This window comes from Spermophilus citellus (assembly GCF_964194105.1).
Source record: "Spermophilus citellus genome assembly, chromosome: 17".
Lineage (NCBI taxonomy): Eukaryota > Metazoa > Chordata > Mammalia > Rodentia > Sciuridae > Spermophilus > Spermophilus citellus.
In genome coordinates this window covers 1,495,361-1,639,539 of record NC_138199.1, presented here as the reverse complement: position 1 = coordinate 1,639,539, position 144,179 = coordinate 1,495,361, and the positions used below count along the sequence as shown (strand labels likewise).

The 144,179-nt window shown below is 43.4% G+C and overlaps 2 protein-coding genes and 1 long non-coding RNA gene across 21 annotated transcripts; 2 read left to right on the top strand and 1 right to left on the bottom strand.

The window, feature by feature from the left end:
* The first annotated feature begins 45,476 nt into the window (after positions 1 to 45,476).
* Positions 45,477 to 105,857, top strand: DHRS7B (dehydrogenase/reductase 7B). Of its 19 annotated transcripts, none has more exons than XM_081272594.1 (8): positions 45,505 to 45,530; positions 50,983 to 51,064; positions 91,848 to 92,026; positions 96,802 to 96,911; positions 99,441 to 99,657; positions 100,146 to 100,238; positions 103,346 to 103,498; positions 105,361 to 105,855. In XM_081272594.1, the coding sequence occupies exons 2-8, from the start codon at positions 51,054 to 51,056 to the stop codon at positions 105,564 to 105,566; spliced, it is 969 nt and encodes a 322-aa protein (XP_081128720.1). In that variant the 5' UTR covers positions 45,505 to 45,530; positions 50,983 to 51,053; the 3' UTR covers positions 105,567 to 105,855. The 19 variants fall into 19 exon arrangements, with proteins under 19 accessions (XP_081128714.1, XP_081128722.1, XP_081128710.1 ...); XM_081272593.1 differs by having other exon boundaries at positions 45,516 to 45,530; positions 50,931 to 51,064; XM_081272590.1 differs by lacking the exon at positions 45,505 to 45,530 and adding an exon at positions 91,172 to 91,245 and having other exon boundaries at positions 50,946 to 51,064; positions 105,361 to 105,856.
* A 3,258-nt stretch (positions 105,858 to 109,115) lies between these two features.
* On the bottom strand, positions 109,116 to 124,232 carry TMEM11 (transmembrane protein 11). Its single transcript, XM_081270955.1, has 2 exons — positions 124,009 to 124,232; positions 109,116 to 110,012 (listed from the first exon to the last, which is right to left on the bottom strand). Exons 1-2 carry the CDS (start codon positions 124,068 to 124,070, stop codon positions 109,496 to 109,498), a joined length of 579 nt encoding a protein of 192 aa, XP_081127081.1. The 5' UTR covers positions 124,071 to 124,232; the 3' UTR covers positions 109,116 to 109,495.
* Positions 124,233 to 124,407: 175 nt separating this feature from the next.
* On the top strand, positions 124,408 to 128,219 carry LOC308635986. The gene is made up of 2 exons (XR_014019318.1): positions 124,408 to 124,551; positions 125,887 to 128,219. It is a non-coding gene; the product is annotated as an uncharacterized lncRNA (long non-coding RNA).
* The last annotated feature ends 15,960 nt before the right edge of the window (positions 128,220 to 144,179 follow it).

Below are 144,179 nucleotides of genomic sequence, written 5' to 3'. Positions count from 1 at the left end.
CGTACTTAACGCTGTTAGGTGGGTAAGGCTCTCTGGTATTTCCTCCTTCGTTTCTTTTAAGATTTATCTCTAAATCCATTGCCTGATTTACTGTTTGAAGGAACAGGGCCACGGAACCTGCGAGATTCTGGAGTGTGATTTGGGGTGCATATTTATAAATTAGGCATATTAAGAAATTAATAACTGATAATAAAAATAGAACAGATATAACAGGATACTGGAATAAAAGTTATTTCAAATTTACGAGTTACTTCTGGAATTTTCCACATAATCCTTTCAGATTATGGTTGACTATGGGTAACCAACCACAGAGAGAAAAACTGAGAAACGGGAGCTGCTATAATTTGGGGTCTGTGGCTCCTGCAGCTGTGCCTTTCCTATAACTGAAGTCATGGCTCCAGTTTCCCCCCACCCCAGCCGCCGTCATCCAGCCTTGGTTCATCCCCCAGTTCTATGTATATTAGAACATAGTTGGGGCTGCATGTGAGAGAGGCGTAAAACAATAAAAGCTGCTTCAAGGCAGTTTATTTCAGAAACCATCTAGGGTTGGTCCAGCAGCTCTGAGGGCCAGGAACCCATAAGCCTTTCATCTTTCTGCTTCAGAGATATACACACGAGTAACGTGGTGCTCGAATCTCATTGGCCAGAACATAGAAATCTGGCTACATCTGGCCCCAAGATGTACTCTGTATTCCTGGAGGCCTTATGCCCAGCTCAAGATTGACGGGTCTATTGCTGCAGCAGTAGGGGGTGATGGCTATTGGAGGAAAGTGGTAAGCTCTGCCCTATCTCCATTTTCATCCCTGAGCCCAGGTAGCTCGGGGCACTTCAGGACCAAGGTTGTGATTTTTGCCTTGAGCTCTCATCAAAAGGACCAGCACCCCATTCTCTATGCTAGCTCCCATCTGGAGCCTGGCCTCCCCACCCCCCAGATACAACTGTGGTAGCTTCCTCTGGCTGCCAGAACAAAGTACTACAGAATGGGGGGCTTAAAACAACAGGGCTAGGGGGCTGGGGCTGTGGTAGAGCTCTTGCCTAGTAGGCATGAGGCCCTGGGTTCAATCCCAAGTATCAGGGAAAAAGAAAAAGAAGCAGGCCTTCAGTTGATCTCCTTGGGGGATATGATTAAAGTCTGCCCTCTGGCTCCCCAGTATTTCCTATGTACTGTGTATATTCACCTCATCCCAACAACCCCGAAGTCTTAATCCATTCCATCAACAACTCAGATGACAAGATCTCATTTAAATACCATGGACTCCCAGATCCCAAAATCCCATCTTCCAAATCAGGAAAGGACGAAACTCTAAGGTCTGATCTAACATGGATTCAAAATTCTTCTCCATCTGTGCTCTTCATGATTCTAAAGCACAATGATGGGACAGACAGAGGTTTCACATTTTCTTTCCCAAAGCAAAACATGGGAAGAAATAAAGGGGTCACGGGTCCCAAGCAAGTCCAAAACTCAGTAGGGCAAATTCCATTATATATGAGTCCTGAAAATAATTCTCCATGGCTTGATCCTTGGTCCTCTGGGTGCACAGGAGTTCCATCACCCACAGGGTGACTCCCCTGCCCACCTTGTTAATCTGTAAACTGTCCTTGGAGCATTCTTTTCCTCTCTTGAAGGATAAGGTACATTTGCAACTGAGTATCTCCATCAGCCAAGTTCCTTCTCCAGACACCTGACAGCCTTCTTTGTTTCAAACTGTCGCTATCTCCCCAGTCAAAGCAGACATTATTCTTGGTGGCGCAACATCCCTCAAACCATCTCAGTCTTTTGTGTAGGACAAGGACATCCACACCATTACACATGTTGGTCCCCAACAGATCCTTCTTAGGTAAATCTTTCCCTATTCTCGTCTTCTTTTGCAGTACTGGGGAGACAACCCGGGACATTCTATGACATTCTCCAATTGGTGCATTCTCCAATCCCTTTTATTTTATTTTATTTTATTTTTATCTGGAGACAGGGTCAATTAAGTTGCCCAGGCTGGCCTTGAACTTGTGATCCCCTGCCTCAGCCTCCTGAGATTCTGGGAGAACAGGCCTGTGCCACCCATGCCCGGCATACCTTCATCATTTACAATCAGGCTACAGTATCAACAGTCTGTTCATGGTGGTCTGAGTATTATCTAGGACAACAGAAGGGTTCTCTTCAGCTCTCCCACACTTCCTTCTAAGCCCTCACCAAAATCCCCTTCAATGTACATATTATTAGCAATCATTTCTTCAGTGCAATATAGGCTTTTTCTATCATGCACGTCAAAATTCAACAACGGCAATATATTCTGTCATAGTTGTGGAATTCCGTTGCCAAAATCAAGGTTTCAGCAGGACCGGTTCCTACTGAGGCTCTGAGGGAGAGTCTGTTGCTTATTTCTGTCTTACCTTTTGGTTTGCCAGGCTTCTTGGCGTCCCTTGGCTTATAGACAATCTTGTTCCAATCTCCACCTCCATATTTACTGGGCATTCTCCCTTAGGTGCTTCTGTGTCTCTTTTCTTATGAAGACACTGGTTAAGGGCCATCGAATCCACTATGACCTCATCCTAATTTAGTCTCATCTGCAAGAATCCTATTTGCAAATAAGGTCACATTTATGGGGAGGGGGGGGGACTGTGGGCATCCACATATCTTTTTAGAGCTGGCGCTGTGATGCACACCTGTAATCCCAGCAGTTCGAAAGGCCGAGGCAGGAGGATTGCAAGTTCAAAGTCAGCCTCAGCAACTTAGTGAGGCCATAATCAACCTAGCAAGACCCCGACTCTTAAATAAAGTATAAAAAAATGGCTGGGATGTGGCTCAGTGGTTAAGCACCCTTGGGTTTAATACCTGGTACCCCCCAAAAAACAAAACAAAACTTTTTTGGTGACACAATTCTATTCACAACAGAATATAAAATCCTGACAAAGGAAATCTTCATTGTATCTTATTGCTTGTTTTACCGAAGTGGTTTATAGTCAAGGCATCAGTGACTGGAGACATGTGGCACTGAAAACAAAGCAAAGTTATTTCCTACAAATGCAATTTTTAAAAACAGGGTCTTGGGCTGAGACTGTAACTTATTGGTAGAACACTTACCTTGCATGTGTGAGGCACTGGGTTTGATCCTCAGCACCACATAAAAATAAAGAAAGATATTGTGTGTGTGTGTGTGTGTGTGTGTGTATGTGTATATATATATATATATATATATATATATATTTTTTTTTTTTTAAAGATCTTGAAAAACAAAAACAAAAAAATAAATTTTAAAAAAAAGGTCTCATTATATTGTTCAGGCTGGCCTTGAACTCTTGGGCTCAAGTGATCCTTCTGCCACAAACGCAATTTTATCTTTCTTCTGAATCAAGGAATCAATTTCCAAAAGTCACCTTAGAGGGCTTTGTGTTGGAGGGCTGATGGAGCAGAAATGATGGAAGAATTCCTATCGTCTTTGTCTGATGGAGTACAGCTAAGATGTCTTTTTTTTTTTTTTAAGAGAGAGAATTTTTATTTTTTTAGTTTTCGATGGACACAACATCTTTGTCTGTATGTGGTGCTGAGGATCGAACCCCGGCGGCACGCATGCCAGGAGAGCGCGCTACCGCTTGAGCCACATCCCCAGCCCAGCTAAGATGTCTTTACTGCATTTAGTTCAAACATGTATAGAGGATATTTATATTTGTAACAGGGATTCACTTGATGCTTTGACTGTATCCCTTGTGACTTTGAAACTTACACGTGTTTTTTTCTTTTTCCCATTTTTTTTTCTCTAAAATTCTCCTCCCTGATCTTCTTTGCCGGAAACTTCTTTCTGATCTCCTCCCTGATCTTCTTTTCCCTGTTAATTCAGAGTTAATAAAGCTTCCTGTTAATTTAGAGATAATATTGGATTGTGAGAGCTGTTACCTAATCTTTTCCCCATCTTCTCCTTCCTGATCTCTCCTCTCTAATCTCATTTTCTCAGAATCACCTCTATAAATGCCGCCTGTTCCTGCAGATGGGCAGAATCAAAGCCTTTGGGACAGGAGCCTCCTGTGTTTCTCCTTTGTTAGCAAAGCAATAAAGCTTCTTTTTCCTTTTTCTCAAGATCTTGTCTTTGTTATTGGATTGGGACAAGGGCTGAGCTTTTTGGTTACATACAGATTGGAACTAAGGCTCTGGAGTCAGAAGGCCTGAGTTCACATACAAGATTCACTGTAACCAAGCAAGTCACTTAGCCATGATACCCCTCACTTTCATGAGTATCTATTGGGATTATGATAGTGAATATCTGTATCAATCCTGGCAATGACCGGGACTAATTTAAGCTAAGATCTATGAAAGCTTGTGAAAGAATATACAGTATGGACAGTCAGTAACAGATTCCTTGAGAGGTGTCAGCCAAGGTCCCTCCACTGGTGGAGATGTGGGTGCCAATGCCACAACCCTTGGACACCACTGAATAATCAGCTCTGCCGTCAAAGCCAGGAATGATCCCTCTCACCCTCCCAACCTTTTCACCTTTAAAACATTCCCTTCAGCCTGGGTAAGGTGGCTCATGTCCATAATCCCAGCAATTTAGGAGGCCGAGGCTGGAAGGTTCCAAGTTCAAAGTCAGCTTCAGCAATTTAGAAAGGCCCCAAGCAATTTAGCAAGACGCTGTCTTAAAAAAAAAAAAAAAAAAAAGCACTGGCAATGTGGCTCAGTATTCAATCTCCAGTCCCAATAAATAAATAAAATATTCCCTTCAGAATCTAAATGTCCAATGGAGTCTCTTTGGCTGACCTTGGTCACATGCTGAACCTTAGAAAAACAGGACCACTTTCACCATCCCTGGTGGATAGCAATGCTGCCTAATCGAGCCCCACACCATGAAGGGCTCTCCCAAATAAGAAGAAGGTTTGGATGTTGGGCATGCAAAAGAAAAAAAGATAAAAATAACAAAGTCCTTACAGTACCCCTTAAAGAGGGATATGATGATTAAATTAGATACTTAAGGCACATTTAGCTCTGGACTTTGTAAGGTACAACAAATGAGGGCTTTCATCATCATCATCCTCTAGAACTGGACTGGGTCCGAGGAGACACAAAGACGAATGGCATGTTCCCAAGGACTGTCAGTCCACTAAGAAAGAACCATGCTGGGCAATGACTCCAACAGAAGCCAGAACCTGCCATAATGGAGGCAAGCGTAGAAGGAGGGGGGTCAAGAGTAGGGGAGAGGAATTGCCTTTTTTTGTGGAGTGCAGGATGCCCCACAAAAATGAGATCTGCTTCCCTCCTCCCTCCTTGACCTCTATGAAGGGCATGCACACAGGGAGACCACACAACGAGACACAAGGCCCCGTATAAATTGCAGAACGTGGAGATGCTTAAAATGCTGAGAGGCTGATTTCTCCATGAGTATTTGATAGGGAATCAATCAGACTGCTTTAAGCTATTTGCAGTCTTCAGGATGGAGGTTTTGTTTTGAAGTGTCTTGTTTTCCTCCCTATGGTACTGGGCTATTGAACTCAGAGACACTCTACCACTGAGCTGCACCCCCAACCCTTTTTATTTTCAATTTGGAGACAATTTGAGACTCCTGCCCCCAGTCTTTTCTAACCCCTTTTACCTCCCCCTTCCCTTCATCTTACTCCTCTTCTTCCTCTTAAGGATTACGGGCATGTGCTCCACAGCTGGGTCCAGACAATGGAACCAGCCATCTATGGACAGAGACCTCTGGGGTGATAAGCCCCAAATGAACTTTTCCCTCCTCTGAGTGGTGCTCCTTGGGTGTTTTGGTCACAGTGATGAAAAAACTATCTAAAACAATCTCTTTATTTATTTGTTCTAATTGTCTTCTAAAATGTTGCTTCAAGACGCATGTACGATGGAGTCCATCCATGGTTAAATGGTTTTTAGCATTTTTAAAAATGGTTTGTTCCCAGTAAACAAGGCTTACTGAAATCTAAATAATGTCTTCGGGTAGTAATATTTTTTATTTTTTAAAAATATATATTTATTTTTTTTGTTGCAGTTGGACACAATATCTTTATTTTATTTTTATGTGGTGCTAAGGATTGAACCCAGGTCCTCAAACGTGCTAGGCAAGCACTCTACCACTGAGCCACAGCCTCAGTCCCAAGGTAATTTTAAAAAAAGGAATTTAACAATGAAAAAAAAAAAATATATATATATATATATATAAAACTGAGGATTGAACCCAGGGCTACTTTACCACTGACCTACATTCCTGGTCTTTTTAAATTTTATTTTTTATTATTAATACTTTTTTTGTGGTGCTGGAGATCAAACCCAGAGCCTCATACATGCTAAGCAAGCAGTCTTCCACTGAGCGACCCTCTAACCCCTTTTTATTTTTTATTATGAGATAGGGTCTTGCTAAATTGATGAGGCTGGCCTCAAACTTGTGATCCTCCTGCCTCAGCCTCCTGAGTCACTGGAATCACAGGCCTACTCACCATGCCCAACTCCTATGAGGCTCTTTTTATATCATATACAATATAAATATGGGCTGGGAGTGTAGCTCAGTAGTACAGTCCTTGCCTAGCATTCGTGAGTCCCTGGGTTCCATCCTCAGCACTGCAAAAGTAATAATAATTAATTAATTAAAATATCATCCCCAGGCTCCTGTCATCACCAACCAGGTGGGCATTCGCAGTGTCAGCTAATGAAAGAAAATTAACAGAAGAGGTAGCAAGTTGGCCTGAAAGTAGCAGCTCGACAAATAGCTGGGGAGAGCCAGTCCATGGCTAGAACCCGGTGTGATCAAGGCTGCCAAGCCTCCTTCAGGGAGGGAGCTGAGCTCAGTCCTTCCTTAGACATGAGCAACTAGGCCATCATTGGTCATCAGATTGACCTTGAAGCTCATCTCAACTCAAGCAACTGTTGCTACTGAATGATTGGGAAATGTACACTGAGCCCCCAAGCCTGAATGGAGTCGGGGAAGGGAGCCATGAGATACTGTGGAGATCAGCAACATCCCGGCCAGAGAGAACAGCCGGGACAAGCGGTGCCCGCCTGCCCGCGTGTTTGAGATGTTCCCTGGCAGAGACCAGGCGGGCAGAGCCGCAGCGGTGAGCTGGGAGGGGCTGAGCAGGTCGAGCTCAGTCTCTCTCTGCCACCAGACTTCTGGGTGAATCACTCTGCCTTACTTATGACCTTAGTTCTTTTGTCTACAAATCTCCAGCCTGCGGAGTAGAGTGAAAATTCCCTGTCCTTTTAGGAAATGTTGAGCAGCAGGAAATGTGTGTGCCATAAAGAGTTAATTTGTTGGAACGGAGTTGTTTGAATCCTGAACATTCCAAAGAAAGGTCTGACCCTGGACAAGCTCCTAGGAGTTAGCCTCTGGTCCTAGGACCATCCTGCTTATCAGAGTGTCTCTGTGGTCCCTGGACCTTGGTCATGCCTACAGTTGATGCTAAGGATGCAACTTATGGTGAATGCTTATTTTTACTCTCTAGGTCAGTTTTACATCTGGGTAGGTAGGCAGAAGCAGGGAATATGTAGCTAAGAAAAGTCACGTGGACACAACATGCCTAAATGACTGACCTCTAACAAAAATGCTGGACCTCAAGATTCAGTTACATTTTCTTGGTTGACAGTACTTTGTGTGAGGTCGCACATCCTTGCTCGAATTCGGGACCCCCAAAAGACCACCAGAGACCAAGATCAATGTAAGCAGCAAAAAGGTGTTTATTGCGAGCTAGCTCGGTCCTCCGCACGCACAGAGCAACTGGTGATGCTGAGAGGCCCTGAGCCCAGGGTTTGCAGCAGTTTTATACACTCTTTGGGGAAGGCAGGGACTTCACATACATCATAGCATCTTTTAGCAAATCATCACACACCGTGGAAAAATCATAAAACAACTCTAAAACATGATTAGCACATTCACTGGAGGGAACAAGTTGGGTAGGGGTGATTGGTTAGTACAAGAGGGGGATTCCTTTGAACTGATTGGTTTAGGCCACGAGGGGTGTACGTGCTGAACACCATGGTTTCCCAACATGTTATCAACCACCATTAACTAGTGGGGGGTCATCTGGCATCCCAGGTATTTCCCTGTCTCATGCTGATTGGTGGTTGTTAGAGGGTTGCTATGGGTCCCCACCTAGCCTGACTGAGTCAGGGACACCTGGTGCTGCAGATCTCTCGTTATTTGTAGAGAAACAACTCAGCAGGGTGGGTATGTGCTCTGTGGGTCTTTAAGGACAAGGGTCACGCCCCCTTCCTTGGACAGGCTTTGCTCTGAGGTAGGGGCTGGTTTTTCAGGAGAAATAAGTGCTATTCTTGGGATTCCCCTGGGAGAGGACATCTGGAAGATTGGCCTTGGCTTCTCTTGATCTCTGCCTTATTGTGCTATTTTTCCACTGCTGATTTTAATCTGTATTATTTTAATCTATATTATTCTGTAACGGTGGGCATGACCGTGTTACAAATTCTAGGAGTCCTAGGAAGACATTGAACATGAGATTGCACAGAGAGCAGGGGACCTTTGATTCAAAACTGAATTTATCTCATCTACTTTTCTGTTATCTGCTTACTCTATCTAGCAGGAAGAGCTTGTCTGGCCTCAAGTCACCTGATCCACATTGGCCAGGGTAGGCCACTTTGATAGATCCCTGAAGGCTGCACTGAGTTGGAAGGATTCTCAAAATTGCTGACACCAGAAGGGATCTGGAGTGATAGGGCAAATGACTCATGGTTACATCAGATGGGGACATCATAGAGCAGATTAGCAGGAGAATCCGAGAGGCCTAAGGAGACAGTGACCAACAAGTGTTGCAGAATTCAGGTTTGTGTCTGACTAGCAATTAGCCTCAGGCATTCACAACAGTCAGCTGCAGCATGAAGCAAAATGTCAAAGATCCAGCGATTTTTGTTGTGGATCGAATGGTGTCTCCTAGGAAGGTGTACTGAAGTCCCAATCCTTGGCAGCTGCCAGTGTGAACTTATTTGGAAATGGGGTCTTTGCTGATATAATGAGCTTAAGAAGAAGTCATACTTGATTAGGATGGGCCCCAATCTAATGACGAGTTCCTTCTAAGGAGAGAAACTTGGTGATACAAAGAACTGCTGGTGCGGTGGTGCAAATCTCATGCCAGCAACTCAAGAGGCTGAGGCAGGAGGATTGAAAATTCCTGGCCAGCCTGGGCAACCTAGCAAGGCCCTCAGAGCTCTGAAAGAACAAACAAGGGTTGTCTTCGCAGCAAATGCCCGTTTATTGAGGAACAGCTCTGCATATTTATAGAGCCAGGGGTGGTTTGACAGTTGGCATGGGATGCTTTTTGATTGGAGGTTAAGGATCAGGTGAGCCAGCAGGGCTAGTCTGATTGGTGGGTAGGATCATGTGAGCCAGCAGGGCTCTGATTGGTGGGTAAGAATCATGTGAGCCAGCAGGGCTAGTCTGATTGGTGGGTAGGATCAGGTGAGCCAGCAGGGCTAGTCTGATTGGTGGGTAAGGATCATGTGAGCCAGCAGGGCTCACCATTGGACAGCTCTTCTTGGGGGATAGAGAAGTTAGTCTTTGGAGCCAGGGCGACTCCCAAGAAGCTCAACAACACACTATCTCAAAAAAAAAAAAAAAAAAAAAAAAAGATCTGGGAATGTAGCTCTGTGGTAGAACCTGGGGTTTTTGATAAATTGAGCCATAAAGACAAAAGAAATTGTATCATTTGCTGGTAAATGGAGAATATTATGCTGAGGGAAATAAGCCAGGTCTAATGTTTTCTCTTATATGTGGAAACTAGAGAAAAAATGAGGACTTTTCTCATGAAATAGAAGGGAGGACAGTGGAATAGAGGAAGAGGAATGAGGGGGAGGGTGGAGAGTTAGGAAGGGGTAGGATCAACAGAATGAAATTAATCAAACTATGTCATGTGCACCTGTGAACATATCACAACGAACCTCCCTTTGATATATAGTTAAAATGTATCACTTTGATATATAACTAAGATGCACAACTTTGATATATAACTAAAATGCACCAGTTAAAAAATAAATCAATAAAAAAAGAAAAAAAGAAGAAGTGTTGACAGTAGCCAGAATGAAGAAGGGACAAGGAAGAATTCTTCTCTAGAATATTCTGAGAATATGGCCCTTTTGAAACCTGAGTATTGGGAAAACTGGATATCCACATGCAGAAGAATGAAATTAGACCCCTGGTTCATACCATGTACCAAAATCAATGACAACAAAAAGTGGATTAAAGGTTGTGTTATCTGTTTCTGTTGCCAATGATGCAATACCACAGGTTGGGTGAGTTTTAAAGAGAGGAAGTTTATTTTGGCTCACGGTTCTGCAGGTGTGGGTTGAGTGATAGTGTCTGTTGATGGTCTTCTTGCTGGCAGAGTCTCAAAGTGTCACGGCATCACCGCACAACAAGGAGATAGAGAGAAGTTTGTATGTGTGTGTTTTGGTTTCCCTCCTTCTTCTTTTCATTTATTTATTTATTTTGTTTTGGTACTTGGGATTAAAAGCAGAGGTACTTAACCACTGAGCTACATCTCCCGCCCTTTTATTTATTTTTTTTTTAATTTTGAGATTGGGTCTCACTAAGTTGCTTAGGGCCTCACTTAGTTGCCCACGCTGGTCTCAAACTTGTGATCCTCCTGCCTCAGCCTCCTGAGTCACTGGAATTACAGGTGTGCACCACCATGCCCATCTGGGCAATTGTTTTTTGTTTGTTTGTTTGTTTGTTTGTTTTATATGATGCAAAGAGCACAGGAAACAAGAACAAGAATAAATAAATTGGTGTTATGGTTTGGATCTGGAATGTCCCTCAAAGGCTCGTGTGTTAAAGGCTTGATTCCCTAATGCAGCAATGTTCAGAGGTGGGATTTGGGGAAATGATTATATCATGAGGGCTTTGACCTCGTAAGTTCATGATTCATAGAGCGACTAATAGTTGAGTGGATGGTTGAGAGGTAGTGGAAACTGCGGGAGGTGCAACCTAGTTGGAGGGAGTTGGACCTTGGAGGCATATCTTTCAGGACTATATCTTGTTCTCTCTCTCTCTCTCTCTCTCTCTCTCTCTCTCTCCAGTTGCCATGAGTTGAGCAGCCTTGCCCCATCCAATCCTTCCACCTTGATGTAGTGGCTCACTGCAGACCCATAACAATAAAGCCAGCAGATCCTGAGCTGAAAATCTGAGCCAAAATACAACTGTCCTCCCTAAAGTTATTTGTCAGGTATTTTGGTCACAGCAATGAAACTGTAACACAATTGGATTATGTCGAACTAAAAAAGTTTCTACCCAACAAAGGAGATGATCAACACATGAAGAGACTACTTACAAAATAAGTAGCCATACATCTGATAAGGGGTTCATATTCAAAGTGTATGAGCACCTCAAGCAACTCATGAGCCAGAAAACCATGGGATTTACAATTGGACAAAGGACCTGAAGAGGGATTTCTCAAAAGAAGGCACGTGAATGACCAGCACAATTTGTTATCATTCCATGCTATAAATGAAAAAATGCTCAACATCATTAATCATCAGGGAAATGCAGATCAAAGTCTCAATGAGATATTAGAGTTAGTATTATCAAAAAGACAAAGAAGGGGCTGGGGATGTGGCTCAGGCGGTAGCGCGCTCGCCTGGCATGCGTGCGACCCGGGTTCGATCCTCAGCACCACATACCAACAAAGATGTTGTGTCCGCCGAGAACTAAAAAATAAATATTAAAAATTCTCTCTCTCTCTCTCTCTCTCTCTCTCTCTCTCTCTCTGTCTCTCTCTCTCCCCTCTCTCTTTAAAAAAAAAAAAAGACAAAGAAAACATGTATTGGTGAGAATGAGCTGGAAAAGAGAACATTTATACACCGCTGATGAGAATGTAAATTAGCACAGACATTATGAAAAACAGTATGGAGGGCCCTCAAAGAGCTAAAAATAGAACTGCCACGTGATCCAGCAATCCCATTGCTGAGTATATGAAAACACAAAAAATGAAATCAGTATGTCAGGGAGACATCTCTCCTCCCATGTACATTGCAGCAGTATTTACAATAGCCAAGATGTGAAATCAACCTAAGTGTCCATCAACTGATAAATGGATAAAGAAAATATGGTGTATATACACTAAGAAGAAGGAAATCATGTCATTTGCAACAGCATGGATAAATCTGAAGGACGGTGTGTTAAAATAAGACAGACATTTAAATGACAAAAGTAGAAAGTTCCCTATGTACATATGTGACTACACCATTGGTGTGATTCTACATCATGTACAACCAGAAGAACAAGAAATTATACTCCATTTATGTATGATGCTTCAAAGTGCATTCTACTGTCATGTGTAACGGCAAATGGGAAAAAAAGAAAACAACAAAAGATCTTGTGAAGAAGTCAACTATTAAAAAAAAAAATACAAGAAGGGGCTAGGGCTGTAGCTCAGTGGTAGAGTGCTTGCCTAACATGTGTGAGGCACTGGGTTAGATCCTCAGCACCACATAAAAATAAATAAATAAAATAAAGGCATAAAAAGAATACAAGGAAATTCCATGAGATAATGAGAAATTTATCTCACTTTAACAGTGACTCCTATGGTAAACTTAGACACAGATCTAATTTAAGACAAATGTGTTGATTTTCTCTGGCTATATTGCTAACCTTATTAACTAGAATTTTCCTATAGAACACATAGTATGCCAAATTTATACCATGCTCTAAACATTGTTGCAATTTAGAAATAAAAATATTAGAATGAGAGCTCTGGAGATGTTAAAATTTGGATATGTATTGTACCCAAAAGCTTATGTATGAGACTGTCCAAGAATGTCCACAAGTGAAACAAATAGATGAAGAGTTGTAACCCAATTTTTTTTTTATGAAGGCAGTTCTTTTTTCTAATATTTGTTTTTTATTTGTACACTCATGCATTTATTTTGTTTATTTACTTTTATGTGGTGCTGAGGATTGAACCCAGGGCCTCACACGTGCTAGGCGAGCGCTCTACCGCTGAGCCACAACCCCAGCACCCTCAATTATTTTTTATCTTACATATACTCATAGTTAAACGTTGAAGAATGCTGTGTAACACTTATCTAAAGTCTTTGATTTAAGGGAAAAAAAAAAAAAAAAGGCCGGGCACGTTGGCACATGACCGTAATCCCAGTGGCTGCAGAGGTAGAGGCAGGAAGATGGCAAGTTCAAAGCCAGCCTCAGCAAAAGTGATGCCCTTTCAGGTCCAGCACCGAGCAGTAAGAGGCCCTGGAAGGAATGGTGGGGAGAAGGGCATAAGGACTGGTTACCACGGGATGGACTGGGACCCCTGCAGAGTTGATGGAGCGGAGGTCTTGAACTAAGTGGGAGGAACCATTGGGCTTTTATACTGCCAAGACAGGGGTGTTATAAGGAGGTCTAAGGAATCCCTTGCACAAGAGGTCTTGAATGATAGGCTGTAAGCCCAGGAGTTTGGTCAGGAGAGCCGGTATTGTGCTTGGGCCAGAAAACGGAGGGCATCTTTGAGACGGATGTGAATGGACTTGTGGTGTGAGGCGATAGAAGGACTTCAAACACCCCAGACAGTAGGGTCCGTCTTGGACAAGGGTCATGGGGAGGCACTGGCAGACGGAATAGGGGACGGTCCTAAGGTCAAGGTGAGGATCAGGGGAGCGGCTGACGAGAAGGAAAGCATGGTCCCCAACTTTGTGAGGATGTCCCTTCCCATAAGAGGACCAGGGCACTGTGGAATGACCAAAAAGGAGTGGATAAAAATTAGAGAGCCAAAAGCACAAACAAGGTGAAGTGTCCGTAGGGTTGGTAAGGTTTGCCCTCTACCCTGACAACAGAGGTCACAGAATGAGTAGTGGGCCCTCATATCTCCTGCAGGACTGAATATGTAGCCTGGTGTCTAGGAGGAAGGAGACAGGCCTACGTGAAATACACAGAGTTACCCTGGGTTCCTGCGAAGTGATGGCAGTGGTCAGGTGGTGGGGACCTGGGCCTCGTCAGTCCTCTGCAGCCGGTCCTAAGAGTTGGAAAGGGGAACTAGAAGGGTCAGATGGCCAGGGGCTGCTATGAGCTCAGGGACATTCAACAGCCTAGTGTCCCTCCTGATGACATTTAGGACAAGGGCCCGGAGGCTTGGCCCATCTGACCACATTTAAAATAGGGTCTGGGCAGTCCTGAGGGACCCTTTCGTGAGCCATTGGAACCAGGGACAGATGCTAAGGCTGGACAGACAGCATGAGAGGGCATCTGATATTTCTGCTTCCGGGCCTTCTCATCTTTCTTGTGATACGCCTTAAAGGCCCGCTTCTAGAACCTCAGCTTCAGGAGTTAGGGGCCCCCTCTTGAGGCACCTTAGTTTGGCCTTAATATTGGGGAAATCTGGGAGAAAATGTAGATCATTAGTAGGGGTCTCCCATCTGAAGTCTCAGGGTTCAGATTAGTATATTGTAATAAAGCCTTGGTCAGGCGGTCTAAAAATGTTGAAGGGTTTTCATTCTTATCTTGGAAGATTTCCTGGAGTCTTTCAAAATTGATAGGCTTATGGGTTGCCTTTCTAAGCCCTGCCATGAGGCAAGTAAGGAATTGGTTTCTACTAGCTACTCCTCCAGGCGAATTATAATCCCAATTGGTGTCCCGATTAGGGACCACTTCAGTGCCAATCAGATGGGCAAGGGAGGTCTGATGTACCTCATTAGCATAATTTCTAGCTTGCTCCCAAACTCACCTGCACTCCTTGGGCAGGAGGGTGTTAATCAAGATCCTACGGACATAGTGGAAGGTCATATGATTGGGTCAGATATTGAAACTCTTTGATATATGTGGTGGGACTTGAAGCATAGGACCCAAGCTGCTTTTCTATCTGTGAAAGATCTGACAAAGAGAAAGGCACAGGAGCCCGGATTGCACCATCTGCCCCAGCCACTTCGAGTAGAGGATACAGAGACGTGGGTTGGGCAGCTGCAGCCCTTGAGCATGTGGTAGAAGGAGAAAAGGGCAGAGGGGCCCGGGGAGACCATTGCTGCAGAGGCTTCATTAGAAAGAGAATTGTGGTATGGCAGGGGCTCATCCTCTGGGTCGAAGGAGGAGTCCTGAGTAAGATCTTCTGTCCCTTTGGAAGCAGGCGAAGGGAGGTGAGAGCTAAGAGGACTTGTGGTGGAGAGCTAGAGTTGCAGAAAGAGAATGTAGAAAGGAGAAGGCATGAGTGTATGATCTCTCTTTCCATTTTCCCAAATGCTCACAATGGTTGGAAAGATCCCCGATAATATTGAGATCTCCAGTGCCGTTAAGCGGCCATTTAGAGTCATGATCCAAAGGATATCGAGGCCAGAGCTGATTGCACAAGTGGTTAAGTTTTGGGGGGTTTAGGTCTGGGGTGAGGGAGACCCTAGGTTAGCCAGGAGGCAGCCTAGGGGACTATGGGAGGGAATGGATGAGGAGCTTCCCATGCTGAGACGTGGAGGTGAGTTTAGAGGTAGGGTGCCCCCCAGTCTCTAGTATCACCTGGTTCAGAGGATGGTTATGGGACAGGAGCCCATAGAGGCACTTGGGTGCCCCGCCAGGGACTACATCGTAGGGGCAGAAGCCCATAGAGATTAACCCAAGGCCAAGAGGTCTCACCAGGAACAGTGCCCAATCATTCTTGGTATTTTTTTCTCCAAACCCAGGACCCAAACAGAAGACCAACTATAGACCTGGTGGATAGTAGATCAGCTATAGCTGTGAAAGCTGTGGCTGCCCCCCCCACCACCACCACATGGTAACCCTGGGAGTGCCAGATGATCAACGGTCACTTCCCGGGACCCGTAGGTGGTTTAGGTTGACCAGAGACAGGGGTCTACCTGAAATCTCCGGTGGTGGGTACAGACAGGGCCTTCGGCAGAATGGAGGGCCTGGTCCCATGATGGAATCCGGATCTGGGCCAGGGCCACTCAGTGACCCTTGAAGAGGGGAGTGGGAACACCGGGGAACCCGATCCCGGGTTTTGGCACCAAAATGAAGGGAAAGCGAGGAATGAGAGACAGAGACCAGGCAGAGATACACAGGAGCGTTTATTGTCAGAGCTGACAAATGAAGGCCATCTCTTTGTGGGACAGAGGCAAAACAGGCTTGTGTTCTGGGACATTTATGGGGGAGGATCAGGAATCAGAGCCAGAGGTCGGTGAAGGGTTGGGTTGGTGTGAGGGAGTGGTGAGCCTTTCTCAGAAACGCCCTTAGGCAAGAAAGCAAAACTTTTTCCTTATCATGGCCATCCAGATGCTAAGCAAAGACCCCAAGGGCACTTTCCATTGACTTACATCCTCAGTCATTTATTATTATTTTTTTTTTACTTTGAGACAGGATCTTTCTAAATTGCTCAGAGTCTCACTAAATTGCTGAAAATAGCCTTGAATTTGTGATTCTCCTGCCTCAGCCTTCAGAGTCACTGCAATTACGAGAGTGTAGCCACGGTGCCCGGCTAGTTTCTTAAAGAAAAAAAAGAAATGAATACTTTTATTCTTAAACATTCTTGTTATTGATTTTCATTTTTATTTGATTGTAATTTGATTAATTGTAACTGTGCTCATCTGGACAAGGTGGCGCATGCCTCTCATCCCGGAGACTCTCCAGAGGCTGAGGCAGGAGGATCACAAGTTGGAGGCCAGTCCTGGCAATTGAGTGAGACCAGGTATTGGCATCAAATCAATATCGGCATCAGATTCACCAGTTTTAGGTCGGGAGCCATTTTACCTCGAGGTTGCAAAGTTTGGATTCTGAGGCGAAGCTGCTTATAACTTCTCATGAGAACCCGGGCCTGCTATCACCCCCCCCACACACCCCAGCTTAAACAGTTTACAATCAACTCCACCCCACTCCTAAGCAGCTCATGAGATTCTTCTTGCTGCTGGCTCTAAAGCTGCTCTGTGAGTGCTGGCCGGCTGTTGTTCTCCTTGTCCGTAAGCCTCATGTTACCCCCCAGTACATCTCCTGCGAGACGTTCTGGTGTGTGGCTTGGTCTTTGGACTTCACATGGATGCTGGGAGTGTCCTTTCACTATGTCTCACAATAAACAGGGCTGGGGATGCTATGCAGTGATAGGAGGCCCCTGGGTTCAGTCCCTGATACCACACACACACACACACACACACACACAGTTAAAATGAAGGAAAACAAAACAAAACAAAAAAAACCAGAGATCAATAACTAGTAGCTTAAAAGGATTCGGGGGAGTTGTGGGGCTGGGGTAACAGAGAAAGCTCCTTTTGGAACCAACCCGTTTGCAGAGAACAAGCAACTGTGTTCTGAACAAAAGGAAATGCAATGGCTATAAGATGACCAAGAGGGAGCCCAAGCCAGTGGCTTCCATAGGCAGTTAACACCTGAGAGAGGAGCCAGCTTGGAGTAGGTGTCCGATTTTAGTCTGAGGGTAAGCCAGGATCTACATGACATCTGGTGGCTAGAACTGCAGTGGAAAACCTAGTCTTTCTGACCGGAGAGATCAATAAGTTCACATTTCAGGCAATCGATAGCTGCTGGAATGTTAGGGAGGAATTCTGGGGAAAAAAAAAAAAAGAGGAGCCAGAAAGAAGGAGCCCTGAGTTCTGTGTATGAACCACGCCCTAGCTGGGTGCCGTGGCACTTGCCTGTGATTCCAGCAACTTGGGAGGCTGGGGCAGGAGGATGGCAAGTTCAAAAGTTCAAGGCCAGCCTCAGCAACTTAACAAGATGCTGTCTTCAAAAAGGAGTGAGGGTGGGGGGAGGTGCTGGGGTTGTGGCTCAGCGGTAGAGCGCTTGCCTGGCATGTGTGAGGCCCTGGGTTTGATCCTCAGCACCACATAGAAATAAGTAAATAAAGGTATTGTGCCCAACTTCAACTAAAAAATAAATATTAAAAAAAAACCCAACCCTTTTAACCTGCTGTTCTGCAAATTTTTGTCAAACACATCTGGCCACTGAGCCTCCCCCACCACCCAGTTACACAACAGCTCATCTCCCCGGGCCCTGGTGCTCCTTTCAACCCCTCCCCCACCCCACCGACCTGTTTTTCTGTCTTTATTCTTTGGCTTTTTCCAAGAGTGTCACAGGCAAGGATGTGCGGCCTGGGTCCCCAGGGCTGGCTTCCTTCACCCTGCACTGAGCAAGCCTTGTGATTTGGGTGTCCTGCAGAGCAGCACTGTCCTTTTCCAGGGCTGCATAGGATTCCAGGAGAATGTATGACAGCCTCCATTTTGAGGACCCCACATGGGCATGGACCTGGAGGGGGGAAGAGGAGGCAGAGGACCCCAGCCCTGGGCCCCACACTGTGGCCAATGCCTACACTGTGTGTGTGTGGGGTGCTAGTCTTGGGTCACAGAGTCAGATTAGCCCTTCTCCGTCCTGTCCCCGGGAGTGGGAGGTCTCTGGAGTTCCTGAGGGGTTCTGTGAAGTTTGTGGATGCTCTGACTCTCTGCTGTGGAGCCAGAGACTCCAATCCAAGGGAGGCTGCTGAACTTGACCTTGAAATCCTAAGGCCAATTTCCACCATCGCCACCTGGGTAGGTAGCTCAGTGGTAAAGTGCTCCTGGGTTCAATCCTGGTACCAAAGACAAAACAAACAAACAAACAAGAACTATTGCCTGGGCACATGCCTGTAATCTCAGCAGTTCAGCTTGGGAGGCTGAGGCAGGAGGATCAGCTTTGGAGGCTGAGGCAGGAGGATCATAAGTTCAAAGCCAGCCTCAGCAAAAGCAAAGCACTAAGCAACTCAGTGAGACCCTATCTCTAAATAAAATATGAAAAAGGGCTGGGGATGTGGCTCACTGTCTGAGTGCCCCTGAGTTCATTCCCTGGTACCAAAAAAAAAAAAAAAAGAGAGAGAGAGAGAGAGAGAGAGAGAGAGAGAGAGAGAGAGAGAGAGAGAAATTTTGCCTTGCATGCATTGGGCACTTGTAAGGAAATAATAATAAAGAGGAGACAGAGACAAGGTGCAGAGGCAGGGTAGGTGGCAGAATGGCCCTTTGTCCAAGCAGCTACGTTTATTTAGACCAATAGGCTACATTAGGTCATTAGCACCATAACCACATTATTGTTTAGAGTTATCAGTAAGGTTGCTTACTCTGCAGTTACATCTCACAGTTACAATATGCAATGTTAGGAGCTTTGTGCAGTTCTCAAGGAAGTCCACTGTCTGAAGTTACTGTTAGGCAGGCAGATCCAGGAGCACCCGAGCTTGGTGAAACACTGTAGTTATCAAGCGAGCAAGCTCCTTTATCCCCAGGAGCTAAGTGCCTGCAGTCAAGGTCAAGCCTTGATGAGGCTCTAACACAGAGGCTTCTCAGGGCATTGCTATACCAGATAGACACTGCACGTATATCAGCTATATTACTAGACCCTAAGAGAGATTGCAGGGCATTCTAAGGGTGGGAAATAGGGTTCCTGAATTTTTAATATTTATTTTTTAGTTCTCGGCGGACACAACATCTTTGTTGGTATGTGGTGCTGAGGATCGAACCCGGGCCGCACGCATTCCAGGCGAGCGCACTACCGCTTGAGCCACATCCTCAGCCCCAGTCTCTGTTTTAACTACTCAACTCTGAAACTATGGTGTAAAAGCAGTTATAAACAATGTGCAAAATGGTATTGTGGAACCTGTGATGCAAAGAAAAGATCGCCAACTCCAATTTTTTTTTTAATATTTAATGTTTAGTTGTAGTTGGTCACTATGCATTTATTTTATTTATTTATTTTCATGTGGCACTGAGGATTGAACCTAGAGCCTCACACGTACTAGGCAAGCGCTCTACCACTGAGCCACAACCCCAGCCCCCCTGACCAACTCCATCTTTAAACCAAATAAAAGCAAGCTTATCTCGTGTACACAAGACAGCTGACCAGCAACAGCCTCACCCTAAGCTGGGCCAGAGGATAGCATCTGGTCAAGGGCAGGATGCTTTTTATAACAAAAAGTTACAAAGGCCGGTGTCTTGGGAACATACAGCTAACAGGGTTCTGGCAAGCATAATACAAGGGCAGATAGTAGGTTAATGATCTATGTGGCTTAACATTCCAAGGTAGGTAAGTATATTAAACTGTGAAAAATATATGGGGACTATCTATACATGTCTAAAGCAAAAATTCTAACATAATCTTGTGGGATTTGTGGGATGTCTATTATATGTGAACATATATGACAGAATGCATGGGAAAACTCTAGCAAGGGATGTAAGTGAAAAACATGTTTGCAAGTTTTACTCACTTTATAAGACATGGCACAAAATTAACTGTAAGTAATCCCAGCGGCTCGGGTGGTTGAGACAGGAGGATAGTGAGTTCAAGGCCAGTCTCAGCAAAAGTGAGGTGCAAGCAAGCAACTCAGTGAAACCTTATCTCTAAATAAAATACAAAATAGGGCTGGGGATGTGGCTCAGTGGTTGAGTGCCCCAGAGTTCAATCCCCGGTACTCAAAATAAAAAAAATAAGAAAAAGGGTTGGGGTTGTGGCTCAGTGGTAGAGTGCTTGCCTAGCATGTGTGAGGCACTGGGTTCGATCCTCAGCACCACATAAATAAAATGAATAAAATAAAGGTCCATCAATGTCTAAAAAATTATTTTAAAAAAAGAAAAAAAAATTAAGAATGTTCATTGTAATTCCTTAGAGCAGCTACTGAAAATATAAAGTATAGCTACAAAGAATAGACAAATGACAAAAGAATTTAAAAACATTTTCAAGTAACAGAAAAGAAAAGGAGACCCTTAAGAACAGAAAATACACGGGGGGAAAAAGAGAACAAGTAATAAAATGGTAATCCTAATTTCAAGATACAAAGTTACCGGGCTGGGATTGTGGCCCAGCGGTAGAGCACTCGCCTAGCACAGATGGGACCTGGGTTCGATCCTCAGCACCACATAAGAATAAAGGCATGGGCTGGGGATGTGGCTCAAGCGGTAGCGCGCTCGCCTGGCATGTGTGCGGCCCGGGTTCGATCCTCAGCACCACATACCAACAAAGATGTTGTGTCCGCCGAGAACTAAAAAATAAATATTAAGAAATTCTCTCTCTCTCTCTCTCTCCTCTCTCACTCTCTCTTTAAAAATAAATAAATAAATAAAGTTTAAAAAAAAAAGAATAAAGGCATTGTGTGTGTCCATCTATACCTAAAAAATAAATAAATAATTTTTTTAAAAAAAGATACAAAGTTACTATACAAAATGCTATCTTAGCTGGGCAATGGTGCCTCATGCCTATAACCCCATTGGGTTGGGAGGCTGAGGCAGGAGGATTGAGAGTTCAAAGCCAGCCTCTGGGGGCTGGGGTTTTGGCTCAGTTGTAGAGCGTTTGCCTGGCATGTGCGAGGCCCTGAGTTCAATCCTCAGCACTGCCCATAAATACATAAAATAAATGTCCATCTACAACTTAAAAAAATATTTTAAAAGAAAAAAAAATTAAAGAATTACAATAAACTTTTCTTAAATTTCCGAAGGCCCTAAGCAACCCAGTGAGACCCATAAAATATTTAAAAGGGGTGGGGATGTGGCTTGGTGGTTACGTGTTCCTGGGTTCAATCCCTGGTACAAAAAAAAAAAAAAAAATTCAACAGTATTTTATATACTAGAAGTAAACAACTGAAAATACAATTTTAAAACATTTCCATTTTCAATAGTGTGAAAACAAACATGAAATTACTAGGAACCATTTTAACCAGAGACATTCAAGACTCTGAAAGACTTAAAGATGTGCCATGTAATTAGTATACTGAGTATTTCAAGCTGATCACTTGAGGAATGGTAAATTGAAAAAGCACCAGTTGGACTGTCTTTTCCCACAGGCAGGAAGCATAAAATATTCTTTTGGGAGGGGTACCCTCAATACACCAAGATCAGAAAGTAGCCTTAATCACCAGAGACTGCTAAAAGGGCTGCAATGATCCCCAGTAAACAAACTTCAAAGTAACACTTGGCTTCACCTAACTTCTGCACCCCTCCCCCACATCTCTCTGCAGGGTTCCCAGAATTCACTGCGGTGAGAGACTCATCTGCGCTGTCATTCCTTCACATATGCATTGCCTCTTCCTTTAAAAAGTATAAAAGGATCATGCTCTACTCATTTGTTTGGATTTTATTCCTTCGTGAAGATGTAAATGTAAAAATTTAACAAAATTTACATTTTATGTCCGTGTAAATTTGATAAAACTTACGCTTCCCTCTGTCAATCAGCCCTCATATTAATTGAGTTCCTAAATTCAGTCAAGGAACTCACTTAAGAATAAGGAGGTCCTAGGGCTATAGAAGAGTAGTAAAGTGACTTGCCTAGTATACCTGAGGCCCAGGGTTCCATCCCCTTAACAACCCCCCACACCCACACAAGCTCTCTCCCCTACAATTCCTACACTGAAAACATGGCTGAAAAAAAATCAGAGAACATTACATAAATGAAGCAAAGTGCTTTCATACTTCCAAACTGAAGGAGATCTTTAGTAGGGATTGGCATAATTCTTTCTTAAAGCGTTAGTAAATATTTTAGGTTTATGCACCAGGTGGTCTCTATTGCAACTAAGATCATACACACATTTTGGTCAACGATGGACCACACCTCTGATGGTGTTTCGATACCATCACATCTGTCTCGGTTTCTGTGAGTACACTGTGATATGGACACAATGAAATCACCTCAAAACACCCTTTTTAGGATGTATCCCTGTCAGTAAAGGACACAAAACTATATTCAATTCCACTCTTAAGGAGTATGTACATATTATAGAGCTTAATAAAACTTTATTTACAAAATGGATGGCTGTAGTTTGTTAATTCTAAATCTATAGGTTCAACACAGCCTGATTATAATTCCACCAGGATTTTTTTTTTTTGTGAAATTTCACAGCCTGACTCTAAAATTTGTTTGAAAATTCAAAGTCATCTTGAAAATGAAGAACAAAGAGAACTTCCCATCTTTGAGACTTGCTAGCAGGGCACCAGGGTGCGCTCCTGTAATCCTAGAGACTCAGGAGGCTGCATTCAAGACCAGCCTCAGCAATTTAGCAAGACCTTATCTCAAAATAAAAAAAAATAAAAAGGACTGTGGATGTAGCTTAGTGATAGGGCACCTCTGGGGTCAAACACCAGGACCAAACAAACAAACAAACAAACCCAACAAAAACAAAAATGCTAAATGAACTGCAGTGGATTTGTTCACTGAAACCATCCTCAGCCATAAAAAGGAACAATCCACTACTACAACTTAAGATGAATTTCACAATGAACTTGCAGAGGGAGAGAAGACTTAAGACAAAGGAAGCATACCAGATGAGTCCATTTATATGAACTTAGAGAAGAAGCAAAATAAATCTGTGTTGGAAAAAAATCAGAACAGTGAAATTCTCGGGGAGATTGCAGATGGGGATTGACCAGAAAAGGGCATTAAGACTACTTTTAGGGATTGTGGTAATATTCCATATCTCCGTATGTTTTGAGTTATGCCTACATATGTTTTTGTCAAAAATAGCATATGTGCCAGGTGTGACTGTGCATGACTGTAATCCCAGTGGCTCAGGAGGCTGAGGCAGGAGGTTTGTGAGTTCAAAGCCAATCTCAGCAATTTAGCAAGGCCCTAAGCAACTCAGTGAGACCTTGTCTCAAACTTAAAAAAAAAAAGGGCTAGGCATGTGGCTCAGTGGTTAAGTATCCCTGTGTTCAATCCCCAGTATTTTAAAAAAAAATGCATATGCAACTTACTGTTTATGCATTTCACTGTATGCAATTTTCCCCATTTTTATTGTGGTAAAATAGAATTTGCCGTTCTAACCATTTTTAATTATACGATTCATTGGTAATTAATTACGTTTACAATATTATGCAACCATGACCACCATCCATATCCAGAATTCTTTCATCTTCCCAAACACATCTAAACCCTTTAGGCACAAACTCCCCACTCCCCCACCACCCAATCCCCAGTCTCAGTCTACTCTTTGTCTCTACCATGGCTCATGATAGATGTTAGGAGCTGAACCGACCTGGAGAGAGAGCTGTGGTTCGTGCTACAGTTCCATCTGCTCATGTGCAGTCCCAGCTCCTGGGGAGGCCGAGGCAGGAGGATCACTTGAGTCCCGTGAATTCAAGGGCAACCTGAGCAACATAGCAAGACCTCATTTCAAAAAGGAAAAAGAGAGAAAAAACAAATGGGCTAGGGATGTAGCAAGAACTCGGCAACTTAGAGAGACCTTTTTTAAGAAAATAGAAAGGACTGGGAATGTAAAGTGCTCCTGGGTTCAATCCTGGGTATCAAAATAATATTTTTTATTAATAACAATAATAATATTTTGTTGTCATCATAAAATATTCTTATCCATTGATCCGTTTAAGGATATCTGGGTTGTTCCCATTTTGGGCTATTGTGAATGATGCCACATGAACACTGTTGTGTGTTGTTATTATCAATTCTTTGGGAATATGCAAAGGAGTAAAATTACTGGGTCACATGTTGATTCTATGTTTAACTTTTTTTTTTTTTGTAGTCATAAACAGCATGCCTTCATTTTCTGTTTATTTTTATGTGGTGCTAAGGATCAAACCCAGTGCCTCCCACATGCGAGGCATGCACTCTGCCACTGAACTACAGCCCCAGCCCTATCTATGTTTACTTTTTGATAAACTGCCAAACTTTTCCACCACTTTACATTCCCACGAGCCATGCATCAGGGTTCCTATTTCTCCATAGCTTCTCCAACATGTTATTTTCCTTTAAAAAAAAAATAATAATACCCATCCTAACGGGTATGAAGTGGGCTCCCTGTGATTTTGATTTGCCTTCCCCTTATTAGTAATAAAGTTGAGAATTTTCATGCACTTATTGACCATTTGCACATCTTCTCAGGAGAAGTATGTCAGATCAGGCGAGGCGGGCAGCGACCAAAGGAGGCAGATTTAAAAGGGCTGCTGAATGAGGCTTTATTGAGATATCACTCCCGGGCAGAACTCGATCAGACCCACAGAGTGGACAGGAGAAGGTCTGAGGAGAAACCGCGTGGAAGCTCAACTGGACTGGACTTTATGGGGCTTACAGCAGGAAGGGAAGGGCTTGGGACAGGAAAAGGTGTTTTTAGGGTCCCTTGTCCCCTTGGAGTTGGTCAGGGGAGTTGGCTGAACTCCAGGATTGGCCAGGGGGTCCTGCTGATTGACAGGCGATAGTCAGGAAATCTTGCTGATTGACAGGCGTTTCTGCAGGCACCTGATTGATGTTCCTTTCCACGCGGGCTGCTTTGTTCTGAGTCGCCACTAAGTTGCCACCACTGACCTAACAAAGTATATATTCACATTGTCCATTTTTTAATTGGTTTATCTTTTTGTCATTGAATGATAAGGAGTTCTTTAGATGTTCTTGATGTTAAACCACTCTCAGATATATAACTTGCAAACATATTCTCCCACTCTGTGAATGTCTCTTCACTTTCTTTATAGTGTCATTTGAGGTACAAAAGTTCTTCATTTTAATGAAGTTCAATTTATCTATTTTTTCTTTTGTTGTCTTCGATTTTGGAGTTAAGACACAAGAAACAATTGCCACATATAAGTTCATGAAGACTTTCTCCCATGTTTTCTTCTAAGAATGTTGGCCTTTAAATTTAGGTCTTTTGTCCATTATAGATGTGGTGTTACTTCATTCTACAAGTGCATATCCCATTTTCCCAGTACACTTTAATTTTTCATGTACTCTGTTGTACTGCGGATTGAACCCAGGGTGTTCTACCACTGAGCTATATCCTTTAATTTTTTAATTTCTTTTTATTTTTAGTTGTAGATTGACATGATTCCTTTATTTTGTTTATTTAGTTTTTTTTAAGTGGTTCTGGGAATCGAACCCAGTGCCTCACATGTGCTAGGCAAGCACTCTACCACTGAGCCACAAGCCCAGCTCTATTTTTATTTATTTATTTATTTTTAAATTTTGAGACAACATCTCACTAAGTTGTCCAGGCTGGTCTCAAACTCTGCCTCCTGATGCATTGGGATTACAGGTGTGTGACACTGCACCTGACTCCCAGGATTATTTGTTGAAAAGACTCTTGTTTCCCACTGAATAATATTGGAATCCTTGTTTAAAAAAAAAAAAAAAAAGCAACTGACCCTAAATGTGAGGGTTTGTTTCTGGATTCTCAACTCTATTCCATTAGTCTATATATCTGTTCTTATGTTAAGACCATACCATTAGGTTATTGCAGCTTTGTAGTAAGTTTTGAATTTGGGAAGTGCAATTCCTCCAACTATGCTCTTTCTTTTCAAGATAATTTTGAAGGGCTGGGGTTCAGCCAGCAGCAGAGTGTTTGCCTAGCAAGTGTGAGACCTTGAGTTCTATTTGTAGTGTGTGTGTGCACACACACAAAATTATTTTAGCTATTCAGGGTCCTTTGAGATCCCACATGAATTTTCTGTAAGAAATGCCATTGGGGTTATGATAGGAATTGCATTGATTCTGTAGATTGCTTTGGGTAGTACTAATATTTTAATAATATTGAGTCATCTAATCCAAAAACACAGAATGCCTTTTCATTTACTTAAGCTTTCTTTAATTTCTTTCAGTAAACTAAAAAAAAAATTTTTTTTGAGATGGGGTACAGATGAGATGGGGTAACTTGCCTGAAGCTACCCAACTGGCACAGGGAATCAGCAACCTGTCTCCTTAAGCTCTGACTTTCTCACCCAACAAGTTGATTTGTAGGAACCTTCATCACTGGCAAAATTGGTCTTCCACATAATTTATTAGCACCCCGCTTCCCTTTCTTTTTCCTAGCCACTGCAAACAGAGGATTTAAAACATGCAATCAGTGGGAGTTAAAAGTTTTAAGTGGGACCATTAGCAAGGACCATTAAGTGGGACCATTAGACAAGACAGTGAAAATAGAGCATACTGAGGACAGGCTAGATGGCTTCAAAAGTGACTGTGAGAGCCAGGATTGAGGGGCACCTCACCCAGCCCTAAAGATCAGAGAAGTCTCCCAGTGGCGGGACACTGGAGACAAGTCATGAAAACCAAGTAGGATTATCCAGGTGGGGGAGGGAAGGCCCCATTAAATTTTCACTTATTCACAAATCACTCCAAAACTAATGACTTAACCCATTCAGTCCCAAGTTTTCAATTTTGCAAACAATAAATATTCCAATGGTACTTCAGAGTTACCTCAATGGGACAAAGTGGCTTAAAACAACATTTTACCATATTCCCTCATGGTTTTGGGAGTTGATCGATGTGGTTCTCTCTTAAGGCCTCTCATATGGTTAGTTGCAGGGCTAGTGGCTGGCACTGAATGTCTGAGAGTTGACGGCGAATGTTGGCTGTGACCTCACTGGGACTGTAGACTAAAAACACCTCAAGAAGCCTCTTCCTGTAACCTGAACTTCTTCCCAGCAGAGCATCTGGGTTCCAAGGGAAAGGGCTCCCAAGGCACCAGGAGAAAACTGTTTTACCCTGACTTGGGAATGACATGATCTCACTTCCACCAGAGTCTCGCGGCTCCCCCAGAGGATCAAGTACCTTGTAAGAGGACCCTGGGGTGGAAGACATGAATGTGGACATTCTGGAAAATACCATCTGCCACAAGGAACTCTAAGACAGAAGGGTTAAAGAGATGAGGAGAGCCTTCCACCACCCAGAGGTAATTCAAATACAACTCTGGATCCTAGAATAGGGCAGTGAAGCTCAATGGAGTACGGACTTCCCTATAATAACTCCTTCCCTTTTTTGGGGGTGGGGTGGGGGGAAGGAGTTTAGATGTCTCCCTCATTTTCCCTGCAGGAAATCACTATTCTGGCCGCTAGCTGCTCCAACTCCTTTTCCTAGATGTCATGAAATGGTAGGTCTGTGTCTGGCTTCCACCAGCATCATGGCATCTATTCTTGTAGGACGACGTGCCTGCACACAGTGGCCCGCCCAGGAATAGAATTACTGGGTCCCTGGTGGGCTACACCTTCAATTGTCTGCTATTCAATCCTTGTTAATCTTTTCCTTCAAGCCCTGGACACACACTCTGAGATGAGTATATCATAAAATAGGGCGTGAAAGAGGCTAAAATCCTCGCCCCCCGCCCCCCTCGCTGACCACCTGGACGCTGGGAGTCATCGCTATTCATTCTCTTAGGACTCCAAAAGACCTCGGGGAACAAGGGTCATTTATTTTTATTTTACATTACACTAATGTTAATCGAGAACATCCATATTTATTTCTGCTCCAATCACAAAACGGATTTTATAGGAAGAAAACAGCAGGGATTCAGCAAACAGGATCTGTTGGGGGAAGTTCGCCGGATGGGCTGCCAGGATGTGCCAATCTCTTCCACCCCCTCCCCCACTTTTCCCTCCCACGCCTCCCCCGGACCTTACACCTCTTCATGCAAAAGCCCTGGAGACAGAGCCTGATTGGCTCAGTCGCAAACTCCTGCCCATTCATTGGTGGAGGCCTCTTGATTGACAACCCTATCAATCTCCAGATCGACCGAGGGACTGGTGGCCAGATGCGTGCTGGCACCACTTAGAGTCGGGAAGGAGACCATTCCCTGGGAAAATACTTCGCGGGCCCAAACCCAAGTCACCCGTCTGTCTTCGGCACTGTGCATCCTTAAAACTTAAAATTCACAGGCAAAGTCACCGACGCTGCACCAGCTGCCTCCAAACCGGTGGTGCAGCTGTGCAAAAGGAGAAAAGCGAGGAGTAACTCGTTGCTATTAAAAAAGTGACGTCTGGGCGGGAGGGGTGGTGCACGCCTGCAATCCCAGCGACTAGGATCGCAAGTTCGAGGCTAGCCTCAGCAACTCAGCGAGACCCTGTCTCTAAATAAGTAAATAATAAGGACGGAGGATGTGTCTCAGTGGTTAAGTGCCCCTGGGTTCAATCCCCGGTCCAAAAAAAAAAAAGGAAAAGAAAGTGACATTTGATTCCAGAACAGTTAACAACCCGCATGAAGTTATTTATTTCGCGCAGGGCCAGAAACCTAAAGAGAGGAAAGAAAAAATCAATTTGAATGCATTCCAAAAACAAGCATTTTTTTCTGTCACTCAGTTAAGAAGTCTGCCATCATCTGTCTGCATTTAGTAATACACTAGATGACATTTTTTGGCCCCCTCCTCTGTATCAACAGCATCAGTAATAACTTGGGGCACTTTACAACCTCAAAAACAACTCACATAAATATTTTTGACTTGATTGTTTTTATAAATAAATAATAATATGACTTCAAAGATCAGTACCTAAACTAAAAGGGGAAATTTAATGACAGCCCTGCACTGCATAACATTTCAGTATATGACTTATGTTATATGTGGAGTCTAATAAGATATTGCCTAGGGACACAGATAGCTATCTTGGTTTGTGGGAGTATACTGGGTGGTGTTCAATTGAAGTGGCACCCTCTTTCTTCACTGAAAAGTCTTAACTGGGCCTCTCCAGAAATCTTCACCATGGCTGATTTTAGGAATGTCAGAAAAAGAGTCTCTGCAAAAGAGTCCAAAGTAGATAAACTTCCTGTTTTCGTGTGGTCCTGTTTACTTGACCACTGTCGGAGAAGATACCGGCACTCCAGGTGCTGGACACCCCCTTACTAGTTTTTCACAAACGTATCCAGTATAGTACTTTGAAGAAATGTGCAAACAAGGCCTCTGGCCTTGAGCTGGGCTTCACAGAGATGTCTACATTTTTAAGATAAGTTACAAATGGGCTCCATGGTAACAGCTGGCAGGGGGAGGAAAGACAGGGGAGAAGAAGCTCTCCCCTTCTCAGGTGTTGTCCTTGAAGAGTTAACTTGCCCAGAACAGTGAAAGAAAAAGCTGCTTTTATGTGAACTTCTGCAGACTGTGAACTTCTGAGCCCTCCCCTTACATGTTGGGTATAAAACTCTGAAACTACCTGAACTTGAGGTTCAGGGGATTAATTGATTTCAGCAAAAGCTGTGCTCTTTTATATATATATAAATTTGTAGGTGTAGGTGGACTGCATGCCTTTATTTATTTTTGTGTGGTGCTAAAGTTGAACCCAGTGCTTCAAACATGCTAAGCAAGCACTCTGCTACTGAGCTGCAGCCCCAGCCCCATGACTATATTCTTGAGCACAAATTAAGGTAAAATGAAGTTTTATGTCTTGACCTTCCTTCAACTAAAGGTTATTAATGCTTAATATATGCCCCCCCAAAGTCACATTGAATATACATGCAGTTATGGCCTCTGGAATCTGCCCATGGAAGTACAGAGTAGACCCACGGTGGTTTTGATAATTAAGACAAAACATGACTAATTTGTTCCAAAAGGCTTTCCATGATTGGAGCTATACGAATATAAGAGGTTCTGAGAAAATGGAAATTATTTTCAGTCTAGAAGACGGGACAGGGTCGGGGAGATGATACATGACAGTGTCACATGATCAGCACTTTTATATTGCATCTGTTAAATGCCTATGAAAAGCACATAGAGCGGTGGAAACAAACAGGATATTGCTCTTGTTGTCTAGGACTTCATAATCGAAATGTAGTGCACACTTTGACTTGTTCACTCTTGAGTTCCTTGTTTTATTTCCATGGTTAAAAAACATGAACCTAGGGGCTGGAGTTGTAGCCAAGTGGTAGAGCACTTGCCTCTCATATGTGAGGCACTGGGTTCGATCCTCAGCACCACACAAAAATAAATACACAAAATAAAAGTATTGTGTATACTGCAACTAAAAAAAATGAGCTGAGGTTTTAAGATACGTGGCAAGTTCTCTTACCCTTAAACTTTTGCACTCTTGCCATCTTTCATGACAAGAATTGCCCCAGGTCACCTCAGGCTAGGTCTCCAAATGAGAGCATGTGAAATACACATGAACCTGACTGGAAGACTGAAGCAGCCTGACCCACAGGTCTGTGAGCCAGAAGATGCTTATTGTAAACCTGTTACATTTGGGGCAGGGAAGGCATTTGTCAGGCAGTGTTATTGCGGCAAAACCTAGTCTCATACTGACTTTTTACTTTTTTACTTTTTTTACTTTTTTACTTTACATATAAGTCACTAAGATATGTAGTGACAGTCCATGTTAGTGTTAGCACCTAGATTTTCTTTGAATTTCATTGTATTCCAGTGTGTGGCTATTCTCCGATGTGTTTAATTAGGTTTCCATTAGTGTTAATTTGGTTTAGTGCCATCTTTTGCTCTTATAAATAAAGATGTTGGGCTGGGGATGTGGCTCAAGCGGTAGCGCACTCGCCTGGCATGCATGGGGCACTGGGTTCGATCCTCAGCACCACATACAAATAAAATAAAGATGTTGTGTCTACCGAAAAATTAAAAAATAAATATTTTTAAAAATTCTCTCTCTCTTTAAAATAAAATAAAATAAAGATGCTGGGGTATAGCTCAGTGGTAGAGTGCTTGCCTACCAGGCATAAGGCCTTAGGTTTGATCCCTATCACTAAAAAAAAAAAAGGCCTCAAATAGCCTCATATATACATCATTTTGCATACGTTGAGTATGTCTATAGAGTCACAGTATTGCTGGGATGGAGGGAATATGAAATTTGGAAGATACTTTTCAGTTGCCCTACCTAAGGGTTGTACGAAAAGCAATGACATTGATCATGGAATTAATGCTGGAAGAGATTAAGAAGACATTCTGGTATCTACATCACTTGTTCTTACTCTTCTCTGAGGGTTCCTTGCTATATCTTCTCTTCCTCCTTTATTCCCTAAGTGTTCACCAAGGGTCTGTCTGGGCCTGGTCTTCATCAGGACAGGCTGGGTTATGTTGTATGAAAAATGACACCACCACGGCACCCCACCATGTGCAGCGGTGCCCACTTCCAGGGACTCCCAGCGACTCCGGAGACTGAGGCAGGAGGATGGTGGCAAGGTTTGGGACACTGATGGTCTGAAAGCAGAAAGAGCAGAGCGTGGCAAACCACACACTGATTGCTAAGATTGCTCAGAAATGTCACGTCACCCTGGCCCACATTCTCTTGGTTATGCAGGTCTCGTGGCTACTCCCCAGTTGAACCTTTCTGCAGAGTAGGATATCATCTCTGGGTTAACAAGAGTTCAACCTGTCGGAGTCCTGTTCTCTTCTGACCCCTCAGGGTAGGATTGGGCCCACATCCTTTCCCTTCTACGGAGCCCATCAGGATTCTCCATGGCTGGCTGAATAGGGTCCCAGCCTTCCCCAGTCCCTACCGTATCTTCTTTTTGAGTTGTTAACCTTCGATTCACAAATGAAGCCAATCAAAGGACTAGCCATTCTCGGTTCCTCTGCATGTCTAGACCTTCTCTGTTGGACTACTTTATGGGAACCTCAGACTTAATATATTCCAGAGGAGCTTCTCTCATTGTCCCTTGCTCATATGGTTTGAGTGTGTCCCTGAGGGTTCTTGGGTTGGAAGCCTGGTTGCCACTGGGGTACTGTGAGAGCTGCTGGAATCTCTTAAGAACTGGGGCCTAGTAGATGATATTTAGGTTGTCAGGGTGCTGCTCTGGAAGTGATTGACTTACTCTTGAGGAAAGAATCAATTTCCCCCAAAGAGTGGATTGTTATAAAAGAGCAAGAATGGTCCCTCCCTGCTCGTTGGCTTTCTGTCTCACCATGGGATTGCTATCACGAGCACTTCTGTCATTGTGATTCCACCTATCGTGAGACCCTCACCAGAGACCAAACTGATGGGGGCCGCCTGATCTTGCACTTGCAGTCTTCAAAACTGTATCTTAAAAACCTCTTTTCTTTATATACTATCCAGCCTCAGGTATTTTGTAATAGCAACAGAAAATGGACAAATATACTCCCCTAACCTGCTTCATCTGTGAGACCTGCATAACCTTGGATCCTGTCCAACTTATCTCTACCTTGACTTCTCTTTACCTCTGGCACCCAGTCTATTGCTCAGCCATATTGAACCTGTGCCTCTCACCGTTTTTCAGTTCCATCCTCTCTCCTTTCTATGTCTGTCCTCGGTACCCTAATTTTGGAATTCATTCCCTTCAGTCATCCCAAACTGGGACATGGTACACATGCAAGAAATATACATTTTTAAAAACTCAATTTCCTGGCTCAGCGGTAGAGTGCTTGCCTCACATGTGTGAGGCACTGGGTTCGATCCTCAGCACCACATAAAAGTATTTTATAAACAAAGATATGGTGTCCAACTATAACTAAAATATATATATATTTTAAAATACCCTCGGGGACGGTGGGGTCCCCACTTCTAAGTTCATTTTACAGGTCAGGGTGAGTCGGGCCTCCTGCTCTCTTATGCACGCTGTGTTCTTCCCCTGTTGGTATCCTGCAGCCATGGGGTGACACACTACCAAGGCCTTCATCGCAGAAATGTCACGGAGCCCTGCTGTGCCGCGGCAGATGGGGCTGTGTGGGCAGCCGGGGTACAAATAGGTCTTTATAGATCCTGAAGCCTAATATTTGAGAATCATATGTGTTTTCAAAAATTCCAAGAACCTTCTGGATGGCGGAAAGCCTCTTCATGGCTAAATGGCAGATGCTGAGCCCTGACGATTCAATTCCTTCCTGGGAGAATCCTTAAACTCAGAACTTTAAAAAAAATCATCTCTGAGTCTCAAAGAACAGTATGGCCACCTCATGAAATACAAAGACTCCTCCTAGAAACCTAGTATTAGGAGACGGACAAATGTGAATGGTAGGAACACGAGGTTAGAGGATGGCTTGAGTGTGTCCCTGAGGGTTCGTGGGTTGGAAGCCTGGTTGCCACTGGGGTACTGTGAGAGCTGCCAGAATCTCTTAAGAACTGTGGCCTAGTAGAGGATCTTTAGGTTATCAGGGTTTTGCCCTGGAAGTGATTGGCTTATAATTTTATAAAATGGGCCCACGGTACTGATTCCCACATAGTTTATTTTCCAAGAAACAATTGACCCTGCAGGTCTGCCTGGCCTTCTGTCCCATTCCTCAACAAACTGCCTGTTCACTGCTGGAGAAATGCAGGCCCCAAACCATGTTGATAAGGGGAACACAAGTTACCCTGAAGGAGGAGACTTCTGTGGTGACCAGACCCTGAAACTCTGGGAGACAAGGATAGTAGAATGCAAAGTTAAGAATCCAGTTAGGGGCTGGGATTGTGGCTCAGGTAGAAGCGCTCGCCTAGCACGGGCGGGACCCGGGTTCGATTCTCAGCACCACATGAAAATAAAGGCATTGTGTTGTGTCCACCTACACCTAAAAAATAAATATTAAAAAAAAAAAAGAATCCAGTTAGAACCAGTCAGCATGGGCCAAGGTGACCTAGAGTTGCCACGACTGTGGGGACTTAAAACTCTGATGTCAATCAAAAGTCAAGAGGGTAGACCTGGGCTTTCTCTGGGATCCCAATAAAACTGGAGAGTCACACTATTCCTCTCCTGAGAGGACCCCCTTTCTCCCTTGAGAGTGTCTCCATTGTTCCCTTTTCCTATCCTTTCAATAAACTCATGCCCAAATGATTACTCTGAGCAATATGTCTATAAAATATTTTCTGACTTGATCACAAGACTTGGGGTCTGAATGCGGGGTGTCTTCACATTGTCTCAGTTCCTGGAAAAGCACAAGCTCTGGAGCTCTGGGGCCTCTTTTAGGGAGGTTAAATAGGTGCTAAAAGAAAAAAAAATACATTGAACTAAACAATTAGTCTTTCTTAATTTCCCTTGCTTGCTTGCTCCAGGGGATAGTGAGAATAGAAGAAATCCACTCCATGGCCAGAGTTTTGTGCACAATTCTAGAAGGAACTTCAACAGTGGAATAGCTGGCGAGATTAAGGAGGAAGGAAGTCCAGGTCAGACAGGTCCCTCTGGAATATCCAAGGCACAAGCCTGTGGATAAAGACACCAGGGAGAAAATGGAAGCTGGGAGGGCCAGTGTAAGATGTCTCCTCTGGCCATGCTGCAGGGCCACGCGCCACCTACTGGAAGAGTTTGGAACGCACCCTTCGATTTTTTTCCACGAATCCTGGAATTTTTTTGTGCAAACAACTCAAATGCGTTCCATTGTACTTGCAGGTTAAAACTGTTGATCTGTCCGACGGAAATCTTAAAAACATTCCGCAGAGAACGTGTTGCCTTGTGAAATAAGTCATGCCTAGAAAGACAAATACCACAGGTTCTCTTCTAAGGGGAATCAATAAAAGAATTGAGCCATTGAAGCAGAGAGTAGAATGGTAATTGCAGAGGCAGGGGCATGGAGAGAATGGGGGAGATGATGGTCAAATTATAGAAAGCCTCAGACAGGAGAAAGATTTTTTTTTTTTAGAAATCTTCTAAATTGCAGGCGAATCTTCTATACTGCAGGCATAGATGATGTAGTTAATAATAGTGTACTGTACACATATCAAATTTGTCAAGAGAGTAAATGTTCTCAACACACACGCACACACACACACACACACACAAAACCAAGTATTTGAAGTGATGGACATGTAAGTTAGCTATGTTTATAGAAGGGCTGCAGTGAGGGATGGGGAGCCAAGGTAGAGTTGCCCAGTTTTGGTCTTGCATATTTTTTTCATTTTACAAGAGCGTGGGCCAAGGGCCTGTCACTCAAGATTTACACATGTGCTTTCTGCATATCTCGTGGCTCATGCATTTTCCTGAAAGATTCAGTATATCACTTTATTTATCTTTTCAAATATTTATTTGTTAGGTATAGTTGGACACAATGCCTTTATTTTATTTATTTATTTTTATGTGGTGCCGAGGATCGAACCCACGGCCTCGCACATGCTAGGCGAGCGCTCTACTACTGAGCTACAACCCCAGCCCCAGTGTATCACTTTATTTATCCTAAATCTCTCTCTCATACCAGGGACCTCAAAAAGGTAGAAGCCCTGGGATTGAACAAATATGACCATCTTTCATCAAGCCATGATTATTAAGAGGTTACCAGTCACTAAATTGACATATTCTGATTCAAAGAAAACTGCAACCATTCTTTTTTTTTTTTTTAAGTTGTCAATGGACCTTTACTTTTTTGTTTATACGTGGTGCTGAGAATTGAACCCACTGCCTCATACATGCTGGGCAAGCGCTCTACCGCTGAGCTACTGCCTCAGCCCACCCCAACCATTCTTAGTGAGCATAAAATGGAATTGGCTTCTTAGGAATTCTCCTAAATTTTTGCAAAATCTCTGAGGTAAAGGGTGTGTGGTGTGTGTGCGTGGGTGTGTATGTGTTTTGGAGGATGCTTCTGTTTTATTTTCTCCCTGGACTTAGAAGTGAGATAACCATGTCTTGCTGCAGAGCTGCACATAGTAACTCTTTTACATCTGGATCCTTGAAGTACCTAAAATTTAGTTGTTTTACAAATTACCCAGTCTCCAGTATTCTGCTATAGCAACACAAAATAGACTAAGACAGATCTCTCTCTCTCTCTCTCTCTCTCTCTCTCTCTCTCTCTTTTCCCCCCTGGTACTAGGGATTGAACCCAGGGGTGCTCTACCATTGAGCTACACCCCCAGCCCTTTTTAAATTTTTTTAAAGAAATGTTTATTTTTTAGTTGTAGTTGGACACAATACATTTGCTTCATTCATTTATTTTCATGTGGTGCTGAGGATCAAACCCAGGGCCTTGCAAGCACTAGGCGAGCACTCTACCACTGAGCGACAACCCCAGCCCCTAATTTTTTTTTAACATTTTTTTTAGTTGTAGATGAACACAATGTCTGAATTTATTTATTTTTATGTGGTGCTGAGGATTACACCCAATGCCTCACACGTGCGAGGCAAGCGCTCTACCATTGAGCTACAGCCCCAGCCCTCTTTAAAATTTTTTTTTTTTTTTAAAGACAGGGTCTTGCTAAGTTGCTGAGAATGGCTTTGAATTTTCAAAATTCCTGCCTTATCCTCTGGGTTCCCCAGGGATTACAGGTGTGCCCCACTGTGCCCCGATAGGTGTGCAATGTGACTGAAATGTGGTACTATTTGGTGGAAATAACAGGAGTGCCAAACAGCTATTTTTCAAGGTTGAAATATCTTCACTGTGACTCATCTACTGCTGTCCTACAGGACTTTCTGAGATGATGTTCTACATCTGTAACAAACGTTTGTTATGTTGAAAACTTCAAATATGGCCAGCGCAACTGAGGAATTGAATTTTCAATTTAATTTAATTTTTTTTTTTTGTACCAGGGATTGAACCCAGAATGTTTGCCACTGAGCCATATCCCCGGCCCTTTATACTTTGTATTTTGAGATAAGGTATCACTAAGTTGCTTAGGGCCTAAATTGCTGAGGCTGGCTTAGAACTTGTATTCTTCCTGCCTCAGCCTCCCAAGCCACTGGGATTCCAGGAGTGTGCCACCATGTCCAGCTTATTTGATTTTTATTGACATATAAATTTGTCCATATTTATGGGGTGGAGTGTGATAATTTGGCTCATTTTAATGTGTAATGATAAAAACATTTCAGTTTCTTAAATATTTATCGTTTCTTTGTAGTGGGATCCTTTGAACTCCTCCTTTATAGATCTTTATAAAATATACAATAGGAGGGGGCTGGGGTTGTGGCTCAGCAGTAGAACGTTTGCCTAGAATGTGCAGGGCCCTGGTTCCATCCCTAGCACCACAAATATAAAATAAAGGTATTATGTCCAACTACAACTAAAAAATAAATATTTTTAAAAAATAATAATAAAATATACAATAGGAGTGCTTGCCTAGCATGCACAAAACTCTGAGGGATCCCCAGCACCAGGTAAATGTGAGTGTAGGTTAAGGAGATAATTCAGTAAACTGAGCCTACTGTGTTGACCTCATGTGCTTTCTGTTAAAAAAAAAAAAGACAATGTATCTGCAGCCCTTCCTGACTCTGGTCAATAGGATGTATTTTGTTCCTCAGCAAACAACCTGCTATCTACAGGAGACCCGCAGACCTGAAAGGCACCATCCTGCCCATAAGAACACAAATAACTTTACACAGACAGATTCCAGAACTCAGGCAGGTATGATAATTAGAAGCAAAACCCCTTGATCATGAAATCTGTAAGAACAAGTTTCAATTAGAACCAGTCAGTGTGGACCAAAGTGACACAGAGTTGCCAGGGATCTTTAGCATGCCTTTAGAATGTAAAATTTCTTCTCCATGAGGTAAGACTGTGAACAGTGGAGACTTGAAAGTCTGGTGCAATCCTGATGGAACTTGAGTGCAAGCTAACTAAATTTTTACAAGAGTCAAGAGGTGGACTAGAGTGGGACGCTCTCTCTGGAAACTTCCCTGGGATCTCCAATAAAACTGGAGGGCAGAAGGGGCATGCCATCCGTCTCCTGAGAGGACCCACTCTCTGGATTCTTCTTTTCCTGTCCCTTCTGATAAACTCACACCTGCTACTGTGTGCAATGGGACTGAAGTCTTTCTGATGTGATTGCAAGAACTGGTGAGAGCAAACATCTGCAGTTGCTTTGGTCCTGCAAATGGCCTTGTGTGCGTGTGTGTGCATATGATTTGTAAATGCATGCAGTGGTATGCATGCTATGTACACATAAATATACACAAATGCCTATGTGTAAATATGTATATATAAATTGTTGTGAACTGTAGTTCTTACTACAGTAGAATGCACTCCTACTACCTGACCGTATTTTAGTACCTATTACACAACCTCTTTCTGCCCTCTGTCCTTCTTCCCTTTTCAACCTCTCAGGACCAATCTTCTTCACTTTACTCTTATGAAATCCACACTTAAAAGAATTTTTTTTTTTGTATAAAATTTCATAACATTCTTTCATCCAAGAGGACTTTCTTATTTCTTATTTCTCCAAGAGGACTTTCTTATTTCTGAGAGTCACAATTTCTGTGCATGGGCATTAAAAATACTGAGGTGTCACAAGGAATCCAACACAGGCTCAGAAGTGGGTGGGCAGGGCAGACTTTACTCCTGCCGGCAGGGGGAGGGACGACGGAACCTGGCTTCCAAGGGCACCTGGGTGGGCAGTCCCTGCTCTTATCCCAACGGGGTGCTCTGCTCCCCTTTGTCCTGATTCGAAGAGCTCCGTGTTACAATCCAAGTGATTATCTAATTTTAAAACTCTCTCAGCCTAGGGAAGGGCTATAATTAAAATGGCTAAAATTGGATCCCATTAAGGCTAAATACTGTATTCTGAAAAGGGACCGCTGAACTTCCTATGTCTCACCCCCACGAATTGTTCTTCTTAAGTGTCAGTGAGTGGCTGCAAACTCCTCCCTCAGGAAGAACCTGAGCATTTTCCAGTCACCACAAATAGCAGTTTGTGTGTCTGCTTCATGTTCTCTGGTCTCAGACTGAAAATGTTCTAAACATGGCATTGCTTTTCTGCTTCTCTCCTCCTCCTCCTCTTCCCACCCCACCTTCCACCCTTCAGCATGCTGGGCACGCACTCTACCATTAAGTTACATATTCAGGGCTTTTATTTCTTTTACTACTTCTCAGTTGTTCTTCTGCTCATTTAATGAATGAACCTGGGGGGACCCCTCTGAAATTAAGAATAAAGTCCTTATGCTGAGAGTGGATGCTGAGAGGGGCTCCCCCTCCCACCCCCGCCATGGCCTGATGGAACTTTAGTGCAGGCTAACTACATTTACACATGTGAATTTCCTGTCTTTTGTCCCATTTTGCGCCCCCCTCTTCAGACCAACGAAATCTATGTATTCATATCACTTGGTTTTTGTTTCATACATTGTCACTGCTTCGGTGGGACTCCAGGGGAGAAAGAATCCATCTAGCTGCTTCTCCCCTTTGATCAAACTGCATAAAGCTCATTTTTTTCTTTTCCCATCTTTTATCTATTTCTTATGCAGGCAGTCAGTCAAATCCAGCCAACTGGGATCCAGGCAGGGTCCCTGAGCTAAGCTCCTGGTTAACAGTAGTTTATGGATAATGGTCAGGCTCACCAGGACATCTCCCAGAGGAGATGTGAAATACAGGCACTTACAAACTCTGGATTCAATTCCAAGGACTTTAGGAAGGTGGCAGTCTTTTCCTTGAAGTTCAACTACATGGGGATTCCCAGTAAAAGACTTTAGGTGGAGGCAGTGCTGGGGGTCCTTTACACCACTCCCCAGTTCCAAGTGACATCACACAAAAAAGATAGGTCAGAAACAACAACAGATTTTATTTTAAAATTCCTGGCAGGCAGGGTAGAGTAGAGGTATACTAAACAAAGGTAGGTACCACTGAAATATTTTTCTTTAGCTGCCCTCATCTGAGGAAAAATATGGTTATGCATCCCTGCATTCTTGCAACAAATCCAACACTAGGAACAAGAACAGAGGGCCTGGGGCTGTGGCTCAGTGGCAGAGCACTTGCCTAGCCTGTGTGAGACACTGGGTTCAACAATCGTCAGCACCACATAAAAATAAATAAATAAGCAAACAAACAAACAAATAAATAAAGGCATTGTGTCCATTTACAACTAAAAGTTTAAAAAAAGAAAGAAAAGCAACAGGTACAATTTATTGAGTGCTAACTCATGTGGCACTTTACAAGTGTTATTCCTTCTGGCCTCACGATCACTTTATCATCTTCATCTTAAGGGATGAAAGGCTGAAGTTTGGAGGTGGTAAGAAATTCAACATGGATATATATATATGAGAGAGAGAGAGAGAGAGAGGGAATTTTTTTTAATATTTATTTTTTAGTTCTCGGCGGACACAACATCTTTGTTGGTATGTGGTGCTGAGGATCGAACCCAGGCTGCACGCACGCCAGGTGAGCGCACTACCGCTTGAGCCACATCCCCAGCCCCTATATATATATATATTTTTTTTTAACTTTGAATGGATTATAGGTTCATAGGAAACTGCAAAATGTGGATAGCGCAAAGGTGTAATCTTCACCCAGTTTCCCCCACGATTAGAGTGCAATATCAAAACCAGGAATTTGGGCTGGGTGTGTGGCCCAGAGCACTTGCTAGTCCCTGGTTCAGCCCCAATGTTGCAAAATCAACCAACAAAACTCAGGAATTTGGCCGAGAGAGGAGGGGAGGGTGAAAGAGAGCCAGCGTGCTCAATCCCATGTTACATGGGTTGGTTCACACAACTACAAATGAGATCAGGATTCAGAATCCTTCTATCGTCACAACAGTTTTTTTTTGGTACATGTTTTATGTTCACTTGTGTACAAAAGACCTTCTTCCTGCTGCATCTTTGTGGTGACACGCATTCTCCTCTGCCCTCATCCCTCACCCCTGGCAACGACTAAATGAAATTTCAAGAATGCCGTATTGCCAAGGCGTGACGATGGCACAGGCCTATGATCCCAGCAACTCAGGAAGTTGAGGCAGGCCTGGGTGACTTAAGCAACAGGTACACTTTCTCAAACATATTAAATAAAAAGGACTGCTCAGTGGTAGAGTAACCTTGGAGTTCAATGCCCAGTAGAAAAACAAAACAAAACAAAAAAATACTACCCCCTCCAAAAAACACTCCACCGTACAAATGGAATTATAGAGGGGTTTGAGGATTTAGCTCAGTGGTAGAGCGCTGAATTCTGTCCTCAACCCTTGGGGGAAAAAACAACCTGAATTATAGGTAGGCAACCTTTTGAGATTGATTTTTTTTCCTCACTCAGTATAATGCCCTTGACATCCATCCAAATGATTGTATGTATAAATAGTTATTTCCTTCTTGATGCTGAGTAGCATTCCATGAGTGTTGTTACAGAGCTGGGGACTTCCGAGAAACCCAGGCAGTGTGAAGAGCCCCCTTCAAACCCCAGTTCCTGCGATCAAGTCAGAAAGGTTTCAGACATGTCTCTCAGAGTAACAGGCATGGGTTTATTGAAGGGATGGGAAAGGGGAAGGGGACACTCTCAAGGAAGAAAGTGGGTCCTCTCAGGAGCAGAATAGTGTGACTCTCCTGCACTCCAGTTTTATTGGGATCCCAGAGAAGTTTCCAGAAAGTCCCACCCAGGTCCAGGTCCACCTCTTGACTTTTGACTGACAGTGGGGTGACATCAGACTTTCAAGTCCCCACTGTCATGGCAACCGTGGGGCACCTTGGCCCATGCTGACTCGTTCTAATTGGATTCTTCTTTTTTTGTACCAGGGATTGAACATCAGCCCTATTTTGTATTTTATTTAGAGACAAGGTCTCACTCAGTTGCTTAGGGCCTCACTTTTGTTGAGGCTGGCTTTGAACTTGTGATCCTCCTACCTCAGCATCCAGAGCCAACATTCCCAGTTCCAATTGAATTTTTTTTTAACTTTTTTTTTTTTTTTTAGTTGTAGATGGACACAATACCTTTTTTTTTGTTTGTTTGTTTTTTAGAGTGGTGCCAGAGATGGAACCCAAAGCCCCATGCATGCTAGGAGAGCACTCTACCACTAAGCCACAACCCTGGCCCCTCTAACTGGATTCTTAACCATACATTTTTTATAGATTTTATCATTCAAAGAACTATCCTTATCTCCCAGAGTTTCAGGATCTGGTCACAAAAGTCTCCTCCTTCAGGGTAACTTGGATTCCTCTTATCAACATCATATTGGGCCTGCAAATTTCTCCTGAGTTAACAGGTAATTTGCTGAGGAATGTGACTTAGTAGACCAGGCTGGGCTGTAGGTAAATTGTTTCTCGGAAAAGAGAACATGTAGGGTTCAGCACAGTGGGCCCATTTTATAGAATTATTCTCTTAAATCTCATGTTCCCACCATCCTCATCTGTCTGTCCCCTAACATTATACAATTTGTTTAATCCTACAGTATGTTTTGGTAGGTTCTAGTTTTTGTCTAATACACATAAAGTTTCTATGAATAATTGTTTCCAGATTTTGGTCTGTTCATAAGTTTTCATTTCTTTGGGATAAATACAATTTCTGGGTTGGATTGTATGCTTAGTTTTCCTTCCTCCCTCCCTCCCTCCCCCCTTAATTTATATTTGCAGTGCTGAGGATGGAACTCAGGGCTTTGCACACGCTTGGCACTCTTTTCTTACGGGTAACATAGATCCTAGGAGCTAGGCTGTAATGCTCACTGTTGGTAAATATTTGGAATCATAGGGGTAGGAAAAGAGGTTTTGAAGGACAATGAAAGAAGCTTCATTGTTTCAAAAGTTCCATGTCTGTTCAGGGATGACGAAAGCTTTTAAGAGGGGTAGGAGTGTGTTAGGACAGGACACTGGAGTTTTACAGGTTCTACATCCTTGGCCCTGAAAAGTGTCTCACAGGTTTGACTGTAAGGAGTCCCAGGAACCTCCTTAGATCAAAAGGAGCGAGGACTTCTGAGGCCAGCATCTGCATTTTCCTTTTAGATAAACACGATTCTTTTTAACTGAGAGAAGAAAAGGTATGAAGAAGGCTTTCTTTAGAATTCAGTATACCAAAAGGGAGAATGTTAGCAATGGAGGAATCGAATGAAGACACAGTTGGGAGGGAGTCACAGCCTCTCCAGTCTCCACTCTCAGCATGAGGAAGCCATTCCCCATTTCAGAGGTGGGTAGCTGGCAAATTCAGTTTATTCCACTACCGCTGAGCTACACCTCCAGCCCTATTTTTTCTGTTTTAAATTTTGCTAATTTCTAGATTTATTATTTCCCTCCTTCTGCTTCCTTTCCATTTATTTTGCTCTGCCTTTATTTATTTATCTATTTAAGCTCATTTGATTCGAGACATTTCTCTTTTCTATATTCTTTTTTTTTTTTTTTTTTTTTTTAGGAGTGGGTACTGGGATTGAACTCAGGGGCACTGGACCACTGAGCCACATCCCCAGCCCATTTTTGTATTTTATTTAGAGACAGGGTCTCACTGAGTTGCTTAGCACCTTGCCATTGCCGAGGATGGGTTTGAACTTGAGATCCTCCTGTTTTAGCTGCCCAAGCTGCTGGAATTACAGGTGTGTGCCACCGTGCCCGGCACAATTTTTTTTGTTGTTGTTGTTAGAAGTACTGCATAATTTCTCCCTTGGCTTCTTACAAGATGTTTGTCTTTTATCAGTTTTATTATGAAGTGTCTTGGCATGACTTTCTCTGAGTTTACCTTTTTGGGTTAGGAGAGCAGTTTTTCTTGAGGCTTTATCTGTGCCTGTTGACATTTCCAGTTTGTCTGCTCCTCCAGGACCCCGTCTGTGATATATGAAGAAACTACTATCATGTTGTTTGTATTTTAGATCCTGAGGTTCCTAGCTGGTCTACCTTTTCCCCACCTTTCAGTCTTCTTATGCTTGTTTTATGTATGATATCCAAGGTTCATAGTTGTATTTAGTGAGAGAAATAGGGAAATGTATGTCTACTCCCTCTTCTTGTTTTCACAGAAGGTTGAGATACTGTGCTACTGTGCTACTGGTTCTATTCTATAATACCCTGCCTAGGAAGTTAAAGTTCTTAACTTGACATTTTACAGATCCAATCCAAATTGGCTACAAAATCATCAGAATTTATTGTTTTGCTTCTACAACAAACTCCAAGCAGAAGTAAAGTGTGGGTTGGTTAAGAAGACCCTAGGTCTGGGAAATTAACTCTTAGAGGCTGGCCCAGTTTTGCAGGAAGAATCATGCTGGGTTTGTTACTTGGATATATGAACTAGGTGAACTGAAAAACAGGCATCTAGAGTTTCCAGAACAGCATATAAACGTCTGTGAATATCAGACGTTCAGTATGTCAGAGAAAAACATACTGAACATATTTTTGAAAATGTGGATAATGTGTAGTTAAAAATAAAATTTACCCGTTTCCAATTTTTGTGGATATCTGTATTTCCATGATATATTGGCTAATGCGAATAAAAGCAAGAAACAGAGGAGTTATAGTATGCTTCTGTTTGTATAACATAGGGTGGATACTAAACACATACATAATTGCTTAATCTTGAAGACAAGAGCTCTGCAGTCACATATTTGCCGATGGGAGGGGAACTGGGTGATGGGAAAACAGAGAGGGAGATTTTCAACTTACATACTTTGGCCATCTTTCAAATTTTGAACAATGAAAATTCCCCTCAGTTTTTCTCTCCAACAGACTCTTTGCAGCCTTCCTCTTCTGCCAATCAGGTCTTTAATTTTTTTTTTTTTGCGAGAATTATAGATTCTAAATAAGTCATTTTCAGGTAAATGCATTACAAGTATCTGTTCTATTGCTTGCCTTTTTAATGGTGTCTTGCAACATCTCAAATTTAAGTACCAGCAATTTGTCATGGATAAATAGGTTTAGAATTGGTGGTTTTAGGTTCTGATGAGGAGGGTTTTCGTTTTTCATAGTTGCAATATTCTGCTAATTATTGTCTAGAATTGATTCTTTTGCAAGGGATAGGAGTCAAGGTTCATTTTTCTCCCAGTGGACATTCAATTAACTTAGCACTATTTATTGAATTTTCCTAGTTGGTGGTGCTATGACTGCCTGTGTGGGTCTGTCTCTGGCTTCTCTCTTCTTTTTCATTGTCCTTTTTTCCATTTCAATCTTTTAGTCAATATCACTGTGTTCTCATCACTACAACTTTACAATAATCTCCATAACTGTAGCATAAATTCCCCAACTTTTTTCTTTCCCCAAAAGCCCTCGGAACCCAAATGATAGGCTTATAATTTTCCCCTCCGGAAGATAAAGGGAAGGTGCTCACGCAGGAGACTCGGATTTTCTACCCTCTTTGGCAGCGGCTCACGTCCGTAGGCGCATGCGCACCCTAAACACTAGGATTGGTCAACTCTTGCGTTTACGTCACTTCCGAGGCGGGAGCGTGAAATAGACAGTGGGCTCTCCGGCAACCTGGTAGGGTAGGGGGAGGAAGAAGCCTTTGTGATAAAAGTGTTAGGGGTTTGTCCTGGGCTGAGGTGCTCTGTATGTCCGGACTCGAGCGAACACTTTCCCGTGTGAGGGGTGGGAAGCGGCGTGGTGGCCGAGCGACGGTTGCGGGCCCTGAGGGGCGCGCCGGTCCCACATGGATTCCGTAACCCCGCGGAGCCAACTTTGAAGGAAAGCTCAGTTGGGACCCTGAAATCCTGTGTCCGGCGTGGTCTCGTGGGCTGGGGGGCCCCCTGCCCTGTAGCCGAGGTCTGGCGTTGGTTTTCGTTAGCCGGGAGCGGAAGTAGTGAGGAGAAGGTCCCGCCCACCCCTCCGCGAAGGCGGTGTGTGTAAAAGGCAACCGGAGTCGGCTGGGCTAGGGTCTGTCGCCAGATTCCACGCCGGCCGGTCGGAGCTCCTGCAGCAGCGTGTGCAGGTGGTGTGACGTGGGGCAGAGGCACCGGGGGTTGGTGGTACTTTAGCCTAGGGACGGAGAGTTAGAACTAGCAAAGGAGAAGGTAGGGGAGAACATTGACTCTTGAACATTTATGGGAATGACTGTCTTATACATCTTATTTCTCCAGTTGGTGCTGATTGTGCAACCGTGGGCAGAGGTCTTGGACTCTTAGCGCCTGTTTTTTTTTTTTTTTTCAGCTGTAACTTGGGGGGAATAATACCCCCACTGTTAAGACTATGGTGAAGTGTAAATATGATTGCTCTTGTAAGGTCCTTAGCTTAGTGGCTGGCACACAGTAGGTACACAACAATGGTACCCGTAGAATTCATTCTCTTTTCAGTTCCCAAGCCTTTGGTATAGTTATTTGAGCTTGAGAAGATATCCTTTTCCCCTTGTCACCCCCCTCCCACTTTCTCTCTCTTTCTCTCTTTTGAGTCAGGGTCTCCTTCGTTGCCGAGGCTGACCTCCAACTCCTGAGCTCAGGCTTAAGCGATTTTTCTGCCTCAGTTTCCCCAGTAGCTGGGTGCAGGCGTGCAGCACTGTTTGGTTACTCTTGAAGTAACTTAGGTTTCAGTTATGCATGTGCTTAGTGAACATATACTTGCTTCTCTTAGTGGAATTGCCAGGAAATGTTTTTATGTCTTCCAACCTGTACATATGTTGGGGGGGGCGAGTATCAGTTTCTAGATAAGTGGCAGGTGGAAAGGGGGATCCTTAGCTTAGTAATGGAGTTTGATTTAGCGAGAAATATCTACTTTTTCACAGGGCAGGTGTTGAACCCTGCCGAAAAGAAAAGAGCACCGACTCCAATTTTAAATCAAATTAAAGCAAACTTGTATTTGTGTACCCTGGAGCTGGCCAGGACTGTCTCTCCTGAAAACCCTGGGCTAGAGATCAGTCCCCCAGCTTTGTGGTTTTATAGCACAAAAAGTTGCAAAGGGGGGTGTCTTGAGAACTTAGAGATTTTGACAAGCATCATACAAAGGCAGGTAGCAGGTTAATGATCTACATGGCATGATAGTTCAAGGTAGGAAGTAAATTCAGATCCCAACGTCAGAATTTATGAGGCGCCACTAAGGTTTTAGAGAGGGTTGTTATCTGGTCAGGGAAAGCCAGGCATGGGTGAGTTCAAGGCACAGGCAGGAATTCCAAACAAGTTTAGAAATCGCAGTAATTTATAGTAAAACAGAAATTAACTTTTCATGACTTTGTGACAATATGGCTCCCAATCTTTTTTTTTTTTTTTAAAGAGAGAGTGAGAGAGGAGAGAAAGAGAGAGAGAATTTTTAATATTTATTTTTTAGTTCTTGGCAGACACAACATCTTTGTTGTTATGTGGTGCTGAGGATCGAATCCGGGCGCCCGCATGCCAGGCGAGCGCGCTACCGCTTGAGCCACATCCCCAGCCCCAAACCCTGGACTCCCAATCTTAAAATGGAATTAGGCTGGATTCATCACAGGGAGGGGGACTAACCTTTTTGAGCATACACTGGACCAGCTATGAAGATAATTTTCTTCCTCCTCAACACATAAGTGGGTGGTATTACTATTGTGTTTACAGGAGAGTTATGGAAACTAAATTGTAATTTAGTGAGGGAGGCAGGTTTTTAGACAAACACCTCTTTGCAAAAATATGTGCTTATTCAGGTACAAAAGTTGCCTTTGAATAGGTCTTTGTTAAAGAGATTACATTAAAAAATTAAGGTCTGGGGGCTGGGGATGTGGCTCAAGCGGTAGCGCGCTCGCCTGGCATGCGTGCGGCCCGGGTTCGATCCTCAGCACCACATACCAACAAAGATGTTGTGTCCGCCGAGAACTAAAAAATAAATATTAAAAATTCTCTCTCTCTCTCTCTCTCTCTCTCTCTCTCCTCTCTCACTCTCTCTAAAAAAAAAAAAAAAAAAAAATTAAGGTCTGGCCAAGTGTGGTATAGTTCCAACTCCTTGGGAGGCTGAGTCATACAAGGCTCAAGTTCAGTACCAGCCTGGGCAACTTGGTGAGACCCTGTCTCAAAATAGAAAATGAAAAGGGCTGAGATTGTACCTCAGTTGTAAAATATTCCTAGGTTTGGTACCAAAAAAGGAAAATAATAAGGTTTAGCTGTGTGTAGAGAAGGTGCCTAGTATGCTGGAGGCCCAGGGTTCCATCCCTAGCATGCACTACCCCTAAATGCCAGGCACACTGGTGGAGTCTGTAGTCCCACCTTCTCAGGAGTTTCAGGCAGGATTGTCTGAGCCCAGGAGGTCTGACTGGGCAACATTAATGTATGAAAGAAAGAGAGAAAGAAAGAACAACGTGGTGAGGCTTCTGAATGAACAGTGGGCTGAAGGCCATGTAGCGCTGTGGGGGCTTGCATTATAAAAATGGATATATGCTGGCTCGGGCTATAGCTCAGTGGTAGAGCACTTGCCTAGCATGTGTAAGGCACTGGGTTTGATTCTCAGCACCACATATAAATAAATGAATATAAAGGTCCATCGACACCTAAAAGAAAAAAATGGATATATGCTGGGTATGTTGCACACACCTGTAATCCCATCTACTAGGAGGCTGAGGTGGGAGGATTGCAATTTTGAGGCCAGCCTGGGCAATTTATCGAGTCCTTGTTTCAAAATAAAAAAAAAATAAAAGAGACCTGGGGATATGGTTCAGTGGTAGAACGCTTGCCTAGCAAGTGTGAGGTCCTGGGTTTGATCCCCAGTACCATTAAAAAAAAATTATACATCAAGTATGTTTTGCTGAAATAATATTTCTTAAGAAACAATGAACTACCTAATTTGTTTATTTTTCTTCTCCCTTTGCAACATTTGGCGCTTCTTTGGGATCTTACATTTTACTTCATTACTCTAAATGGAGTAAGATGAAGTTTCTTTTATTCTAAAAAATATGGACTCTGAAAAAAATTATGTCATTGAAAAGATTCTTTAGTTTTTTTTTTTTCTCAGTTGTAGGCTGACTAGGGATCTTTAGGAACACTTAAACAATAGTTACTGTGTGTTAGTTTATGGCTTCCATTGTTTATTTAGAAGGAAGTACTGGTTTAGTTCCATTTTTATGGATGAAGAGTTTGAAGAACAGATGGGTTAAAAGTAGGAAAAGCTGAGGGGACAAAAACAAAGTTAGAGGTAGGTTTTGGAGAACATAGTGTGTACTAGGAAGTGGGATTAGGGGGAGGGGAGGTTGATGCTGGGATGCTGAAAACACCAAAGGGAGGGACATTTTCTTATTGAGATGTAGAACTTCCTACTAAGCAGTTATCTTAAAGGCAAAGTCAGTTGCCTTGTCTGAATGTCCCCTGAGGACGATGTAGCTGGACTGAGGTCCTGTAGATTGTGAAACCCAGGTTTTGAACCCTGCTGCCTGAAGTAATAATTTTTGACATTGCACATGAAAATGTGAAAGCCGGGGGCTGGGGATGTGGCTCAAGCTGTAGCGTGCTCGCCTGGCATGCGTGTGGCCCGGGTTCAATCCTCAGCACCACATACAAAGAAAGATGTTGTGTCTGCTGAAAACTAAAAAATAAATATTAAAAAATTCTCTCTCTCTCCTCTCTCACTATCTCTTAAAAAAAAAAGTCTAACTCTAGGGCTGAGGATGTAGCTCAGTTGGTAGAGTGCTTGCCTTGCATGCACAAGTCCCTGGGTTTGATACCAAGCACCAAAAAAAAAAAAAAAAAGAAAAGAAAAAAGAAAATGTGAAAGCCAGAGAAATTAGTACACAGCCACTTAATATCCAGAAAGATTCTTGGCTTTATAAGTAGATCTGTTTCAGATGTGGTGGCCACGCATGTCCCCCCACCCCCACAGTGATCGAACTCAAGACTTTGCCCATGCTAGACAATCACTCCACTGCTGTGTTACACCTCCAGGCCCTTGGGATTTTTTTTTTTTAAGATAATACAGTATACAGTCATGTGTAACTTAACAATAGGATATATCTGGAAAAATGCATTGTGAAGTGATTTCACTATTATACAAACATCAGAGAGTGTTCTTATGTAAGCGAGGACAACTTTGACATCACTAAGTGATATATAATCTTATGGGACTATCATCATATATATGGCACATCATTGATGGAAATAGGATCAATGACTATTTAAAATGTAGATTTGAAGTTGTATGTCAAAGTCATAGTCATAAGGAATTTGGGGAAAGGAAGTTTTTGGCTTAACAGATTCTCACTGAAGGAGTATAACTTTGGTTCTGGTCAATCAGTTCATGGCAACAACTTGGACAGAGTGATTTTAGGATAGGCAAATGGCTTGTCCATTCAGGGTGAAGTTTAGGACTTCAGTTTAGTGATAACAGATGGCCTAGACACTATTAGAAGTCATCCTGTTGTCAGAAAAGAAGACAGCCTGAAGAGCCAGTACATGGAAGACTGTTAAGATGATCTCAGAGAAATTAAGCTGAAACCCTAATCAAAGTGATCATACCTTGCTCCATCTCTGAATTTTATGGTTGAATGAAACAATTTCCTCTACTGTTTTTAATATATATTATTATATATACACACTATATATAAATATACAATTTATATATGTATAATTTGTTTTATTCAAATTTGCAACCATGGGTTTGCATAAAGGGAGTTACATTTGTGTCCTAGTAAAGAGTGTGGAATGTGCCTTTTCTAACATTTATGCCCCTTTTTAACTATTTAATAGTAATACAGATTGAGTGTCCATTATCAGAAATGCTGGGACCGGAAGTGTTTTGGGTTTTGATTTTCAAAAAATTTTTGGATGTTTGCAAATACATAATGAGATGTCTTGGGGATGAGATCCAAGTCTAAAACAAAATTCATTTATGTTTTTTTGGGGGAGGTACTGATTATTGAACTTAGGACACTTTACCATTGAAATGTGCTCACAGCTTATTTTATTTATTTATTTATTTTTTGAGACAGGGTCTCATTTAATTGCTTAGGTCTTGCTAAGATGTTGAGATTGGCCTTGAACTTGTGATCCTCCTGCCTCAGCCTCTGCAGTTGCTGGGATTACAGATGTGTGTTGCTGCACCCGGCTTCATTTATATTTCACGTGTACCTTCATGGCTGGAAGGTAAGTATTTTTTTTTTTTTTTTAATTTTAGCATTTGTTTATTGCTCAATCCAGTAATGACAATAATCCCAATTTTAGTTGGCATGGAAAAAGAAAATAAAGATTTTGAAAGATTTTGGATAATTAAAGCAATTGTCACACCCATGGAAACTGTTCCAAGAAACCAATATTAGCTTTCAAATTCCTCCATAGGACACAGAGGTCTTACACCAATGGAACTGGAGTTTAATAAATCTCTATAGATTACCTAGTTCAGCCCTCCTTTTTTTTTTGGTACTGGGGTTTGAACTCAGGGGGCATTTGACCACTGAGCCACATCCCCAGCCCTATTTTTTAAAAAAATATTTATTTTTCAGTTTTAGGTGCACACAATATCTTTATTTTTTTTAATTTTTATGTTGTGCTGAGAATTGAACCCAGTGCCTCACACATGCTAGGCGACCGTGCTATCACTTGAGCCACATCCCCAGCCCCCCTGTTTTTTTTAATATTTATTTTTTAGCTGTAGTTAGGCACAATACCTTTATTTTATTTATATTTTTATGTGGTACTGAGGGTCGAACCCAGGGCCTCACACATGCTAGGCAACCCAGCTCTTTTTTTTTTGTATTTTATTTAGAGACAGGGTTTCACTGAGTTGCTTAGCACCTCACTTTTTGCCAAGGCTGGCTTTGAACTCACTATCTTCCTGTCTCTGCCTCGTGAGCTGCTGTGATTACAGGTGTGTGCTACTGCACTTGGCAATCCTCCGGTTTTATAGACGAGCAAAAATATAGTTTTATAGATCAGAGAACTCAAGTAACTTAACCAAGATCACAGTGGTAATAAACAGCAGGGCTGAAACTCAAACCCAAAATTTCAGATCCTCAAATTAATGCTGTCCCCATTATCACACACTTGGTTCCATCATGTTATGTATGTTCTTTAAACAAATAATCATAGAATGTTTATTTGCTATATGGGAGTAAATTTGTCCTTTGAAGATAAGTTGATCTTAGAGGCTTATGGATCACAGAGACCTAGGAGCTTCATCTTCTAGTGCTAATGGCCTGAATGTGTGTAAAAATACCTCATGATCACCCAATTAAGTCCTTGGAACAATCATCCTTGAACTTAAATAATTTGGGAACAAATAATGAATCTCCTACAAAAATCTCCCTATTCAAATACAGTGTAATGGGAACTTAGCAGGTTAGCACATAACGGTTCTGGCTCTGTATTGAAATAGTGCTTCCCTCTACTTACTGGTCTGTCTTGGGCTTTAGTTCCTCCACCAAATAAAGATAATGACACTTATTCAAAGTGTGTAAAAGTTTAATATTTTCCTTAGCAGATCAATGAACTAAATAATTGTTATTGTGATGTTTAGGCTCCCAAAGAGTCGGTGGTTGTGTTGTGTAGGAGAAACTAGTATAACAGAGTGGGTTATACTAAGTAGGCAGGCAGTCCTTGTTTGACAGGTAGTTTAAACTTTAAAATTTAGAAACTTAAAAAATTTTAAAAATTCTCTGGCATTTAACCAGAATATATTTAAACTGACTTAATAACAACCAGTACAAAACAAATGACCTTAACATTTAAAGGAAAGCATTTACTCGTCACAAATTGCTGTCTTCCGACTTCCTTTCAAACTGAATAAAACAGAATAGGATTCAGGTATACTGCTCAGTAAAAGGAGCCTGAACCACCAGTTCTGGAGCAAGCCTGGCATGCACATGACTGCTGCAGTAGGTCAGTATTCTATTTTTATTGTGACCTATCACATGAGGTCAGAGGTGGAATTTTCTCCTTGTGTTGGTACCAAAAAGGTTTGGATTTTGGAGCATTTCAGATTTTTGCATTAGGGATTTGCAACCTGTAATAGGTAATATTTATTAAACATTTGCTATGACCAGGCACCATGCTAAATACTTTATGTATTATTCAATCCTATAATAACTTTGTAAAATAGGAACTACTATATTTATAGATGAAGAAAGTGGGCTGAGAGCTTATAAGAATCTTTTACACAGGTACAGAGATAGCAAGAGCAGAGCCAATTCCATGTCACTGTAAAACCTGGTGATTATCAACGTATTGCATTCATCCCCTTTTTTCTTTTTGATTTTTGGTGAACCAGGGCCTCATGCATGCTAGGCAGCTGTTCTACCATTGAAATACACTCCTAACCTCCGTTCCTTATTTAACAGATACTTTTTACCTGCTGTGTGCCAGCAATGTGCTAGGTGTTTGGAATATAGTGATGACCAAAACAGATACAGCCCTTGTTTTTTTTTTTTTTTTTTTTTAATTTTTTAAAAATATTTTTTAGTTGTTGATGGACCTTTATTTTATTTATTTGTATGTGGTGCTGAGATTTGAACTCAGTGCCTTACACATGCTAGGCTGGTGCTCTTCCACTGAGCTACAACTCCAGCCCCCACAGCCCTTGTTTTTAAGATTTTTAATAAATCTAACAAGAGATAGTAAACGTGTCATTAAAACTAAATTCATTACTGTTGTACCTTCTGTGGAGGACAGTAGAGGGTGCCATGAGAATACATAGCTAACATCGGGGAGGGAGTTGGGAGAGACAGGTGTGAGGACTGTTTCTAATAGATGTCTAAATAATATTTAGTTGAGATTACAAGGGTTGAGTTAGAGTTAAATTGGGCAAAGAGCTGTGACAGTGGGGGAAGGTCATGTGGGAAGCCTTGAAAGTCAGAGGATCTTATATGTTGTGGTTATTGGAAGACCTGTGTGGCCAAAGGGTGGAGAATGTTGCAAGATCAGATGCCAAGTGAGATAGAGATCTTTATCATAAGAGCAATACCCGCCTCCCCCTTCCCAGTCTTGGCTTATTTGCTTTTCAGAACATGTACTCGGTTCCACAACCATATTTTTTTTAGCTCTGTCTTGGAGCCCAGTCTTCTACTTCAAGAATGTGTTTAGACTTTAGTCTCCTCCCCACAGAAGGGGATCGTGATGGAAAGAGGGATAAATACCCAAATTCGAGACTTAATCAGCATGTGAAAATCTGCAGTGCAAAGCTAAATAGATGTAATGTGCTGATATTTCATCATATTTGTCTCTAATTTGTAAATTGATTTTACATTTTTTTAAAGCTCCATTATGGTCCAAGCTCTGTGTTAGCTACCTAGGATACAAACATGTATAAGACTTTTCCCTTCTACTGTGTATAGTTTAGTTAATGATTCACTTGCTTCCACTTAAGATACCATAGTTGTTTTAACACCATGATTCCTCAATATATATTTATTTGTCTGGTGCCAGGATACAGTGGTGAGCAAATAGGCATGGTCTCTGCTGTCATGGAGCTTACACTCATAGTTGGAGATGGAGGACAGAGAGGGAAGCAGAGAGTTAAGGAGATGAGCTTGCAGAGGTAGGCAGGGGTCAGACCATGCAAGTCTTGAAAGCCATGCCAGGAACATGGGGGAAGCCATTGACTAGTTTAGCCAGGGGAGTAGTACTATCATGTCTGTGTTTATGAAAAATAACTCTGGCTCTTTAGTTGGATGCAGAAGTCAGATTTGAGGACTGTGTAGGTGTGATGAGTGAGACTTGCTGATAGGTTGACATTGGGTAAGAAGGGAAAGCTGTTTGGGCTGATTCTTTTCTAGCTTGTGCATCTGCTGTAGGAAACCCTAGTAGAAAATCAGTTTAGTTTTGAATAAGATGCCTTTGAAGTAATCTATGTGGGAGTATCACAAAGGCAAACAATTGGAATGGGCTCTTTTTTTCTGCCCCTATTTATTTTCTTGGTACATTATAGTGGTATATAATGGTGGGATTCATTGTTGCATATTTGTATATGACACAATATAACAAAATAATTTGGCCAATATCATTTCCCAGTGTTTCCCTTTTCTCTCCCTTCTTCCCTCCCCCGGTCTCTTTCTGCTACTCAACTCATTTCTGTGAGAACCCCCCCCTCCCCCAAGCACGATCTTTCCTTTTTCCTCTTTAGCTTCCATATGTAAGAGAAAACATATGACCCTTGACTTTGAGTTTGTCTTATTTTTTTTTAAATTTTATTATTTTTTTTATTGGTTGTTCACAACATTACAAAGCTCTTGACATATCATATTTCATACATTAGATTGAAGTGGGTTATGAACTCCCAATTTTACCCCAAATGCAGATTGCAGAATCTGTAATCTGTCGGTTACACATCCACAATTTTACATAATGCCCTATTAGTAATTGTTGTATTCTGCTACCTTTCCTATCCCCTACTTTTTTTTTAAATTTTAATATTTATTTTTTAGTTTTTGGCAGACACAACATCTTTGTTTGTATGTGGTGCTGAGGATCGAACCTGGGCTGCATACATGCCAGGCGAGCAAGCTACCGCTTGAGCCACATCCCCAGCCGGAGTTTGTCTTATTTTGCTTAACATAATATTCTCAAGTTCCATCCATTTTCCTGCACATAACATAATTTCATTCTTCTTTTTAGCTGACCATAACTCCATTGTGTATGTATACTACATTTTTCAAAAATATCCGTTTATTTATTGATGGACACCTAGGTGGGTTCCATAGTTTGGCTATTGTGAATTGTGCTGCTATCAACATGGGTATGCATGTATTGCTATAGCATGCCGACTTTAAATATTTAGGGTAAGTACCAAGGAGTGGTAGAGTGGGTCACATAGTGGTTCTATGCCTTGTCTTTGAAGGAACTTCCATACTGATTTCCAGAGTGGTTGTACTAATTTACAATCCTAGCCACAGTGTAAAAGTGTTCCTTTTTCTTCACATCCTCTCCATCATTTTGTTACTATTTGTATTTTTGATGACTGCCATTCTGACTGGTATGAGTTGAACTTTCAGTGTAGTTTTGATTTGCATTTCCCTAATTGCTAATGATGTTGAATACTTTTTCATATATTTGTTGGCCATTTGTATTTCTTCTTTTTTTAAAAAAATATTTCTTTAGATATTGATGGACCTTTATTTTTTTTTAGTTTTTTATTTTTAAAGAGAGAGAGAGAGACAGAGAGAGAGATTTTTTTTTTTTTAAAGAGAGAGAGAGAGAATTTTTAATATTTTATTTTATTTTTTTTTAGTTCTCGGCCGACACAACATCTTTGTTGGTATGTGGTGCTGAGGATCGAACCCGGGCCGCACGCATGCCAGGCGAGCGCGCTACCGCTTGAGCCACATCCCCAGCCCCGAGAGAGAATTTTTTAATATTTATTTTTTAGTTATCGGCAGACACAACATCTTTGTTTGTATGTGGTGCTGAGGATCGAACCCGGGCCGCACACATGCTAGGTGTGCGCGCTACCACTTGAGCCACATCCCCAGCCCCAGATGGACCTTTATTTTATTCATTAATTTATACGTGGTGCTGAGAATCAAACCCAGTGCCTCACACATGCTAGGCAAATGCTCTTCCACTGAGCCAGAACTCCAGCCTCTGTATTTCTTCTTTGAGAAGTGTTTAATCCATTTATTAATTGGATTTTTTAGTGTTTTTTGAGTTCTTTATATATTCTGGGTATTAATCCTGTCAGAAGATTTTCTCCCATTCTGTAAATTCTCTCTTCATATTCCTAATTGCTTCCTTTGCTGTGCTGAAGCTTTTTAATTTGATGCCTTCCCATTTATTAACTCTTAGCATTCTTTCCTGAACTTTTGGGGTCCTGTTGAGAAAGTTGTTGCCCATGCCTGCATGTTGGAGTATTGACCTTATGTTTTCTTCTCGGAGTTGCATAGTTTGTGTTCTAATTCCTAAGTCTTTGATACAGTAATGGGCTCATAGTCTCAAAAAGCTCTTTGTCAGGGAGGAGTATTTTTCTTTTAATCAGTCAAGGACCCTCTTGAAAAGTGGCACCCCTTAAGAATAAGGGAATATTCTTGAAGGGTATAAGAAACGTGCTTACCTGCCCAAACCCCAAAAATAAGTGTGGAGACATGAGGTACTGTAGGAGCAAGGCTTTTAATGATGGTCTTGTGAGATGGGCTGTCTGAGTGAGCAGGCGCTCTCAGAGCTGTTGCAATCAGCATTTTATCCCCTAGTGCAAAAGACTCCTCAGTGGTTCCTCAATGGCTGAGTGCCCCGGGGTACACAGTCTCCCTGAATGTTGCCTAGGTTTTACAGTCCCCTGCGGAGTTATTTAAAGACATGTACCTTTAGTTGTCTCCACCTCCCTTTGTTCTTGTGTGGCAGGAAGGCCTTTTTGGAGTAGGTGCATCTTGGCATGTACTGCCAAGTTAAGCTGACCTATCAACTCCTGCCTGTGAAGGGGCTGTGAATTTATCACACTAAGGTGTTGACTGTTGGTAATCACTCTGTTCTATTTCCCCTTTGGCTGGTCCCCTCCCCCCATCCCCAGTAGTACTACATGTAAAGCTACATTTTGTATTTTGAAAATGAACCACCAGACTTTTTCTCACAAAGAAGAGGAGATAGATAGGGACCACTATAGGGTCAAAGGGCAAATGCACCTCTGGGCCTTAACTCAGCTTGTTAGCTATTAAAAGCATGGCATGTGTTTTTCCCTGCTGGCCCACCTTAATTTGTGGCTTGTTAAATATTAAGAACATGTGTAGCCGATGTGTCACACACCTGTAATCCAAGCAGTTTGGGAGGCTGACAGAGGATCGTGAGTTCAAAGCCATATCCCTGAGTTCAGTTCCCATACCCAGAAAACTAAAACAAAGAAAAACTTATGTGCTTTTCCCATCCTCCTCACTGAATAAGAATAATCATTGTTCAGGTAGTCAGGGTAATGTACCTCAATTAAGTATTTTTCAAATGTAAAGCTCCATGAACTTAACTAACTCCTTTGTCCTGGAGTGGAGGGAAAATGGAAGTGTGGGTAGACCAGAATGGACCTTACAGGAAAGTTCAAACTCTAAGGCTAAAGGATGCAGCAATCAGAGGATCAGGGACCAAGCCAATAGACTTAATACTTTTCCAGTGCCTGTTTAGCATGAATTTTGATCAGTGCCCCTACTTGGAAGCTATGTAAGCCCTTACACTAGTTCATTTAAGTGAAAAAACTTGCTACAAGTTCCTCTCTCACCTTGTTCTGCCTCTTCTCACTTAAATAAATCCTACTCTGTTCCTTCTTGCCTTCTCTTATTGTCTGTGGATTTCATTCTTCAAATTTGTGAGACAAGAACCCAGAAAAATATTGGTAAATGAGAGAATCTGGTTTCATCTAGAACTCTGGTTTCATCACTGACTCACTCTGTTTTATCTGCCTCAGAAAGCCAGGTGCATCAATAAAACTAGGATACCCTTCCCTGACTCTCCCAGGACAAACAACCTAAAGGATAAAAGTGTTGAGGAGTCACCAAAACAGCAAATTCCTGGGGCTCTTCCACTTCCCACCTAGGTGATCTCTAAGCAGCTACAGTAACTCTTCCTCATCACAAGGCAGAGATGTTTATAGAGGATGTGTCAGCAGTATGAGAATGTAACATTTGACCTCGGGATGATCTGCAAACTCTCCCTCCTTGAAGGTTAAAGTGCTGGCCCAGGAAGAGAAAAACACCTGTGAAAGTGCACGGAAACCCTGTAACCTTCCTGAATCCAGCCCACCCTCCCACTCTTTTGCATCAATAAACTAGCTTTCTCCTTTGTCCTGGCAGCCTGCTTGGAACTCCCTATTATTGTGATGTCTCCTTTCTCAAGGAGAAGCCCTGTTTGAAGCCTTGCTTATATATTCATGTCCCTGACTTGTTTTCCTTTCTACTACCACCAAGTCAGAGTTTGTGTGTGGTGTCATTCTGAGGCCAGTATGAAAGCAGCAGTGAGGTGAGCCAAGACAAGGTGTAGAATATTCCCTGTATGTGAGGTAAAAATTAAAGTACAGTCTCCTGTCAACTCAGAAAATGTTCTTTACAAATGTGGAAAAGACAGAAAATAGTTCTGTTATTGGATAGGCACTAGACAGACTGGATTTATAAAGACAAATGAAATCCCACCATCGGTAGCCGAGCAGATATAGCCCATTATGTACATAGTCTCAAGATTAATGAGATTTATCCTCTTGTAAGAACCCTTTAGAGCACCATTTGCTATATGTGCTTTCATAATTCATCCTAAATTCACCTGCTAATTGATTTAGTCATCTGTGCTATTTAAATGCCTTTATATGAAAGAAAAAGAAAACTTCTTGTGTTTCTATGATAGGCAGGTAGTTAAGGCATCCAGACTAAATTGCCAGGGTGATTGTCTTCTTTGATATTTACATTTGAAAAGGTGAGGTTCCAGTCATTCAGAAAAACAGCCCTGGGTTTTACTGCTGGCCAGAGCTAGCTTATTTAGCTTTCAAAGGTTTGCATATATTTAAAAGGAATGAAGGATGGATTTAAAATACTAGGTTTCACTGGGCCATGGGGGCTTACACCATGTAATCCCAGCAACTCTGGAGGTGGCAGCCAGCTTGAGTAATTTAGTGAAACTCTGTCTCAAACAAACAAACAAAAAACTGGAAAAATGGGGTGGGGCACATGAGGATATAAGATCTCTTTCCCTTTTGGCAACAGGGAAAATCAAATTTTAAAAAATTTACTGAGACTTACAGTGCAGTAAAATGTTAGACTGAAGGAATGTCTAAAATGTTGTACCATACAGGGATTATCCTAGAAATAAATGGTTTGTGAGTACCATATAGTTGTTTGTGGTGTTAGAAATAACTGGGTACTGCAGGAAATCAAACACTGCTTGAAAGTGTGTGGGCAAGGCAAACTTGACTCCTGACAGAGGGCTTGTTGTCCAACCTGGCTAGCCAATACACCTGGGCTGATAGTGCAGATCATCTGCCCCTTTTCATCCCTGATGCAACCCTGCCCTTTGCCCTGAAAGGAGGAGCTCCAGGTGACAGTCTGCACAATTAGCTAATTTAAAAATTAGGGCAGGTGAAGGGAAGAGCTGGAATTAAAATGGCAACAACTGGATCTAATTAAGGCTAAATATTATATTCTGAAAATGAACCACTGAACTTTATTTCTCACAGTGGTTAGGATGCCCTCAAATGGTTAATTCTAGTCCACAATTTCTTGTACATTGACTGTTTTTTTTTTTTTTTAAGTAAAGAGAAATATTACCAGTAGTTTTACTTAAGTTTGACGATTTTCAACCAAAATTCTATGCCTGGTTATTAACCTGTCCAGAGCCTGTCTTGTCATTAATGTCATCCATGTTAATAATGTCATTTCTAATTCCCACTTACTTATACCCATTTGAGACTTGTCTTTGTTAGGTAATATTGCCGTTTGTGGGGAGGGGTACTGGGGATTTAATCCAGGGGTACTTTACTACTGAGCCATATCCCCAGCTCTTTTTTATTTTTTATTTCTGAGACAGAGTTTCAGTAAGTTGCTGCGGGCCTTGCTAAGTTGCTCAGGCCGGCCTCAAACTTGATATCCTTCTGTCTAAGCCTCCCAAGTCTCTGGGATTATAGGTGTGTATCACTACAGCTGACACTATTACCATTTTAAAATTTTTTAAAATTTTTAAATTTGTTTTAGTTATATATGACAGTAGAATGCATTTATACACTTTGATAGATCATACATAGACAGGATATAATTTCTTACTTTTCTGAGTTTACATGTTGTAGAATCAATCACATTGGTCATACAGTCATATATATACATACAAATGTCTGGTTCATTCTACTATGCTTCCTGTCACCTCATCCCCTCCCCTCCCCTTCTTTCACATCCCTCTACTTAATCTAAGGTAAATCTGTTTTTTCCCTAGTGCTCCCTGTTACTGTGAATTAGCATCTGCATATTAGAGAAAACATTTAGCTTTTTATTGTTTTGGGATTGGCTTATTTTGCTTAGCATGATATTTTCCAACTCCATCCTTTTACCAGCAAATGCCATAATTGCATTTTTCTTTAAAGCTGAGTGATATTCCATTGAATATGTAGACCACATTTTCTTTATCCATTCATTCATTAAAGGACACCTAGGTTGGTTTCATAATTTAGCTATTATGAATTGAGCTGCTATAAATATTGATGGTGCTGCATCACTGTAGTATACTGATTTTAAGTCCTTTGGGTATAAGCTGAGGAATGGGATAGCTGGGTCAAATGGTGGTTCCATTCCAAGTTTTCTGAGGAATTTCCATACTGCTTTCCATAGTGGTTGTACCAATTTGCAGTCCTACCAGCAATGTACGAGTGTACCTTTTTCCCCACATCCTCACCAATATTTGTTGTTGCCTGTATTCTTGATGATTGCCATTCTGATTGGCGTGAGATGAAATCTTAATGTAGTTTTTGACTTGCACTTTTCTAATTGTTAGAGATGTTGAACACTTTTTCATATATTTGTTGATCAATTGTATTTCTTCTTCTGAAAAGTGTCTGTTCAGTTCCTTAGCTCTTTGTTGATTGGATTTTTAAATTTTTTTTTTGGTGTTAAGTTTTTTGAGTTCTTTATATATCCTAGAGATTAATGCTTTATCAGAGGTGCACGTGGTAAAGATTTTCTCCCAATCTGTAGGCTGTCTCCTCATATTATTGTTTCCTTTGCTGAGAAGAAGCTTTTTAATTTGAATCCATCCTATTGATCCTGATTTTACTTCATGCACTTTAGGGGTCTTGTTAAGGAACTCAGATCCTAGGCTGACATGGAGATGATTTGGTCCTACTTTTTCTTCTATTAGGTGCAGGGTCTCTGATTTAATGCCTAAGTCTTTGATTCACTTTGAGTTTAATTTTTGTGCAAGGTGAGAGATAGGGATTTAATTTCGTTTTGCTATATATGGATTTTCAGTTTTGCCAGCACTATTAGGCTATTTTTTCTCCAGTGAATGTTTTTGTCACCTTTGTCTAGTATGAGATAATTGTATCTGTGTGGGTTTGCCTCTGTGTCTTCTATTCTGTGCCATTGGTTTACAGGTCTATTTTGATGCCAGTACCATGACATTTTTGTTACTGTGTAGCCCTGTAGTATAGTTTTAAGTTTTGGTATTGTGATGCGTTCTGCTTCACTTTTCTTGCTAAGGATTTCTTTGGCTATTTTGGGTCTCTTATTTTTCCAAATAAATTTCATGTTTGCTTTTTCTATTTCTATGAAGATTGTCATTGGGATTTTAATACAAATTTCATTAAATCTGTTTTAATGCAGATTAATGTTTAATGTTTAATGTTTTTGGTTGTATGGCCATTTTGACAATATTAATTCTGCCTATCCAGGAGCATGGGAGATCTTTCCATCTTCTGAGGTTTCCTTTAATTTCTTTCTTTAGTGTTCTGTAGTTTTCATTGTAGAGGTCTTTTACCTCTTTTGTTAAATAGATTTCCAGATATATATATATTTTGAGGCTATTGTGAATGGGGTAGTTTCCCTAATTTCTCTTTCATTGGCTTCATCACTGGTGTATAGGAATGTGTTTGATTTTATATCCTGCTACTTTGCTGAATTCATTTATTAGTTCTAGAAGTTTTCTGGTGGAAATTATTGGATCTTCTAGGTATAGAATCATGTCATTAGCAAATAGTGATAGTTTGAGTTCTTCTTTACCTATTTGTATCCCTTTATTTTCTTTCTTCTATCTTATTGCTCTGGCTAGAGTTGGGAGAATGATGTTGAATAGAAGTGGTGAAAGAGGACATCCTTGTCTTCTTCCAGTTTTTAGAGGAAATGCCTTCAGTTTTTCTCCATTTAGAATGATGCTGGCCTTGGGTTTAGCATATGTTGGTTTTATGATGTTGAGGTATGTTCCTACTATTCCTAGTTTTTCTGGTGTTTTGAACATGAAGGGATGCTGTATTTTGTCAAATGCTTTTTCTGCATCTATTGAGATAATCATATGATTCTTATTTTTAAGTCTATTAGTATGATGAATTGCATTTATTGATTTTTCTATGTTGAACCAACCCTGTATCCCTGGGATGAACCCCACTTGATTGTGGTGCACTATCTTTTTAAATATGTTTTTGTATGTGATCTGCAAGAATTTTATTGAGAATTTTTGCACTATGTTCATCAGGGATATTGGTCTGAAGTTTTCTTTCTATGATATGTCTTTGTCTAGTTTTGGTAACAGAGTGATAATAGCCTCATAGAATGAGTTTGGAAGGGTTCCTACCTTTTCTATTTCACGGAATACTTTGAGGAGTATTGGTGTTAATTCATCTTTGAAAGTCTTGTAGAACTCTGCTGAGAATCCATGTGGTCCTGGGCTTTTCTTGGTTGGTTGGCTTTTGATGGCATTTTCTATTTCATTACTTGAAATTGATCTGTATAAATCATGTATTATGACCTCCTCATTCAGTTTGGAAAGGTCATATGTGTCTAGAAATTTGTCAATGTCTTCAATATTTTCTATTTTATTGGAGTATAAATTTTCAAAATAGTTTTCTAATTATCTTCTGTGTTTCTGTGATATTTTCTTTTTCATCTCATATTTAGTAATTTGAGTTTTCTCTCTTTTTCTCTTCATTGCATGGCTAGGCTTTTATCTTTTTTTTTTTTTTAACTTTTTCAAAGAATCAACTTTTTGTTTTGTCAGTTTTTTTCAATTGTTTCTTTTGTTTCAATTCAATTGATTTCAGCTCTGATTTTAATTACTTCCTATCTTTCTACTGCTTTTGGTGTTGATTTGTTCTTTTTCTAGGGGTTTGAGATATAGTGTTAGGTCATTTATTTGTTGATATCATATTCTTTTAATAAATGCGCTCAATGCAATAAACTTTCCTCTTAATATTGCCTTGCCTTCATAGTGTCCCAGAAATTTTGATATGTTGTATCAGCATTCTCATTTATCTCTTAAGAATTTTTTGATTTCTTCTACTATCCATTCATCATTCAGTAGTGTATTATTTAGTCTCCATTTGTTGGAGTAGCTTGTATTTTATATTTTATTGTTGATTTCTAATCTCATTCCATTGTGATCTGATAGAATGCAGGGTATTATCTTTTTATTTTTTTGTATTTACTAAGAGTTGCTTTGTGGTATAAGATATGGTCTGTTTTAGATAGAGAAGGAGCCTTGTGCTGCTGAGAAGAGAGTATATTTGCTCACTGCTGGATGAAATATTCTCTCTATATTATTGATTGTATTATTTAGTTCTATAGTTTATTTAGTTTTTGTTTGGAAGATTTGCCCAATAGTGAGAGAGGTGTGTTTAAATCACCCAATATTATTGTGTTGTGGTCTATTTAATTCTTAAAATTGAGAAGGGTTTGTTTGATGTACATAGATGCTCCATTGTTTGGGGCATAAATATTTACAGTTATGTCTTGATGATATATATTTCCCTTAAGACGCATGAAATGTCTTTATTTGTCTCTTCTGATTAACTTTGGTTTGAATTCTACTTTATTTGAAATGAGGATGGAAACCCTTGCTTGTTTATGTAATCCACCTTCAGCCTGTGATGTCTTTGCCCATGAGATGAGTCTCTTGAAGACAGCATATTGTTGGGTCTTGCTTTTTAATCCAATCTGCCAGTCTGTGTCTTTTGATTTAGGCCATTAACATTCAAGGTTATTATTGAGATGTGATTTGTATTCTCTGTCATTTTGATTTATTTCTGGTTTTTAATTTAACTTAGTTTCTCCTTTGTTTGAATATTCATTTAGAGTACTTCCTCCCTTTGCTGGTTTATACTTTTTTTTCCCACTTCATCCTCATGGAATATTTTGTTGAGAATGCTCTGTACTGAAGGCTTTCTAGTTGTGAATTCTTTTAATTTTTGTTTATCATGGAATGTTTTAATTTCATCTTCAAGTCTGAAACTTTATTTTTTTTTTATTTATTTTTTTTTTTTAAATTTTTAATATTTATTTTTTAGTTCTCGGCGGACACAACATCTTTGTTGGTATGTGGTGCTGAGGACCGAACCCGGGCCGCACGCATGCCAGGCGAGCGCACTACCGCTTGAGCCACGTCCCCAGCCCCCTGAAACTTTATTTTGATGGATATAAAATTTTTGGTTGGCATCCATTTTCTTTCAGAGCTTGAAATATATTATTCCAGGACCTCTTAGCTTTGAGAGTCTGGGCTGAGAAATTAGTTGAGGTCTGGATTGGTTTCCCCCTGAACATAATTTGATTTTTTTCTTTATTCTCTGTGTTAGTCATTCTTGTTATGATGTGTCTTGGTGTGGGTCTGCTGTATTTTTGTACATTTGGGGTCAAATAAGCCTCTTATATTTGATTTTCCATTCCTTTCTTTAGGTTTAGGGAATTTTCTGATATTATATCATTGAAAAGATTGTACATTCCTTTGATTTCTATCTCTGTTCCTTTATCTATTCTGATAACTCTTAAATTTGGTCTTTTTATGTTATCCCATAATTCTTGGATGTTGTGTTCATGGTTTCTTACCATCTTCTCTGCATGATTAACTCTATTTTCAAGATTATATATTTTGTCTTCATTGCCTGAGGTTCTGTATTCCAAGTGGTCTAGTCTGTTGGTGATGCTTTCTATTGAATTTATTTGCATTTTGAGGATTTCTACTTGTGTTTTTCCACAATCTCTCTTTATTGAAATGATCTTTCACTTCCTGTATTTTTTTTTTTTATTTTACTCCTTATGCTCTCTTTTTACTTCACAGATCAATTTAATTAAGTACAATTCTTAGACATTTCTTCAGCTGTGTTATCAGTGGATTCTGTTGTTGAACCATCTTGGTTTGTTTGGGGTGCTTTATTCCCTTGGTGTTTCATGTTGTTCCTGTGTTTTCCCTTCTAACAGTATGGATCTAAAGCAACACAAATTCTACCCTGCAGACCTATAGTGTTCCTGAAGGTTTCCAGCACTTTGCCTTTAATGGTAAGACCAATATCAACAGCCCAGTGTACACAATATATAGCCTTAAACCTAATAACTCCCACTAAGGTGTCTACTGCTTTCTTGCATTAAACCAAAATGATGAATTCAATAACAATCCACAGTATAAACAGAAAATTTGCTAAAACAATTTCAAATGGTGGACAAGAGAACAGAAGTAGTATAGTTGATGTTCGCTAGGGAGGAAGAGAGAAGCTAAAAGCAAAAATTCACAGGAACACTGGAAGAGGAGCTGACAAAGATTGGCTGTTGGTTGGAGAAAAGGTGGAAAGAAAATCCAAGAATTTAGGTGAGGGCTGGGGATGTGGCTCAAGCAGTAACGCACTCACCTGGCATGCGTGGGGTGCTGGGTTCAATCCTCAGCACCACCTAAATTAAAAAATAAAGATGTTGTGTCCACCGAAAACTGAAAAATAAATATTAAAAAAAATTCTCTCTCTCTTTAAAAAAAAAAGAATATAGGTGAGAAGAAGAATATAAACAAAGAGAAAAAATTAAAGCTATAAGAATACAACAAAAATGCAAAACACCATTCATATATCATTGTTCTCCAGATACTAATGCATAAAAAACAGATGGTGCTGGGAAAACTGAAAATCCATATGCAACAAAATGAAATTAAACCCCTATCTCCATGCACAAAACTCAACTCAAAGTGTATCAAGGATCTAGGAATTAAACCAGAGACACTGAGCCTATTAGGAGAAAAAGTAGACCTAAATTTTCATCATGTCAGATTAGGCCCCAACATCCTTTTATAAGACTCCTATAGCGCAAGAGTTAAAATCAAAAATTAATGAATGGCATGGATTCAAACTAAAAAGTTTCTTCTCAGCAAAAGAATCAATCAGTGAGGTGAATAGAGAGCCTACATTTTGGGAGCAAATTTTTACCACATGCACATAAAGAACTCTTAACACCAACCAAACCAAACCAAAACAAAACAAAAAACCAAAAACAACCCAATCAATAAAAGGACCAAGGAACTGAACATCTCAGAAGGTGATATATAATCAATCAAATATATGAAAAAATATTCATCATCTCTAGCAATCAGAGAAATGAAAATCAAACTAAGGTTTCATCTTACTCCAGTCAGAATGGCAGCTATTAGCATGTGTGAGGCATTAGGTTCGATCCTCAGCACCACATAAAAATAAACAAATAAAATAAAGGTATGCTGTCCATCTGCAACTACAAAATTTTTTTTTTTAAAAAAGAGAATACAAACAACAATAAATGTTGGTGAAGATGTGGGGGAAAAGTACAGTCATACACTTGGTGGGAATGCAAATTGGTGCAGCCAATATGGAAAGCAGTATGGAGATTCCTTGGAAAACTGGGAATGGAACCACCATTTGACCTAGCTATTCCATTCCTTGGTCTATAACCAAAGGGCAGCATACTACAGGGACACAACCACATCAGTATAGCAGCACGATTCACAATGGCTAAACTGTGGAACCAACCTAGATGCCCTTCAGTTAATGAATGGATAAAGAAAATGTGGCATATATACACACAGTGAAATACTATTCAGCATGAAAAGAGAATAAAATCATGGCATTTTCAGGTAAATGGATGGAGTTGGAGAAGATAATACTAAGTGAAGTTAGCCAATTCCCAAAAAAACAAAAGTCGAACGTTTTCTCTGATATAAGGAGGCTGATTTATAATGGAGTTGGGGAGGGGAGCATGGGAAGATGAGACAAACTCTAAACAGAGCAAAGGGGAGGGAGGGAAAGGGAGGAAGCATGGGGAATGAGATGGACATCATTACCCAAAGTATACAAATGGTGTGATTCTACTTTGTCTACAACCAGAGATAATGAAAAATTGTGCTCTATATGTGTAATATGAATTGTAATGCATTCTGCTGTCATGTACCAAGTTAGAATAAAAAACAAAACTCTGTTCCAAATATGGTAGAGATGTTAGTGAAAAGAAAAATAAAATAGGGCTGGAGATGTGGCTCAGTGGTAGCGCGCTCGCCTGGCATGCGTGCGGCCCGGGTTCGATCCTCAGCACCACATACAAACAAAGATGTGTCCGCCGATAACTAAAAAATAAAATATTAAAATTCTCTCTCTTTCTCTCTCTCTCTCTCTCTCTCTCTCCCCCCCCCCCCCTTTAAAAAAAGAAAAATAAAATAAATCTCAATGGTTAGTCGAACTATCTCTGTCAGCATTCAAAAGTTTCTCAGGTCTGGGGCTGTAGCTCAGTGGCAGAGCGCCCGCCTCGTACGTGTGAGGCACTGGGTTCAATCCTCAGCACCACATAAACATAAATAAAGCTATTTAAAAAAAAAAAAGTTTCTCAGCCCATCTCACAGTATCACCAGGCCCAGATCAGCCCTTGCAGACTCAGTCACTATCCCACTGATCTAGGCTTCAGATACCTCAGGCTCAGCCACACTGCAGTTCCAAGATCTTAACACTGCTCCTACTTGCAGAGAGACCACCAGGGATATGCTCATGCAAACGAGTGACCTGAGAAGCAGCAGCAAGACAGGGCCACCAGCACTCCCAGCAGAAGACCCAGGCACTGCCAAAACCACAGGCACCCTCACACTGGACCTGCAGGTCCCGGCCAGAGTCCCTAGACACAGGTGGTTGTGGTGGTAAACCTGCAGGCATCTTGGCTCCCAGGCTCTGGTCAGTGCCCCAAGATGGCTACAGCCACATGCAACCAAGCCTGGATTCTCCCCTGCAGCAGATCTCTAGGTGGTGGTAGCAGTGGCTAGGGGTGGTGGCAGCAGGCTACAGGTCAGCAGTAGCTATAGTGAAACCGTGTCAGTGGTGGCTGCAACTGACACTGTGAGGGCAGTGTCACCCAGGCGGGGATGGGGGAGACAGCAGTGGTGCTGGCGACAGCTGAATCAGGCAGCAGTGACTGCGGTTACTGCGGTGGCAGCAGCACCCAAAAAAGAAGACCTCCAGGTGACCTCTGGGTAGTAGCAGTGGTATCAGAGGCAGCAGTGTCTGCGGCAGGGCGTGTGCACACTATTACCATTTTATTGCAGAAATGAATTTAATATATTCTGGAATGCTATAAATCTGGGGGTGAAAAGTGAGATTGAACTGAGCACGGTAGCACACACCTGTAACCCCAGCAGCTCAGGAGGCTGATACAGGAGGGTCGAGTTCAAAGCCAGCCTTAGCAACTCAGTGAGATTCTGTCTCTAAATAAAATGCAAAAATAGGACTGGGGATGTGGCTCAGTGGTTGAGTTCCCTGAGTTTAATCCCTGATATCAAAAAAAAAAAAAAGAGAGAGAGATTGAATGGCACAAAAATTGATTAGAAGCATCTTGCTACCAGCCAAGGTGGGTAGTACACAAATTTCTCTGGATTTCCTCCAATGCCCCGAAGTTCATGGTAACCTGAGTCTTGGCCACTAAGTGGAATGATAGGTCTGCTGATGGCAGCTAGACTTATCGAACAGCTTGTCAGTGGTTGGAACTTGCTTCTGTACTTAACTCTGTTTTATTAAGTAAGGTTGTGTTTGTACTGGGAACACTGAGTTTTACAGGGTAATATAAATTTTCCCCACTTATGTGAGCAGTACTTAAATTGGATACTATATAAGGAAACTACTGTTGCTTAAAAATTCTCTGTTAATATGACATCATATCCAGATTGTTTTAAAATGTTAGCTAAACTGAATCAAGGAAATTATTGAGTTCCTGTTGAACAACTAGCTTGTTTGTTTGTTTATTTATTTATTTATTTATTTTGTTTGAGTTGTAGATGGACACAATACCTTTATTTGTTTATTTTTTTTATATGATGCTGAGGATCGAACCCAGTGCCTCACTCATGTTAGGTAAGCGCTTTACCACTGAGCCACAACCCCAGCCCCAACTAGCTTGTTTATAGTCATTTATTGCATAGAAGCATTTTTTTTGTGTGTGTGATTAGAACTGACTTTAGGGATTTGTTAATTGCCTAGACAGTATTAGAATCCATCCTGTTCAAGGAGCCCGCTAAGGAATTATTGTTTTTACATGATCCCCTATTTGATGCACTTAAGAGTTAAGAATGTGGACTTGTGTTCAAATCTTATTCTGCCATTTGCTAGCTCTGGGAATTTAGGTACTTTTCTTGATATCTGTTATACTTCATAGAATTGCTTTGTGGCTGAAATGAGATCATGGGTATGAAATACAACATGGCCCAGTGTCTGGCATATTGCAGACACTAAAACATGTTAGTAATTGTTATTAAGGTTTTTTTCTTCCCACAATAGTCAGGTATGATAACAAGCCAAAAATTGTTTTTAGAATGACTTAGATATCTGTGTAATATCTCACATGGTTAAAGTTGTCAGTATATTAGAAAAAGCCACACAATAGGCAAAAAGAGTATTTTTTGGATGTTGTACTGGGGATTAAACCCAGGGGCACTTTTTTGCTGAGTTACACCCCCAGCTCCTACCCGCCTCCCCCCTCAAAAACAGCCCCTTGTTTTGGAGACAGGCTCTTGCTAAGTTGCCCTTGCTGGCATTGAATTTGTAATCCTCCTGCCCACATTGCCAGCATTATAGGTAGATTTTATGTGTTTCTGTTTTGAGGAATTGTCATGTGTTTGAAGGAGACCATGGACTGTGAGAATGGATCTTGTAGCATTCTATAACATATAAAAGCATTGAGAGGAGTATAGTTTCTCTTCCTGTCAGGGACTTTTCTTGCTAGGTCTTTAGAGGGGATGAGTTTTTTTCTGAAATCTTAACCCAGAGATTTATAAACTATGACATTTGAGTAGTAATTCTCAGATACCTATGTGTATACCTCCAGTGTGTCCAGTTTTGCTGGCTTCTGACTCTGAGATAGTAATGAGGTCCTCAAATACCAGTTGCTGAGAACTAGGAGATGAGAGGCAATGAGGGAGTCTCAGGTGGTAAAGGTGTTCATTTTGATCCCTTCACATGTGCATTTCACCTGTTCATCATTCATTCAGCAAACACTTATTCAGCATCCACCTTGTACCTAGCACAGGTAACAGGTAAATCAAACAACTTTTCTTAAGCCTCTAGAGACAGACCACGTGTGAATAAAGAGTTTGAGGAGCTCTGGCAGGCAGCACCAAACAATTATGAGTTTTCTCTTGATCTCAATTTATATCTTCAGTTGAGAAGCACTCATATGAAGCTGACATGAAGCAGCAGAGGATGCTCCTAGCAGCTGTGGGATAAGTAACTCATTGGACCCCACTCAGTACATAATGTGTTCCTGGTGTATCAGGACTGCTGTCGGTCTCTCCTTTGATAACTGCCTTGTGACGGACAGCATGAGGATTGTTGCCCTATTTTATAGGTGAGGAAACTGGGATCCAAAGTGAATGATTTCCATTGTCATGCAGAGGAAGTAAATGGTGACAGTATTTTGACTTAATATCCATTGCTCTTTCATGCAGGAACTATACTGATTTACATTTCATTTGTAGTACTGAACTGCCTTGGTTTAAAGAATCCAGATTTATGAAAAACCAGGTTTGCTAACTCACCCAGGTTTAAATGGTGAATATTTGCATTGCAGAAGGATTTTCCTGGGAAGAGTTTATCTTGGGGATCACAGATGGGCCTCATGGGTAGTTGGATCTCCTAAAATATTTCTGTAATTTTGTATTTTATACTAGCATTTTAGCAGAGACCTAGCAATAACCAGATTTTCAAAGGAACTTACACTGAGAAGAGGTGAAGAACCCTACTATCCTAGTAGAATTTTAAAAAGTTAGTATGTAAATGTATTTAATTTTTTTTAAAAAATGTTTTATTATTTATTTATTTTAAAAGGTTTTTTTAATAGTTGTAGATGGACTGTATGCCTTTATTTTTTATTTATTTATTTATTTTAATATTGTGCTAAGGATGGAACCCAGTGCCTCACACATGCTAGGCAGGCGCTCTGCCACTGAGCCATAGCCTCTGCCCTATTCATTTATTTTTGCAGTGGCAGGAATTGAACCGAGGGCTTTGTGCATATGAGACAACTTACTCTACCATTGAGTTATACCCCCAGCCCTGAATTTCTCACATGATGACTCCTAAAGATTTGTTTAAAAAAGAAAACCTTTATGTCCTACATTTTTTGCTTTGTTATATGTGGTAGAATGTTATACTATATAGAAGCATTTCAGTAACAAGAAGGGGAATGAAAAAGGTAACTTCATTATCCATTTGGTGGATATGAGAGGTAAAGAAATTTAAACTAGTTAATTTGGGTATCCATTAGTGCTGGGCACAGTAAGGAAGATTAGTTTATCAAAATTTTTTGTTCCTTCTCTTCATCATTTCTCATATTACCTATCACCCCTCTAAATAGCTAACCCATAAATTGAGGTGATAATCGCTATCATTTATCTACAACATATAGAAGGTGTCTTGACATACATGTACTCATTTTATCTTCCCTGAAATCCTCTACAAAGACAAATCTTAGACATATTTTTCAGATGAACAAACTGGCTAAACCTTATGTTAACTTGTCCAAAGCCACTCACCTAGTGCCTTTTTTTTGACTGATTATTGATGTTTGAACCAAAGACAGTTTACTATACCAACCATTCGATATTATCATTCTCTCCTCTAATGTATTTATAGAAAATGGCAGGTAGCATCTTGATTTTAGGCAGAAAGCAAGCGAGACTCAAAGAAATATTTAGTGGAAAAAACACTGAATTGTAAGAAACAAAATTGGTGCCTTGTTTAAAAAAATAATTGATACATCCCAGTTACACAGAATGATGGGTTTCATTGTGGCATATTTGCACATTTGTAAAAACAAATTGAACTGGACACATTGGCTCGTATGTACTCCCAGCTACTTAGGAGTTGGAGGGAGGAGGATCGCAAATTCAAGACCTGCTTGGGAACTTAGCAAGACCCTGTCTCAAAATAAAAAGGGCTGGGATGTAGCTCAGTGGTAGAGAGCTCCTGGGTTCAATCTCCAGTACCATAATAAGCAAAGCCACAGTATAATCAGTCTCTCTGCCCAGTCCTGTCCCCACTTCCCTTATTCCTTCCCCACAGTCCCTTTCCCCTTCCTGCAATCCCTTTCCTCGTCCCCACTGGTCACCCTTCTACTTTCATGGTATCCCTTTTTTGCCCTGTTAGATGCCACATAGGAGGAACAATATATAGTACTTTTCTGAGTTTGGCTTATTTTGCTGAATATTTTGATCTCTAATTTAATCTGTTTTCCCCAAAATGACATAAATTCTATATATCTGGATGTTGTGTATATGTACCATATATTTTTTTATTCATCCATCTGTTGATGGCCACTTAATCTGATTCTATAACTTGGCTGTTGTAAAATGCTGCAGTAAACATGGATATGCATGTATCTCTTAAGTATGCTGACTTTAATTCTTTTGGATAAATACCAACGAGTGCTATGGCTGGATCATATAGTAGTTCTATTTTTAGCTTTCTGAGGCTCCTCTATACTGATTTCCATTGTGGTTTTACTAGTTTACATTCCCACCAAGAATGCCTAAGAGTTCCTTTCCCTTCCATACTCTTGCCAGCATTTATTGTTAATTGTATTCTTTTTTTTAAAAAAAAAGTTTCACATATTTATTACCGAATCAACCAAAATCAGTTACTACATCATCTTAGCTAAAGACAAATCACATTCCCAGTCAAGTATTTTCAGTTGTCCAGATAGTGACATTTTCAGCTTGATGAGACCAGATGATCATAATCTTGATATAACATAAATAGGTGTGCCATTTCATGTGTAACTTCAAGACCCAGCTTGGTTTTCTTCCAATGGCTCCACTAGGAGTTGTGTCTGGTTTCATTATCAGCTTTTATTCAAATCCATCAGGGAATGAGATGATTTTGCTTTTGTTTCTTGGTCAGGAATCACTTGATCCTGAAAGTCTTGTGAGGAGGCATGAGGAAGGCCTGAATCAAGTGCACGCATTGCAATGGCCAAGAAAAAGCAAAGAGCTATTATTTATATTCTTGATGGTTGTCATTCTAGCTGGAGTAAGATGGGATCTCAGTGTAGAGATCTGCATCTGCCTGATGGCTGAAGATGTTGACCATTTTTCCTTATACTTTTTATCCATTTGTACTTCTTTTTAGACTTGTCTGTTTAGTTCATTTGCCCTTTTATTATTTTTTATAATGTTGAATTTTTTAGCTGTTTATATATATTCTGGGTGTCAGTGTTCTGTTGGGAGATGTTTTTGCCAGCTTTTATGCTGCTATGACCAAAAGACCTGACAAGAACAATTTAGTGGAAGAAAATTTTATTTGACGCTCACAGTTTCGAAGATCACAGTCCATAGATGGCCAACTCTCTTTGCAGTGGGGCCAACGGTGAGGCAGAACATCCTGGGAGAAGGCACGAAGGAGAAGAGCAGTTTAGGACATGGCCACCAAGAAGCAGAGAGAGACCAAGCTCAACTCACAAAATATATGCCCCAAAGGCATCACTCTTTTTGATGTTATTATGATGGGATTATTTTCCTGAATCTTTTTCTCAGCAGATTCATTATTAATGTATAGAAAAGCATTATTATTATTTTTTAAATGTTGCTCTTGTATCTTGCAATTTTGCTGAGTTTGTTATCAGCTCTAGAAGGCTTTGGGTAGAAGCTTTAGGGTCTTCTAAGTATAGGATCATATCATCTGTATGTAAGGATAATTTGACTTATTTCTTTCCTACTTGTATCCCTTTTATTTATTTTGCCAAATTGCCCTGGCTACAGTTTCAGGAACTGTATTGGATAGGAGTGGTGAGAGTGTAGATCACGGTCTTGTTTCTGATTTTAGAGGAAATGTTGTCAGTTTTTTTCCACTCATATTATGTTGGCTCTGAGTTTGTCATATATAGATAAGTGCCTTCTATCTCTGGCTTCATCATCATTTCTCTTTTCTTTTCTTTTTTAAATCATGAAAGGGTGTTGAAATTTTGTCAAAGTATTTTTCTAATTCTGTGGAGCTAGGCTTGCAATTTTTATCCTTGATTCTATTTATGTGGCATATTATATTTATTGATTTGAACCAGCCTTGAATCCCTAGGATGAAACCAACTTATCATAGTGCCTGATCTTTTTAATGTGTTGCTGAATTTAGTTTGCTAATATTTCATTGAAGATATTTGCATCTATGTGCATCAATGATATTGGTTTATAGTTTTGTTTTCTTGGTGTGTCCTTATCTGTTTTTGATAAAATATGAAGTAGGCTTTATAGAATGAGTTTGGAATTGTTTTTCATGAAGTAATTGAAGAGTTTAGTTTTTTAAAGATTTGGCAGAATTCAGTTGTGATTCCATCTGGTCCTGGGCTTTTCTTAGTCCTGGGAGGCTTCAGTCTCATTGCTTTTAGGTTTTCTATATTATCTTGATTCAGTTTTGATAGATCATATGTTTGGAGAAATTTATCTATTTTTTCTAAATTTTCTAATTTATTGGAGTATAAATTTTCAAAACAGTTCCTAATCCTCTGGATTTCAACTGTGTCTGTTATAATATCTCCATTTTTGTTTCCAATTTTATGAAATTGGGATTCTTCTCTTTCTTTTGGCTATTTTGACTAGGAGTTTACCAATCTTATTTATTTTTTCAATGAACCATCTCTTTCATTGATCCTTTGTATTTTTTCAGTTTTAATTTTATTTATTATTTTCTTCCACTAGTTTTAGGATTGGTCTGTTCTTATTTTTCTAATGACTTAAGATGCAACATTAGTTTATTTGAAGTTTCTATCTATAATACAGGCACTCAGAGCTGTAAACTTCCCTCTTAGGGTTTCTTCTCATATCCTAGAGATTCTGTATATTGTGTGTCCATCTCCATTTGATTCTAAGAATTTTTCAGCTTTACCCTAATTTCTTCAGTAACCCACTCATCATTTAGAAGGGCATTTAGTTCAGTCTTCGTGTGTTTGTATAGGTTCTGTTTTCTCTTGTTGACTTCTAATTTTATTCCATTATAGTTTGAAAAGGTGCAAGAGATTATTTTTCTTTTGTATTTGCTTAAGACTTGGTTTATGAACTAATATATGATCAGTTTGGGAGAAAGTTCCATGAGCTGCTGAAAAAATGAGTGTATTTAGTTGTTGTTGGATAAAATATTTTGAAGATGTCTGTTAAGTCCAGTTAATTTATAGTAAAGTTCAAATCTGATGTGTCTTTTTGATTTTCTGTCTGGTGATAGTGAGAGTGGTATGAAGTCCCCTACTATTATTGATTTGTGGTCAGTCAGTCTCTGTATATTGAGTAATGTTTGCTTTAAGATTTGGGATATGAATACTTACAATCATTATATCTTCTTGTTGAATTGTTCCCTTTACCAATATGTAATCTTGACTTGAAGTCTGCTTCATCTGATACTGAGAGTGGTTACTCCTGCCTGTTTTCAGATTCCATTTTATGTGGAATATTATTTTCCATCCTTTCCATCTGTGAATGTCTTAGCCTGTGAAGTGTGTTTCTTGGAGACAATATATAATTTTTTTTTTTTTAATTTGCTAGTCAGTGTCTTTTAGTTGGAGAATTAAGATCATTTAAGTTCAATGTTGTTATGTTTTACTTGCTGTCATTTCCTTTTATTTCTAGTATTTGAATCACTCCTAATTTTCATTTGCTTATTTATTTTTCTGATATTATTTATTCTTTTTCATCTTCCTCTCCCGTGTGTAGGAATGATTCAAGTATAATTAAATGAATCAAGTGCAATGCTGGTGTAGTGGTGGTGGATTTTTTTATTTTATGCTTGCAAGGTTTTTTATTTATTTATTTATTTGATTTTGAAGGATAACTGAGTAATCTAGGTTGCCAGTTACTTTGTTTTAGAGCCCTCTTAGCTTTTAGTTTTTGCAGTGAAATCTGCTGTTATTCTAATTAATTTGCCTTTATAGAAGGGCATTGGTATTTCTCTCTTGCAACTTTTAAAATTGTTTTATTCTGAACTTTTAGCATTTTAACTATAAATAGATCATGGACTGATTCTTTTTGGTTCTGTTTGGAGTTCTAAATGCCTTCAGTACCTGCAAGTCCATCTCATTCCAAAGATTCAGACAATTTTCTGTTATTATTTCACTGAATATGTTTTCTGTACGATTGGTATGTTCTCTTCTCCTTTCTCAAGACCTATGAATCCTTAAGTTTGGCCTTTTAATGTTATCCCCAAGCTCTTGTATATTCTGCTCACAGTTTCAAGTTTTTTGTTTGTTATAGTCTGTGTGCTCCAATTCCTATACCTTGTATTCAAGCCCTGATATTCTTTCTTCTGCATAATTGTAGTCTGTTGGTGGTTCTTTCTACTAAGTTTTTTATTTCATTTTTTCATTTCCAAGTTCCACCTTCCACAGAATTCTCTTTCTTGAAGTGCTCTTTCCATGTCCACGTTTTCTTCCTTGGTATATTCCTTAGATCATCTTTTTGTTCAGTGACCATTTTAACAATCAGTTTTTTGAATTCTTTGTCCCGCATTTCCTTCACTTCAATATCCCTGGATTTAGTTGTTGGGGAGTTTTGAAATTCTAGAGTATTTTATTGCCTCGTTTTCTTTGTTAAATCTCTGTTGCTGTGTTAAAATCTGTTCTTTTGTTGTGATGGATATCTTGTATGTATGTATGTATGTATGTATTGGTACCAGGGATTGAAACAAGGGTACTTAACCATTGAGCCACATCCCTATCCCTTTTTTATTTTTTGAGATGGGGTCTCACCAAGTTGTGAGGTTGCCTTTTTGAATTTGCAGTCCTCCTGCCTCAGCCTTTTGAGCTGCTGGGATTACAGTTTGTGCTCCACTGTGTTGGGTGTGATGGATATCTTCACACTATTAGGTGAGGTCTTTTTAGGAGTGGCTTTCACTTCATTGTGTGCCCCAGAGTTGGGGATTATCTCCATGTGAAAACATCCACCCAGTGTGATCACACTGTCTTTGAGAGAAAATATTCACCAATAGGGAACCACTTTGGGGCAAAAACATACTAATAAACCATAAAAACTTACTGAAAATGCTCTCCACTAGTTTAAGCATAGAAAAGGGGAGTAATACTTTAGGCTGAAAAATTAGTCATTAAAGTAAAATTACTGTTAAACAATAAAGGGCATGGAAACAGACAAACAAAAACAAAGGCAGAGGAGACAGCAGCAGATAATACAGGAAGAAAAAGACAAATTGGAAAAGAGTACAAAAATGAACAAGATGACAAAAGGAATAAATCAAATTAACACTGAAAACCTTAAAAGGTTGAATGGTGGCATACATTTGTAATTCTAGCAACTCAGGAGGCTGAGGCAGGAAGATTCCAAGTTCAAGACCATCCTTCACAACTTAATGAGGCCCAAAGCAACTTAGCAAGACCCTGCCTCAAATAAAAATATAAAAAGGGCTGGGGATATAGTTCAGTGGTTAAGCTCCCCAGGCTTAAAAAAATAAAAAAAAAATTAAAAGAAATACATACAATTGAATTAAAGTATGTAATTATCAAATATGAAGGGAAACTTATCAACATGACAATGACCAGTGAAATTAAAAAAAAAACCCTAATATTAGAAAGTCTTAAATTATTCCTTACTGAGCTTTTTAAGATGGAGATATTTCTTATTGGGCCTTCTGGATTTGGATTTGGGAGGTACAGAAAGTGTCCACACCTCCTTGGCTCGTCCTCCAAATTCCTCTGGGTATGGAGGTAGTAACCACACCAGCTGTGTCCCAGCTGTGTTGGGGAGCTATATATTTGGGTACATTCCCTTCCCCTACACCTGCAGTCTAATTCACTTTTCTTCTTGAAAAAAACTGCAGAGAACTTACATCTTTGCATCTAGCCACATAGACCTTGTTTTGTCCACCTCTGGGGAGAATCTAGGAAGCTCCCACTATTTCTTAGTATGTCTAGGCACACTTCTTACCCTCTCTTTAGAGGGTAAGAAGAAAAGGCTCTGATTAATGGCCATGTCTCTTCCAGGTTTTAAAAAACAAAACAAAAAACCTTAAATGCTTAAATGTTTCTCTAGCAATCAAAACAGGTAAGCGTTTGCTTGTGTTGATTTTGGGTGTAGGGGGTATGATGGCCTGCAGCAGAGGTGTGACACTGGTAGCAGAGGCATGGGGCAGCTCACTGATGAGGCTTGGGACAGCAGCCAAGGTATGCACAGTGGCAGGCCACTCTGGGGTGTGCTTGGCTGCAGCTGGTGACTGGGGAGCTTGTGTCTGCTTCTGGGGTGTGCATAGGGGTGGCCGGCAGGTGGGGTGCATGTGGCAGTGGCCCTCTTCTGTGGTGTTCACAGTGATGGATGGCAGCTGAGGTGCATCCTGCTTCTTAGATCCTGCATTCCCTGGCAGTGTCCTAACAGAAATAATGGCCAAAAAATCTCCAAATTTGATGGGAAAAATTTTACTAGTTTTATATTATTACTGTAGTAAATTACCACAAATTTATTGTCTTCAAAACCAACAGGTTTATTATGTTATAGTTTTAGAGGTCAGCAATCCTAAAATAAAGGTTATCAATAGGCTTGATTCCTTCTTTCTTATTTAACATTTTTCAATTTATCAACGGGCTTGATCTATCTATCTATCTATCTATCTATCTATCTATCTATTTATTTATTTATTTATGTGTTGGGAATTGAACCCAGGGCAGGTGCTCTACCTTTAAGCCATAACCCCAGCCCCAATTCCTTCTTTCTCTTAATTAATCTAACAGATAAAAGTTTGTTAAAATATAATAGCAACAATATATTTGATTACGTATGCTTATACACCTATGTGTTTACATATGCTATTATCTGTGAACTGAATAACAGCCGTGATACAAGAGAGGGATAGAGGAATCAGGAATATTTTGTTATAGGATACTTTGAGTGTCTGAAATGCTATGTTATTTGAAGGTGGCCTTAGCTTCATTGTAAATGTACATTGCAAACTGAAGGGCAGCCACTTTAAAAGGTGAAAATAGAATTGATATCCTCAAAAAGGAGAAAATGGAATCATATAAAATGTTCAGTGAAAATTGCAAAGGACAGAAAAAGTGTGGAAGACAGGAAGAGGAACAAAACACGAAGTCAGTAAACAAAAATATTACAAATATGGTAGAGACTAATCCAGTTATAGCAATAATCACTCAAAGTGCCAGTGGTCTCATACACCAATGAAAAGACAGATTGTTAGAGTGGATCAAAATGTAAGATCCAACTATATGTTATCTATAAGAAACCCACTTTAAATATAAGGACACGTGTAGATTAAAAGAAAAGGGATGAGACTGGTAGTGTAGCTCAGTAGATCACTTGCCTCACGTGTAAAGCTCTGCGTTTGATCCCCAGCACTGCAAAAATAAAAGGGATGGAAAAGGTCTACCATACTAACACTAATCAAAAGAATGCAGAAGTAGAATTTATTGTCTTCAAAACCATACATAGCAGACTACAGGGCAAGGAAAGTTTTTAGGGTTAAAGAGGGGCATTACATTGTGATAAAAGGATCAATTCTCTAAAAAGACACAGCAATTCTTAGTACGTGTGCACGTAACAACAGAGCATTAAAGTACATGAGGCAGAAATTGATAGAACTGCAGGGAGAATGAAGAATCCACTATTGTATTTGGAGACTTCAACATCCCTCTATCAGATATGAGTTCAGCACACCGAAAGTCAATTAAGAACATAGTTGAGCTGGGTGTGGTGGCGCATACCTTATAATCCTAGTGGCTTGGGAGGCTGAGGCAGGAGGACCCCAAGTTCAAAGCCAGCCTCTGCAAAATCAATGAATTAAGCAACTCAGTGAGACCCTGTCTCTAAATAAAATACAAAATAGGGCTGGAGATACGCTTAGTGGTTGAGTGCCTGAGTTCAATCCCTGGTGTACCACCCCACCAAAAAAAAAAAAAAAACAACAAAAAAAAACTTGAACTCAACAGTACCATCAGTCAACTGGATATAATTAACATGTAAGGTTTGAGATGTAGCTCAGTGTTAGATCACCCCTAGGCTCAATTCCCAGTGTTAGAGAGAGGGGGGAAAAATCACACACTGTCTGCTTTCAGCTTTCAAATGATGATGTAATTAAACTAAAAATCAGCTGGGCATGGTGGCCCATGCTTGTAATCCCAGCAGCTCAGGAGGCTGAGGCAGGAGGATCGGAGTTCAAAGCCAGCCTCAGTAACTTGGTGAGGCCCTAAGCAACTGCTGTGTTGAGAGCCCCTGAGTGTTCAATCCCTAGTACCAAAAAAAAAAAAAAAAAAAAAAAAAAAAAAGCTGGTTGAAAAATGTATAAATAAAAACCATGAGCCATTAGCCAGACTAAGAAAAAACCAGAAAACACAAGTGAAATGAAAGGGTGAATATCACTATAGATCACATAGATATAAAAAAAAAAAAATAAAGGAAAATTAGTAACAATTCTATGTCCACAGATTGGGAAGGAAGAAATTAAAAAATCTTTATTCATAGATGACATAATCGTCTCTGAAAGAACAGACATAATGTTCCTGGAACTAATAAGTGATTATCACAAAGCTGCAGGATGAAAAGTTAATATATAAACATCACTTACTTTTCTAATACTTCAGCAGCAAACAAGTGGAATTTGACATAAACACATTACTAGTGGGGCTGGGGTTGTAGCTCAATGGTAGAGTGCTTGCCCCTCACGTGTGAGGCACTGGGTTCGATCCTCGTAAAAATAAAGGTATTGTGTCCATCTGTAATTAAAACAAAACAAAAACACATTACCACTAATTTAAATTAGCACTCCCCAAAATGAAATGCTTGGGATATAAATCTTAACAAATTTCATATACTTTTTTTAAAAATATTTATTTTTTAGTTATTGGCGGACACAACATCTTTGTTGGTATGTGGTGCTGGAGGATCGAACCCGGGCCGCACGCATGCCAGGCGAGCGCGCTACCGCTTGAGCCACATCCCCAGCCCCTCATATACTTTTTTAAAAAATGAACACAATACCTTTATTTATATTTATTTATTTTTATGTGGTGCTGAGGATCGAACCCAGTGCCTCACACATTCCAGGCAAGTGCTCTACCACTGAGCTACAGCCCCAGCCTTCATACACATTTTATATGAGAAAAACTACAAAACAATGATGAAAAATGCTTAAGAACTAAATAAATGGATAGATATTCTATGTTTGTGGGTGGGAAGATTCAATAATGTCACTGAGAATGATAAGGAAAATGATCTTCAGGGACTTCAGACATCAAATTTTAGTACCCATTAAAATCAGAGGAGGATATTGAGTCCATACTCTCAGGTCTCACCTCTTCCTGTGTTAGTGATTTCAAAGGCTGAGTAGGGTCCTAGATCTGCACTTTTTTTTAGGGGTGTGTCGGGGGACATAGGTGTGTGTTGGCGGCATGGTACTGGAGATGTTTTCCCTCTGAGCCACATCCCTGTCCCTTTTTTTTTTTTTTTTTTTTTTTTTTTTGAGACAGAGTCTTACTAAATTGCTTAGGGCCTTGCTAAGTTGCCAAGGCTGGTCTAGAATTTATGATCTTGCCTCATCTCCTGAGTCGCTGGGATTACAGGTGTGTGCCACTGTGTCTGACTATGGTAAATGTATCAGTGATGTTTTCAACTTTTGGTATTTTTTTCTTTTAATATATATTCCAGAATTTGCTAAATTGTTTTCTTCCCTCCCGCCTGAAAAGGCCCTGTGAGAGAAATAAAGGGAGAAAAATTGGTCTGTGAAAAGTGGGAAATATAGCTAGGCACAGTGGTGCTGGCCTGGCTTGAGGGGCTGAGGCAAGAAGATCGTGAGTTCAAAGCCAACCGCAGCAACTGTGAGGCACTGAGCAAGTCGGTGAGACTCTGTTGCTGAATAAAATATAAAAAAGGGTTGGGGATGTGGCTCAGTGGTTGAGTGCCCCTGAGTTCAATCCCCAGTAGGGAGGCGGGGAGAGAAGGTGGGAAATGTGCTAACAGTGGGTGAAATAGATGGCTTAACTACTTACTGTGGGTTTGTCCTGAAGAGACACAGCTGTGTCCTCAGGGAAATATGTGCTAGGATGCAAGATAAAATGGATTGTTAGGGCCCTAGCAAGGTTATTTTTAAATGAAAGCATAGACATTGGCAATGGCAAAGCCCTCTCAGGTTATTAAGCTTTCCTTCCCAATTACCCTTTCAGTATGTGGCCATTCTATATTCTGGCATTAAAAACATGCAATACAAATTTTAAGTAGGATCATTATAAATAAATATTTTCTTTCAAAAACTGCTTTGGAGTAAAGGGCATTTCTTAATTAAATTACTCAATCCTGTTTTTCAGTTCTAAAAATATCTTAAGAGTTTGGGGTGGAACATCAGCCTCTATTAAGGCAGATTGTCTATGAGAGAGGAAACCAAGAATTAGAATTCAAAATAATCTGATTTCAACCATGAGACTAGTTGAAATAACACTGAATTTTGAATCATAGGGTGTAACCTGTTAACCTTTATTGTTTTAGTGATCTTTTGCAGAAATAAAACTTCAGGAATGTTTGGGTTTTCTTATGCCAACTGACAAGTAGTTAAAATAGATTGTAAGCACTCTTGTTCATGGAGTTTCAGGTTTGGGGTTTCTGCTCATTCCTGAGACTATTAGGCAAATAAAATGACACATCTGAGATCGAGGGCTTTTTGTAATCCAAGAGGACTGGAGTAGTTTATCCTAACAATTCATTTTCATTCAACAGGCATTTATGAAATTCTCACCCATAGAAGGTGGTGGGAGGCAGAAAATAAGAAGGCAAATTCTCTTCTCAGGACTGGCGTCCAGGAAGGAAGTTGTGTGGGGGAAGTCATTGTGGTACTTATCTCTCCCCAGATATGAAGGCCAGGGTTGCTGGGTGTTTGAAAGGCTTCAGGGAGGAGATGGTGCCCAGGAAGGACATGAAAGATGAGGAGGCAATAAAAAAAAAATAGATCAAGAAAGAATTTATAGGATGGCATACTTGAAATAACCTCAATAAATTGATTAAAACTTAAAAAAAAAAAAAGATGAGGCATTACCAAGGTAGATAGCAGCCAAGAGTAAATCCTCAGAGACTCAATTTTTCTTCTACCTCTCATTTGCCAAATATCAACATTAAAAGAATGTTGTGTATAGTGAAGGCTCATAATATATCTTGAGCATACTTGACATCATTTAAAATGTAGGTTCAATGTAAATGTGGAGTTAAATTTGAAAGAGATGGCTTTGGACTACTGTTAGGACAATGGGAGGATGTTTGGTCCTTGAGTTTGGTCAAATCTGTGATTTTGGCTTCCTGAGTCTATGTGCTGGATACTGTGCTGTATTTCAGGGAACTAAGTCACTTTAAAAAACACAGCTGAAACTAAAATTGGTTTTTGTTGTGCTTCTATTCCTGCTACAAACGTCCCTGAGTCTTCTTGCTGTGAAGTTTCATGGTGAGGTCCCTTCCTTCTCCCACTCTGATGTCCTCTATGAACATAAAGAGGAAATTTTAGTAGAGGGGAAAGCAATACAAATGACCAGATTAGCTAAATGCTTAAAATAGCACTGGTTCATCTCTTTGTTGCGCTTGCTACACAGTAATCAAGTATTTCTCTACTGCTTGTTCTCTTCCTTGCCATAGTTCATAAACACTGTACATCAGGGTCTGGGTCTCTATTCCACTACGTTGGGCCCTAACTCCACATCCTTAGTTGGTACTCCATAAAGATTTGTTGGCTGACTGAAAGGAATGAAATACAAAGAACATATTGTTTCAAATGAATGGAACATAATTTTAAAAGTACTTAATCAGAATTTTATCCATCAACTGTAAACACTTCTTCAGGTTTTTAGGCAAATGTTCATAACTCCCATCACTTCCTCTATCTGATTTACTGTGTCTCAGTGGCTCATCATTTCTCTGAGGACAATCATTTATTCCCTGTTTTGTTCACTGCACTCCAGAGTCTGGAACATTCAGCACACCATAGATGCTTAGTAAGTGTTTGCCAGATGAATCTATATTACAGCAGCTATTTTGCATAATTGTGTTCAATCTTGAGCGCAAATACCACGAGTTGTATTTTATTCCAGTTTCTGAAACTGATGCCTATACATAGTTCCTATTAGATATTTTGGTTTAGGTTCTAGCAGCTTCTTTTACACTACTGGATGCCTGATCTCATATTTACACTGGCACCTTGTCTTGTTGATGGGTTAGTTTTGTTGTTGTTGTTGTTGTTGTTGTTGTTGTTGTTGTTGTTTTGTTTTTTAAAAATATTTTTAGTTGTAAATGGACACAATCTTAATTTTTTTATGTGGTGCTGCGAATTAATCCCAGTGCTTTACACATGGTAGGCAAGCACTCTACCACTGAGCCACACCCCCAGCTCATGTTGTTGTTTGTGTTTTGTTTTGTGGTACAGAGGATTGAACCCAGGACATCACACAGACTAGTCAAACGCTGCACCACTGAGCTATGCCCCCAGATTTCTTTTAAAAATTCTGTTTTGGGATAGAGTTTTGCTAAATTTCCTGAGCTGACCTTGAATTTTTCATCTGCCTGTTTCATCCTCTCAAAGTACCTGGGATTACAGGCATACACCTCCATGGCTGGCTATTATACAATATGTAATTTTAAAGGTAACAATCTAAGATCTAGGATTCACAAACTGGCAGTGGTCCTGGGCCAGGAGCAACAGTGCTGTTTTTTCAGCACAGTGGTCTGAATTGTTTTGACTCTGAGTGAAATCCCTGGGCAAGTCTTTCACCTTAGATAGCTCACCACTCTTTTTGCTTCACAATGATGCTTTCTTTCAGTATCACAATTATAATCATTTAAGTTTTGTGTTTCTTTGTTTATTGTCAGTTTGCCTGTGGAGACTGTGAATTCCATGAGGTCAGACAGCTTATCTACTATGTTCATTGCCTTACAGCCAAGTCTTAGCCCAGGGCCTGGTACCCAGTGGCACTTGAGTGGACACATGAATGACAACCAGGACCTGAGCTGATCCTAGGTGTGGATACAAAGTAATAAAGTTGGTCTTTTTCTAGCCATATTTACATGTGAACTGCCCATAAAGCTGCCAAAGTGACTGCCATTGCTTAGAACACTCATGAAATCCTCTGTGGAAGTTGCCTTCTTTCAGTCAGTTTATGAGTCAGTACGTTGTTCAGAATGTTCACATCTACCAAGTATGCTTTCTTATGTGTTTTGTCATAGAAACAATCCATTTTGACATGAGAACTCTTTTTTTTTTTTTAAAGAAAGAGTGAGAGAGAGAATTTTTTAACATTTATTTTTTATTTCTCGGCGGACAAACATCTTTGTTTGTATGTGGTGCTGAGGATCGAACCCGGGCCACATGCATGCCAGGGGAGCACGCTACTGCTTGAGCCACATCCCCAGCCCAGACATGAGAACTCTTAATCATGGTTAGATAATAAATTTATGTGTGTCCCATAATAAATAGGTGTAGGGTGGCCTTGAACTTAGTTCTGGTGCCAATTTGGTGCTTTTTCTACTTTTCCAAGAACAGAAAGTGCTTTGTTCAGTCTTTATCCAGAGGGGCATGTTCCTCTTGTGTGTTTTTGAGGAAAGAGGGTGAGATCATTCAGCATCTTCCAAAAACACTAAATTCCCTTGTATGTCAATGTGTGTAAGTAGCCATAGTCAGTGCTGGGTTAAAAAACTGAAAACTGCTGAGCTGGGCTTGGTGGCACATGCCTATAATCCCAGTGGCTCAGGAGGCTGTGGCAGGAGGATCGTGAGTTCAAAGCCAGGCTCAGCAATTTAGCAAGGTCCTAAGCAATTCATCAAGACCTTGTCTCTAAATAAAATCTAAAAACAATCTGGGGTTGTGGCTCAGTGGTTTAGTGCTCTTGGGTTCAATCCCTGGAACCAAACAAACAAACAAAAACCCAGAGAACTAAGACTTTGGACTATAATAAATGGTCAATCTCTGCATGGTGCTGTGCCTCAGTGTGGTCACTGTGTTTCCCTGCAGAGGCTGAAGCTGAGCTTTGGCACCTTTCTTCCTGCCCTTCCTGGCTGGGATTACTGCATTAGTGGAGAGCAGAGGTCACTTGAACAGGGTTTCTCTTCCCAGAATTGATAACTCTGTTTCTGCCGATGCCAGCCTACTCTCCTTTAAACCAGAGGCCCTCAGTCTGCTATTCCAAATACTACCCACAGGCCACTCATCTCTGGCTTGTTCCAGCATTCCAAGGAGGTGCTGTGGACTTCAGGGTATCTTCTGGTTCCCAGTCCCACGGTCAAAAGACCAGAGAAAACACTGGTGCTGGGACCCACCACTGACAAAGTAGCTGCCATCTGAGGTATGATATTGTTCTTTCTTTCTAGTTGAAGACAACTTTGGCTGCTGCTTCTCAGAAAAGAGCAGCTTACTCTGCTTTTACTTTGTGAAAACAGATACAATTTGCAGATATGTTTTCAGATACTGGTCATAAACATGTCACTTTAAGTAGTCCAGCTGATTAGAATTGGTCAGTTATGAAACATAAGGGTAGGTGTAGGTTTGTATGGACAGGATCCTAAATGCTTTTGCTGATACTGAACCACCTTTGCCATGTGACTTCAGTGTCCTGCTTTCCAGTTGGAACACTCTCTGCCCTTTAGCCTAATTTTCTTGTAACATGACAAATTGTCTCATGACTCATCCTTCTTACAGACCTGAAATGATGCTTTTTAAAACTTTCAAGTATTTTTAGATTCTCAGGTGTAGTTATTTAATTTTTATGTTGTGGCTTCTGAGTTGATTTCAATTGCCTGTTTGTATTTTGTTTTGTATGTGTTTTTTAATTGTATGAGAGACAAAAGGAGTTTTAGGAACAGATTCCATCTGTGAATTACGATGGAGAATTTTAGTTAAAGTATGCTAATCCATAAAGGATGACATTTCTGCTCAGAGTTGATCTTAGGGTGATAGTCTCATTTCTGATTTGAGGTTTTGAAAGCACTTGACTTTTTTTTTTTTTTTTTTTTTTAAAGAGAGAGTGAGAGAGGAGAGAGAGAGAGAGATTTTTTAATATTTATTTTATTTTTTTTTTCTCGGCGGACACAACATCTTTGTTGGTCTGTGGTGCTGAGGATCGAACCCGGGCCGCACGCATTCCAGGCGAGCGCGCTACCGCTTGAGCCACATCCCCAGCCCAGCACTTGACCTTTTGATGGGAAATAAGGGAGCAACTGAATCCAAAGTCACAGAGAACCCAGGAACTCTGCTTGGGTCTGAGAAATACTTACCCTTGAAGGGATTTTCATTCTTTTGAACTCTTTTAACCTATTTCCAGAGCTCACTAATCTTGTCATGTATGAAACTACCAGCAGACATCCTTAGCATGTGATCTCTGAGTTGCTCTACCTCACATCAGTTTATGTGGCTCATTATTGCAAATTCATGCCTCGAGTCCTCTCTCCGGCAGTGAAGAGTGTGGATGTGACTGTGGTGCACACACTGCATGTGTAGACAGTTTGTCTTTTAGATGATGTGTGCTCTTTGTTTTCTATGGAGGTATCTCCTTCCTTTTCTGACCTTTCTCTCTGTACATGTCCTTGCCCTGCTTCCTGCTATGGCTCACGATGGTGCTGGAAAGACTGTCTCTTCTTTCCGTCTCCAATGCTGGAAATGATGAGCAAGATAATTTTTCCCACTCCCTTTTTTCCTTTTTTTTTCTTTTCTGCCACCACACGTGTCTTGTACTTTATTATTGTGATAATATTCAAAATACAAAGTCTACTATTTTAACATATCTTTAATTTGTGTAGCTCAATGGCATTAAGTACATTTATAAGTGGGTATCCAACAAAATTATGTTTATACACAACTGAGCTATATCCCCAGCCATGGTTTACTACCAATTCTTAAGGTATGCATATGATCCTTTTTTATATTGTCTAGAACCATTCTATTTTGTTACAGAAAACATGTTCTCAATGTCTAATATCTATTTATATAACAAACTAAGTTTTTTTTTTTTTTAAAGAGAGAGTGAGAGAGGAGAGAGAGAGAGAGAGAGAGAGAGGAGAGAGAGAGAGAGAGAGAGAGGAGAGAGAGAGAGAGAATTTTTAATATTTATTTTTTAGTTCTTGGCGGACACAACATCTTTGTTGGTATGTGGTGCTGAGGATCGAACCCGGGCCGCACGCATGCCAGGCGAGCGCGCTACCGCTTGAGCCACATCCCCAGCCCCTAACAAACTAAGTTGACATTAAGGAACTGGACATTCTAACTTGACACTAAAATGCTCAGGGTTTTCAATGTATGTTTTAGTCTTCTTTGGAACATAGATGTATTTTTTTTCTTTTTTTATTAATTTTTAAATTTATCTTAATTAGTTATAAATGACAGTAGAATGCATTTATGCACTTTGATATATCATATATAGATGGGATATAATTTCTCATTTTTCAGAGTGTACATGTTGCAGAATCACATTATACATAAAGTAATAATGTCTGTTTCATTCTACTATGTTTCTTATCCCCACACTCCCTCTCTTCTCCTCCTCTCCCATCACTTCCCTCTATCTAATCTAAGGTAACGCTATAGTCTTGCCCTCCTAGTCCATGCTCTGGCTATATATTTGAAACTAGCAGTTAATAAGCATTCTGATATGAAATACATAATTTATAAGCACATTAAAGTTCCTCTAATGCAATTTTCAAAGAAAACAGGCTTGTTTTCCTTTAACTTTGCTATAAATTATATAGAAAATTTAGTTTTAATCTGAAATGTGGCCAGTTAGGACATAGTTCCTGTCTCTTACTTTATAGTAGTCCCCTTTGATGGGAGAAGGCTCCTGGAACTTCACAGCAAGGCAGTGTGGGTGATCATTGTCTAATTCTTGGCCATCATGGTAAAGCTATTTCTGAGAGGTTGGGAAGACCTAGCAGCCTGGGCGCCCGTCACTGCAGAGCAGAATAAAACCTGGGAGGTCTTTAAGAATTTGATCTTCTGGAAAGTGTTAGGAGTGCTCATTTGAACAGTTTTGTCTGGTCAGAGAAATTATGCTAAGACTGAACCTGATTCTCAAATAAATGGCTTGCTTCCATATATTTTTTCCACCATCATCATTCTTCTTTACCTGGGGAAGGTTGGCATTGATTTTTAATTTACTGTGCATTCTGTCACTACAGACAAGGCAGCTGTGCACTCTCCCCACAGACGGTGGCCGTGGACTGAGAATGGATCCTGTTAACCCCGTCCATGTTTGCCTAAGGCAAATTGATCCCCTAGGCCAGGGGACCAAGACTTGGCATGTGATGTTGTGTCAGGTGTTCAGAGAACCCTAGAAACATCTAGGACAGTGTGTAGCTTTTTCTCTCTTGTTCATGTTGTAGGTTGCTGGCTTGAGTTTTGTTTTGTTTTGTTTTAATTAGTTATACATGACAGTACAATGATCTTGACATATCAGACATTTGAATCAGGTGGGTATAATTTCTCATTTTTCTGAGTGTACAGGTTGCAGAATCACATTGGTCATACAGTCACCTATATACTTACAGCAATAGTAGTGTCTATTTTATTCTGTTGTCCTTCCATTCCCCCCTTCCCCTCCCATCTCTTCTCTCTACCCAATCTAATGTGACTCACTTCTTTTTTTTTCCCCTCACATCTTCATACATTTGCAGGTAAATGGATAGAGTTAGAGAAGATCATGCTAAGCAAAATAAGCCAAACCCAAAAAACCAAAGGCCGAATGTTCTCTCTGATAAGTGGATGCCAATCCATAACGGGGAGGGGGGAGGCATGGGAAAAATGGAGGAACTTTGGGCAAAGGGGAGGGAGAAGAGGGAGGCACATGGGGGCAGGAAAGATGGTGGAAGGAGGTAGACATCATGACCATACACGTATGGTGTGACACTACATCGTATACAACCATAGGAATATAAAGTTATGCTGCAGTTGTGTACAGTTGAATCAAAATGCATTCTGCAGTCATATATACCTAATTAAAATAAATAAATAAAAATTTTAAAAAGAACATGGAAAATTTACAAATCAAAATGTAAAAGCTATAAGTAATAAAATGCAGTATTTAAACTGAAAAAACATATGTGGGTTTAAGAGATGGGACATTTAGGAGGTAGATGTGGGTTTTACATAGTTCTTCCTAAGCTAATGAATAATTTAAAGCTTCTGATTTCACCAGAATTCTGTTCTTGGTTTCTAGCATTGTTCTTCCTGTGGGTTACTGTGCCCATAGCACCATTATCTTGGAGGTTGTCTGTGGTGAACCTTTGTCTCGTAGTCTTTGATCCACTTGTCAAGTGGCCTTGTAGGGTAATTCTATCAAAGTGACAGAACATCTTGATATCTTCACTAGCTCATACCTGACCTTTCTTAAACTGTGTCTCCCCACTTATCTGTTGTAGGTGCCTGGTAGAATGAGGAGCTGGGGAGGCTCTGGAGAAATAAGGAGATTAAAGGCAATTGTAGACAAAAATGGATATGTTTCCTAAGAACTGATAGTACACTGTTGCACAAACACTCATGTGGCAATCATGCTAAGAATGTGTTCCTGTGCATGGCAGAGAACATGCTTACCAGCCTGAGTCGATGCTGATATTTGGCACGGGGAAGCTCTGTCCTGTACTGCATTCCTGTTGGCTATTGTAAGAATTGTTACAATTTATTTTTCTTTCCTTTTTTAATGGTCTTGGTTGTGAAAATATGATAAAGGAAATGGTTTAAGTTCCCCAAAACAGGTTTTCAAAGGAGAATCAGGTGAGTACTGGTATGCCACCCTGTCCTATAGCACTCACCAGGTCACTGAACCCTAAGCCGAATGACACTCTCAGCTTGTTCTTGGGGGCATTTTGAGGGCTGTGGTATTGCTGTCTGTTCATGTCAATGCAGAGTGATAGAAAACAAGTGCCACCATGCTGAACAGTTGTTGTGCCCTGCAGGGTCTAGAGAGAGACTCGCTTGGGCTCAGAGCTGAGGTCTGCAGAAGGGAGATCTGGGATTTGTATATTATAGGAGAAGCCTCAGCAAATCCTCTGAGTTCTCTTCTCTTCTCACTAGTTGATTTGGTTTTGGTTCTTCCAGGAAGAGTCCGCTGAAGGAGAAGGTCATGGACTTGATGTCCTCTACTTCCATCCTGCCCCTGCTGTTAGGCTGCCTGGGCATCTTTGGCATCTATCAGCTGCTGCAGCGGATGCGCATGAAGGCCTACGTTCAGAATACTGTGGTGGTGATAACAGGCGCCACCTCGGGGCTGGGCAGAGGTGGGTCGTGGGGATGGTTGGGGTGGGGAATCATCCAGTTGAGAGAGGGCTGTTTACACAGGGGCCACAGGAATGCAAGTGCAATGTTACTGTCTTTGGTCCAGTTGGAAAAAGTGGGGCCTTATATACAATGAGAAACAGCCCCTGCCTCAGTGGGGAAGCAAAAGCAAATGACTGCAGGACCTATTGAAGGGGCAACCTTCCTAAGCTCCAGCTGCTTATTAAAAGAAGATTTTTTTTTTTTTTAAGTATTGAGGATTGATCTCAGGGGCACTTGGCCACTGAGCCACATGCCCAGCCCTGTTTTGTATTTTATTTGGAGACGGGGTCTCACTGAGTTGCTTGGCACCTCAGTTTTGCTAAGGCTGACTTTGAACTCAGGATCCTCCTGCCTCAGCTTCCCAAGCTGCTGGGATTATAGGTGTGTGCCACCGCGCCTGGATGAAAGAAGGATTTTGATGTGAAATTGCCCAATTTTCAGATATGAACAACTCATTTAACAAGTATTTTTGCCTCTGTGAGGGACAAGTAAAATATGCATTTTTTCCTAGATTCAGCCAAAACCATGGACCTTGGTACATGTCCTTGGTGCATACTCCCCCTCTCCCTTCCCAAGTGTGGCAGAGTTGGAGACAGGATCAGTGAGACTTCAACTTTTCCTCGATGAGGTCCACCGTTCACTGCCATTCCCCTTCAATGAGTATTCTGAGCTTCTGAGGCCTGGAGTCTGGGACATAGGCCTGGTGTCAGTTAAATCCTTGGCCTGGTTCCTTTCCTGGAATCCCACACAGATGTGTTGCAGAGCTCAGCATTGATTCTGGCAACTTAGACAAAGTATGCTTCATGAAGCTCCCTCCGTCTTCCTTAGCCTTTTTTATGTGCCATGTCCAGGGAGGAAAGCTGAGATGTTCCCAGAACTGTGGTAAGCTTTCCTGCCACTGTGATGGCAAAGCCAGTGCCCACTGAGTATCTTCTAATCCTGAGACTCTGGGCCAAGTGCTGGACAAATAGATGAAAGACAGAGTCTTTGGTTCTGGGGATAGCTCAGTGGTAGAAGGCTTGCCTAGCCCGCACAAAATCCAGGCCTTCATCCCCAGCACTGGGAAAAAAAAATTAAAGACAGGGCGGCTCCTCCTTCTTGAGGAGGTCACAGTGTGCCGGAGAAAGGCAAGGGTTTATCTTGGCATACTGCCACTTCAGTAGTGGGCGTTCCCTGTCAGGCCTGCTGCCAGGAGGCACATCTATCTGTTCATGCCAGCTTGTGCCACACATTTTCAGGTGCAGGGTGTCGCTAAGTTATTACAGCTGAGATGCAAATCACAGTACAACTTGCCTTATGACTTCCTGCCAGAAAGCACACAGCCAAAAGTCAGACCCACATCTCTGACTCTAGAACTCTGTCCTAAATCCTTAATTGGGGGAGTGAGGTGATGACTATAATAGGAAGATGTGGGCCAGTAGGGTGGGCGTTCTTGACTGGTCCAGGGGTGGGAGTGACATGGTCATGCAGGGAGTTGTGCACAACTAGAGGCTGCAGAACACAAAAGAGACAGGCCTTGTCCGTAGGGCAGGAGGCTTGCGGGGAAGTACAGGAAGTACAGGAAGGCTTTAGGGAATGTGAGTTTCTTTGTGCACCACCTAGCAGGGGTGGTAGGTGAGGTCTCTGGGGGTGAAACCACATCTGTCATTGAATTGCCAGACCTTCGAAAGGACAGCTGCCTCCAAGCCCTTTGCCATGGTCAGTCCTCTGACCTTACTCAGTCACTATAAATAGGAGTCAGCAGCCTCTTCTCTTGATCTCAGAGAGAAGCAAGTTTTAAAAGTCTTTGAAGAGGATTTGTGAGCTGGCTGGGGTGGAATGGTGAGTTGCAGGTGCCCCCATAGATGGAGGTTCAGAAGGACACTGTCCTCTTTATTCTGCATCTCCACACATGACACCAAGACTGTAAAGGGAATAGAAAATGTAATTGAGAGAAATAACCTGCAGATATAGTATATGATGTCAGGTCTTTTCTGAGTTCTAGTCACTAGTTTATATTCTACCCTATTTAACATCTTGGGGACAGGAGTCCCTCCATCCAGATAAAGTGGAAGCAGATTTTCAATGGGCTGTCTCAGTACAAACACTCACAGTTGATTATACCAACAGCCAGCTGTTGTGGCCTAGCTTCTGTGAGGAGGGAGATCTATACTGCCCTCAGTAGCTCTGCCTGTCCTGACCTTGAAGGTTGGGGGTTAATATGATGAATCTTCAGATAGCTTTATGTATTTTTCTAATTTCCTGTCTTGTGCACTTAAGCTACATGATCTTATCCTTACAGAACAGTAGCACCAGTGACTAAAGGAACAGAATGTTCTGGATGCCTGCTTCAGCTAGCCTAAAGCACATGGCTCTGCACAGCTATCTTGATTTGTTCAAGGCAACTCTGGGGACTCATCTGCCGCCCTAGATAACTGGCACCTTGGAACTGTTAGCCTTGTTCCTTGACTTTCCTGTCTCCCTGCATCAGGTTTTTCAAGGAAGGAAAATGAAATCCTTCCAATGTGTCATTTTCATTTCCATCACTCTCTACACAAACTATAATTTCCTCTTTTTGACTTTTCTAGGAAGCAAAGTAGAATTTAAATGATTCTTTTCCAGAAGGGTACCTCCCTACCTTTGGTTAAGTCTACATCCTTTGGTGGCACCTCAGTGTGTTGATCAGGACATGACAGAATGGGGTGAGGAAGCTAACGGGACCAAGGATCCTGATATTTGGGAAGGACTCAGTAAGCTGGCTGAGCAGTTCTAGCCTCAGGAACGCTGGCGTCTGGTTTTGGGGTATCCCCGTCCCCACCTTCAGTCCTGTGAGGACTTTGCTGTTCTGCTGGGAAGGAGCACAAGGGCAGGTGGGGCTGCTGCTGTGACCTGACCAGACTACCAGGGACAGGCAGAAACAATGGCTGTGGCTCTTATGGGCCCTCTGCATTTCTTCAAGCAAGCCAGTGAACAAACCAAGCAAGTCTCCAAAAGCTGTGCAGCATCCTGACCTGGAAGTGCACTTCTGTAGTCTGCCTGGCAACTCTCAGAGAAGTGAGGTGCAAGAGACGGGCAGCCCGGGCATGGCGAGTGAACAGGGCCTGCACCGTGGGGTGCAGAAAGGGCTTGCACCGTGAGACAGGGGCAGAGCACCTTCTTGACATCTCAGGCCCCTGAGTTCTAAAGGACACTGGGATTTTTTTCTCCCTTCCTGTTTTGAACCTTCTAGCTTTAAGGAAGCTTGACATACACTGCCCGAATTTTCTGACCTTGTCCCTTCTCAGCCTAGAAAGTGACAGCCCTCATTCCTCCTCTGCTCCTTGCTGCATGGCTTCCAGAGATGGAATTGCCCTGTAGGGCAGGCCTGTCCCTTTCATGAATCACAGGGAGGCTCTTGGGCCTCTTAAGATCTGGTTGGGAGCCACGTGGGTGACACACTGGCCTTGGTATGATCAGCGAGGAACAAGGCGTCTTGTGGAGACCTGCTCCTGAGCATTTCGGGGGACTAGACCTCAGGTGAGGACAGGCAAGGCTCTGCCTTACACCTGCTCACTTCAGTTTTCAGAACATTCTAAAATGGCAGCTTAGAAATATTAAAGTATTAGAAACAAGAAGTATTAGAATTGCCTACTTAAACTCGTTCAATCTCACAGTTTTCCCTGAAGTAGGCACTATTTTTATCTGCATCTTAAAAGAGGAAAGCAAGCAGCAAAGAGGTTATAACTTACCTGACATCATGGAACCAGTAAATGTGGGAAGTGAGAGTTGAACACAGGAAGTCTGGCTCAGATCTGCTCCCTCGACCGCTGGGCTGCCTGCATTTACAAAGCCATGAGTTTTCAGGGTACTGAACAATTAACGAGAACACGTTTGGTGGGGGGGGAGCAATAAACATACCTTCCTCTCCTCCCTCATATCACCCTTTGCTTCCGTTCCCCCCACCACCATTTTGCTGCCTGAATCCCTCCCCTAGCCTAACAAGGCCTTTGAACCTTCCTCTTTCTTGCATCTTTTTTTTTTTTTTTTTTGGTGATGCTGGGAATTGAACCCAGGGCCTGTGCACGCGAGGCAGGCACACTGTACCCACTGAGCTATATCCCCAGCCTAACCTTCCTCTTTCTGCACTAGCATCATCTATTCATGGCTCCTCCTGTGCTTTGCGCACCTTGCTCCCTCTGCCTTGAGCAGGTGCAAGCAGCCCCTCAGGCTCCAGGGTTCCTGGGTGGGCCTCCTCATTCCTTACAGAGTCCTTTGCCCTCATTTTTTACAGAACTGTGCAGGTCTCCTGTACAACTGTGTGACTGCAGATGAGCAGTTCCAGAAGCAGGTTAGGTGGTGCTGGAACACAGTCTGTTGAACAGTGTTATAGCAGCTGGTCTTGCCTGTCCTATCCCATTGGTACAGGTTCTCTGCATGATCATGAGGAACATCACTCAGCCTGGCTGAGCTTCCTCAGCCATGGAGATGGAGATGGCAATCCCAGGGTTATTCGTGGAAAGTTCTGAGCAGAGTACTGATCATAAATCTGTCCACCCTTTGCCTTCCTCATTGCTTTGTGGATGTCTGCTGCATCTCTAGATGGGAGCCCTACATTGGACCCTAACAACTAGCCTCATGCTGGTTCATAGCACCTGCCAATACGTACACGTGAGGAAGCAAACATACCCTCCGCACTGGATGAATTTGAATTGAATTGCATGGGGGAGGAATGGCTTTGGATATCCTCAGCTGTCAAGGTTCTTTTCTCTTCCCTTAGAATGTGCCAGAGTCTTCCATGCTGCAGGTGCTAAGCTGGTGCTCTGTGGCCGGAATGTAGAGGCTCTCGAAGAACTCACCAGAGAGCTCACTGCTTCTCATACCTCCCAGGTGAGCCCAGGGCATGTTTTCCCAGGGGAAGGGCTCTGGTAGCCCCCTGAGGAGACAGCAGGCCACTCTTGGGCTGCTGGACTGAAGGACATTTGTGTGGTCAAGCTGTACAGGGGAAGCAGTGGGGCTCCAAGCAGAGGGGGCCACAGCCTGAGGGGGACTGTCTTCACATCCCACATTGCCACCACTGACGAGGCTTGTGGGTCGAGGAAGTTCCTTCTGTGGGAATGCTTTCCCAGCCTTTTACCTGGCTTGTCTCCGCTCACCTGGTGGGGATTGACGATGATGTAAGATTTTCTAAATTGTTTTAAAATAACACACACACACACACACAGAGCCTGCATTTTGTTTATCCATCCATCTGTCAATGAGTAGCCTGTTGGTAAACTTGAGTTGTTTGTGCTTTTTTACTATTGTGAACAGTGCTGCTGTGGATGTTGGTGTTAAGTCCCTGCTTTCCTTTTTTTCTTTTCTTTTTTTTTTTTTGATGTATACCTAAGAGTGAAATTACTCTTTTGTTTACTTTTGAAGGGCTGCCAAACTGGTCTCCAGAATAGCTGCACCATTTTACATTCCTGCCAGTAATGCACAGGGTCTGGTTTTCCACACTTGACATTTTTGGTGATATTGTTGGTGATGGTGGTTTTTAACTATACCCATCCTAGGAAGGGTGGGTTTTATAGTTTAGACTCTTACATTTAGGTCTTTACTCTATTTGAGTTATTCTTATATGTGATATTAGGTAAGGGTCTAATTTCATCCTTTCATGTGCATATCCAATTCTCCTAAAACCCATTTTTTGAAGTCTATTCTTTCTTCATTGAATGGTCTAGCACTGTTGTCAAAAATCATTTGGTCGTGGTTGGGCATGGTGGTACACACCTGCAATCCCAGCAACTTGGAAGGCTGAGGCAAATGGATTGTAAGTTCAAGGCCAGCCTCAGCAACTTTTTAGCAAGACTCTATTTCAAAATAAAAAATAAAAAGAGTTGAGGATGTAGCTCAATCGAAAATGCTCCTGGGTTCAATCTCCAGTACTGGAAAAAAAAAAATTGATCATATATTTAAAAGTGTATTTCTGAGTTCTTTATTACATTCCATTGGCTGATATGCTTGTCCCTTGTCAATAATATGCTGTCTTAATTACTGTAGCTTTGTAATAAGTTTCAAAATCAGGAAGCATGTGTGCTTTAACTATGTTCTTTTTCGGGATTCATTTGCTATTGAGGGACCATTGCAATCCCATGTGAATTCTAGGATTTTTTTTTTTCTGCAAAAGATGCCATTGGGGGCTGGGGTTGTGACCCAGGAGTAGGGCACTTGCCTAGCATGTGCAAGGCCCTGGGTTCAATCCTCAGCACCACAAGAAAATAAATAAAATAAAGGTATTGTGTCCAACTACAACTAAAAAATAAATATTTTTAAAAAAGCCATTGGGATTTTGATAAGAATTGCATTGAACTGATAGATCACTTTGGTAGTATTGTGAAATTAACAATATTGACTTCCAATCTATGAACATAGGATGTCTTTCCTTGTATTTGTGTCATTTTTAATTTTAGTCAGCAAATGTCTTCAGTGTGAAAATCTTACATTTCCTCGGTTAGATTCATTCCTCAGTATTTCCTAACATCTTTTGCTTTCCTAACATCCTTTTCACAATTTATTGTTCCTGTATGGAAACAGCTGATATTTTTATTGTTGTTGTTGTTGTTGTTGTTTTGATCTTGTACCCTGCAGCTTTGCTGCATTTTTTAGTTAGCTCTTAATAGCTTTCATGGGATTTGCTGCCATTTTCTATATATAGAATCATGTCATCTGCAAACAGAGATAGTTTTATCTCTTCCTTTCCAATATGGGGGACGTTTTCTTATCTCGTTGCTCCAGTGAGGACTTCCCAGTGCAGTGTTGTACTTTACATCTGTTGGGATGCCCTCCACGTTGTGTTGCTTAGCTACTCATTTCTCTGGCACAGGACTTTATAGCATTCTTCACAGTTACAGAATTAATCTGTGCCTCAGAGGGACAGGTTGTTGGCTTCTGCTATGTCCTCATTACATGGTACATGTAAATATTATTTCATGAAGAAATGAGTAAAAGTGACTTAACCTGAGAAGAACAGGACCCCTCTGTGAGCCACTGAACGTATTAAAGTTGGATAGCACAAAGCAGCAAGGATAGCTATGGTTAATAGCTTCTGTGGTTACCTGCTACAGCAGTCCACACATATGTGACCTGTCCTGGGGAGCTTATAACTGGGCTTCTGAAAGTAGGAGAAGCCCAGGTCATATCTCTTGAGGTGCAGGCAACTTTAGTTCAAGATTAGAGTTGTCCAGGTCAGGGGTGACCACTGTAGGCAGGGTCACCCTGTAGGCCTCATCTCTTCGGAAAAGGACTGCTGCTGTAGCCCATGTTGTTTCGTGTCCATTATGTCACTCCCTGACATTATGTCACTCCCTGAAAAGCAGGGACACATAGCTATGGGGCCTGTCACTTATCAGGTATATTTGGTGTCTTGTGTTTGGCCAGAAGCAGACGCACAAGCCTTACACAGTGACCTTCGACCTCGCAGACACAGGGGCTACTGTTGCTGCAGCAGCTGAGATCCTGCAGTGCTTTGGCTATGTGGATGTACTCATCAACAATGCTGGGATCAGCTACCGAGGGACCATCACAGACACCACAGTGGATGTTGACAAGAGGGTCATGGAGACAAACTACTTTGGCCCTATTGCTCTAACAAAAGGTAACAGTCTTGGGTTTAAGGAGGAAAGGGTGTGATAGTTGGCATCTTTTTGTTCTGCTTAGTTCCTCTTGGGCTGCATGCCGCCTGCCCCCATTTGCTGTCTTACCCTGCTGTGGCTGTGGTCACTATAGTTTGAATGTTTGCTTTTTGCAGGTTTCTATTAGCATTCTCTCTGTTTTAGCCCTTTATCAGGGTCTTCCTCTAGCCACAGCCTCCTTGGCTAGCACTGCCTTGCTGTGGTGTCTGCAGACTCCTTTGTGGTGGGGATATTTTGATATCTAGCCAGACTTCAGTCCAGGGAACAGACTCCCCATAGGACAGGGAACTGTGCTGCCCATTGTGGGTGGTTACTCTGTCTGTGGACTTCCTCCTGCCTCTTTCCTCTGCTGCATGGCTCTCCATCCTGAGGAGCTGTCACCAGATGCCTTTGGAAGTGTCAGGCATAGTGACTGGAAGATGGTGTCTAAATCCCTGTCCTCTCCCCTCAGCACTCCTGCCCTCCATGATCAAGAGGAGGCAAGGCCACATCGTCACCATCAGCAGCATCCAGGGCAAAATCAGTATTCCTTTTCGATCAGCATGTGAGTCCCCCCCCAAAAAAAAAATTCTTGTTTTCTTCTTATAAAAATAACACATTTACCGTCCTGAAATCAGACATTGAAGAAATACCCTACATGGAGCGTGAAAGAAGTTCATCAGAATGTGTTCTCTGGAGCCACATACCTGGGGTCAAATCCCAGCACTGCTTCTTACCCACTGTGTAACCTTGGGCAGGTGTCCCCACCTCTCTGGATTCATCTGTGTTTGCACATAGGTACAAGTCCCAGCCCCAGTCTAAAGGAGCTGCTGTGAGTACAGTGTCTGGAGAGCTCTGCCCTGGGCGCTGCACATACTGCCTCTCTTACTGTGTTGTTTACTAGCGTCAGCCCACTGATAAGGTTATTTTATCACTTTGGAGCCTTAGCCTCTAATGTTTTTCTACATGTAATCAAGCAAAATTGGGATCATGCCAGTTGCAGTGGCACATGCCTGTAACCCCAGCAACTCTGGAGGCTGAGGCAGGAGGATTGCAAGTTCAAGGCCATCCTGGGCTTAAAATGAAAAGGGCTGGGGATGTAGCTCAGTGGTAGAGCACCCCTGGATTCAATCCCCAGGACAAAAAAAGGGGGGGGGGACCCCATCATGCATGCTCTTTTGGAGCTTGCTTGTCCCACCTGGCTGTCTGACTTTCCATACCAGCACATGTGGATTTACCTTATCCTTTTAAGTGGGTTTATAGTAATATGTTGAGTGGATGTTTGAGGAGCTTTTCCCCTTTTCAGTCCTTTGAGTGATTTGCCACAGAACATCCTTGAATGTTCACATCTCTGGGCACTTAGAGGAGGGTTTCAATACGATGAATTCCAAGAAGCATAAATATTAGATAGGACCAAATAATTAAAACTGCCAAGTTGACTTCCAGTTCACAGGTTTCCCTCCACGTAGGAGAGGGTCTATACCACAGTCTAAGGTGCCATTTCTTCTGTCGCTCTGCCCTCACGTTGTATCAGCAAACACACAGAATGTAGTTGTTGGTGTTTGGGGTTTTTAAAAGACTTTAAAGGCCACTTCACAAACTGTCTCAGTAGCTCCTTTCTTTGCTTCATCTTCCGAAAGAAAAATATATGACTTGGGACAGCCTCACCCGTTCTTAGTCACTTCCCAAAGCCAGCCAGGGCCCAGCACAGCGAGGCCAGTGAAGGAGGCCTGGGCTGTGTCAGCAATTTGAAAACACAGTCATACTCTGCTTGATGATAAGATGGAGCAACCATTTGCACTAAAGATGGAACAGAATCGTGTTCTTCCCCCCGAGGTCTTAATTCCAGCTACATCTTTTGGTTTTAGTTGTATGTGCTTGGATCAGTCACTTAACTTTTCTGACCCTCAGTTTCTTACCTATCGGTGTGACTTATAGTCATCATACATTTCCCAGAGCTGGTACCAAGATGAAATGAGGCAACTAGAGATGTCCTATGTAAACTGGAACAATATTTGTTTCTATAGTTGTTATTCTCTTTTTGCTAATATTCCATGTCAACCCTTAGAGCATACACAGGCAGTCACTTAAGGCTGCCAAAATGATCCCCCACCCCCAAACCACCATGTAGAATCACAGATAATCATGCAAGTAAGGTAGAATGTTAATAGATAAATCAGGGTAAAAGATATACAGAGTTCTTTGTACTAAATTATCTCCACATTTTACTTTGATTACACCCCACTGATTTCTATTCTCTAATTGGCTTGCTGACTATAGTAGGTGTGCAAGAAGGGTTTGGATGCAGTACGGTGACCAGACTGAATCTGGCTGTTCCTCCTGGGCAACTGTGTCAGCTCAGCCTCCTCTCCCTTCTGCTGCTACCAGGAGAACCACATCAGGAGAAGCCATGAACTCTAACACTGCAGTGCAGAGGAGGGACGAAGTGATGGTGACAGTGTGACAGGAATGGGCTGCACAACAGGCTGAGAACCCATAGCCTAAGAGCTTGAGACCCAGTCACTGGTGTGGCTTCTGTCGTGGAGACCCCAAGGATGACCCACTCTTCCTGCCCTTGGGCCTTGGCTGTCCCCTGGAATTATTCACTCCCCTAATATCTACTCATCTAGCTCTGGAATCACTGCCCAAATACAGTCTAGCTGATTCCTGTGACACTTCCTTGCTTTTCTCCTTCCTGTTTACTTGGCTGAGAGAAGCCCTTTTTTATTAAGACTAAAAACGTTTAGGACCCAACTACAGGAAATTGATTTTCTGTGTTTCCCAAGAATATCACTGTAGGGTCACCCCCTCAGAGCACCTTCCATTAGATTGGGGAGCTGCTGCTGGGGAGCACAGGTGGCTCTGTCTCTTGCAGATGGTGCACTTTCTAGCTTCCAGTTGAAAGTTCCTGCCTAGTTTGCAAAGGGAAGTACATCAGAAGAAAGCTTGGACATCATACACATGTGTGCAGGCAGGGATGCTCAGGGGTAGCGTGCTTAGCAGTGATAAAAACTGGAAGAGACCCATAAAGGTCCACTGATGGGGCCAGATCTGTCACCTGATGATCCCTTGGGGAGGATCAGGCAGCCAGAGCCATGTGATGGGTGGGTCTGCAGGGCCATCACAGAAAGTTACTTGCAGGAATAAAAGGAAGAGTATGAGCTCATTTCTGTAAAAGAAATGTAAGATCCCATCTTATATCTGTACCTGTACATAACAGATCCAAAAATAAATCCTAAGAAACGGCATTGGTCACCTCTGGGAACAAAATTAGAAAGCAGGACTTTTGCTTTTTTACTTTATGAGCATTAAGCTTTTGTTTAACTTGGAAAAATTTCAGACTTAAAGAAGAATTGTAAGAACAGCAGAAACATGTACCCTTCACCAAGATTCCCCAGTTAACATTTTCCCTTATTATAAGTGAATTTACAATTATTTTTTCTCAGCCACGTGAGAATCTGGTGACAGATTCCCCTTTATGCCTAACCACTTAAGATTTCCTAACAACAAGGACATAGAGCACTTCTCAAATCAGGAAATGAATATTGCTATAAGGCTTAACTCTTACATTATAAAACCATGTTTTAAACAGAGAGTAAATGGGAATGAGTAGGTGGGCCTTGGGCCCTACCCACCTTGGCACACTCACTGCCTCTCTGCCCATGTTTGCAGATGCAGCCTCCAAGCATGCAACCCAGGCCTTCTTTGACTGTCTGCGTGCTGAGATGGAACAGGATGGGATCCAGGTGACTGTCATCAGTCCCGGCTACATCTATACCAACCTCTCTGTAAATGCCATTACCGCGGATGGGTCCAGATATGGAGGTAAGGCCTGGTTGCTCTTGTATGAAAAGCTATCGATCAGCCCTAGTGAAATGTGTAGCTCTTACCTACCCCAGTGATTGTTGTCGTTTTTCATTTAGAATATGATTTTTAAAGCTGAAAAACTTGGCATGGTGTTGGCTGTAGGTACTGATTGTTATTTAATCTTCACTTACCACCAAGAACTGACCTTAGCCTGAGCATCACCACTAGAGCTTTCAGAACAGGAGGCCTAGAGGTAGAGGACTTAGTGGAATAGAAAGGAAGTCCTTAACCTGAATTGCCCCTAAACAGCCAGCTAATGTATTTCTAGATCCCAAGGCCCAAATAGTATTTTCTTTCTTTTTAGTACAGGGGTGGGTACCCAGGATTGAACCCAGGGCGCTCAACCACTGAGCCACATCCCTAGCCCTATTTGGTATTTTATTTAGCGACAGGGTCTTAGTTGCTTAGCTCCTTGATGTTGCTGAGGCTGACTTTGAACTTGCAATCCTCCTGCCTCAGCCTCCCGAACTGAGCTGCTGGGATTACAAGCGAGTACCACTGCACCAGGCCCAAGAAGTATTTTCACTATCAAGACTAAGGGAATTAACTTTGGGGCAAGTGTGGGCGGCTTGACCTGAATGGTCCCTCCTCAGTATATTGGAGAAATGACTGGCTTCAGGAACAGTCTTCAGGGTAAGGCTGGGTACGGTGCAGTAATCTCCATCTTGCTTCAGTCAGAGGCAGCACCGAGGCTGACCTGCAGTCACCATTTATGGGCTGGGCCGCCCCCCACCAGCATGCAAGCCAGGCAGACAGCAGTCAGCTACTGCTTCTCAAGTTAGGCAGCCCATGAGTTCTAGAGCTGCTGAAGCCTGCCTGAACTCAGAACAGAACTGCCCATATCTACAGTATGTTCCACTGTGTCCTGCCTCCCTGGCTGTGGTCTCTTGCAGGTCTGTGCTGCAGCATCTGCCAAGGACATGCTGGGCTTGCACCCACCCCAGCCAAGTTTGAACCAAGACTACCCTGTCCTGGGTGGCAGCTGCTCTCTTCCTAAAGCAAATCTCTCTGTGGCACTTTACAATTAAGCAGTAATTAAAAACTTCCCATTCTTTCATTAACCACAGTGAGAACAGATACTGGTGAGGAAGCTCGGGCAAACTGGATAGCTTCGGGAAGGTATCAAACTGGGTGTACTAGTGGCCTGTGCCTGCTGACTGAACCTACTCTGCTGCCAAAATGTCAGATCACTAGTAAAGAAGGGTTAGTAACCTTTACACCTCCCAAACTACCCACAGCTGTCTTCTCCAACAGCTTAAAGTGAATGACAGGTTTCTTCCTGTCCCTCATCCAGCTAACATGAAATTGGGAGTTGGGACATCTGTCTACTCTCTACTCAGCTGGTGGTACATGTATGGGTCAGAAGGCCCTCCCCACTTCAAGAGATGGTACAACAGTCTCGACTCATTTGTTGTTCCAAGAGCAAAAATGTCCAAGATCAGGAAGCTGCTGCTCAGGTGTGAGGGGCTTGCTCTATGAGACCCTGCCTTGGCCGGCCTTCTGCTTTTGTCATCAGACCACCAGGCAGATGGACTCACATTGGTTCTAGTCACTGACTGGGGTCCCCAGTCTGTCTTGTCCCCATATTCCACCCATATCTCCCTTACCCTCACTTACTTACTTAGAAACACAAAATGGTTCCTGTTTCCTCTGGATAGAACACCTTCAGGGATAGGGGCATGCCACCTGCTTCCTGGCAGACTCTGGGAACAGCTTCACAGTGGGGAGTGCAACAAGCTGACCTAATGGCTCCCGTCAGCTCCAGTCCTCAAGAGAAGGTCCTCTGCTTTCTAGTTCATGTGTTGCTTTTCTTCTTTTAGCTGTTGACAAGAACACAGCCCAGGGCCGAAGCCCTGCAGAGGTGGCCCAAGATGTTCTTGCTGCTGTGGGGAAGAGGAAGAAAGATGTGATCGTGGCTGACTTGCTGCCTTCCTTGGCCATTTATCTTCGAACTCTGGCTCCTGGGCTCTTCTTCAGCATCATGGCCTTCAGGGCCAGAAAGGAAAGAAAATCTAAGAATTCCTAATCCTGTCCAGAACTAGCAGCTCCAACCAGTTTGAGCTAGGATGAGAAGCAACACTTCCCCAGGCTTGCCTGCTCTTCAAGGGACAGCTGTGCTTGAGACTTTAATGGCAATTTGCCCTCCAGGTGGAAAAGACTGAAGAAACTTTTCTCCTGCAGGTCCATGATGCAGCCCCAGGCAATGAGCTTCTTCCTAGAGGTGAGGGATAAGCACTTAAGGAATAAATATGGAGATGGGTTTCAACTCTAAAAACATGAAATAAATGATAGGAATAGTAAGAGTCATAAACCTCAGTGACTAGAAGAACTGAAGCATGTCCTTTGAATTCCAGCACTTTTTAGAATGGCTGATGTCCAGGTGCTGTTCCTTTCTTGTCTATTAAATAAAACCATCAGCATTGGATATACTGCCCTCAAAATGAGAGTTCAGCAGTGGTGTCCTCCATCTTTAGAAGATAGGGAACTGCAAAGCCATTGGTGAGGGTGTTGCTCTGGGAGCCGCCAAGCCTTATCAGCTTGCAGCTGTAGTGCAGGGAGCTTGGAGCACCTCAAGTTCACTTCTGGTGGACATGTGGTGGTTTCTTTGCCTAACATTATTTAAAACTCACTTTCTAAGATTTACTTTAGAAATGCTCTACATATTTTGACATATAAAGTATAATGTAAAGGCTGGGGATGTGGCTCAAGCAGTAGGGCGCTCGCCTGGCATGTGTGCAGCCCGGGTTCGATCCTCAGCACCACATACCAACAAGGATGTTGTGTCCGCCGAGAACTAAAAAATAAATATTAAAAATTCTCTATCTCTCTCTCTCTCTCCTCTCTCACTCTCTCTTTAAAAAAAAATAAAAATAAAGTATAATGTAAAATATAATTATTAACTGGGCTCTTCTTCAGCATCATGACCTCCAGGGCCAGAAAGAAGAGAAAATCTAAGAATTCCTAATCCTGGCCAGAGCTAGCATAGATACGGCTACTTGCCAGAGGCCGAACATGGGACACCCTGCTCTTGAGGTTGGCAAATTCCAGGGAAGCTTTAATGTCAGAGGGGTGCTCTTGGCCTCAGAGACCACAGCCCAAAGGGCCGGTCATCACTGTGCTTCAATTTCCCTGTTGCTCCTACAGTGTTATTTCAGGTACCTCTGGAGCTAAGCAAGCCTTTCTGGATAGAGTGCTGGTTTGGACAAATGGGAGACCTCCTGAGGCCGCCTGTCCTCATGTGGAGGGCAGCTGGTACATCCTCCTGGGGCCAAGCCTCCACCTGCCCAGCCTGCCTGGCAAACTTATTCCAAGAGGGCAGCTCGCCACAGCCTGGCTTTGGCTTGTGGACTCTGAATAACCTTCATTTTAATCTTGGATTTTTCAAACCAGTGTTTGAATGTAAGCACTTGCCACCAGGGGTAGCAGCGTTGCTGCAGTTCCAGTTTAGCTTTTCTGTCATTGGGGGTTTGTTGTTGTTGTTGTTGTTGTTGTTTTGTTTTGTTTTTGGCTCACTTTCAATCTTGAATTCTGTAGGGAGGTCTGAAAACCACGACATTTAATTGGTTCTGCCTTCAGATATCTGATAAAGTTCAAAGACACTTTCCACTTTCCTTTCCAAACCTTTAGGTGTTCCACTGGTGCTTGGGCAAGAGCAGGCCATCTTGTGCTTCCTGCCCAAAACCGAGACTGAAAACTAAAACTAGCTTTTCCTTCCCAGCCAGCACGGCTCTACACAGTGTAGAGGGGGAAATGGTGAGGACATGGCCCCTTGGGCATACAGCCTGGCTCACAGCAAGTCTCCCAGCCTCCTGAGACAGGTGGGCGTCCCAGTGCTAGACCAGATGTGAAACTTGGAGGAGCCGAGAGGCTGTGGAGGAGACACAGGTGGAAAGAGCCAGCCAGGGTCTGCCCTTCACATTGCCTGGTTAGTTGTCTCTGCTTCTCTGAAACTGGATGGGGTGGGTAGTTAAGTTTAAAGTGGTTTGCTAGGTTATTTACACGACCCATTCCCTTAAATGACCCACGTGGGACTTGGGCAGATTTTCCACAGCAGGACCTCTGGGTCATGTGGCCTTTGCTTCCTCTCAATTCTCAGTTACTGAAAGCTGTGTGACACAGGTGAGCATGAACCACTTGTCGAGGACCCTGCTGTGTGTGACAGCCTCTCTGGGCAGGAGGGAGGTATACGTTGGCTGCTCCCAAGGCCTTGCCTGGGTCACACCAATCCCTGCCTGCTGTCTGCAGAGGCACTGCAGCTTCACTTGTATGACCAGGGACCACATAACTACGATGGCATTTCACAACCTGCGTTGGTGCACCCAACAAGAGATACTTTGTTAAGTGTGGCCTGGGGAGTGGCAAAGGAGCGTCCGTTTGTACCTGGTTTCTATTTTGGTTGAGGGCATCTCCTTGGCTGACCTGAGGTCCCACAGCCTGTCCAGTTCTAGCCACCTCCCCCATGAAATCTGATGTGCAGAAAGAGCACAGCTAGGCCAGTCATGGGGCTCCCTTTCCAACTCTGAACCTGTCTGTCACAAAAACACATACCATGCTGTCCTGCCCAGCAGGCTTGGAAGCCAGTGCTCAGAGCCTGAGTTGTGGGCAGCGCATTTCAGCTTGTCCTGCACAATTGGGATGAGGCCTGTTTGTCCAGGATCTCTTGTAATCTATGTAGTTACCACTTTATTGTTCCCACTGGCCAAAGGCCAGCATGTAAACAATACTGTACACCTGACATTTTATCACTCAACAATTCAAGGACACTGTCAAAGTTTAAAATGTTTTGTGGGCCATGGTACTCTTGGATTTGGATCTCCCCTACCAAAACGGCGTAACCGCCCCAGAGCCTTACTGTGTACCGTGGGTGAAGCGCCCTCATGGCTCTGTGGCACAGCTGGGTGAAAGGTCAGCCTGTCTGTCTCCTGAAGACTGTCCTTCGTAAGTGCTGTGTGGCTCTGAGGGGAGAACTGGGCCACTGAGGCCTCGGCCTTTGTAAAGGGGTCTATTGTCCATTTATCCAAAACCTCAGCAGGAGTGTGGCAGACAGTGCATAAGATGACTTTTGGCTGAGGAAGGAGCCCAGCAAGGGGCTGGGCTGCTGTGGATTAGCCCCCAAGGCTATCCAGGGTGCTTTCCTGATGGTTTCCAGGGCTCTTCCCTTGGCCTAGGACATGGGTTGCATTCGGTCCACATCAGGAACAGCTGTGAGTGCTTTAAAAAACCAAAGATGTTAGCACCTGTGTCCTCCTAAATCAGAATTTCTGGACAAAGGCTCCTGGGCCCCAGAATTTCCCAAAAGGGAACCCAAAGAGACTCATGGTATCTCTAGGCACCATCACTTTACCATGTCCCTGAACACCAGCATGTCAGCAGTGCTGACCCCAACCACAGCAAGGCCAAGGTGAGCCAGGCTATCTGGGCAGGGGCTGCTGGCCCCAGGACCTCAGATCCAGACCTGTTCTTGCTAAGTGGTGAACTAGGCTGCAATGAGGAGCAGGAGGTGTCCGTAGTGCCTGCATAACTCAGGTGCAGCGGGAGCTCTAAGCACCATTATGGACAGAGAGAACAGCAGAAATTGAAATTCTCATAATTTTAATAATGGTCAATAGCTTCTGGTTGGCTCTGAATGGTACAGTTAAACAATATACTTCAAAACCCCCCCAAAGCGCGTTCACACCCCCTCAGTAGCGTTGGCTTTCATCCACATTCCACTGCCCAATCAGACTTCCACAGCCTCAGAACCCCTCCTGGGTTATGGAAATCCACATCTTAGTGTAATGAGCTGAAAAACCCCTTGGTATACCCATGATCTGTGTTCTTTTTTAAAAATAACAAGTATTAAACCAAACACCTTCCCAGGCTGCCTTGCAGAGCAAGAAGTGTTACTGTGGCAATCTGAATCCTCTCCTCTCTCACGGGCTGTGTGGCTCTGCTCCTCTCCCTGCTCTACTGAAGTCATACAGCGTAGAGTTCGTAAATCTTCTTTACACAGTACACCAGGGCGGCCAGTGCTATCGTGTTGTGCAGTCTCTTTCTGTGCAGGTCGTCCTTCCGGACCAGCACCACCGGGGTGGAGGAGGTGAGTGTGTGCAGAGGCAGGCGGGACAGTTTATAGGCATCGTACTCCACTTGGTACTTGCAGCAAGGGTCAAACTGCCAGGAGATCCCGTAGAGGGTGCAGCAGGCCAGGCTCAGCGCACCAGCGGGCAGGGAGATGTAGTGGGAATAATCTAAGGGCAGTGCCAACGGGGTGAAGAGGCAGGCAGTACCCGCCAGCACGGTCGTCTTGTGCAGGCAATTGCCCACGGTGATCCAGCGCGCAGTCTCATCGCCGATGCGGGTGGGCTCGATCACAATGTACTTGTACTGGGCTTCCAGGGCCTGCTCCAGCTCATACTCAAACTGGTCTTGGGCGTTCTCCCCATTGTAGATCTCGTGCACAATGTAGCAGTCCGTGGCCGACAAGCTCACCCTTTGATGGGGGGAGAAAGACAAGGCGGTTAGGCTGAAGCACTGGACTGGGTTTCACTAAGATGCTGGAAGCATCACTTATGTGTTTATCTGCTCTAGAACCCAACAGACAAGATAATCAGTAAACATTTTTCTTTCTGAGAGAATGAAAGAACAAAATGAAAGATGCAGAAAAAGGAGTAACTGGTGCATCTGACAAGCCACCACACTGTATGCCAGCTTGCTGGGGAGCGTAGTGTGGCACCCTAGCAGACTGCCAAGTTGGCACACAGCCCAAAGGGAAAAAAGTGATTGCAGCACAGAATGCCACAGACCCGAACCGAACACAGCAGATGCACAAGGTCAACAGCTCGGAAGCTGCTCTTGGATTGTCAGACAACTGCAGGAGGGTTTTTCTATGGAAACCAACATACCCCCCAGGACATGATACTGAACAACCCTGCCCTTTGCTCAGTTCAAAGGTGGCCATCCATCGTTTGCACAACTGAAAACAAAAAGGGACAGCTTCACCTCAGGGGCCCCCCGGGAGGACAGGCACAGCAGGCCCAGGGATAGCAGCTACTCTGGGGAAATGCAGCCCTCTCTGAGCTGAGAAGAGAGTAGCAGCTCATAGGCAGAAGCATCTGTGGGGTTTCTCAATCAGGCAGCCTAGATGATGGCCCAATCTGGACCCTGCAGGCCTAGGACTCACCACTGAGGGCTGCTCTCATGCCCCAAAAGACACTGTTCACAGGGATCTGCCTCAAACCTTTGCTTCCCCCTGGCACTGCGGATGGATGACATGACCCTGACCAGGTAAAGAGGAATCTAGAACTGTAAGGAAGGGCTCAGCTCTGTGTCAAAGCCATATGGCAGCTGGGCCTCAATCCCACCAGCAAGCATGGGCTGAAGTGGCTTGTTAGGCAATATGAAGTCTTTGATGCACATTTCCTATCCAAAGCAGGATCTTCTCACACCCAGGACAGGCAAACCTAAGTACAGGGCTGCACAGCCCTTTCCATGTCTCCTGGGGCTTATTCAACCTGTCCACATCTAAGCCTACACAGTGCCATCCAGCATGGACTGCTTCTCCTAGTTCTACGCCCTCTGCTCGCTTCACAAGATGCCTTCTTCAGCTGGATATGGTGCACACACCTGTAATCCCAGTGACGCTAAAGCAGGAAGATCGCAAATTTGTGGCCAGTAAACAACTCAGTGAGACCCTGTCTCAAAAGAAAAAGGAAAGGGGCTGGAATGTAGCTCAATAGTAAAGCACCCCTGGGTTCGATCTCCAGTACAAAAAATGAAGTCTTCATCCAAGCCTCGCAGAGACATTCAAAACAGCTCTGTGTCACATATGCCTCAATGAAAAACAGCCCCTAGTCCCTAAACCTGGTCGTCACCACTTCCCCACCCAAACCTATGCCCCTCCAACCAGGGTCTCTGGCCAGGGGCTGATTCTCCCTGACAGGAACTGGGCTCCTTCAGTGGCCAACAAGAAGCACAGCATAAAGCCTTCACAGAAGGCCCAGCCTACGAGGCTGGTCTCTGCAGCCACACTGCCCACACAGCGGTGGCTGAGGCCTAGCCTACGCAGCTGGTCGCAGCAGCCATACCAGCACACACAGTGGTGGCTGAGCTGAGTACCCCAGGGTGGCCACAGACACTGTGGAGACCAGAGAAGAACCCTCTCAGCCCACCACAGGAGAATCCCAACCCTCCCTCAAAGAAACAGCATGCCAGGGCACAGTGGAAACTGGACTGCTGGGGGCAAACACCAAGAAGCAGGTGACCAGAGAGCCTGACAGACTAGACTCCTTCCAGTTGTCATTCTTGGACAGGATCTGGCACTTTATTTCATTTATCTGGGGGGATAGGGCAGCACACATGCTAAGCTCCAGCCAAGATTCAGCACTTTAAAAATTCACTTTTAGGGCTGGGGTTGTGGCTCAGCAGTAGAGCGCCCGCCTAGCAAGCGAGCTTTCAATCCTCAATCTGGGTTCAATCCTCAGTACCACATAAAAATAAATAAATAAAGGTATTGTGTCCAACTACAACTAAAAAATAAATATTTTTTAAAAATTCACTTTTAGTAAACAGACAAGGAAACCTCAGAGGCAGGGTTTCACTCTGGCTGGATAACAACTGATGAATGTTCTTATGTGGTCACATAAAAAATGAAAGTCAGCTGGGCACAGAGGTGCACATCTGTAATCCCAGTGGCTAGGGAGGCTGAGTCAGGAGAATCGCGAGTTCAAAGCCAGCCTCAGCAATGGCAAGGTTCTTAGCAACTCAGGGAGACCTGTCTCTAAATAAAATACAAAATAGGGCTGGCGGGGCCGGGGTAGTGGTTCAGTAGTGGAGTGCTCGCCTAGCAAGTGTGAGGCACTGGGCTTGACCCTCAGCATTGTGTCCATCTACAACTAAAGAAAAAAGTATATTAAAAAAGAAAGAAAGAAAGAAAGTGTTGGGGATGTGGCTCAGTGGTCAAGTGCCCCTGAGTTCAATCCCCAGCACCAAAAAAAAAAAAAAAAAAAAAAAAAAGATCATAGGTAAAGGGCTGACTGTGCACCCATATGCCAAGGGAGGGGATCCCACTCAAGATGGGAGCCCCTTTAATAAAAGGCTCTGGCTTGGACCCAGAAAAAAGAACTCTTTATCCTGGAAAGGTATCTGTAATTAAACTGAGCTAAAGCAACGCCTGCTAATTAAATCACAGGCCCTGATTAAACTGTGCACTGGAGAGAAATGACTCCCTGGGGTCAGACAAGAAACCTCAACATGGGATGTGGCCAACGCAGCCTGTGACACGGTATGCTGCCAAAGACGCACAGGAAGCCAATGACTTGGGAAAGCAGGGTTTCCCTTTAAGTTTCTTTGTAAAGTTTCTCCTTCTGGAGAAAATGCAGGTGACTGCAGCTGTTTCTCTCAAGCAGAATTCAGCATCTTAAAAGCCACCTTAAGCAGACAAATAAGGCGGCCCGAATCAGGGTTTCACTCTGGCTGGGCGAGAAGAGGGGCTGAGTAGTCTCTGATGGTCACACAGAAATCAAAGTCAGTGCTAAGGGGTGACTGTGCTCCCTGGTGTGTGGGAGTGACAGGGTCTCTACTCCCAGGCAGGAGCATTTCTGGCTAAGAGATTTCCTTTAGGGTCATGTATATTAGCCAAGAGAGGCCGAGGGCCCCGAGAACAAGAGGCCTAAGGGATTAAACCATGCATCCATCTGCGAAACCAAAAAGGAGTTGCTTTCAAGCTGATTTGTGTCCTGCAGCCTCTGAAAGTGAGGGGACAAGACACCTCACCATGGGGTGTCAGAGGTGAGCACTCATCCCCATGGAACACTCAAAACAAAAGCTGGCATCAAGCTGCTGTTACAGAGTCTTCTCACCCAGACCCTGTTCCACCGTGCCGTCTTGCCCTTGTCTGCTGGCAGGCCTGCAGCCACCCTGAATGGATTTTTCACATGGTGTTTTTTCTCAGCGAGGAGTAGCCAGTCAAACCAGCACCTGGAGTGCTCCATCTTACAAACACATCAGTGGGCAGATGTCATCTCCCCAGCTCCCTCTCCAAGCCCAGACGGCACCCATATGCACCCAGGCCCACCCTGCCCCCACCCTCTGCATGGCAGGATCCCTCAGGTTCCTTGGGCAGGCATAGTAGACACCTCCCACCACTTGTCAAGACAGATTAGTGGGTGTATGAGTCCCAACATGTCTAGGAGTGATTCCAAAGACCTAAACTCCTGCCTTGCTGCTGTTGTCCTGCATCCCAGCCCCACAGCATGGGAACAGCAGCAAGCAGACACTGGGTCAGTAAAGTGCTCCCAAGGCAGTGGCCTTCTGTCCTGACTGTAGGTGGCCTCATGAAGGCCACAGCCTGTAGCAAGCAAGTGTAGACATGGTGCGTCCACCTGATACTCACTTCTGAGAGCTGGTTTCATAGATGGTTCCCCACTGCCTGCCAAGATCATTTTGGCTTCCTGGAGCCCCGTGTCTTACTGTGAGCAGCTCAGTCTGCTCCTATCCCATGGGCAAAACTTTATACATAGTATGAAAATAAGTACATGGCCAGCTGAAGGCGCCAGGTGCTTCAAACAAGAGCAGGCTCTAAAGAAAGCCCAGGCAGTGTCCTGTTTTACTGCCCCCAAAACCAACCACCAATTCTGCTGTAAAAGTCAGTTAAGGAAAGGGATTCTCATTTTCTGTCAGGTGGGATAAAATCTGAAGTTTAGAGAAGTAAATTTCCAGGATACCATATGATTTACAAGGAAGGAGATGGCAAGATTCAGACCACAACCAATCCAGACACACAGGAAGCAGGAGCAGCTCTGTCAGAGTTGGCCAGACCAGGCCAAGTACCCCATTTCCCAGGTGCTGGTGGAGGCAGGGTGCTGTCTGCCACTGTACAAGTACATTTTAAAGGGCTCAGGTCTGCACTGGTGATATGGACTCTGGACTGTTCTACTTCAGAAACCGGTTGCTGAGTTCTCTAAGAGCCAAGTCCAGTCACTGCTCAACCATGCCAGCACTCACCCCAAAAGCTTAATTTTGCTTCTGGGTCAAATGTAACCCAGCTAAGAACCCAGTTGGAAGGCTGCCTTGAACCATTCAGAACATTATCAACTGATCTCCAGCTTACAAGGCCATGGGCCATCGAACCTGAGTGGCCTGACCCCTGGTATGTGGAAGCAGACTTTTTAAAAAAGCAATACAGTCTCTCTTATAAGTATCCCTTATCAATATGAATATCCCTTTCCAAATGCTTAAGAATAAAAGTGTTCAGCATTTGGGGATTAATGAGATGTCTTGGGGGTGGGACCAAGTCTAAACATAAAATCCTTTTTTGTTTCACCTACACCTTGTAGCCTGAAGGTAAATTTACACAATATGTTTAGCGCACCTGCATTTTGACAATTACCTATCACACGAGGTTTTGTGTGGAATATTCCACTTGTGGCATAATATGGGCACTGAAAATGTATCAGATTTTGGAGTATTTTGGTCTGCTCAACCTGTAGCTAGTTGGGATCTTCTGAGCTCCAGGCTTCCTAAGAGGCCATATTTTTACTTTTCTCTGCATGTATGAAATGACCGCTGAGAGTCTTCATTAAAAAGCACACACAGAGCAGCAGCAGTGATGCTACAGAACAGTGTTTATAATATGCCATCTGTAGCGTGATTTTGTTTTAAAGTATCTATTTGCTTTCTGGAAGGAGACAAAAAGACCTGAGAATCTGTCACTAAGGAGGGAACTGAGTAGCTCAGAAAAGGAAGGGGGTCTCTTTTTTACTAAATGACCTTTGACTCTTTTAAACTTGGCATAATATCTGGCACTTTAAAAATCACTAAATGTAAGGCTGGGGCCGGGGCTGTGCTCAGTGGTAGAGCGCCTGCCTCGCATGTGCTGAGGCACTGGGTTCAATCCTCAGCATCACATAAAAATAAATAATTGTGTCCAACTACAACTAAAAAAATATTTTTAAAAAAATCACTAAATGCAGCTGGGGGCAGGCAACAGTTCAAGCAACTCCAAGGGCTGCCGCAGACACTGTGGTGCCTCAGTTCACGGCTCTCGTGAGTAGGCGTTACGGGCCTGACTCCCTCCTTCCGTCTGCAACCCCATTTGGCCTTTGGGCCCTCAGTTTGCCACCAAGGGGAATCAGCTGGCGAAGAAACCCCTGGGGAATGCTGCGTTACAGTCAAAGTGCACCACAGTGAAAACCCAACAGGACACAAAATATCCCCTCTGGGACCTGGGCACCCTAAGAGTATGCCAGGCACCCTACTCAGAGACCAGCCCTCTGTCCAGCCCATACCGTGAGGCCAGACTTGAATCTCAAATGCGGGGACCCCCACAGGCTGGTGACACCCCCAAAAAAGTCAAGAGCTATGCAAGTTTGTGCAAGCAGCACTGTTTGGTGAGTGCAAGTGACTAATGAACTAAACTAACGCCACCAGAATGAGGGTGAACAGGTGCCACCTTGTGTGTGTGTGTGGGGGGGGGCACATGCAGATTCCTCTTGTGCATGACTCCAGTGCAAAGTTAAAGGTGTAGCAGACTATGAGGAAGCACAAGGAGGGGGGTTCACAAGCCAGGTGGCCTGTGCTGGGGAGGCTGGTGTGGGCCAAGGCAAGGCTAGTCTTTTACTTGCTAAGCTCTACTTGTAGTGAGCACAGGTTATTGTTACTTCCTAAATGTGGCAAATGCAATTTTAACACTTTAGTCTTTTGAAATGTACAGTTCAGTAGTGTTAAGTATGTCCACACTATTGTACAGCTGATTTCTAGAACTTTTTCCTCTTGCAAAAGCAAAACTCTTGTTATTTAATATCTTCCCATCCCCTGGCAATTATCCTACTGTCTGTCTCTATGAATCTGACTGTCCTACAGAACTCCTAGGAGTGGAATCACACAGTACTTGTCCTTCTGTGACTGGCGATTTCACTTAGCATAATGCCCTCAAGGTTCAGCCACATCGACCCATGTTCCAGACTCTCCTTCCTTTTTAAGGCTGAATAGGGCTCCATTGTATAGACACATCACACTGTGTTTATCCATTCATTTACCAATGGACACTTGGGATGTTTCCACCTCTCGACTATTATGAATAATGCTGTTATGAGCGAAGGTGTACCAGTATCTATTCAAGTCCCTGTTTTTCAATTCTTTTGTTTATATGCCCAGAAGTGGAATTGTGGATCATACAGCAATTCTATGTTCAATTTTTATGGACCTGTGGTAGTTTTCCACAGTGACTGCACCTTTTTACCTTACCACCCTCATTTTACCTTACCACAAATTTTTCCACATCTTCCCCAATACTTGTCCTTCCTCCCTCCCTCTCCTTCCCTTTGGATTAAACCCAGGGGTGCTCTACCACTGAGCTATACTCTCAGCCCTTTTTGAGAGAGGGTCTCGCTATATTGCTCCAGATGGCCTTGAATTGGCGATTTTCCTGCTTCAGCCTCCCAAGTCACTGAGGTTCTATGAGTGTGATAATGGTAACTCACTGTAGTTCTTTTTTAAAAAAATATTTTTAATTATAAATGGACACAATACCTTTTATTTATTTTTATGTGGTGCTGATGAAGATCGAACCCAGTACCTCATATGTGAGGCAAGCGCTCTGCCACTGAGCCACAATCCCAGCCCCTCGCTGTAGTTCTTATTTTTTTCTTTGCATGCTACAGATAGAACTCAGATCCTTGCACTTGCCAAGCATGTTATGAGCTACACTCCCAGCCCTTGATTTGTATTTTTGTTGAGGTAGAATACACAAGCCATACAATTCTCCCACTTAAGGCAGACAATTCAGCAGCTCAGCATTTTCAGAGTTGTATAATCAAACCTCACAATTTTAGAGCACTTTCATCACCTCAAAAAGAAATCCTGGCTGGGTGTGGTAGTGTACAGCAATTCGGGAGGCTAAGGCAGGAGGATAACAAGTTCAAGTTCAGCTTGGGCAACTTAGTGAGACCCTGTCTTAAAAAAAAAAAAGCTAGGGTTGTACAGCACCCCTTGGGTTCAATCCCCAGCACCACAAAACCCAAACACCTGTACCTGTACCCACTAAGGACGTTTCCCATTTCCCCTAGCCCTTGGCAACCAACATTCCACTTCATGACTTACGGATTTGCCACTTCTGGGCCTTCCATATAAACAGAATCATATGTGTTGTTTATGACTGGCTTCTTTCATTTATCATAACTTTTTTAAAAAATTATTTTTAGTTGTAGATGGACACAATACCTTTATTTTATTTATTTTTATGTGGTGTTAAGGCACCCAGTGCCTCACGCGTGCTAGGTAAGTGTTCTACCATTGAGCCACAACCCCAGCCCTATCATCATGTTTTTAAGTCATCACGTTGTTGCTAGGTGCCATGACACACGCCTGTAATCCCAGTGACTCAGGAGGCTGAGGCAGGAGGAACACAAGTTTGAGGCCAGCCTCAGCAACTTAGCAAGACCTATCTCAAAATAAAAAAGGGCTGGGGATGTAGCTCAATGATGAAGAGCCCCTGCATTCAATCCCCAGTACTAAAAAAATAAAAAATAAAATCATCATGTTGTAGCATATACACTTTTTTTTTTTTTTTTTAAGAGAGAGTGAGAGAGAGGGGGACAGAGAGAGAGAGAATTTTAACATTTATTTATTCTTAGTTCTAGGCGGACACAACATCTTCGTTTGTATGTGGTGCTGAGGATCGAACCCGGGCCGCACACACGCTAGGCGAGGCGCTACCGCTTGAGCCACATCGCCAGCCCCGCATATACACTTTTGATATAGTTAACACATATACTTTAAAACACAAGACAGATAAATATATGAGGGAAGTCTATTGCTACACATAAATATATATATATATATATATATATCATTTTTCTTTGGGTGGTGGCTTAACAGTTGATCTCTAGATTTATTTTTTTCCATGCTTTTGTTTTTTATTAAAAAACAAATATGCTTCTTTTATAATGTGAAAATAATCATAAACGTTTTCATAAAAACAAAAACAAAAAAAACTCACTCAAAAACCTGTATCCCTTGTAGTGAAGAGACAAGGCAACCAGTGAGTCTCCACTACCCAGGATAACAGGAGGCAGCTCACTTCCAGCTCTGGAACGTTCTCAATGCCCATGGAGAAGCAGCAAGGAACAAGCCCACCAATCCAGAGGTGTCCAGGAGCAGGGAGCTTCGCACGATTGAGGTACGTGTTGGTACCACACCCCTGCAGTCCTGCCAGAAAAGGGGTGAACGGTCCCATTCCCCTTGCACTCCAGCAAGCAATGGCTCCACTGCTCTGCAAGTCTCCATCGTTTCCTGGTCTTGCTGACCCAGGAGAACTCAATCTAACGGTAGTGCAAGCACTGGCTTTACCCACTTCCTGGAGTGGGGGCCCAGGCTCTCCCAAGTAGGGCTCAAGGGTGAGCTCACCTATAAAATAAAAAGGGGGACCTGGGCACAGCGATGCATGCCTGTAACCCCAGCTGACGCTGGAGGATCGCAAGTTTAAGACCAGCTTTAACAACTTGGCGAGACACTGTCTCAAAATAAAAAGGCTGGGGGTATAACTCAGTGGTAGAATGCTTCTGGGTTTCACCCCCAGCATCACAAAAGAAAAATAAAGGGACTTTGGCATGAGTTCCTTGAAGGCTGAGACTTTACACCATGACACGCCCCCAGCACTGGGCCTGAATGTAACAGGTCCCCCCCCCCCCAAAATAGATGGACATTTGTAATGAGTGACAGGAAGAGAAAATGATGATACAATGATATAATTAAAATAAATGATGCCTGAAAATTTAAATTAGGTCCATTATCTGCCTGCTTTTCACTTTATATGTGTCATTCAATCACCATGTGTGACATGACGTGCTGAATTCTTGTGGACAAGAATTCAGGTCACAGTTCAGAGCCTGATGTTCTTCATTATTAAAACTGTTGATTCCCTAAATTTAATGGAGTGGAAACCTGTTTTTCGCTAACCAAGCATTGCTTCCTCAGGACCCTAAAGAAAACAGAAAGATTAGCAGGAAAATCCCATGTTACCAATTAAAGATCACTGAGGACAGAAAGGCACAGGCACATATGCCCAAAACAGTTCCAGAAGTCCAAGGAACTTTCACAGGGCACCTGACAACTTTCATCCATCTCAGAGAAAGGTCACTCTCCTACTCTTCAGTCTGCTAATCAAGTAGCAATTTTGCCTCAGGAACAAGAACACAATACATCAAGTGTGGCAGACAAGGGGCCTAGCTTCAAGTTCTCTCTCACTTAAGTACCCAAGAGCAAAACACCTTGCTAACTTGTGCCAGTTTCCTGTGTCAAATGGTGCCAAAGGCCCTGGCTCTCCCAAAGCACTGCAATGCCCTCAGGACCTGGGCCAGGTGTGCAAATCTCATTTGAAAAGCACCACCCAGTGCGAGGCACCTGTGACTATATAAGTTAATTACAATTAGATAAAATGAAATAAATTCAGCCCCTCAGACACCCTAGTCACATTTCAAGCATTCAATAGTCACATGTGGCTCACGGCTGCCCTGATGTACAACAAAGATACAGAACATTTCTGTCATGGCGGCAAGGACTTCTGCACAGCCCTTACCTCAACTGTTAAGGCTGCTGAGTGGTTACTGGCTTTTTATAAGACACGAGTGTGAATCCCGTGCCTGTTCATCTCATCCAGACCAGGAAGAAAAACTTCTACCATACAAGAGGGCCAGAATGGGAATCACCCAAGAGACATTAACTGGCACAGGTTAGCAAGGTGTTTTGCCCTTGGACACCAAACCAAGCAGGGGCTGGGACTCAGTGGCAGAGTGCGAGGCACTGGGTTCAATCCTTAGCACCACCTAAAAATAAACAAAATAAAGGCATTCTGTCCATTTACAACTAAAAAAAATATTAAAAAAAAAAAAGACCCAAATCCCAACAGTCCTTAGCACTAAAAGGGAAGGATCAGAATAGAAAGGGGTGTGTCACCCCAGGAAGGTGAACCAACCTGCCCACGTGGCCATCCTTTGAGCTGGAGTGGACACTAAACCCTACACTGACCACCTGGATCTTATCATCTGGGTTTACAGATAAAACATAGCCCTCTAGAGGAGGACATGGTGTTGATTCTCGTAATTCCATGAAACTAGCTGTCTAACAAATGCCAGGGGAAACAGCTGCACAGGCCAGAGGAGGGAAGGCTGCAAAAAATGATCAAACCCTAAAAGCTGAAGACCTCAGGCTGCCCTGCATCACGATCAGATGCAGATTGGTACGTGTTCACATGATTATAAGAACAGGAACTCAGAGCACATGGCTAGACTCATATTCCAACAATCACAGAAAACTCAGGGATGCTCAGGAACCCTGAGAGAGCAGCACCAAGCAGTCCACGTAAGACAGGTGGGCTGTGAGCTAGTCCTGGCTGGCACAAAGGTGAGAGAAGACAGATACCTGCTCTGTGCTTTCCTAGATGGGCAAGAGTACCTCAAAGATGCCGGCAGGACAAGTGGCAATCTGTTTGATGTGCTTGCTGCTAGTATGCTGAATTGTGGACAAGAATTCAGGTTACAGCTCAGAGCCTGATGTTCTTCATTCTAAAAACTGTTGATTCCCTAAATTTAACGGAGTGGAGAGAAAAATCACGTAAGCAGCTATCAGTTTGGTGTTTCTACCCCTCCAAAGCCAGCACTGCCCATAGACACAGAACTTTATGCAGTGGCGGAATGTTCTGTTCTGTCTGATATGGTTGCCACTAACCAAAACTGGCTACTAAGCACTTGAAATGTGGCTGGTGGGCCTGAGGTGCTAAATTTTTCATTTAATTAATTTAAATGTAACAGCATATGGTTAGTGGCTATGGAATTTCTGATAGTTCAGTAATTCAGTTCTAATCTAGAACTGAGTCTAGAAACACTCAAGAGCCAGGTAGAGCAAAACTCCATCCACTGCATGCAGTAGAGTGTGGCAAATCCAGCAAATTTGTCCAAAGTATTGCTCTACTCCAGTCCCTGTCCCAGACCACACGATGTATATCCTTCAGTTTCAGCATAAAGCAGATGCCAACCAGGTGTAAGCAGTGACTTGGGAAAGTGGAGGTGAAATTTGAGTCAGTCTAAATGTGACATGGAATAAAATAATTTAGGAGCCATAAACAGCCTATTTTAGTCATGAGGGCCAATAATACACTCAGGCCTCATAATCTATGGTGCTAGGGCAACCAATTAATCCGGCCTGTTCCACCCAAGTTCTTGCCACTAACTGAGGAGGAATGGAGGTGTGCCCAGAAGTCAGCTCCATAGCTCGGGGGCGGGTTAAATTTCCAAGCCCTGCTCAACGTGGGAGGATCTTAGGAAAGATGTGCTCTGGCAAATGACTCCTCTGAAGGAACCTAGCTAAGGCCTTGTAACAAAAACAAAGAGGGGGGAACATCAAGCCATACCAAGTGATCTGGAAAGAGGGCAGATGGTGACTCTGAAACAAACAAACAAAAAAATAGATGCCCATTCCTGGATGACAGGCAACATCTGCATGTGTAAGTACAGTTCCTGACCAAAGGTCACAACCTGAACATCTACAGAGACCAGGCAGGTAACTGCAGTGAGTCAAGCTGTCAGGTGAGGAACGATGAACTTAAAAAGCACTTGCCCTGACCAAAGAGAAAGCTACTACTAGGCTTTGCAGAGAGCTTTATGCAAAATCTGTCGGCCAACTCATTTAAATTCTCTGAAAATCTGTTGAGAGGCAGGCGCAGTGGCACATGCCCACAATCCCAGTGACCCAGGGGCCAAGGCAGGAGGATTACAAGTTTGAAGTCAGCCTCTGCAACTCTGTGAGATCCTGTCTCAAAATAAAAAGGACTGGGGGTGTAGCTCAGTGGTAGAGTACCCCTGGGCTCCAATTCCAGTACTACCAAAAAAAAAAAAAAAAAAAAAAGTGTCAAGATGCAACCATCGAAGACAGGATTATTTAGTCTATGGGCTGTGGTTGGCAAAACTGTTCTGAAATTCACTAACACTTATCAAAAACAATTTCCAATGTCTATTTTCTTTGATCTATGAAAACTTAACCTTTGCTGGCAAAGGTTAAGTTAACCTTTGCTACCATGTTTGAGGCATCTCTATTTGGCTCTTTGAGTCGTTCTTATTTAGAGAGGAAGATGCCTTTTTCTCTAATACTCAACTTTCTAAGCCAGATCATTTGCTATTACTAAAAGATCTTTGTTGCGTTAATGGTTTTGAAAGTGTTAGGTTTTAAGGGCCTATGGAAATCATAAAGATAACTTCTTCTGATAATCCAATCCGTTCAAGAAATACCAGGTGGGAGTTGAAAAGACAGATTGATTGTCACTGCTTTTTCAAGGAAGAGGCAATGAAGAAAGAGAATACTGGATACCTGTGAGCTCAAGAATAAAAAGTAGCCGGGCATGGTGGTGCACACCTGTAATCCCAGTGGCGGGGGAGGCTGAGGCAGGAGGATGGCAATTTCAAAGCCAGCCTCAGCAATTTAGTGCGGTCCTCAGCAACTCAGCAAGACCCTATCTCTAAATAAAATACAAAAAAGGACTGGGATGTGGCTCAGTGATTGAGTGCCCCTGGGTTCAATCCCTAATCATCTGCAGGTAATGTCAATGAACATGGGTTGGAATCACTTAAAGAAAAGGAACAATACAGACAGAACTTTTGACGATCCTCCTTCAAGAGACCCCCCCCAAAAAAAGGAAAACCAAAACTTTACTTTCTTCTGATCTCCTCTATACCAATCAAACCTTAGCAAAATGGACAGGGCAGTTTAATCCTGGTGGCTCCACTGATATACACCACTCTCCCAAACTTCTAGGGGTTGAACAGTTTCTAGGAGCTAATACTAGCTGAAAGCGCTTTTCAGAAGCCAAATCCTCAAGTTCGACACGGAAACTCCTCCAGTACCATCTTCTGGAAATGGGTCATCACAATCGAGGTCCACCTTGGAAAAAACAAGCTCGTGGCGTCCTAGCCGCACACCATTCATTGGGAAAGGTCACTTTAAAGGACTTGAAGGGTAGGAGCACTTGCTGAGAGCCCTCCAAGAGCCAAGCCCCTTCAGGCAGCGGCCGCGCGGGCCCGGAAGGCACCTCGGCGGGCTCGGCTCCGCGGCGGACGTGCGCACCGCGCCTGCCCCGGGCCCGTCCGCTCGGCGCGGCCTTCCCCTCCCCTCCCTCCCGGGACCGCTCCTCGCCACGTCGGGGGCCCAGACCGCCACGTGCGCCGCCCGGCAGGGGCCCGGTGCTCCCGAGCGGCCGGCGCTCGCCTCCGCCCGCACCGTGGGGCGCCGGGCCCGCGGCCACCCTCCTGGGGTCCTCGGCACCGCCTGGAGGCCGATCCTGCTCCCTCCGGCTCCCGGCTCCTCCCGGGCTGGAACCCGTGTGCCCGGCGAGGGACGGGGAGCCGGGGCTCGGCCGGGAGACGCGCCGCCCCGGGAGGCCTCGCCGCGCTCCCCGGCTGCCGGGTCGCCCGTCCCGGCAGGAGCACGCCGCTGGACCTCACCTCTCTCGGGAGCTGCCGCCGCTGCTGCCCGGGCCCAGACGCCTCCTTCCCCAAGCGGCCATCTTGGAGACTCTCGGCTCGCCCGTGTCTGGCGCCGAGGCGGGCGGGCGGGCCGAGGGGAAATGTAGTCCGGCCGGCAGCCGCGCGGCCCGGGCCGCGGCGCGCCGAACTACGACGCCCACAATGCCGCGCGCCGGAAGCCGCCGCCGGGCCGCCTGCGCCGGGAGGAGCCGCAGCCCGCGCAGCCCGCGCCGCCCGCGCCTGTGGGTCCCCGCGCCCGGCTCCGGGACGTCCTTGGGGTTCGAGAGGGAGTGCTGAAGGAGAGGGGAAGACGGCGCCTACAACTCCCAGGGCGCCGCGCGGGGGCGGCCGGCCTCCTGCCCGACGGGGCCGCGGCCGCCGCTGAGGTCACCCCGGGGCGGGAGGCCCCGCCCGGCCTCCTCGGAAGCAGTGGCCGCCGCGCCAGGCCCCCGTTTCTCCGGACGCGGGGTGCACTTGGGAGCCCGGGACGGACGCGCGCGGCTGCGGAGCGCCTTCCTGCAGGTCGGGGCCGTGGGGGGGTCTGACAGCAGACAGCTGGCTACGGCACGTGACCGGCGCCGCGAGGGGAATCGAGGTTCCGCGTTCGGGAAGAGTCTGTGGAGCTTGGGTTGCATGACCCGTGTCGGGTGTATGCACCGGTGCACGAGACCAGCCTCGTTTCGGTACCTTTAAAGGCATCAGTCGGGCTGCCCCAGGTCCTGCCTTTGCCTGTCTGTAAAGCGATCCCAGGTGCTGCTGACAGTTTGAGGACTACCGAGTGTCTCTGCTGCTCCCACAGACAGTTGTTAGACATGCTGATTGGTTCATAGAATTATTTGAACAAAACCAATGCAGGAATAAGCTCTAGATTCTGAGGGGTGAAGAGGCACAATCCTGACTGGTGGGGCTCTGCAGGTCAGCAAGAGGGTTGGCAGATATGGTGGTGACTTCAGCCACCTGGGATTCCTCTGCATTTCCCTCTGGCTCACGTTCTACTGTAGTTTTAGCTGTTTAAAACCCTCTGACAGTTCCTCCTTGCCTACAGGGTGTAATTCAACCTAGAAGCCCCTCCTTGAGGGGAGGTTGCCTGCTTCTGTGACTTCAACAGCCCCTTTTGGTGGCCTTCAAGTTACCAGGCTAGTAAAATCAGAAGGTTGTGAGCCCACCGATATGTCATGCTGCGCCTAAAATGCCTTTCCCTGCCTCGTCCCGGCTTTTATGCTTCCAAGACCTTGGACATGTCTGATCTATGGGATGTTCCTGGTTTTCAAATTGGGTCATCCAACCCGGCCTCCAAGAGCCAATGTGTAGCACATGCTAGAGACTCATGAACTATTGCCATATTATGTCACTGTGGGTATGTGACATATCTTAATTTTTTATTATTTATTTATCTTTGGTACTGTTGAAATCCAGGAACTATGCCTTTACCCCTGAGCTACATCTCTAGCCCTTTTTATTTTGAGATGAGTTCTGTCTTAGTTGCCCAGGCTGGCCTCGATCTTGGGATCCTCCTGTAGCTCAGCCTCCTGAGTCACTGGGATTGCAGGTATGCACCACTGCACCCTGCTGTCTCTTCTCTTGACCAGTGTAGTGATTAAGAAGGTGTATTAGGGGTTCTAGAACACTGGATTTGAAGTGTGGCTCCACACTTCTGGATTGGGTTGCTTATGTAGCTTCTTTGTGTCTCAGCTTCCCTGTTTGTAATGTGGGGATGATATTAGTACCTCCCCTCAGAGGTTTGCTCTATTTCATGAGATGATACCCCTGCATGGAACTTAAAGCACAGGGCAGTAATAACTTATGGTTATGGAATGCCCCATGCTATCCTATATTTTAAGTGATTTACCTCTTTAGATCTTCACAGGAACAGTAGAAAAGTGATACTGTTGTTATTAAGGCCTGCATTTTATAAATGAAGAGACTACAGGAGACCTGATTGACTTGCCAAGGTCACCTGCCAATAAGGAATGCTGCCAGGATTTGAACCCAGACATCCAGGTGCAGAGATTACCCCATGCTATCATGTCTCTTAGGAAATGCTCTGGAAATGCTGCCGTCATGAATGAGGCAGGTCAATGCCTGGTGCACAGAGTAAATGAAAATACTCCAAAAGCTGTGGACCTACGATGATCGTCCCATCTCTCCAGCTCTTCCACTCTCACCTTGCTTCCAATCTGCTGATTTGAGCTAAGCTGCACAAAGTGTTGTCTCTTGAACACCAAAAGTGCATAGACATTGTCTGGAAGGTACATACGCAGATAGATTCACTCAGCACAAATTTCTCTAGTACCTACTGAGGGCTCAACCTGAGCAGTGGATATTGAAATTCCTGACAGCACCCATGCAGTGGAGACTCCATATTTGTCCCCTGAACTGCTGGCAGCCATTGGGAAGGGTGCTCAAAAATAATCTGCCACTTCTCTTACTACACTTTTCATCTGTTCATTCTTCTAACAAATAATGTTTAAGGTACTCTATTCCATGTAGTGTGTGCTAGGCAAAATAGCATCTAGTAAGACGCATGACTTCTGGTTACTAGTCTTGATATATATTCCAGTTGAATAAACAACTAAGTGGATAAATAGTTTTGGAGAGTGACAAGTACCAAGAGAAAGAGAGGACTGGGGATGTGGCTCAAGTGGTAGGGCGCTTGTCTAGCATGTGTGAGGCACAGGGTTTGATTCTCAGCATCACATAAAAATAAAATAAAGATATTGTGTCCACCTAAAACTAAAAAATAAATACTAAAAAAAAAAAAAGAGGAAGAGAAACAGGATGATATAACACAGTGACTTGGAGATTACTGGTGATGAGAGAAGAACGGGAGAGGAGACAGTGTGCATTTTCAGGTTTGGAGACAGAATGTTCTATGCAAAGAGAATAAATGCAGAGGCACTGGAGTGTGAGTGGGCTTGGTGTTTTCCAGGAACAGGATTGGGGCAGCTGGAACACTAAGAGGCAGGAGTGGTGTTTAGTTTGCCTTTGACTAAGTCACTGACTCTTTTTAAATTCCCATTTTCTCAACTGTAAATTGGAGGCAATTTTATCTGTTTTAGTAAATGTCTAATTAGAGAAGAACCATCATATGTATTTCAAACAGAGGGAATTCAATACAGGTATTGTTTACAAAGGTGTTGGAAGGGCAGGAAAAGCAAGAGGACAATAAGAGCATGCAGTCACTAGCAACCGGAGTTAGCTGCTGCACCCCATCAGTTGAAGGAACAAAAGGAAAAATCATATTTCCAGAAACTGTTCTTGAGCTGCTGAGTAGGAGCTGGGAGCTGCACTTACTTAAGGGGACTACTGGAATGCAGGGGATGCCATAACTGTGACCTGAGGTGTTGCCAGAAGCTAGAGACTGGAATGACTTTTCCTTTTCTTTCATTTTCCAAACTCCCACCAATGCCTCTCATTGACAGAATCAGTTGACAAAGGAGTCTGGGAAATGTAGTTTAACCCTTGGCCACAGAATGGTGAGTATAAGAAGGAAATGTGGAAATGAAGACAGCAGAAACCATTCACACAACCCGTCTTTCAAGGCTGTTTAGAGGAGAAGTGTGTATATATTCATAAATGATGACTATTATTTTTTCTTTTTCTTTTTTCCTTTCTGTTGTACCGGGGATTGAACTCAGGGAGGTTCTACCACTGAGCTACATCCCCAGCCTCCCACCTACCCCTTTTTGAAACAGGGTCTTGCTAAGTTGCTGAGACCGGCCTTGAATTTGGTATCCTCCTGCCTCAGCCTCCCAAGGTGCTGGGATTACAGGTGTGCCTCACCATGCCTGGCAAATTATGCTTATTATACTTTATAGCACATTGTAGCCATTCAGGGAGAGGAAATCTTCCAAAAACATCTTTGGTATGATATTTCCACAGAAAGCTTTGAATTTGCAATTAAAAGCATCAAAAATTAGCATCTTAAAAATAGGATTTTAGGGTTGGAGATGTAGGTCAGTGGTACAGCAGTTGCTAACATGTGCAAGGCCCTGGATTCAATCCACATCATCGCACACATAAAAATAATAACTCTTTTTATGTTAAATTAAATAGAATTTTAATTTGGAATGCTTGACATGTTCATGTAGTACAAAATTCACATTATAGGGCTGGGGTTGTGGCTCAGAGGTAGAGTGCTCACCTAGCATGCATGAGGCACTGGGTTCGATCCTCAGCACCACATAAATGTAAAATAAAGATATTTTGTCCACCTAAAACTTAAAAATAAATTTTTAAAAAAATTCACTTATAAGGGGCTGGGGTTGTGGCTCAGCAGTAGAGCACTCATCTAGCATGTGTGAGGCCCTGGGTTTGATCCTCAGCACCACATAAAAATAAACAAAATAAAGGTATTGTGTTCAACTACTTCTAAAAAAAATGTTTAAAAAATTAACATTATAAAACAATATACAGTGAAAGTAAGTTTTCCTTTTTCATCTTTCCATCATTTAATCTTCTCCATCCCCCATATATAAAGTGTATGCATATATTAAAAGCAAAAAAAAATGGGGCTGGGGATGTGGCTCAAGCGGTAGCGCGCTCACCTGGCCTGCGTGCGAGCCGGGTTCGATCCTCAGCACCACATACCAACAAAGATGTTGTGTCCGCCGAGAACTAAAAAATAAATAAATAAATAAAAATTCTTTCTCTCTCTCTCTCTCTCTCTAAAAAAAAAAAAATAAGAGCAAAAAAATTTTTCATTTTAAATAAAGGATGTATTCTATACAGACTACCCTGTGTCTTTTTCTTCTTTTTTCCACGTGACTGTGTCTTGGAGATCCTACTCCATCAGTACATACCTGACTTAATAGTGTGTGGCATTCTGCTGTTTAGATAGGCCATAATTTTATTAGCCAGCCTTTCAACAGTCTTTTCCTATTTAAAAGAATGCTGCAGTGAATATGCTTGCACAACCTCCTGGTGCCCACATGCTAAAGTGACTGTGGGATCATTTCCTCCAGAGAACTTGTGGGTCAGAAGTTGCCGGTGTCAGATATCACAAAACACCGCTATCCGCTCCCCGGCAGTGTTTGACAGAACCTGTTTTCCCACAGCTTCACCAGCACCGTCTGTTAGCAAATATTTTCTCTTTGCTAATCTGACAGGTCAAAACTGGTGTCTTGCTCAATGCAATGTGGCAGGCTGGACTAGAGAAAGAACATAGTGGGAAACAGGTGGAATCTGCAGCTGCAGTTACTAGCCATGTGCCCATGTAGATTTAATAAAAATGAGGTCCATATGCATCATATAGGTAATGTATATTATATATGTGTATATATGCTTGTGTGTGTGTGTATATGTTTATTTTCAAGGTTTATTTTTGAATTTTTTTTTGTGGTGAAAAAGATAATTTTTTGCAGATTTCACCTGTTTCCCACTATGTTCTTTATAGACCTAAGCAAGTTTCTTTCTTTTCTTTTTTTCAGTGTCTTTTAAAGACGCTGTCTAGTGGGCTGGATGGGTAGCTTGGTATTAAAGCACTTACCTAGCATGACATGGCCCTGGGTTTGATTCCCAGCACGGGGTGGGGGTGGGGGGCGCGGGGAGTGTATCTTGTTGCATGTAAGTTTTGCATTTTTCTTACTATGAAATAGAGCATCATGGGGATCCTTCTTTTTTCTCTCTTGAGAGGAGGTCTCCCTGTCATGCCCAACCTGGGCTTGAACTCCTGGGCTCAAGCAGTCTTCCCCGCTCAGCTTCAAGCCTGTGCCACTATACCTGGAGTGAGACTGTTTTTTGTTTGTTTGTTTGTTTGTTTTAATATTTATTTAAGTTGTAGATGGACACATACCTTTCTTCATTTATTTTTATGTGGTGCTGAGGATCGAACCCAGGACCTCACACATGCAAGGCAAGCGCTCAACCGCTGAGCCACAACCCCAGCCCGAGTGAGGCTGTTTTTAAAAAGAAGGCCTTAGGGGCTGGGCATGCGTGGGGCCCGGGTTCGATCCTCAGCACCACATACCAACAAAGATGTTGTGTCCGCCGAGAACTAAGAAAAAATAAATATTAAAATTCTCTCTCTCCATTTCCATGCAATTTCCCTTTTTTCTCTCTTTCCCTCCCACCTCATGTCTCTGTTTAATGTTAATCTTTTCTTCCTGCTCTTCCTCCCTGCTCTGTTCTTAGTTGCTCTCATTATATCAAAGAAGACATTTGGTATTTGTTTTTTAGGGCTAGCTTCACTAAGCATAATCTGCTCTAGTGCCATCCATTTCCCTGCAAATTCCATGATTTTGTCATTTTTTAGTGCTGCGTAATACTCCATGGTGTATAAATGCCACATTTTTTTCATCCATTCATCTATTGAAGGGCATCTGGGTTGATTCCACAGTGTAGCAATTGTGAATTGTGCTGCTATGAACATCGATGTGGCAGTATCCCTGTAGTGCACTCTTTTAAGGTCTTCAGGGAATAGTCCGAGAAGGGCAATAGCTGGGTCAAATGGTGGTTCCATTCCCAGCTCTCCCAGGAATCTCCATACTGCTTTCCAAATTGGCCGCACCCGTTTGCAGTCCCACCAGCAATGTACAAGAGTACCCTATTCTCTACATCCTCGCCAGCACTTGTTGTTGTTTGACTTCATAATGGCTGCCTTTCTGACTGGAGTGAGATGGTATCTTAAGGTGGTTTTGATTTGCATTTCCTTGACTGCTAGAGATGGTGAGCATTTTTTCACGTACTTGTTGATTGATTGTATGTCCTTATACAAAATTACATATAAGAGGTTGTGAGGGGAACGGGATAATAAACATGGAGGGAAATGAATTACAGTAGATGGGGTAGAGAGAGAAGATGGGAGGGGAGGGGAGGGGGGATAGTAGAGGATAGGAAAGGTAGCAGAATACAACAGTCACTAATATGGCATTATGTAAAAATGTGGATGTGTAACCGATGTGATTCTGCAATCTGTATTTGGGGTAAAATTGGAAGTTCATAACCCACTTCAATCTAATGTATGAAACATGATATGTCAAGAGCTTTGTAATGTTGTGAACAACCAATTAAAAAAAATAATAACAATAAAAAAAAATTCTCTCTCTCTCTCTCTCTGACTCTCTCTTTAAAAAAAAAAAAAAAGAAGGCCTTAGCATGCTTATTTACTAAAAGGTTACAACTTCTTCACATTTTAAACATGTTAACAGTGCTTTTCCAATTTCTTCCATCTGATACTATGTTTCTTATTTCCATAAGTTAAAAGGCAACTTCAATATTTTCCCCTTTCGGTTGCAGATTCCCTGTTCAGAATGTTGGGTTTCTTTTGTTTGTTTTATGCAAAAGTCACAATATATATCTAATAAACAATACAGTGATGTATAGAAAAGAGTGGATAATTTCCTGCCCAGCCTTTTGCTGCTGTGATCTGACATTAACATTTGATATCTATCCTTCCTTATTTCCTTACTCTAAACACAGGGGGCTGGGAATGTGGCTCAGGGGTGAAGTGTCTGCCTGGCATGCGTGCGCCTCTGTGTTCAATGCCCAGCACCACAAAAAAAATTAAAAAATAAACACACAGAAATAAATAAATATATATATAACATATGAAATGCATATGGACCTCATTTTTATTAAATATATATTTAGTATATAAATACACTTACATGTAAAATATATATTATTCGTTTATATATTTAGATATAGTTGATAAAAATAAGATCCTTATGCATTTCTTTTCAGCCTCTTGTTTTTTACTTAACATTATATCATGACTATTCTTCCAAGATTAATATAAAAAGGTCTACTATATTACTTAACAATAACTTCATGCCTTTATAACATTCAGGAACTCAGATGATAATATATTCAAACTTATTTCTAAAATTTAATTTTTAGATTTTTCAGTTGACACATAGTAATTGTACATATTTGTACGTAGTGTGACATTTCAATTCATGTATGAAAGTGTGATTAAAATTTCTTTTTAACCCGGACTGTAACCACTGCCAACAATGCTACAAAAAGGTCCTGAATTCTTATTAGCTGCTGCTTTTGTTTTCACAGTCCTAAAGTAGGAATGCTGACGACAGAGTATGCACACTTTAATTTTAAGAGATGGTGCTACCATAACTTGTGTATAGAGAATCCTAAGGAATCCACTAGAAAATCTATTAGAATCAATAAACAAGGGGCTGGGGATGTGGTTCAGCGGTGGAGCCCTCGCCTCGCACGTGTAAGGCCCTGGGTTCGATCCTCAGCACCACATAAAGATAAATAAAATAAAGATATTGTGCTCTATCTACAACTAAAAAATAAATATTAAAAAAAGAATCAATAAACAAGTTTAGCAGAGTTGAAGAGTACAAGATTAATATACAAAAGTTAATTCTATGTACTGTCGTGAACAATCAAAAATGGAAATTTAAAAACAATTCCAGCACTGGAGTTGTGGCTCAGTGGCAGAGCACTTGCCTAGCATGTGTGAGGCCCTGGGTTCGATCCTCAGCACCACATTAAAAAAGTAATAATAAAATAAAAGCTTCTATCCACACACAACTACCAAAAAAATTTTTGAATAATTCCATTTATAATAATATAAAAATTAAGATATGTAGGATTAACAGAGGAGGTACAAAATCAACTCTGAAAACCATTAAACATAGTTGAAAACAAAGATCTAAATAAGCATAAAAGTGTCCTAGGCACGAATTGTAAGACTTAATATTGTTAGGTTGCAATTCCCTGTGTTGGATTGCTGTGACTGACATGACAAATCCCACAGAAAGCTATTGGCTTACAGTTCTGGAGCCTGGAAGTCCTGGGTCCTGGCAGGGCTGGTTGATGTTTCTCCTCCTGCTCCTCCCCCTTTCCTCCTTTCCTCCTCCTCTCCTCCTCTGTACTGGTGATTTAACCCAGGGTACTTTACAATCGAGCGATGTCCCCAGTCCTTTCTTTTATTTATTTTTATGGGGTGCTGGGGATTGAACCCAGGGCCTCGCACGTGTTAGGTGACCACTCCACTGCTGAGCCACAACCCCAGCTGTCCCCAGTCCTTTTTATGTTTTATTTAGAGGCAGAGTTTCCCTGAGTTGCCCAGGCGATCCTGCTGCCTCAGCCTACTGAGTTGCTGGGATCACAGGCTTGCACCACTGTGCACAACAGGGCTGCTTTCTGGTTCCTTCTAAGCGTCTTTGGCTCGTAGTGGTCATCTTCCCCTGGATCTTCACATGGCCCATGGGGTCTAGGTCCAGATTTTCTCTTTTCATAGAACACCAGTTACACTGGAGGACAGCCCACCCCCATGACCTCATTTCAATTTAATTTCTTCTTAAAAACTCCTATCTTCAAACACAGTCACATTCTAAGGTAGCAGGTGAATCTGGGGTGGACACTACAGCCTATGCTATGGATAGTGTCCCCTAAAGACCCACATGTTAAAGGCTTGGTCCCCAGAGCGGTGCTATGGAGAGACGGTGGAGCCCTGGGAAGCGGCGTCTTCTGGGAGGTCCTTAGGTAGTTGGGGGTGCTCCCCTGAAAGGGACGGTGTTCTCTCGTTCCTTCTGGCTGAGATGTGATTGTCACTTTGATAGAACCTTCCCACCAGGTTGTTCTGCACTCACCAGACACCCAAACCCACGGGGCCATCTGGTCTTGGACTTGGGGCTCGGCAGCCATGAACAGACTCTCCTGACTTCATCAGCCGCCTGGGCCAGGCGTCTTGTTGTGTTGAGTGGAGTCTGACGAATATGGCCCACAGACGGCAGGGTGGGTAAGGTGCCAGGCCTCAGGATGGAGGAGGATGGTGACGCGCACAGGGGGCTTCTCCAGCATCTCAGGCCCCTTGACCGTGCCGCAGCCCTCACTCAGCCTCACTCTCCTCCCGCGCGGCCTCCACTGCCCCTCTCTTTCCAGACACGGGACCCTTTTCTTCCCTGGCACTGCTGTGGTGGTTTAAAAGTGTGCCTGCCACACTCCACACTCCCTCCACCAACATGGGGCCTGGGGGGCTGGTCGTGGTGGCACACCTACAATCCCAGTGACTCAGGAGGCTGAGGCAGGAGGATGGCAAGTTTGAGGCCAACCTCAGCAACTTAGTGAGACCCTGTCTCAAAAAATAAAAAGACTGGGGATGTAGCTCAGAGGTCAAGCACTCCTGGGTTCAATCCCCAGTACCAAAAGCACCCAAGAAGCCAAAGAGTGCCCGTGTTCCCTCCCATTGAATCTGTAGAATAAGAGGAAGTGGCATTGTGTGACTCTGGCTCACAAAAAGTACTTTTCCCTTTGAACCCGTGCCTTGAATCACCTCCAAAGTAACCATCCAAAGTGCTTATGAGGGGAAGTTACTTACACAGTGGGCTTCGGCGTGTCCTCATGAAGGTCAGTGGGAGAAAGGTGTCCTTCTCCTTAGGTACATCAGTTAGATCAGAGCAAGGCATGAGGGTGTCTGTGAGTGTGTTTTGTTTTTTGAGACAGTATCTTGCTAAATTGCCCAGGCTAGTCCCAAACTTGTGATCCTCCTACCTCCTGCCTCCCAAGTAGCTGGACTTATAGGGGTGCGCCAACGGAGGGTTTAAGGAATCTGGACTCAGGGTTGGGGGAGTCTCTTTCTGTGTTCTGGGTAACCACCTAAACCATTCTGTTGGTGCCTGGGAATATTTAAAGCTCCGGCTAGGGTTCAACCCTTCTGGAAAAACCTGCAGCTGGTGGGTCACAGAGCAGTCAAAGAAGTCTGCCGATGGGACTGAGGGACCTTACAAAAGGTCCTATAGGTTCTGTCCTCCACACCGGAGCGCTCTATGCTACCATAGAAGAAGCATGGCTATCCTGAGGCTGCCATGCAGTGAGGAAGCCCAAGCCCCATGGAGAGGCCACGTGTAGTTGGCTGTCGCAACTGAGCCTCAGATACTGAGGGGCAGAGAAAGGCCTGCCCTGCTGTGCCGTTCGTTACTGGATTCCTGACCCACAAACTCCACAAGCAGAATAAAGTCACTGTTTGATGCCCCTGTGTTTGGAGGTGGCTTGTCACATAGCAACAGATAGCTGAATGACCCTGTTTGAAATATTTAGGATGCAAACTTTGTGCTGTCGGTGAGATGGAGGTCTGCTTCACAGAGCTCAGCTGCACGGGGGCCCAGTTGTCGGTTGAGACTGCAACAGGCACCTGTCCCTCCAGGATGCCTGGAGCCTGGGACCGTCCCACTCCATCACCATCCGCACCTTGAACATGGGAAAGGCCCTGAAGTGTGTGCCTGAGCAACATTCTCGGGAAGGTTCAGCACACCCTGTGACTGAAAGGACAAGAATGGGACGTCAAAGATGGGGTGATCGGCACAACGCCTTGCTGTTTATAGCTCACTTTACATCTGTACTACCCTCACTGACCCCCGCCCCCAGTTTTACAGCTTGGGGGTGGGAAAAGCATAGATTGCCTGGTTTTCATCTGAGTGTGCTCCTGGGTTAGGATGACACCCGTTCACCTGCCAGGTGGGCTTGGAGGCTCATGTGCACGAAAGCTTTGCAGAGCCCCTGAAAAAGCCCTGGAGATAGATAGACAAATACCTGGACCGTGTCCTGCCTGAGGCTCATATGACTTGGCTAGTCCCTCATCCAAGAGGGGGCAGACAGAAAAAGGAGCCCAGCCGTCCTGGTTTGCTTAGGCTCAGGTGGGAGGGGTTCCTAGGAAATAGGACGTTCAGCTTTAATAATGGGAGAGTTGGGCAAACGGCCAAATCCGTCGTGCGAGGGTGTGGTAAGGCAAGGATGGTTTGATCACCACAGTGCCTTGCTGTGTATAGCTCACTTTACAGATGTTTGACCCTCACAGCATCCTGTCAGGTGGGGAAGACATCGAGCAGTATTTTGATTTCATGAACTAGGAAACCCCAACTGTTTAAAGCAGCTGCCTCTACTTGTGCAGAGCTCCCTGGTGGCTGTGTGGTGACCACCATGTCTCCTGTTGTTCCTACAGAGACACACACCCCACTATCGTCCAGCCTTTCCACAGGCAGACATTTCCAGGGAGCCCCTGGCCAGATGGCAGTAGTGGCTTTGGTAGCTCACGTGGTTCAGAACAAATCAGGGAAAGCTCTACGCATCCCACCCAGCCTCTGGCTCACTCCTGGTTAAAGGGGAGTGTGCACCAGGCTGGATCAACAGCAGCCCCCGTGAGCCGGTCAGCGCATCATGAGGAGCCATGTCTGAGTAAAAGGGCAGCTGTGGGTCAGGTATTGACCGGCGAGCGCTAAGCAGATGAGGTGGTACAACTGGGCATCTTTAGGGTGGGATGGGGCAGGGGCTGCCATAGGGAAGGCTGCTCTGGAGCTGTCCGCACAGCATGGCATCGACAGGAGGCTTAAGCAACACGCGTATCTCTAACAGCTCCCACCACTCTGGCCTCACCGACTACCTCCTGAAGCCCAGACTACAGCCACATCCCGAGATACTGGGGGATAAGGCTCATTATGGTCTGCATGTGATATAAGTGTGTCCCCAAAGGTCCTGTTGTGGGAAACTGGGTCCTCAGTGCGAAGACGTGGGAGGTGATGGACCCTTTAAGAGCAGGGCCTGGGGGGAGTGATCAGGTCATGGGGTCACGGCCTCCAAAGGACTGACGTGGTGTCAGTTCTCATGGACCCCAGTGAGCCCCTGAGAGAGGGGTCTTACAGAGTAAGAATCGCTGGGCACGGTGGTGCCCCTGTAATCCCAGCTACTCGGGGCTGAGGTAGGAAGATGGCAAGTTCAAGGCCAGTCCCCCCGTGTACCGCGTTCCCAGCACCACTGACCACATCGCCAAGAGGTGGACCGTCCCCAGGTCCGTCGGTGGGTGAACACGTACACACACGCAGGTCCATTCAGCCAGGGACAGCGAGGACGCTACAGCGAGGATGAACCTGGAGAGGACATTATTCAAGCAAGTTAAAACTACACTGAGATTTCATCTTGCTCCAGTCAGAACAGAAACCATCAAGAATGCAAATAACAGTGGAGGGTGTGGGGAAAGGGCACACTCACACATTGCTGGTGGGACTGAAATTAGTGCAGCCCCTCTGGAAAGCAGTATCAAGTTTCCTCAAAAAACCAGGAATGAACCACCCTCGATTTATACCAAAGGATTTAAAATCAGTATACTATAGGGACACAGCCACATCCATGTTTATAGCAGCGCAATTCACAATAGCTAAGCCATGGAGCCAACCTAGGTGCCCTTCAACAGATGAATGGTTAAAGAAAACGTGGTAGATATATACAATGGAATATTACTCGGCCATAAAGAAGAATGACTTTATGGCATTTGCCAATAAACCTGGAGACTATCATGTGAATGAAATCAGCCAGTCTCACAAAGCCAAAGGTCAAATGTTTTCTCTGATTTGCAGAAGCTCATCCACAATAGGCCAGGCTGGGGGTGGGAAAACTAGAAGATCAGTGGATTAGACAAAAGGAATGAGGGGGAGGGAAGGGGGATGGGAGAGAGGAAGACAGTGGAATGAATCTGACCTAACATAGACGAAGAGACCACAGTGAATCTCACCACCATGGACATCCACAACACACTAATTAAAAAAAAATAGGTGAATAGTGGAAAGATCAGTTATGCAGAGGGGCAGGAACTGGGGATGGGAGGAAGAGGTCAAGGGCAAATCCCAGGGACTGAATTAGAACAGATTATAGTCCGTGCTTCATGACTATGTCTCGTACATTCTACTGCCGAGTATGTGTAAAAGAACCGACAACATTGCTAACTTTATGTTATGTGAACCTCACCTTGAATTTTAAGAAAGTGACTGAGTGCACTGAAGTGTCACACTGCATCTGCAGCTCCAAGAGGCCTTGGGGTCACAAATGCATCAGTCACTATGTGGTTAGTTAAAAGTGAACATTTAAATACATACATAAGCAATGAGTCAAAGTGACCGTGGAAGCAAAATCCAGCCGTCGACTTCTGCCTTCCCCTGGGCGTCACTGAATGGAACTCTCCAGCAGCTTGCTGCAGTCCCAGCCCCACCACCCCAATATCAGGTTGTGGGGAATCGAGAGCTGATTCCTCAGCCGGGCGCAGTAGCTCACGCCTGTCATCCCAGCGGCTCGGGAGGCTGAGGCTGGAGGATCACAAGTTCAAAGCCAGCCTCAGCAACAACGAGGCACTCAGCAACTCAGTGAGACCCTGTCTCTAAATAAAATACAAAATAGGGCTGGGGATGGGGCTCAGTGGTCGAGTGCCCCTGAGTTCAATCCCAGTACTCTCCCTACCCCTCAGAGAAAAACTGGTTCCTCATCCTCTCATTCATTTCAACAAATCACACACCGGGTGTCTGGCTAAGGAGGGAGGCACAGAGAGAAAGACGGGCCCATCTCGGGGAGTCCCATGTCTAGACCAGTCCTGAGGGTAAAGATACCGTGAGACCCACGTGTCTTTTCAGATTTTCCTGTAGCTGCATTTAAAACACCAAAAAGAGCCAGCTGAGGTTAACCTAATGATCCCATCCCCTCTTACTATCCAAGAGGCTCCAGGATCCCCGCAGATACCAAAATCCGAGAATGCTAAGGCACTTTTCTAAAAAAATCTTAAATTCTACTTATTTATCATGGCACTGGGGATGGAACCCAGGAGTGTTTAACCGCTGAGCCACATCCTCGCCTTTTTTATATTTTATTTTGAAACAGGGTCACCAGGTCGCCTCAGGCCTTGCTAAGTTGTTGAGGCTGGCCTCAAATTTGTGATCCTCCTGCCTCAGCCTACAGAGTGGCTGGGATCACAGGGTGCACCCTCACATATAAAATGGTGGAGTCCTGCAGATCATCTACACGCTTGCTCCTGTGGACTTTCAACACCTCTGGGTCACCTATGATAGACCTCACGTGATGCAGATGCTACCTAAATAGTTGTCACGCTGTTTTGTTTTGGGAGTAATGATAAGAGAAAAAAAAGTACATGTTCAGAAATGGCACCAATTTAAGAAAATAGTTTTGATCTGTTGTTGGTTGGATCTGTGATGCGGACCTTGCAGATGTGGAGGCCAACTGTGTCCGTGACCAACGTACTCACAGAATTATCGTTTTGACACTCTCACTCTCCCGTCCTCCTCCCCAGCGTGGCCTGGCTCCTAGGGGAAGCACAGATGGCTCTGTCTTCCGGGCGTGTGCAGAAGTGCTGCTGCTGCTGGACCCCCACCAGCCGACCAGCATGCTGCCCCAGTCGGGCAGCAGAATGCAGGCTCTAGGTTTGGATGCTTGGAACCTGCAGAGCGTTTGGCTGCTGCTCTCGACTGCCTGGGATGCTCACTGAGAAGCCCCCAGGGAGGCCCTGGGCACACTGGGAAATGCCCAGGAGGGAGGCCTGGGTCTGAATCCTGGCTGTGGCACCAAGCCAGCTAGGGGACTTAATTTTTCATACATTCCAAAAATATTTACTGGGACTGGGGTTGTAGCTTAGTAGTAGGACACTTACCTAGCATGGGTGAAGACCTGGGTTCATTTCCGGCACCCACAGGGGGAAAAAATACAAAACACTTCCTGTGTGCCCACATTCTGTGCCAAGGTTGGGATTTTTAGCAATGAACAAGTTGGCTGTAGCTCTGCCCGAGTGGGGCTTTCAGAGCAGTGACAGGGAGATAGTCAACAAGCAACAAAATTCCAAGAAATTATATGGAGTTCAGGTCTGGGAAGGCACAGACTGTGAAATATGGATGTGATGCCTGGAAGTGCAGCAGCCATTTTGTGACCAGGAGGCAACAATCATAAGGACAAAAGATGGTAAGGATGATGGAAAAGACCCTGTGCCTTTGGTGACGTCATTGCATCATTGCATTCTTCGGGTCGGTGACATCATTGGTATCTTGATGATTCTTGGTGATAAGCCCTGGGCCACAATTCTCCAGACTTTGGGATCTAAACAATACATGAACTGTCACTGTAAGTCCGAGTTTTGTAGTAGACTAACGCGGACCTGAATGACAAAGAAGATCGGATGATGAGGACATCGATTAGAGGCACGTTTTGACACCCTAAGGAACAAGCTTGAGTGCTGGGTAGGACAGAAACCAAGGGCAGGGTGAGCTGAGCGGCACTGCGACCCTGGGCCCTGGGGAGTCTTGAACGGGAGCAAGGCACCTCCCGGTTGAGGGTTTAGAGAGCTCCCTCCGGCAGCTGTGTGGAGTGCAGCCAGCAGAGTCGGGAGAGGGAGGGAGGTGGCTCTGGCCTGGGTGGGCAGGAGCCGAGCGGGGAGCCAGGTGTAGACAGGCCCCGCACCTCCGCGCGCTGTTCTGCACAGACAGACCTGTGTTCGAATCCCACCTCCACCCGTCAGCTGTGTGACCCGAGACGACTTCAACATCCCGCCCTGACCCGTCTCTCTCTTTGTCCCCACCCAGGACGACACCTTCTCTCACTCGGCGTCTGCCACGGCCTCCCACCCGGCCTTCCCACCCCTGACGTCTCCCCCACGCCCCGCCACCATCATGGCTTTGAAAGAAGCGTGACTGCGCCACCCCCTGCTTAAAACCCTTGGGCAACGAGGCCCGAGATGGCCTCTGTGTGGTCAGGATATTGGCCACAGGCTGCAAACCCTCCACAGGGCACCAGGGCCGGGGTTGGCACTCCCTCCCCGCAGTGGCTCAGGGCCCAGGCTCCACAGCCCCCTGGGAACCCAGCCAGGGAGGCGGAGAGGCTGCAGGGAGGCCTCAGCTCCCAGGCGGTCCCAGTTGACTCAGAGGAACCCGGGAAACAGTGTTCAGGAAGGACGGTGTGTGTGTGTGTGTGTGTGTGTGTGTGTGTGTGTATTCTTACTTTTACATTTTTGTTATGATTTTTTATGGCACTGGAGGTTGAACCTAGGGGCTGCTCCATCACTGACCTACATTCCTGGCCCCTTTTCACTTTTTATTTTGAGACAGGATCTCCCTAAGTTCTCCAGGCTAGCCTCCAACATGTGATCCTCCTGCCTCAGCCTCCCAAGTGGTGGGATTACCGGCCCCTGGAGGAACCGGATTCTTGGTGCTACCCGGGGGTCTCTGCAGAAGCCTGTCCTGACACAGAGCGCCCCAGGGGGGCAGCCCCAAGCCCTGCCCCGATTCTGCCTGAGGTGTGCTGGTGTCTCCTGGAGATGCCCATGACTTTCACCAGTATCCTCCTGTGATCTGTAAAAAACCCAATTTATTGCTCTTCTAAACACAAAGGGCAGAGCAGGGGCAGGAGGGACCCAAACAGAGCTCTTATTAAAAAAAAAAAAAAAAAAACAGGGAACGGGGGACACACAGCAGTCCCAGGCCCCAACAGTGATACCATCCCCAGGAGCAGGCACGACGCAGACCTCTGTCCACACTGTGGGGGTTTCCTGGCTTGGACCCCAGCTTTGCTCTCTGGGGGGGAGTCTCCCCCACTTCAGTCTTCCTTATGGCCCAACCTGGGGAGGGGGCTCAAGTTTCTGCACCTCTTTCCCTGCCCAGATAGGCTTGGGGTCCAAGGCTCACGGCTTTGGCAGTACAACCCCCTCCAGAGGGTAGGGGATTTACCTTCTGGAAAGTTCCATGTGGTCCCCCCCCAGGGTTCTCTGACCTTTGGTTCTTGGTCCCCACCTCTCTGACCCTCTCAGCTGCTGGACACTTTCCCTGAAGCTATCTGTCTCATCCGTCGCTATCTTCATTTGACCCTCGCTTTCTGGGCAGAGGCTCTGTCTGAAGAACCCCCAGATTTGATTTATTCGAGGTCTGCTTCAGCGTTCCTCAGAGGCCCACGTGTTAAACTGTTGGCCCCTGGGCGGGGGGTGCTATTGGACGTGGGGGGAACGGAGACCGAATCCGGATCCTTGGATCAGAGCAGCAGGAGAGAACCCTGCACCCAGAGAGAATCTCAGCGCGTGCAAAGATGTTCCAGGAGCCTCTGCCTGAGCCAGAAGGGCCAGGAGGCTGAGGCAGGAGGATGGCAAGTTGGAGGCCAGCCTGGATAACTGAGCGTCACTCTGTCTCAAAAAATAAAGTGTCAGGGGCAGCTCAGTGGGAGAGCCCCCCGTGGGTTCAATCCCTCGTACCACAAACCCAAACCCACAAAACCCCTGAGAGCTAGCTAGGATGTCCTATGTCCCCTGAGAGGTCGTACCCCTTAGCCTTAAGAGGGTCCATCCAGTTCCTCAAAGACGCCGAGCCCAGCCCGCACCTGAGCCTGCTCTCAGGATGCTCGGCTTGCCCATCCACCCTCCCCTCTGCTCGTCTGTCTATTCTGTCTATTTGTCCCCCACCCACCTCTGAATTCATCTGTCTGTCTGTCCACCCGTCTCCCCATCCAGCAGAGGTCTTTGAGCGCTGAGTACGGGACAGGCGCTGATCTACAGGCTGGGATATTCCCGGGAGCAAACACAGAACAAACTCCCGCCATTGTGGAGCCTGTGGTCAACGAAGAATGAACAAGACAAACAAGTCATGTATTGTGTGAGGAATAAATAGGGAAAAATAGAGCTAGGGTAAGGATTCGGGAGTGGAGGGCATAGCCGTCTTAAGAGGGGAGGGCGGGCGTGGAGATGCACGCCTGGGATCCCAGCAACTGGGGAGGCTGAGGCAGGAGGATAGCAAGTTGGAGCCCAGCCTTAGCAATGGAGTGAAACCATCTCAAACTAAAAAGGCCTGGAGATGTAGTCCAGTGGTCAAGCACCCCAGGTTCATTCAATCCTGGTACCAAAAAGAGTGTGTGTGGGGGGGAAGATTGGGAAGGAGTCCTCACCAAGGAGCTGATAACTGGGCCTAGACTTGAAGGAGGTGTGGAGGGAGCCATGAACATACGTGGGGAGAGCACTCCCAGCAGAGGGAATAGCACGTGCAAAGGCCCTGTGGTGGGAGTGGCTTTGCAGGTATGGGGAAGAGCAGGGAGGCCTGGGTGACAGAGGTGGGTGAGATGGGGAAGAGCAGTGGATAAGGTTGCATATCACGGGGGCCCATCATTCAGGGCCTGCAGCTCCTCCCACCAAGAAGCCCACATGTCCCTTCTTTAAGAAAGCCTTCCAGGTCCTCTATGCTGGGGTTGTTGGCCTCACCTGGTGTGCACCGGCAGTCTCAACAGAGTTCCTTACGGTGTGTGATTTCTCACCACCCCCACGGGACTGTGAAGATGGAGCCCTGTCTGGGCATCCTCACTTGGTGACCCTTGGGTGTTTGGCCCTGGACCTCTGAAGGGCAGCTCTGCTAGTAAGGAGCCCAGGTTCTCTCCTCCCAGGCTTCCTGGGAAGTTCTGACAGGACAACCTGCTCCCCTAGTCCCCGGCCCTCAGTTATCTTAGATAAAACACCAACACATCGCTCCTGCCTGGCTCTCCTTATGTTACTTTCCCTTGCTGTGACAAAATCCCTGAGATAATCGAGTTATGAAGAGGAAAGGTTTTTTGTTTTACAAATTCAGAGGTTTCAGGCTGCACAGTCACTTGGTCCTGTCACTTTGGTGGCACAGAACGTCACGGCAGGAGTGTGTCGTGGATCAGAGTTGCCCACCTGAGAGTGCCCGGTCTCAGTGTCATTCCACATCTAGTGGCTCCCTCCCCGAGCTTCTCCTAACAGGACAAGCTGGGGATGGGGTGCGAGGCCCTTGCCCGAGGTGGGCCCCTCACCCTCGAGCTCTCTCTGTTCTCTAAGTTCAGTCCTGGGAATTCCGTTGCGACAGCCCGGAACACACTGACAAGCGGCAGAACCCGCACTTCCAATGCCACCTACTTCAAGTGTTGGGGTGACGCGTTCTTTTAAGGCAAAGCCTGGGAGACTAAAATAGCCGCTGCCCTTGACCATGGTCATAGCGGGGTGGAGCATGCGAGGCCCGGAGGCTTCTCACCTGTATGGTTTGGACATTAAGTCTCCCCCATAAATTCTCATGTTGGGCAAAGGAGCAATATTCAGTGGTGAAAAGATCAGACCGTGAGGACTATAACCCAGCCAGTGGATTCATCCATTTGCTGGACTGCTAATTTGAAAGGGCTGCCTCGCTGGGTGGTAACTGAAGGCAGCGGGTCATTAGGGTTTGTATTTGGCTGGGCGCGGTGGCCCACAGCTGTAATCTCAGCTACCGGGGAGGCTGAGGCAGGAGGATCTCAAGTTCCTCGGCGAGGCCACGTCTATAAGTAAAACAAGAGGGCTGCTGGGGATGTGGCTCAGCGGTAAAGACCACCGGGTTAAGTCGCCGGCATGAGAAACAAAACCACGACACTGAGAAAAAACCAGAGAGCATCCTCGACAA

What these genes read in the sequence shown, in the direction of transcription:
- DHRS7B (XM_081272590.1), top strand. Translation starts at nt 91,184, where the DNA reads ATGAGGAGCTGGGGAGGCTCTGGAGAAATAAGGAGATTAAAGGCAATT. An exon ending in GCAATTGTAGACAAAAATGG is followed by an intron (nt 91,246 to 91,847) that starts ATATGTTTCCTA and finishes TGGTTCTTCCAG; the next exon opens with GAAGAGTCCGCTGAAGGAGA. An exon ending in CCCTATTGCTCTAACAAAAG is followed by an intron (nt 99,658 to 100,145) that starts GTAACAGTCTTG and finishes CTCTCCCCTCAG; the next exon opens with CACTCCTGCCCTCCATGATC.
- TMEM11 (XM_081270955.1), bottom strand. Translation starts at nt 124,070, where the DNA reads ATGGCCGCTTGGGGAAGGAGGCGTCTGGGCCCGGGCAGCAGCGGCGGC. An exon ending in GGCGGCAGCTCCCGAGAGAG is followed by an intron (nt 110,013 to 124,008) that starts GTGAGGTCCAGC and finishes CCCCCATCAAAG; the next exon opens with GGTGAGCTTGTCGGCCACGG.